Here is a 144,179-nt window from a genome sequence, read left to right as displayed (position 1 = left end):
TTTAATTTTTTCTCGTAGTGTTAGGTTTTTTTAAATTTGTAATTAAGATTTTTTAATTGGTAGTATTTTTTTAATTGGGAGTTTTTTATTTTAATGGAAACAAAAGAGCTGATTGCCCTTTTAAGGGCAATGCCCATACAAATACCCCTTTAGGGGCAATGGGTAGCTTAGGGTTTTTTTTAGACTTAGTTTTTTTTATTTTGGGGGATTGGTTGGGATGGGGGGGTTTACTTTTAGGGGGGACTTTGTAATTTTATTATGTAAAAGAGCTGTTTAACTTAGGTCAATGCTCTACAAAAGGTCCTTTTAAGGGCTATTGGTAGTTTACTGATAGATTAGGGGGTGTTTTTATTTTAGGGTGTCTTTTTTGTTTTTATAGGGCTATTAGATTAGGTTTAATATTTATTATTTTGGATAATTTTGTTTATTATTTTTTGTAATCTTAGTGTTTTTTTATTTTTTGTAATTTTAGTGTTTGTTTTTTTGGTAATGTTAGATTATTATTTTTTTCTGTAGTGTTATTTTTTTTTAAATTTGTAATTTAGTTTTTTTATTTGTATTTTATGTTATTTTCTTAAAATAGTTATTTTAGGTTTATTTATAGTTTAATCTTAGATTTTTTTATTTAAATACACACAAAATACCTAGATACTCCTGTGCGGATAATGTTCTATCCTCTACAATCTGCTAGATCTCCTAACTAGTAGATAAAATAAAGAACAATTTTACCAAATGAGGATGGAGCTAAAAGAAGCTATTCATTTCCCATATTTAGTAATAAAAATGTTTAATAACACAATGAAACATATAATAAAATCGGATGCATCCGTTTCAAAACGTATTAATTGCACAGTATGTCAATATAAAATATACAATATACAATAAAATAAGTGCATAATCTCAGTGGATGATCTTACCCGTTATATTTTAAAAAGTCTCTCCTTGATAAGTGTAACAAGTCTCTCCTTGATGAAAGAAATTGTGGATCTTATGGCAGTCTTAATATATATTGTATTGATGTTCCGGATAGTTTTACAATCCTTTACTCACTGTGGCTGTAATCAGAATGATCCATTAGTCTTCATCACGGAATTAGATCACGTGACCAGTTTCAACCAATCGTAGGTTGGATGGGTCCAGCAATGGGGTGGATGTATATGGATTTGAATCCCAGGTTTGGATACTTTAAATGAAGCAGCTGTTTATACTTGTCCCCAGCATCTATGATTAAGCGCAAGTATGCGTGAAACATGTTAGACTGCTGTCTCCTTCCCTGTTTGTTTGTGACTTTGTTCACCTTCATGTGTATTTTTTAACATTGGAAATAAATATACTGTTTTACTGATGCTCAGTAGCCTTCCACCTCTTCTTTTTGTGCATTTTTTGCGGTAGTCCGCCGCTATCCTTTGGTTGGCTCCACACCATTCCCCTTGTTCATACATGGTTTGACCCGCACTGCTTCCTGTACCCGGCGGATCATCACTGCAGCAGCACCTTCCTCCTCACTTTGGATACTTTATGTTAGTATAATAAATACATAAGAACAAACTATCGTATTTTAGCTAGAAAAAGCCCATGCAGTGCCTCTAATCTTGCTAGTAGCAAGTCGCTTGGATATATACTACAGTGATATCTCGTCAGTGTATACACAAAATATATAGTTACCCAGAGACTTGGTACACTTGCTGGATTAGTGGCTAACAATAGTATACATACTTTTAGAACATTTAGAGAAAGCGGTTTTATACCAAGAAAACCTCTGTATCCTTAAATCGGTCTGTGATGTATTCTGTGCATTAAACACACACGGCTAGATTACGAGTCTTGCGTTATGAGTAAAAAAGCAGCGTTAAGCCTCATAACGCTGCTTTTTTACTACCGCTGGTATTACGAGTCTTGCAGATTTAGGGACACGCACACTTTTTTGGCCTTACCGCAAATCAACTTACGCAAATTGCGTATAGTCTTTTTTCTATGGGACTTCCATAGCACCGGTATTACAAGCTTGTCCTGGTAGGCCAAAAAGTGAGCGGTACACCCTATCCCGTCAAGATTCGTACCGCATTTTAAAGTCAGTAGTTATGAGTTTTACACTACAAAGCCGTAGAATAAAACTCATAACTAAAATGCTAAAAAGTACACAAACACCCATAAACTACCTATTAACCCCTAAACTGAGGCCCTCCAGCATCGCAAACACTAAAATTTAATTATTAACCCCTAATCTGCCGCTCCGGACATCGCCGACACTATAATAAACATATTTACCCCTAAACTGCCGCACTCCCGCCTCGCAAACATTAGTTAAATATTATTAACCCCTAATCTGCTGTCCCTAACATCGCCACCACCTACCTACATTTATTAACCCCTAATCTGCCGCCCCCAAAGTCGCTGCCAATATATTAAATTTATTAACCTTTAAATCTAAGTCTAACCCTAACCATAACACCCCCAACTTAAATATAATTAAAATAAATCTAAATAAAACTTACTATTAATAACTAAATAATTCCTATTTAAAACTAAATACTTACCTGTAAAATAAACCCTAAGCTAGCTACAATATAACTAATAGTTACATTGTATCTATCTTAGGGTTTATTTTTATTTTACAGGCAAGTTTGTATTTATTTTAACTAGGTAGAATAGTTACTAAATAGTTATTAACTATTTACTAACTACCTAGCTAAAATAAATACAAATTGACCTGTAAACTAAAACCTAACCTGTCTTACACTAACACCTAACCTAACCATACAATTAAATAAATTCCCTAAATTAAATACAATTAACTAAATTCAAAACAATTAGCTAAATTACAAAAACAAACACTAAATTACAGAAAATAAAAAACAAATTACAAGATCTTTAAACTAATTACACCTAATCTAATTGCCCTATCAAAATAAAAAAAGCCCACCCAAAAAAAAAAACTAGCCTAAACTAAACTACCAATAGCCCTTAAAAGGGCCTTTTGCGGGGCATTGCCCCAAAGAAATCAGCTCTTTTACCTGTAAAAAAAATACAAACAACCCCCCAACAGTAAAACCCACCACCGACACAACCAACCCCCCAAATAAAACCCTAACTAAAAAACCTAAGCTCCCCATTGCCCTGAAAAGGGCATTTGGATTGGCATTGCCCTTAAAAAGGCATTTAGCTCTATTGCGGCCCAAAGCCCTAACCTAAAAATAAAACCCACCCAATACACCCTTAAAAAATCCTAACACTAACCCCCGAAGATCCACTTACCGGGAGAAGGATTGAACTTTAATCCTATTGGCTGATCCAATCAGTCAATCGGATTGAGCTTGCATTCTATTAGCTGATTGGAACAGCCAATAGAATGCGAGCTCAAACCTATTGGTTGATTGCATCAGCCAATAGGATTTTTTCAACCTTAATTCCGATTGGCTGATAGAATTATATCAGCCAATCGGAATCTAAGGGACGCCATCTTGGATGACGTCACTTAAAGGGACAGTACACTGTAAAATTGTTTTTCCATTAATGTATTTTAAATGACTTGTTATACCAACTGCACAGTATAAAATATTTGAGAAATTCCATTTTCATGCTTATTTGTGTATATGAAGTAGCTGATTTTGTGCTTTGAAACCACAGCCTATAACAATGGGTTGAACTTAAAGGTGATATCAGATCTCATTATGTTCTAAGTTTGTGTAAACAGACTTGCTTCCTTATCTTTTATTTGGCTGGAACACCAAAGCTCAATACATAGAGAGAACAATGGAAAATGATCATTTTATTACTTAACTATCCTGCATCCCACTGAGAGTGTAATCTCTTCTGCTGGCTGTGTATACTTAGGCTATTCTATAGCCTATACTCCAGTATTAATTTGTTCAGTGGTGATACCACAGGCTAAATCAGCTATTTCAAATGCTGAAATAGGAGTAAAGGAGCTACGTGTAACCAATTTAATACACTCTAGCAGGTTAAAAGGATCATTGGGAATAATTTAAAGGGGAGAAATTTTTTGGGTGAACTGTCCCTTTAAAGGTACCTTCATTCGTCGGGTAGTCGTCGTTGGAAGAGGATGCTTCGTGCCGGATGTCTTGAAGATGGACTCGCTCCGCACCGGAATGGATGAAGAAAGAAGATGCCGTCTGGATGAAGACTTCTGCCCGTCTGGAGGACCACTTCTGCCCATCTGGAGGACCCCTTCTGCCGGCTTCGTTGAGGACATCTTGCCGCTTGGATGAAGACTTCTTAAGTGGATCTTCGGTGGTTAGTGCTAGGATTTTTTAAGGGTGTATTGGGTGGGTTTTATTTTTAGGTTAGGGCTTTGGGCCACAATAGAGCTAAATGCCCTTTTAAAGACAATGCCCATCCAAATGCCCTTTTCAAGGCAATGGGGAGCTTAGGTTTTTTTAGTTAGGGTTTTATTTGGGGGGTCGGTTGTGCGGGTGGTGGGTTTTACTGTTGCGGGGATTGTTTGTATATTTTTTTTACAGTTAAAAGAGCTGATTTCTTTGGGGCAATTGGTAGTTTAGTTTAGGCTAGGTTTTTTTTATTTTGGTTGGGCTTTTTTTATTTTGATTTTATTAGATTAGGTGTAATTAGTTTAAAGATCTTGTAATTTGGTTTTTTATTTTCTGTAATTTAGTGTTTGTTTGTTTTTGTAATTTAGCTAATTGTTTTGAATTTAGTTAATTGTATTTAATTTAGGGAATTTATTTAATTGTAGGGTGTGGTTTTACTGTTGGGGGGGTTGTTTTTATTTTTTTTTACAGATAAAAGAGCTGATTTCTTTGGGGCAATGCTCTGCAAAAGGCCCTTTTAAGGGCTATTGGTAGTTTAGTTTAGGCTAGGTTTTTTTTTTTATTTTGGGTGGGCTTTTTTATTTTGATTTTATTAGATTAGGTGTAATTAGTTTAAAGATCTTGTCATTTGTTTTTGTTTTTCTCTCTAATTTAGTGTTTGTTTGTTTTTGTAATTTAGCTAATTGTTTTGAATTTAGTTAATTGTATTTAATTTAGGGAATTTATTTAATTGTAGGGTTAGGCTAGGTTTTATTTTACAGATCAATTTATATTTATTTTAGCTAGGTAGTTATTAAATAGTTAATAACTATTTAGTAACTATTCTACCTAGTTAAAATAAACACACACTTGCCTATAAAATAAAAATAAACCCTAAGATAGATACAATGTAACTATTAGTTATATTGTATATAGCTTAGGGTTTAGTTTACAGGTAAGTATTTAGTTTTAAATAGGAATAATTTAGGTAATAATTGTAGGTTTTATTTATATTTATTTTAATTATATTTAAGCTAGGGGGTGTTAGAGTTAGACTTAGGTTTAGGAGTTAATAAATATAATATAGTGGCGGCGATGTTGTGGGCGGCAGATTAGGGGTTAATAAATGTAGGTAGGTGGTGGCGATGTTAGGGGCGGAAGATTAGGGGTTAATAATATTTTACTACGGGTTAAAATGTTTATTATAGTGGCATCGACATTGGGGAAGGCAGATTAGGGGTTAATAACATTATGCAGGTGTTGGCGATGCTGTATGCAGCAGATTATGGGTTAATAAATATAATGTAGGTGTCGGCGATGTTGGGGGCAGCAGATTAGGGCTTCATAAGTATAATGTAGGTGGCGGCGATGTCCGGAGTGGCAGATTAGGGGTTAATAAGTATAATGTAGGTGTCAGCGATATCGGGGCACCATATTAGGGGTTAATAAGTGTAAGATTAGGGGTGTTAGGTGTAAACATAAGTTTAGTTTCCCCATAGCAATCAATGGGGCTACGTTACTGAGCTTTACGCTACTTTTTGGCAGGTGTTTTCAGACTTTTTTTCAGCCGGCAGTCCCCACTGATGTCTATGGGGAAATCATGCATGAGCATGTACAACCAGCTCACCGCTGACTTAAGCAGCACTGGTATTGGAGTGCGGTATGGAGCACAATTTTGCTCTACGCTCACTTCTTGCCTTTTAACGCCGGGTTTCTAAAAACCTGTAATACCAGCACTGTAGGTAAGTGACTGGTGAGAATAACGTGCAAGTTAATACCGCACCCCTCATAACGCAAAACTCGTAATCTAGCCGACAGTTTTTAGTTCCTTCAGCAGCTTCTACGCGTTTCAGCACTTGGGCCTTTATCAAGATGTCTGAAGGTTCATTTGTCAGGCCATATATACTGGATGTCTTTGTCTTAGTTGACCTTTAATTTCGATTCAGGTGATTTCAATAACATTTTTAATTTGAAAAGATACTGACAGTTAATATATTTTTCTATGCAGTAAACAGTTTATAGAGTTAACAGTATTGCAAATTAACATTATGGAAAATTAATTCTGATAAGTTGGTACAACAGAAATGTATTGAATAACAGGTAGATACGAGTTTTGCATTACGGATTTTAACGCTGAAAAAAATGGCAATTTCAGCGTAAAAGCAGTAATGCAACTATTGTCGATATAGCTGTACCGCAAGCATTTTAGCCTGTAACCCAAAGTTCATTTCGCACTCAAAAAAATGACATTTTTGCATGGGATTTTCATAGCGCCGGTATTACAGGTTGAGTATTGCGCCACAAAAATATTTCACAAAACTCCTAATTAAACTGTTACAAAGTACACTAACACCCATAAACTACCTATTAACCCTTAAACGGCTGCCCTCCTGCATAGCAAACACTATATTAAACCTTTTAACCCCTAATCTGCTGCCCACCCACATCGCGACTATTAAATACATTTATTAAACCCTAATCTGCCTCTCCCAACATCGCCAACACTAGTAAAAATGATTAACCCCTATTAAGCCGCTCCCCAACATCACAGCCATTATAATAAAGTTATTAAAGGGACAGTACACTGTAAAATTGTTTTTGCATAAATGTATTTTAAATGACTTGTTATACCAACTGCAGAGTATAAAATATTTGAGAAATTGCATTTTCGGGTTTATTTGTGTATCTGTAGTAGCTGGTTTTGTGCTTTGAAACCACAGCCTATCACAATGGGTTGAGCTTCAGGTAATATCAGATCTCATTATGTTATCACTTTTATGTACACAGACTTGCTTCCTTATCTTATATTTGTCTGGAACACCAAAGCTCAATACATAGAGAGAACAATGGTAAATTATCATTTTATTACTTAACTATCATGCCCCCCACTGAGGGTGTAATTTCTTCTGCTGGCTGTGTTTACTTAGTCTTGTCAATAGCGTATACGCCAGTATCAAAACTTTCAGTATAGGTTGGGAAACCATAAGCTAAATCAGCTATTTCAAATGCTGAAATATGAGTAAAGGAGCCACTTGCAACCAATTTAATACACTCTAGCAGGTAAAAAGGATCATTGGGAATAATTTAAAGGGGAGAAAGTTTTTGGGTGAACTGTCCCTTTAATCCCTAAACCTCCGGCCTCCCACATCTCTGCAACTAAATAAACCTATTAACCCCTAAACCTCCAGCCTCCCACATCTCCGCCACTAAGTAAAAACAATTACACCTAATCTAATAGCCCTATTAAAATTAAAAAGCCCCTAAAATAAAAACACTCCCTAGCATACAAAAAAATTACCAATAGCCCTTAAAATGGCCTTTTGTAGGGCATTGCCCTAAGTTAAACAACTTTTTTACCTGTAAAAAAAATACAAAGTCCCCCCAAAAGTAAAACCCACCACCCAACCACCCCCCAAAATAAAAGACCTAACTCTAAAAAAACCTAAGCTACCCATTGACCCTAAAGGGGCATTTGTATGGACATTGCCCTTATAAGGGCATTTAAATCAATTTCAGTTCCGCTTCCTTTGTTTTTTGTTTTTTTGTTTTTTTTGTTTTGCCCATTTATGGGATTTATTTAATTGTATTTTTGTTTTTTTCTTTTTAGTGAGCGCCCCCTTTTTGTTACTGCATACAGTGAGTTTTAGACCAAGTGTACTTTAACATTACAATTTCCTTTAATGAAAGTCAGCTAGATTACAAGTTTGGCGTTATGACTCAAATATCATCGTTATGGGCCATAACGCTTCATTTTCCCTAACGCTGCTATTACAAGTTTCCGTTGCGCCACAAATATCCACATCTACGCTCAAATACCTAAAGCTCCCCCAGAACCAGTAGTTAATGATATAACGATAACAAAAACATCCACAAATCACCTCAAAAACATTACACAAAGTACACCTACACTCATACAAACACTCTACAATATTTCATTTTTAAATTAAAATTTTTCATGTCAAAATATAACGGATCAAAGTTACGAGATTGACTTACATGGACATACATGAACATACATTGATCTAGCTACATCTAACCACAAATATTATCACATATATACACAAATCGATACATACAAACAATATACAGCACATTACCTACAAAAAATATTAGTTTATTATGAAATTAACATGATTTAGCTACTTTTTTACAGGACATGACGTCACTCACTTTACGCTCAACACAAGTGTTGGGTTTTATTTCTCTTGAAATTTCTCTCCTCCATTGATTTCTATGGGAAATACGTGCTCGTGCACGTGACTGGCAGATTTACCTAACGCACGCAACATTTTTAGACTTTAAAACTCGTAATACCAGTGTTAGAATTGTGGCGCTAATTCATTCATTCTTGCGTTGGTCCCGCTATGACAAATAGATCAAGAAATTACTATTTCCCTATGGAGTTATGGGTTTTACTTGTGTGAACATCACTACAACATCATTTAATTCTTTTAAGAAATTACATTACATCAACTATAAATCACCATCAATTCTATCATCACCAATATGAAATCGGTTTCCAAAATGTAATCTCATTTACGGCTATTATAGCATTTCATTTATTCAACTCATATGCTTGGATGAACAGCATATCTAGATAGGCTCACCAAATGATGACTGATGATGCACATACATGCCTTTTGGCATTGATTCATACATGTGCATTGATATTCAGTCAAAAAACAGATATAAACAATGAACACATCTACATTGGAAGGTTGTTTAACATTGGATTCTCTCTCGGAATCACAAAAGATCAATTATGGATTTAGTATCCCTTTAACATCACGATTCACTCATAATATACCATTAGGAATTACGTACAATAATAACATATTATTAGAAAATATTCTATTTGTCACTTTTTTGGAAGGAACAACAATGCTATACTGCTTTATATAAATGAACATACAGGGAGTGCAGAATTATTAGGCAAATGAGCATTTTGACCACATCATCCTCTTTATGCATGTTGTCTTACTCCAAGCTGTATAGGCTCGAAAGCCTACTACCAATTAAGCATATTAGGTGATGTGCATCTCTGTAATGAGAAGGGGTGTGGTCTAATGACATCAACACCCTATATCAGGTATGCATAATTATTAGGCAACTTCCTTTCCTTTGGCAAAATGGGTCAAAAGAAGGACTTGACAGGCTCAGAAAAGTCAAAAATAGTGAGATATCTTGCAGAGGGATGCAGCACTCTTAAAATTGCAAAGCTTCTGAAGCGTGATCATCGAACAATCAAGCGTTTCATTCAAAATAGTCAACAGGGTCGCAAGAAGCGTGTGGAAAAACCAAGGCGCAAAATAACTGCCCATGAACTGAGAAAAGTCAAGCGTGCAGCTGCCAAGATGCCACTTGCCACCAGTTTGGCCATATTTCAGAGCTGCAACATCACTGGAGTGCCCAAAAGCACAAGGTGTGCAATACTCAGAGACATGGCCAAGGTAAGAAAGGCTGAAAGACGACCACCACTGAACAAGACACACAAGCTGAAACGTCAAGACTGGGCCAAGAAATATCTCAAGACTGATTTTTCTAAGGTTTTATGGACTGATGAAATGAGTCTTGATGGGCCAGATGGATGGGCCCGTGGCTGGATTGGTAAAGGGCAGAGCGCTCCAGTCCGACTCAGACACCAGCAAGGTGGAGGTGGAGTACTGGTTTGGGCTGGTATAATCAAAGATGAGCTTGTGGGGCCTTTTCGGGTTGAGGATGGAGTCAAGCTCAACTCCCAGTCCTACTGACAGTTTCTGGAAGACACCTTCTTCAAGCAGTGGTACAGGAAGAAGTCTGCATCCTTCAAGAAAAACATGATTTTCATGCAGGAGAATGCTCCATCACACGCGTCCAAGTACTCCACAGCGTGGCTGGCAAGAAAGGGTATAAAAGAAGAAAATCTAATGACATGGCCTCCTTGTTCACCTGATCTGAACCCCATTGAGAACCTGTGGTCCATCATCAAATGTGAGATTTACAAGGAGGGAAAACAGTACACCTCTCTGAACAGTGTCTGGGAGGCTGTGGTTGCTGCTGCACGCAATGTTGATGGTGAACAGATCAAAACACTGACAGAATCCATGGATGGCAGGCTTTTGAGTGTCCTTGCAAAGAAAGGTGGCTATATTGGTCACTGATTTGTTTTTGTTTTGTTTTTGAATGTCAGAAATGTATATTTGTGAATGTTGAGATGTTATATTGGTTTCACTGGTAAAAATAAATAATTGAAATGGGTATATATTTGTTTTTTGTTAAGTTGCCTAATAATTATGCACAGTAATAGTCACCTGCACACACAGATATCCCCCTAAAATAGCTAAAACTAAAAACAAACTAAAAACTACTTCCAAAACTATTCAGCTTTGATATTAATGAGTTTTTTGGGTTCATTGAGAACATGGTTGTTGTTCAATAATAAAATTAATCCTCAAAAATACAACTTGCCTAATAATTCTGCACTCCCTGTATGTGGGAGAGAATCACAATACATAAATATATGTACATAACACACATCACACAACAACAAAACACACATTTATCTTTTTAATCAGCACACAATAAGAATGTTGCAAACTACAACAACAGAACAAAGATTTGCAAACTAGACCGGCATGTTGCTAATATGATGACATCATTCTAAGCTTCAACCATACAGATTAGAGCATTAGGACTGTACCGCCCCTTTCAGCAGTTTCTCACTCACTATTACATATACGTAAACAAGAGGGTTGGAAGATCTTCATTATTATTGGGATTTCAATGGGACACGTAAAATATTGAAATCTCGCCAATCACTTATATATATAATATTATAGATGTCAGCCGTTACTTTGTCGTTTTGCAACAATATTGCAGGAACATTGATTGATCAGATTCTATGCCATGTCTATGCATGGGCTGTCTCAGGGTACCTTCTCTGTGGTTTTAGACAATTTTCTGGATTTCTTATTAACCCCTAATCTGCTGCCCCCGACATCGTCGCCACCTACATTATATTATTAACCCCTAATCTGCCGCTCCGGACACCGCCACCACCTACATTATACTTATGAACCCCTAATCTGATGCCCCCAACATCGCCGAACCCTACATTTTATTTATTAACCCCTAATCTGCCCCCCCAACGTTGCCGCAACTATATCAAATTTATTAACCCCTAATCTGCCACAGCCGACTTCGCGGCCACTATAATAAATTTATTAACCCCTAAACCTAAGTCTAACCCTAACACCCCCTAACTTAAATATAATTTAAATACATCTAAATAAATTTACTATAATTAACTAAATTATTCCTATTTAAAACTAAATACTTACCTATAAAATAAACCCTAAGCTTGCTACAATATAACTAATAGTTACATTATAGCCATCTTAGGGTTTATTTTTATTTTACAGGCAAGTTTGTATTTATTTTAACTAGGTACAATAGTTATTAAATAGTTATTAACTATTTAATAACTACCTAGTTAAAATAAGTACAAATGTAACTGTAAAATAAACCCTAACCTAAGTTACAATTACACCTAACACTACACTATAATTAAATTAATTACCTAAACTAACTACAATTAATTACAATAAAATAAAATAAAATAAATTACGGAAAAAAAAACACTAAATTACAGAAAATAAAAAAGAAATGACACATTTTTAAACTAATTACACTTAATCTAATCCCCCTAATAAAATAAAAAAAAGCCCCCCAAAATAAAAAAATTCCCTACCCTATACTAAATTACAAATAGCCCTTAAAAGGGCCTTTTGCGGGGCATTGCCCCAAAGTAATCAGCTCTTTTACCTGTAAATAAAATACAATACCCCCCCAATATTAAAACCCACCACCCACACACCCAACCCGACTTTAAAACCCACCCAATCCCCCCCTTAATAAAACCTAACACTACCCCTTTGAAGATCACCCTACCTTGAGACGTCTTCACCCAGACGAGCACAAGTGGACCTCCAGAGGGGCAGAAGTCTTCATCCGATCCGGCCAGAAGAGGACATCCAGACCGGCAGAAGTCTTCATCCAGACAGCATCTTCTATCTTCTTCCATCCGGAGCGGAGTCCATCTTGAAGACATCCGACGCGGAGCATCCTCTTCCATCCGACGGCGACTGAAGAATGAAGGTTCCTTTAAGTGACGTCATCCAAGATGGCGTCCCTTTAATTCCGATTGGCTGATAGAATCCTATCAGCCAATCGGAATTAAGGTAGGAAAAATCCTATTGGCTGATTGGATCAGCCAATAGAATTGAAGTTCAATCCTATTGGCTGATCCAATCAGCCAATAGGATTGAGCTCGCAATCTATTGGCTGTTCCAATCAGCCAAATAGAATGCAAGCTCAATTCTATTGGCTGATTGCATCAGCCAATAGGATTTTTCCTACCTTAATTCCGATTGGCTGATAGGATTCTATCAGCCAATCGGAATTGAAGGGACGCCATCTTGGATGATGTCACTTAAAGGAACCTTTATTCTTCAGTCGCCATCAGATGGAAGAGGATGCTCCGCTCCGGATGGAAGAAGATAGAAGATGAAGACTTCTGCCCCTCTGGAGGTCCACTTGTGCCCGGCTGGGTGAAGACGTCTCAAGGTAGGGTGATCTTCAAAGGGGTAGTGTTAGGTTTTATTAAGGGGGGATTTGGTGGGTTTTAGAGTAGGATTGGGTGTGTGGGTGGTGGGTTTTAATGTTGGGGGGGTATTGTATTTTTTTTTACAGATTTTTTTACAGATAATAGAGATGATTACTTTGGGGCAATGCCCCGCAAAAGGCCCTTTTAAGGGCTATTTGTAATTTAGTATAGGGAAGGGAATTTTTTTATTTTGGGGGGCTTTTTTATTTTATTAGGGGGATTAGATTAGGTGTAATTAGTTTAAAAATTTGTAATTTCTTTTTTTTTTTTTCTGTAATTTAGTGTTTGTTTTTTTCCGTAATTTAGTTTATTTAATTTAATTGTAATTAATTGTAGTTAGTTTAGGTAATTAATTTAATTATAGTGTAGTGTTAGGTGTAATTGTAACTTAGGTTAGGGTTTATTTTACAGGTAAATTTGTCTTTATTTTAGCTAGGTAGTTATTAAATAGTTAATAAGTATTTAATAACTATTGTACCTAGTTAAAATAAATACAAAGTTGCCTGTAAAATAAAAATAAACCCTAAGCTAGCGACAATGTAACTATTAATTATATTGTAGCAACATTAGGGTTTATTTTACAGGTAAGTATTTAGTTTTAAATAGGAATAATTTAATTAATTGTAGTAATTTTATTTACATTTTTTAAAATTATATTTAAGTTAGGGGGGTGTTAGGGTAAGGGTTAGATTTAGGGGTTAATAAATTTAATATAGTAGCGGCGATGTTGGGGGCGGCAGATTAGGGGTTAATAAATGTAGGTAGGTGTCGGCGATGTTAGGTCCGGGAGATTAGGGGTTAATAAAATGTAACTAGTGTTTCCGAGGCGGGAGTGTGGCGGTTTAGGGGTTAATATATTTATTAAAGTGGCGGCGATGTCCGGTCGGCAGATTAGGGGTTAAACATTTTAGCTAAGTGTTTGCGATGTGGGGGGGGGCTCGGTTTAGGGGTTAATAGGTAGTTTATGGGTGTTAGTGTACTTTTTAGCACTTTTGCTAAGAGTTTTATGTTACGGCGTTAGCCCATAAAACTCTTAACTACTGACTTTTAAATGCGGTAGGAGCTTGGACAGGAGAGGCTGTACCGCTCACTTTTTCCGGCATTAGGAAAATCCCATTAAAAAGATAGGATACGCAATTGACGTAAGGGGATTTGTGGTATGCTAAAATCGCAGAAAAAAAGTGAGCGGTACACCTGTACCTGCTTGACTCATAATACCAGCGGGCGTTAAAAAGCAGCGTTGGGACCCCTCAACGCTGCTTTTTAAGGCTAACACAAGACTCGTAATCTAGGCGCATGTAGCTCCAAGCAGATATGTAGCAGGTCCTAGCTTAAATGTGCAGATATAGGATTCGAGTTAACCATGTATTTCTCTTTCAGCAAGTGTCTAGTTTATGTGAAAAATGCATATGTAGCATGTCCTACAGCTAGCTTAAATGTGCAGATATAGGAGGCAAGTTAACCATGTATTTCTCTTTCAGCAAATGTCTAGTTTTAGCACAAAAATGATATGTAGCAGGTCCTAGCTTAAATGTGCAGCTAAAGGATGCGATTTAACCATTTATTTCTCTTTCAGCAAACGTCTAGTTTATGCGATTTTCGTGTACACAAATGCATTGTATCTTATTGAAATGTATTTTAATATAATATTTTTTACTATATTTGTAATAATTGACATTTTGTTATGTTCATTATTTATAGGTGATTCGGGTTACATGAGCCGACCTTGGCTCATTACGCCGTTGCGTAACCCCGCAGATGAGGCCCAGGAGCGCTACAATTGGGCGTACAAGCGGACTAGGGCTGTAGTGAAGCGGATGTTTGGGCTCCTCAAAATGCGCTTAAGAGCCCTCCAATACAGCCCTAGGAAGGTGGCGAAGATCGTTATAGCCTGCAGCATCATTCATAACATAGCTCAGCAGACTGGTATGCTGCAGGCTGTCCAGGCACCCCAAGCCATCCTCCAAGATGAGGAGGACAACCCAGTTCTAGAGGGGCCATTTCGGGATGAGGGGCTCAATGTCAGAGCAAACATCATCAACCACAACTTCAGACAGTAAATACTAGAAGTTATATAGGAGCATTGCAAATATGTGTGAATTTTTTTAGGGAAATGAGAAGTAGAGAATTGTGCAAACATGTTAGGATTGTTCAACAAATGATTATATAAAAATATAATTTTATATTTTTCTTATCATAGGTAATTTATACATCAGATGATTCTGGCATTGGCTCCTGTGATGACTTCGCCACCTGATTTTCAAAGACAACATCAGATGGTAAGTATGGCTTGGGGGGGATTTTGCACAATGATCCATCAATGTATTATTTAGTTTAGACATTATTAGATTTTTAGATAGTCAGAAAGGGATACTCTGAAGCACATAGTATTGCTAAAGTCATACATCAGAGGTTAAGTCTGCACAATGTATATGACTCAGCTTCACACTTGATTGATAGAACATAACACAAAAGATGCTACATACGCTTAGTAAGCTATTGATCTAAATAGTTTATGAAATAATTAGGGGGGGGGGATGCAGTACCAAGTCACACATTTTTAATAATGATTTTCTTTACACTTTATTTTCCATTAGGGAGATGACTTCATCTACAGACTGAAAGACTGAATGTGAAGACTCCAAGACTGAAAGTGAAGAATCCCAGACTGAAAGTGAAGAATACCAATGTGATCATGTCTGTGGCATTGTCTTTCAACTGTGCTGACTTTGAAAAACATACAAAAACACGTTGACATGGTAAGTGGGCACAATTCTTTGGAACAAGCCCGGGGATGCAGGATGCATCCTATGGGAGACACTTATGGTTCATATTATTTTTTTTTAGATGGTATTTCACAATCCTCTATTTTAAAAATGATGAATAGGACACATAATGAAGATAAACTGATATTTTGAATAGAATTACCTTTCCAAGACCATACATCCAGCTTAGTTTGCACAGTGCATGCTATTTAAGAATCATAGGAGGAATAATGTTCAAATAATTCATAATATATACATGTCCTATTTTAGAATAAGTTTATTTTATATACATTACCCCTACTTTGTGCTAGAGAGGGTTGTGAGCAATCAGACAGATAAAGGTATACATTTTATAGTTGACATTTAGGTATATTATTATTTAAAGGGGCATGAAATATTACATTCAATTATGTCCCTCATACAATAGAATATTTTTTTTCTTCAAAATGTGATATTACGTATTTTGTCTATTTTTAAATGCTAATATGTGTAAGTCAACTCTTGATTAGACATTTTTTTTTTCCCAAAGAGCTTTATTGATCTTATCATATTTACAAGTGAGAATATGTAAGTAAGAAAAAAAAAAGAAAATTAACAGTGTGAGAACACAATTCGTCCTCAGAACAATATAATGTTACACATTGTAAAATGGATAGTACTCTGTTCAAGACGATACCAAAAACACAGAAATTAGCCGTATTCCATAGTGGTATCTTATAACACGGATGAAGGAGACCCAAAGGTCTCTTGACCAGGAGAAGAGGGGAAAGGACAGGAGTCTAGAAGTGAAATGGGGGGGGGGGGAGGGAGAGGGAGGAGGGGTATATGGCTAGTCATGAGAGGGCGTTTCATGGAAGCCATCTGGGTCGAAACAGGTCTATCCCCAAATCAAATCCCAAGCCCCCCCCCGTGAGAAGCTAACAAGGAGAGAGAACATTAGGTTTCCAGATTGTATCATATGCGTCTTTCCAGTCAGCCCATGTAAGCTCGAAGAGGTCGGAATTACCTAAATTATAAAATATGCTTTTTTCCATGGTATATAAGTAGGCCATATAGGAGCAGACTCTTGTCCAGCTAGGTGGGGACTCTGATTTCCAATCACAAGCTATCAGATGTTTAATGGACATGAAAAGGTATATGCTTATGTAAGCATGATGCTTAGGGATAGAGTGGATACCTATGTGTAGCAAGGCAACTGCGGGAGAGCTACGTAATGAGACTCCCAATTTGGGAAGGACTCTAAAACATTTTGTCCATAAGGGGCGAATTTTGGGGCATTCCCACCAGATGTGTAGAGAATCCCCTCTCTGACCACAACCTCTCCAACAATACGGGGACGCGCTAGAAAATATTTTAGCCAACCTGGTGGGCACAAAGTACCAATGAGCCACCAACTTGTAATAAGTCTCAAATAAGGTGGTGCAATGTATGGCCTTTTTGGTACGCTCAAGCGGTGGTCCCCAATCATCTTCTGTAAGTGATTTGTCAAGCAGGGATTCCCACTTTACAAGGTGGGGAGTTAAATCCGAATTTAGGTTAGAGTCCAACAGGGTATAGTGTCTGGAGAGGGGTCTATATAGCCTCTTTCCTTGGTTCCAAGTGGACTCCCATGGGGTCAGTGGGCGGGCTAGCTGAGGTTTAAAGCCCCAAGAGGTCAAGAAGCTTTTAATTCTGTGGTGTTCAAATTTCAAGATTTGAGGTAAGGCCACATCAGCCCCCAACTGAGAGGCAGATTTGAATCCACTTTCTGGTGGCGGAAGCCAAAGGTCCGAGACCACATTCATTCCGATTTGAGACCATTTCAATGGATGGGCATCCTGTAGGCCTACCAATAGGCCGGGCAAAGAGGTTATGGGAGATGGGTGAGGGGTAATTTGTCTAGAGTGGCGGATTTTATCCCAAAATTGCAGGCATTCCCGAATGATGGGATTTATCAAGGTTAATTCTCTGCGACAATGTGTGGGCGTCCAGATCAGGTCTCCTAAGGTTAGGTTGTAGGGCAACAAGGCCTGTTCGATGGAGCGCCATTTGCAGGAAGACTGCTTGATTCCCCATTGTGAGACATGGGTGAGCATGGCTCCCTCGTAGTATCTCACTATCGAGGGAGAACCCAGACCTCCTTTTAGCCTGGGCAATTGCAGAACTCTCTGCGCCACTCTTGGGGGTTTGCCCTGCCAAATATGTTTAGTGAATTCGCTCTGGAACTGTAAAAGAATTTGCCTGGGGACTCTGATTGGTAGACAACGGAATAAGTATGTGAGACGGGGTAGGAAAGACATCTTTAAAGCTGCGATCCGTCCCATCCACGAGACTTGCGAGAGGTTCCAACTCTTACTAAGGGAGCGAAGCTCCGATAGCAAGGGGAGATAATTGTCCCTAATAATCCGGGGAAAGTCATTGGAAAGTTTGACGCCTAAATGCGTCACCGATGTTTCCGACCATCTGAAAGGGTATTTGGTTTTTAGAGGGGCCAAAGACAAGTTCTGGAAGCCTTGGGTGTAGATCTCTGTTTTAGGAATGTTTAGTTTATAGTGAGAATGGGCATTAAATTCCCTGACTATTTGTAGGAGTCTAGGAAGGGTGATCGCAAGATCCGAGGAGAAAAGGGTGATACCGTCAGCAAATAAGGCTATATTGTGTTTGGTACCACATAGGGTTATCCCACCCATGTGTGGGTCCAATCTAATTTGTTCTGCCAACGGCTCGATGGCCAGCGCAAAGAGCAGGGGTGACAGGGGCAGCCCTGTCTAGTCCCGTTGAAGATATGGAAAGGAGGAGTTTGGAAACCGAGCCCCTTTACCGAGGCGGAGGGAGTGGAATATAAGGCTTTAATTGCTCCCACTAGGGAGCTTGGGAATTGAAAGGTATCAAGTACTTCCCACAAAAACCGCCATCTCACCCGATCAAAGGCCTTTTCGGCGTCCAATGAAATGATCGCCATAGGTTTATTGAGGCTGGACGACAGGCTCATCACATTCAAAAGTCTTCTAGTGTTATCTGGTCCTTCTCTTTTGGGGATAAATCCTACTTGGTCTGGATTGATCAAATGGGGGAGAAGGTTGGCAATGCGATTAGCTAAAATTTTTGAGAAGAATTTAATATCAGTGTTGATTAGTGAGATTGGCCTATAGCTGGCACAAAGAGGCTTCAAGGAATTCACTCTTGAATTTACCTTCATTTCTAGCTAAGTTGAAGAGTCTAAGAAGCAAGGGGGAAAGTTCTTGAATGTAAGTTTTATAGAAATGCGCTGGGAAGCCATCTGGTCCAGGCGATTTTAATGATTTAGAATTCTTGATGACTTGTTGCACTTCTCTGAGAGAGAATGGCAAGTTTAAGGTATCCTTTTGATCGGGTGAGAGGGACGGGAGGTTCAGTGCTTTTAAATACTCGCGAATAGAGTCTGCTGAGGTCACAGGGGGGTTCTCAGACCTTTCTATGTTATAGAGATTAGAGTAAAACTCAGCAAAAGCCTCCCCTATCTGTGAGGGAATTTTGAGGAGGGAGCTCTCTTTGACAATGCTATGTATACGTGAGATACTAGTTCTGTTTCTGATTTTGTTGGCTAGGAGGGTGTCCGCCTTATTGCCCTTATAGAAGTACAGTTGTTTGAGTTTAGTTAGGTTATCCTGGGTTCTCTTAAGCTCTAGCTGTGAGATGTGATTTTTAAGATCGATTATTTGGGCTGCTAAGGAGTTAGCAGGCTTTACTCTATTTTGGGATTCTAAATCTCTAAGTTTAATGTGAGCCTGGGACAACGAGAGACCCGCTTGCCTTCGGAGTTTAGCCTGTTCAGATATCATTAAGCCTATAATGGTGGCTTTAGCAGCTCCCCAGAGGGTGTCATCTCCGACCTGAGCCTGGTCATTAGTTTCCAGAAAGTGTTTAATTTCTGTACGCAATTTTTCTCTAAGGGCAATATCTTGTAAGAGATTGTGGGGCATGCGCCAGGAGGGTCTAGAGCGAGTAGTGTTTGAAGAGATGAGGTCGGCGGTGACACAGTCATGGTCAGACCAGGGGCAAATAGAAATGGCTGTGTTAGTGACTAGATCTAGTGAGTCTGCCGTAGAGAACATGTAGTCAAGTCTGGCGTATTGTCGATGTGGTTGTGAGTAGTGCGTGTAGTCTCGGTCCTTAGTGTGGATAGCCCTCCATATGTCAAAAAAACCTGATCCTGTCATGAGAGTACGGAATTTCGCAGCAAGCCGTTCTGTAGAAGGAGGCGCCCTAGCTAAGTCAGAGGACTTTCTATCTAGTTTCGGATCCCAGGTCATGTTAAAGTCGCCCGAGACAATAACCCTACCTTGTTTGTGCTGGGAAATAACATGAAGTATGTGTTTGAGGCACTTAGGCTGGTGAGTGTTGGGCAAGTAGACTGACACAAGTGTATAGAGCACGTGGTTGATGTTACAGACTAGGATGATATATCTGGCCTGCGGATCTCTAATGGTCAAGACTGGTTCAACAGCTAACCTCTTGTGCAGAAGAATAGCTGTGCCTCTGGCTTTTTTGGTGAAGGGAGCATACTCAATATGTGTATATTCCCTGGAGGAGAGTCTGATCGGCTCGTCAGTTAGCCAATGCGTCTCTTGGAGGAACACTATGTCAGGATTGTGGTGTTTCAGCGAGCGTAATAAGAGACTTCCCTTAAAGGGAGTGTTAAGTCCTCTAACGTTTTGGGTGAGAAACCTCAAAGGAGAACAAGTCATGTCTGGGAGTGATTAAAAGTTGGGTACGGAGGGTCTGAGTACCCGGGTCTGGGAGACAGAGTGGGGGAGAAGATAAGGAGAGGAAAGGTAAGGAAAAAGAGAAGACACTTAGTGGTGCCTCTGAAGCGGTGGAAGTAGTCCACCTCGAGGGAGCCCTGGCGTGGGCTTCAGTGGGGGGGTTGAGCATACAGCTCCGGAGCTAGTGCAGTGGGGCAGAAACATCAGCCCCGCTCTAATAACATAATTATCATAACATAAAGTGCTTAAACCAAAGTGATTACAAAACAGCAGAAAACATATCTTACCAGAACATATAACATATAACTTATTTAGTGAATAAACATTTTGGCGGCTCAAACAGTCTCACAAATACTTTGCCTGACTCAAGTTGCAGGCTAGTCATACAGAACCATCAGATGAGACCTAGGAGCCTATATACATTCAAACCAGGACCAATGACTCCTGAAGGAGCCTACGCAATGGGCTCAGGGTGTTCTTGGGATACTTGTGATTGTTGTATCTTAGGTCTTTTTACGCTCTGTTCTTTCGTCGACCATTCAGGAGCTGAGGCTCTCAAGGCAGATTGAGGTTGGGCCCTTGCATTCAGGGGGTCCACCAAAAGACCCCATGAGGCCAGGAGAGTCATACCCTGAGAGGGTGTGGTGATGGTTATGGACTGGTTATCTTTGGTTACTATGAGCCTGGTTGGGAACCCCCATCGGTATCGGAAGTTAGCCTTGTATAGAGCAGAGGTTACTGACTGGAAGTGGCGACGCTGTTGGAGGGTGTGTGCTGAGAGGTCAGGTAGTATTTGTACTCCCTCAAACCTACCACTTAGATTTGGTTTACGGTAGGCAGCTTGAAGAAGTCGATCTTTATATAAGTAGCTATGAAAGCACACTATGATGTCCCTCGGCTTGTCAGAACTCACTGTCCTAGGGCGCAAATCCCTGTGTGCTCTCTCCATTGTGCTAGTGAGGCCTTCAGGGGTGCCTATAAGCTCTCTGAAGAGATCCTGAAGGTAGCCCTGGATATCTGCTGGAGCCACCGATTCCGGGACTCCTCTGAATCTGATATTACTTCGCCTCGATCTGTCCTCCATATCAGCCAGTTTAGATTCTAATTGTGAAATCTGCTCAGCCAGATTTTCGGCATAGGCCAGGATGTTGGATTGGTCCACAGCCTGATCATCCTGCTTGCGCTCCAGCGCATCAACTCTGTCACCAATTTCTGAGATTTCTTTCTTGAGTTCTGCAGAGCTGCGCTGGATTTCTTGGGTGATGGACTTAGTCTGAATGGCCAGAAGTTTCTTGAGCGATGATTCTGTAATGTAATGTTGGGAGGCAGTTGCTGAGTGTAGGCTGGATTGAGACTCCTCGTCTTGGGAGTCCGGTTCACTCATTTCGCCACCTGGATGGGGTAGGGACTCCTTAGAAGCGTGGGCAAAATGGTCAAAGACTGTCTTCCTAGGTTTGGGGTTTGACTTTGAATGTTTCTTCATCATATGAGGCATTTTATAGACTAGTTACTAGATCTCTGGGAGGCAAAGTAATAAATCCCTGGGGGCTCAAGGGTAATATACTGCTGTTTTGGAAGAAATTCAAGGGTTATGCATATCAGATTCAAGCACGCAATTTACATAAAACCTATCTCATAGTTAGAGCGGGGCTGAGTCACACTTTAAAGGGAAAAGTTACATGAATACTCACATTTGTTACTACCAGTCTGGTCCCTCACCTCGGGGAATAGGGGGATACGACCCGAAGGAAGGGGAAAGGAAATTGGAAGTGACCCACCCGGACTAGCCGGGCGGGAGCGGGGAGGTGACGGATTGGAACGCAGCAGTTAACCCTTTTAATTCACACCGAGCTGGCCGGAATATACCAGTCAATATACCACAAGTACCTTATTAGGTCAACAGTAGAGCTTCAGGTGTAGATTATCAGTATTACAAAAAGAAAATGGGCACAACAGTGTCAACATATAAGGTGAGAAAATGATATTAACACACAGATGGGCTTATAAGCCTAGGATACCTGGAGCAGTGACTCCTGTCAGCCAATGCACAGGGTGAGAAGCTAAGATTGCTTTCTCTATTAGCTAACAATTTGCATAAGTGCAGCAAGCAGGCAGGAGCAACTGGGGTCTAAATAGTGTGGAACCACAAGACCTGTAAAAGAAGAGATTCAGGTTATGTAAGGTCACAACACTCAAGTAAAATAAAACACTCCACTCTGAGCTAGGCTGCAGAGGAACAGAGGCTGATGTAGCAGCACAATAAATCACATAACTATGGCGACGACTCTTGTTAATAGAATCAGCAGTAATTAGAAACAAAGTCTGCCTCACAGTAGATAGTGCGCCTAAAGAGACTTATAAGTGTCCTGAGACGTTGCGTTACAAATGTAACCTTAAGTCCATGAGGGGCTATCCCATAAGGCCCAGGGACAGTTCTAACAAGTAAGTTTTGTTTTTATTGTTTAAATTATTCAGGTATGGCCTTAAAGAGAGTTGTAGGGACAGGGGTATTTGGTGTGCCTTGCGGCTTAGGGTGAGGTGCGTCTGGGATAACTTCAGGTCTAACCCCTAGTAAATATGTAAGGTTGCGGCCTGAAATGAGGCGTGGTAGTAGTTGTGAGGCTCTAGGTTAAATATGTATGGAGCCACCCAAAGCCAAAACTGTTTGAATGTTGCCAGTGAAAGTGCCTTTGCAGGCCAAAGCCTGGGTGGAGGAACAGTTATAAGCCAATGTGCAGCCGATATTGTTACAGGCTGCTGAGGGACTGTAAGTGAGCAGGAGGGAGAGGTGAGCTGCAGAGAAAGTCAAAGGTATCCAGGATATGTAGGGTTAACATAGAGCAAACCATTTATTGATGGAAGTCTTTGAGCAAAATAAGCCTGTGTCCCTGTTTAAACTGAAACCCCCTTGACTGCTACAGTATTAGAGCCTGGTGGAGAAAACTAACACTTGTAAGGGTTGCAAAGTCTGAGGCCCTTCCACTATACAGCCGTCCAGTATATCCCCTTGAAATAATGAGTCAGTGGGTAACTTATAGCAAGGGATATGGCCTGTTTTTCCTTTTAAAAAAAAAAAAAAAAGAAAATGTCCCCTGAACTCCTGAACTCCCGGTATAGCTCCCCGGTGTACAAATCTAAGGGGGTTAGATGTTGCTAAGCATTGTGGCAGCTGGTCGGGACTAGCGTGGCATTAACTTCAGAAGGGCTCAGGAGAGATAAGATGGCGTCTTTTCTGATTAGACAATTTAATGTGATTAATTTCAAATTATGTGTAGATAGATGGATAGAAATAGATCTCCATTCTGAACCTGTCTTTAATATCAAGACAAACAATACATGTTAGAGGATAGACAGAAGATGATTTTACAATTATTATATTTACTGAATATTTTGTTAGTCATGTGTTCATTAAATAACCAAATTGATTAATGTTTTTAATTTTTTATTTCTTTCTTTTTCAGATTTTCATTTTGGATGAATTCCAAAACTAATATTGATTATTTTTTATTATTTTTTTTTAAATAAATTTCTTTACTTACTATATTTTTATATTTTATTTATTGAAATACATATTATTTGATACATATCTCTATCACAGTAAGATAAGAAGAAATACATCCATCTAATATTCTGACAACAAAATATTAGTCCCATGACTGTTAAAGTATCTATTTTACAAGCTCATGTGAGCTATGATTACGGCATAAAGCTGAAACGCGTAAGCTTGTAACACTGAAGGGCTGCTTTTCCTTTTTGTGACCTGTTTTAACCAAAATAAATGCTGAAGAAATTGAATTGACTTTACCTCCACGACTCCTGAATTTTTTTCTTGTATACGTTACATCAAGCCTGCTTTGGAGTTTGTGGGTTTATACCTATATACAATATATATAAGTTCCAGCATGGATTTCCACAAAGTGGATGAGGACCAATGATTGAATCAAAGAATCGGGGACTCCTTACCCCCCACAAGTCGGCATCCATTGGTGACGTCACACCTGTGAGCCGGGTGAGTCAGAGTGCGGCGCCTGATGGAGTAGCTTCGTTGAGCGTGGAAGCTCTAGGCTAGATACACAGATCGGCGATAGCACACAGCGAGATGTCCACCTAATGGCTTCTACAAACACAGGTACAGCACACCAGGATTTATCAGCCGTGAAGAGGGGGGTAAGTATAGATATATCCACGTATTTATGTGACTCTATATAGAGATATCAACATTGGATTGCCACATAAGGGTTTTTGTTTGTTCCTCCCAACAATTGGGGAACAAATATTTGGTGATATCAAATATACTAATTTTGATTAATTTATTGAATGAAAAAAATATCAACACAGCTTAACCAGATAATGTTAAAGTCAAGTATCTTACAAAAGTTAATGTGGAGTTAGATACAACCATCTATGATTTGGTTGTGTGATTTAGAGATGTCAAAATCATTAAATGTTTATGACGAGGATATGCAGTTTAAATTATACATAACAACTTTGCTCATTTCACTTTTAAGAAATTAAAGTGTTTAACTTGTTACATTAAAGTGACAGTGTAGTTTAATGTTATATTTACATTCTAATATCTATAATATTTCTTAGGTACCAAAAAACATTCTTAAAATAAATATAGTTTATTTATTATGGTTTCATTATTTGAAAGATAATATAGGTAGATTAAATTATCTTTCAAGAAAACGTAAATTAATTTCACATTTATACCAAGCTAGTTATTGTATGCCATATTGATTACTTTTCACTCTAGTGGAGTCATTTGAAGGGTCAGTTAACTATAGATTATATCTGATATCAAAATATAATTTCTCACAATTATACTCTTTACCTGTTGGAGTGTATCAAATTTCTATAAGTATTTATGTTTTTTTATTGTTTTAAAAGATAGATAATCCCTTTATTACCCCCTTTATTACCCATTCCCCAGTTTTGCAGAACCTATACATAATAATATACTTTAACCTCTGTGATTATCTTGTATCTAAGCCTCTGCAAACTGCCCCTTTATTTCAGTTCTTTTGACAGACTTGCAGTCTAGCCAATCAGTGCCTGCTCCCAGATAACTTCACGTGCACGAGCACAGTGTTATCTATATGAAATACGTGAACTAACACCCTCTAGTGGTGAAAAACTGTTAAAATGCAATCTGAAAAGAGGTGGCCTTCAAGGTCTAAGAAATTAGCATATGAACCTCCTAGGTTAAGCTTTCAACTAAGAATACCAAGAGATCAAAGCAAAATTGGTGATAAAAGTAAATTGGAATTTTTTTTAAAATTACATGCTCTATCTGAATCATGAAAGTTTATTTTGGCCTAGACTGTCCCTTTAAGGCAAAGCTGTATAAATACAGCCATTGTAAGATATTTCACTCACAGTGGGGCATACAATACATAAGGTAATACAAATTACAAATCTTTTCGGTTGATTGTTTTGCAGATATAAGAAGTATGTATATGTCTAAAAATGTGATAAAGTTAGGAGTTAGGAGATCAGACTATCTATCCAAGCTCTTCCCAATAATAATTAATAGACCAACATGAACAATTTAATTTCATGCATTATATACTCTGCTGATAATAAAATAATAAGGAATTTTAAACACATTAATTTCTTAAAATATAATATTATACTGTCCCTTTAAGAGTCAGCACTGAATCATTTAAAGGCTCCAGGATGGAGATAAGTGGACATTTTACAAACAAGGTTCTCACACAGGTAAAACGTATATTCATATAACAGGATCGAATATGCAATAATTAGTAGTGTATTAAAGTAAATATCTTTTGGGGTTACTGTCCCTTTTATATGTATCATATATATATATCATATATTTAAATATATTTTTCATATTCACACTTGACTGCATATTTAAAAAAATAAACTTAGTTTTAGTTTAGAGCTTGTGATGGCTTATTTCATTTTTATTGAAAGGGAAATGACAAAATAATCTAATCTTCCAGGATTCAGACAGAGCAGATTTGAAACTAAAATAAAAATGGACTGGGAAATATCTACTTATTTGTGGGTGGGCAACAATGCATATTTACAATTTTTAGACAGATGTCTTTAGATAAATTTAAATATTGCATACAATTACAACAACACAATAGTCAAATAAAAAAATTTCTTTCCTGATTCTTATTGAAAATATAATTTAAAACATTCAAATGTACTTCTATTATCTAATTACCTTCATTCTTTTGATATACTTTCCTTTAAAAACATATCTAGATATGCTCAGTAGCTGCTGATTGGTGGCTGCACAGAGATGCCTTGTGTGATTGGCTCAATCATGTGCATTGCTATTTCTTCTGTAAAGGATATCTAAAGAATGAAGCTAAATAGATAGAGTTAAATTTTAATGTTGTTTAAAACTGTATTTCTTTCATGTAATTGGCAAGAGTCCATGAGCTAGTGACGTATGGGATATACAATCCTACCAGGAGGGACAAAATTTCCCAAACCTCAAAATGTCTATAAATACACCCCTCACCACACCCACAATTCAGTTTTACAAACTTTGCCTCCTATGGAGGTGGTGAAGTAAGTTTGTGCTAAGATTTCTACGTTGATATGCGCTTCTCAACATTTTTTGAAGCCCGATTCCTCTCAGAATACAGTGAATGTCAGAGGGATGTGAAGGGAGTATCACCTATTGAATGCAATGGTTTTCCTCATGGGGATCTATTTCATAGGTTCTCTGTTATCGGTCGTAGAGATTCATCTCCTACCTCCCTTTTCAGATCGACGATATACTCCCATATTCCATTACCTCTACTGATAACAGTTTCACTATTGGTTTGGCTATCTGCTATATGTGGATGGGTGTCTTTTGATGTCTCAATCTGATCCTGTCTCAGAATTCACTGTTGGATCCCTGCTGCATGATAACAGTTCAACCAAAGCTAAGTGCATTTGTTGTAAACTTGTGGAGATTATACCTCCAGCTGTGGTTTGTAATAGTTGTTATGATAAACTTTAACATGCAGAAAATGTATCCATCAGTAGTAGTTCATTACCTGTTGCTGTTCCCTCAACATATAATGCACAAGATATACCTGTATTTTTAAAAGAATTTATTTCTGATTCTATTCAGAAGGCTTTGTCTGCCATTTCGCCTTCTAATAAACGTAAAAGGTCTTTTAAAACTTCTCATAGAGTTGATGAAATTTCAAATGACCGGCAACATACTGATTTATCTTTCTCTGATGAGGGTCTATCTGATTCAGAAGATCCTGCCTCAGATATTGACACTGACAAATTCTCTTATTTATTTAAAATGGAGTATATTCATTCTTTATTAAAAAAAAGTGTTGATTACATTGGATATGGAGGAAACTAGACCTCTTGATATTAAAACTAGTAAACGTTTAAACTCTGTTTTAAACCTCCTGTGGTTATTCCAGAGGTTTTTCCAGTACCTGATGCTATTTCTGATATGATTTCTAAAGAATGGAATAGGCCTGGTACTTTTTTTATTCCTCCTTCAAGGTTTAAAATATTGTATCCTTTGCCAGCAGTTAGATTGGAGTTTTGGGAAAAGATCCCCAAAGTTGATGGGGCTATCTCTACTCTTGCTAAACGTACTACTATTTCTACAGAAGATAGTACTTCTTTTAAAGATCCTTTATATAGGAAACTTGAATCTTATCTAAGGAAGGCTTATTTATATTCAGGTCATCTTCTTAGGCCTAGATTGCGCAAAAAATGCTGAAGGTGGAAGTGAAAAAATATATAAATAATATATCATATATAAAAACCTTTTTAATGGGGATTCATTTAGATCCATGCAATTTTAAATTTAAGAGTGAAAAATATGTAAACTCTGATAGTATGTAATCCGCTAAAAAGTGTAATAGTTGTAAACTCTAGCAGTTTGCTAATGAAGTGAATAATTGGTGAAAAAATATGTGATGATAAAATATACTAATGATATATAATTTCAGTAATCAGTACATGTGTCCTCTCATAAAGATAAAAGATATTTATTCTACAATATAACTAAAAAATAAATTTGCGGCCGCACAACAAGTATAAAATTATACTATTAAGTTGATACAATTAATAAAAGATACAATAATACAATAAATAAATACAATTACAACAGCACAATAGTCAAATAAAAACATTAAATCTCTTGAAAGTTCAGAATGGAATAATATGAAAAGTTCAGTATACAAAACTGCTCGATGGTGGAAAAAACCTTCCGGTATAAATGATAGCCGAATCCGGAGCTTTTAGATTTTGATGAAATCCCTCAGAACAACAGCCACCAGGTTCTGTTAATGGGAGAGAGGAACTCCTTAATGCAGTGTCTACAACAATAACGCTTAAGAGTATATCAGTACTCACATTTAGGTTTACTTTATCCGGCGTGAATCCACAGTGTGAGCGAAGTCTGGGGTAAAGGTCCTCCTCTACAACACACAGGGAAGGGTTACAAGCCGTTTCGGGCAATGGAAAATGTTAGCTAGGACACACTTCTTGCAGTCTGAGCATAAATATCAACAGACACGAATGTTTAGTGAATTACATACTATCAGAGTTTATATACTCTTCTTATCCACAATTTTTTTTTTTCACTCTTAAATTTTAAATTGCACGGATCTAAATGAATCCCCATTAAAAGGTTTTTATATATTATATATTATTTATATATTTTTTCACTTCCACCTTCAGCATTTTTTGCGCAATCTATTATTATTTTTTCACTGTTGTCATTTTTGAGGGATTGTTTGGGAGTACCTTTTTAGATTGTTTGTGTGGTCTTCTGCGCTGATCAAATTTTATCTTTTTGAACATCTTCTTAGGCCTGCAATATTTTTGGCTGCTTCAACTTTTTGGTTGGAGACTTTAGCGCAACAAGTATCGGATCATGATTTATCTAGCATTGTTAAATTGATTCAACATGCTAATAATTTCAATTGTGATGCCATTTTTGATTTCATCAAAATTGATGTTAGATATATGTCTTTAGCTATTTTAGCTAGAAGAGCTTTGTGGCTCAAATCTTGGAATGCTTATATGACTTCTAAGTCCAGATTGCTATCTCTTTCTTTCCAAGGTAATACATTATTTGGTTCTCAGTTGGATTCAATAATTTCAACTGTCACTGGGGGAAAGGGAGTTTTTTTTGCCTCAGGATAAAAAACCTAAGGGCAAATCTAAAGCTTCTAACTGTTTTCGTTCCTTTTTGACAAAATAAGGAACAGAAATCTAATCCTTCCCCAAAGGAATCTGTTTCCAAATGGAAGCCTTCCTCAAATTGGAATAAATCCAAGCCATTTAAGAGATCAAAGCCAGCCCCCAAGTCTGCATGAAGGTGCGGCCATAATTCCAGCTCAGCTGGTAGGGGGCAGATTAAACTTTTTCAAGAATGTTTGGATCAATTCAGTCCAAAATCATTGGATTCAGAGTATTGTCTCTCAGGGGTACAGAATAGGATTCAGAGTAAGACCACCTGTGAGAAGATTTTTTCTCTCACGCATTCCAGTGAACCCAGTAAAGGCTCAGGCTTTCCTGAAGTGTGTTTCAGACCTGGAGTTATCAGGGGTAATCATGCCAGTTCCATTTCAGGAACAGGGTCTGGGGTTTTATTCAAATATATTCATTGTCCCAAAGAAAGAAAATTAATTTAGACCATTTTTGGATCTGAAGATTTTGAATCGATATGTAAGAGTTCCAACTTTCAGGATGGTGACTATAAGGACTATTCTGCCTTTTGTTCAGCAAGGGCATTATATGTCCACAATAGACTTACAGGATGCATATCTTCATATTCTGATTCTTCCGGATCATTATCAGTTCCTAAGATTCTCTTTTCTAGACAACCATTACCAATTTGTTGCTCTTCCTTTTGGCCTTGCGACAGCTCCAAGAATCTTTTCAAAGGTTCTCGGTGCCCTACTTTCTGAAATCAGAGAGTGGGGTATTGCGGTGTTTCCTTATTTGGATGATATCTTGGTACTCGCTCAGTCTCAGTCATTCCCTTCAGTAGCTATGTGCATTGAAGTTTTAGGTCTCATGACTGCAGCATCGGATGCGATCCCCTTTGCTCGTTTTCATATGAGACCTCTCCAGCTTTGAATGCTGAACCAATGGTGCAGGGATTATACAAGGATATCGCGAGTAATATCCTTAAATCCCAATGTTCGACTTTCTCTGACTTGGTGGTTAGATCACTATTGTATAATTCTAGGGGCCTCTTTCCTTCGTCCAACCTGGACTGTGATCACAACAGATGCAAGTCTCAAGAGGCGAGATTACCAATCAATATTTTGGAACTCCGTGCAATTCTTAGGGTTTTTCAGTTTTGGCCTCTGTTGAAGAGAGAACCGTTCATTTGTTTTCAGACAGACAATATCACAACTGTGGCATATTTCAATCATCAGAGTGGGACTCACAGTCCTCAAGCTATGAAAGAAGTATCTCGGATACTTGTTTGGGCGGAATCCAGCTCCTGTCTAATTTCTGCAGTTCATATCCCAGGTATAGACAATTGGGAAGCAGATTATCTCAGTCGTCAGACTTTACATCCGGGAGAATGGTCTCTCCACCCAGATGTGTTTTCTCAAATTGTTCAGATGTGGGGGCTTCCAGAAAGAGATCTGATGGCATCTCATCTAAACAAGAAACTTCCCAGGTACCTGTCCAGGTCCAGGGATCCTCAGGCGGAAGCAGTGGATGCGTTGACACTTCTGTGGTGTTATCAACCTGCTTATATTTTCCCGCCTCTAGTTCTTCTTCCAAGAGTGATCTCCAAAATCATCATGAAGCAATCGTTTGTGCTGCTGGTGGCTCCAGCATGGTCTCACAGGTTTTGGTATGCGGATCTTGTTCGGATGTCCAGTTGACAACCTTGGCCACTTCCATTAAGACCAGACCTTCTATCTCAAGGTCCGTTTTTCCATCACGATCTCAAATCATTAAATTTGAAGGTATGGAAATTGAACACTTAGGCCTAGATTTGGAGTTCGGCGGTAAAAGGGCTGTTAACGCTCCGCAGGTTTTTTTCTGGCCGCACCATAAATTTAACTCTGGTATCGAGAGTTCAAACAAATGCTGCGTTAGGCTCCAAAAAAGGAGCGTAGAGCATTTTTACCGCAAATGCAACTCTCGATACCAGAGTTGCTTACGGACGCGGCCGGCATCAAAAACGTGCTCGTGCACGATTCTCCCATAGGAAACAATGGGGCTGTTTGAGCTGAAAAAAAACCTAACACCTGCAAAAAAGCAGCGTTCAGCTCCTAACGCAGCCCCATTGTTTCCTATGGGGAAACACTTCCTACGTCTGCACCTAACACTCTAACATGTACCCCGAGTCTAAACACCCCTAACCTTACACTTATTAACCCCTAATGTGACGCCCCCGCTATCGCTGACCCCTGCATATTATTATTAACCCCTAATCTGCCGCTCCTTACACCGCCGCAACCAACGTTATCCCTATGTACCCCTAATCTGCTGCCCCTAACACCGCAGACCCCTATATTATATTTATTAACCCCTAACCTGCCCCCCACAACGTCGCCGACACCTACCTACACTTATTAACCCCTAATCTGCCGAGCGGACCTGAGCGCTACTATAATAAAGTTATTAACCCCTAATCCGCCTCACTAACCCTATCATAAATAGTATTAACCCCTAATCTGCCCTCCCTAACATCGCCGACACCTAACTTCAATTATTAACCCCTAATCTGACGACCGGAGCTCACCGCTATTCTAATAAATGTATTAACCCCTAAAGCTAAGTCTAACCCTAACACTAACACCCCCCTAACTTAAATATAATTTACATCTAACGAAATAAATTAACTCTTATTAAATAAATTATTCCTATTTAAAGCTAAATACTTACCTGTAAAATAAACCCTAATATAGCTACAATATAAATTATAATTATATTATAGCTATTTTAGGATTAATATTTATTTTACAGGCAACTTTGTAATTTTTTTAACCAGGTACAATAGCTATTAAATAGTTAAGAACTATTTAATAGTTACCTAGTTAAAATAATAACAAATTTACCTGTAAAATAAATCCTAACCTAAGATATAATTAAACCTAACACTACCCTATCAATAAAATAATTAAATAAACTACCTACAATTACCTACAATTAACCTAACACTACACTATCAATAAATTAATTAAACACAATTGCTACAAATAAATACAATTAAATAAACTATCTAAAGTACAAAAAATAAAAAGAACTAAGTTACAGAAAATAAAAAATATTTACAAACATAAGAAAAATATTACAACAATTTTAAACTAATTACACCTACTCTAAGCCCCCTAATAAAATAACAAAGCCCCCCAAAATAAAAAATTCCCTACCCTATTCTAAATTAAAAAAGTTACAAGCTCTTTTACCTTACCAGCCCTGAACAGGGCCCTTTGCGGGGCATGCCCCAAGAAGTTCAGCTCTTTTGCCTGTAAAAAAAAACATACAATACCCCCCCCCAACATTACAACCCACCACCCACATACCCCTAATCTAACCCAAACCCCCCTTAAATAAACCTAACACTAAGCCCCTGAAGATCTTCCTACCTTGTCTTCACCATCCAGGTATCACCGATCCGTCCTGGCTCCAAGATCTTCATCCAACCCAAGGGGGGGTTGGCGATCCATAATCCGGTGCTGAAGAGGTCCAGAAGAGGCTCCAAAGTCTTCCTCCTATCCGGCAAGAAGAGGACATCCGGACCGGCAAACATCTTCTCCAAGCGGCATCTTCGATCTTCTTCCATCCGGTGCGGAGCGGGTCCATCTTGAAGCAGGCGACGCGGATCCATCCTCTTCTTCCGATGTCTCCCGACTAATGACGGTTCCTTTAAGGGACGTCATCCAAGATGGCGTCCCTCGAATTCCGATTGGCTGATAGGATTCTATCAGCCAATCGGAATTAAGGTAGGAATTTTCTGATTGGCTGATGGAATCAGCCAATCAGATTGAGCTCGCATTCTATTGGCTGTTCCGATCAGCCAATAGAATGCGAGCTCAATCTGATTGGCTGATTGGATCGGCCAATCGGATTGAACTAGATTCTGATTGGCTGATTCCATCAGCCAATCAGAAAATTCCTACCTTAATTCCGATTGGCTGATAGAATCCTATCAGCCAATCGGAATTCGAGGACGCCATCTTGGATGACGTCCCTTAAAGGAACCGTCATTAGTCGGGAGACATCGGAAGAAGAGGATGGATCCGCGTCGCCTGCTTCAAGATGGACCCGCTCCGCACCGGATGGAAGAAGATCGAAGATGCCGCTTGGAGAAGATGTTTGCCGGTCCGGATGTCCTCTTCTTGCCGGATAGGAGGAAGACTTTGGAGCCTCTTCTGGACCTCTTCAGCACCGGATTATGGATCGCCAACCCCCCCTTGGGTTGGATGAAGATCTTGGAGCCAGGACGGATCGGTGATACCTGGATGGTGAAGACAAGGTAGGAAGATCTTCAGGGGCTTAGTGTTAGGTTTATTTAAGGGGGGTTTGGGTTAGATTAGGGGTATGTGGGTGGTGGGTTGTAATGTTGGGGGGGGGGGTATTGTATGTTTTTTTTTACAGGCAAAAGAGCTGAACTTCTTGGGGCATGCCCCGCAAAGGGCCCTGTTCAGGGCTGGTAAGGTAAAAGAGCTTGTAACTTTTTTAATTTAGAATAGGGTAGGGAATTTTTTATTTTGGGGGGCTTTGTTATTTTATTAGGGGGCTTAGAGTAGGTGTAATTAGTTTAAAATTGTTGTAATATTTTTCTTATGTTTGTAAATATTTTTTTATTTTCTGTAACTTAGTTCTTTTTTATTTTTTGTACTTTAGATAGTTTATTTAATTGTATTTATTTGTAGCAATTGTGTTTAATTAATTTATTGATAGTGTAGTGTTAGGTTAATTGTAGGTAATTGTAGGTAGTTTATTTAATTATTTTATTGATAGGGTAGTGTTAGGTTTAATTATATCTTAGGTTAGGATTTATTTTACAGGTAAACTTGTAATTATTTTAACTAGGTAACTATTAAATAGTTCTTAACTATTTAATAGCTATTGTACCTGGTTAAAATAAATACAAAGTTGCCTGTAAAATAAATATTAATCCTAAAATAGCTACAATGTAATTATAATTTATATTGTAGCTATATTAGGGTTTATTTTACAGGTAAGTATTTAGCTTTAAATAGGATTAATTTATTTAATAAGAGTTAATTTATTTCGTAAGATGTAAATTATATTTAAGTTAGGGGGGTGTTAGTGTTAGGGTTAGACTTAGCTTAAGGGGTTAATACATTTATTAGAATAGCGGTGAGCTCCGATCGGAAGATTAGGGGTTAATAATTGAAGGTAGGTGTCGGCGATGTTAGGGAGGGCAGATTAGGGGTTAATACTATTTATGATAGGGTTAGTGAGGCGGATTAGGGGCTAATAACTTTATTATAGTAGCGCTCAGGTCCGCTCGGCAGATTAGGAGTTAATAAGTGTAGGCAGGTGTCGGCGACGTTGAGGGGGGCAGATTAGGGGTTAATAAATATAATATAGGGGTCGGCGGTGTTAGGGGTAGCAGATTAGGGGTACATAGGGATAACGTAGGTGGCCGCGATTTGCGGTCGGAAGATTAGGGGTTAATTATTTTAAGTAGCTTGCGGCGACGTTGTGGGGGGCAAGTTAGGGGTTAAGAAATATAATATAGGGGTCGGCGGGGTTAGGGGCAGCAGATTAGGGGTACATAAGTATAACGTAGGTGGCGGTCGGCAGATTAGGGGTTAAAAATTTTAATCGAGTGGCGGCGATGTGGGGGGAGCTCGGTTTAGGGGTACATAGGTAGTTTATGGGTGTTAGTGTACTTTAGGGTACAGTAGTTAAGAGCTTTATAAACCGGCGTTAGCCAGAAAGCTCTTAACTCCTGCTATTTTCAGGCGGCTGGAATCTTGTCGTTAGAGCTCTAACGCTCACTGCAGAAACGACTCTAAATACCAGCGTTAGAAAGATCCCATTGAAAAGATAGGCTACGCAAATGGCGTAGGGGGATCTGCGGTATGGAAAAGTCGCGGCTGAAAAGTGAGCGTTAGACCCTTTAATCACTGACTCCAAATACCAGCGGGCGCCCAAAACCAGCGTTAGGAGCCTCTAACGCTGGTTTTGACGGCTACCGCCGAACTCCAAATCTAGGCCTTAGTGCTTAGTCATAGAGGTTTCTCTGACTCAGTGATTAATACTATGTTGCAGGCTCGTTAATCTGTTTCTAGAAAGATTTATTATCGAGTTTGGAAGACTTACATTTCATGTTGTTCTCATAAATTCTCTTGGCATTCTTTTAGAATTCCTAGAATTTTAAGGTTTCTTCAGGATGGTTTGGATAAAGGTTTGTCTGCAAGTTCCTTGAAAGGACAAATCTCTGCTCTTTCTGTTTTATTCCACAGGAAAATTGCTAAACTTCCTGATATTCATTGTTTTTGTTCAGGCTTTGGTTCGTATCAAGCCTGTCATTAAATCAATCTCTCCCCCTTGGAGTCTTAATTTGGTTTTGAAGGCTTTACAGGCTCCTCCATTTGAGCCTATGCATTCTTTGGACATTAAATTACTTTCTTGGAAAGTGTTGTTCCTTTTGGCCATCTCTTCTGCTAGAAGAGTTTCTGAATTATCTGCTCTTTCTTGTGATTCTCCTTTTCTGATTTTTCATCAGGATAAGGTAGTTTTACGGACTTGATTTAAATTCTTACCTAAGGTTGTGAATTCTAACAACATTAATAGAGAAATTGTTGTCCCTTCTTTGTGTCCTAATCCTAAAAATTCTTTGGAGAGATCTTTACATTCTTTGGATGTGGTGAGAGCTCTGAAATATTATGTTGAAGCCACTAAAGATTTCAGGAAGACTTCTAGTCAAATTTGTTATCTTTTCTGGTTCCAGGAAAGGTCAGAAGTCTTCTGCCATTTCTTTGGCATCGTGGTTAAAGCTTTTGATTCATCAAGCTTATTTGGAATCGGGTAAAGCCCCGCCTCAGAGAATTACAGCTCATTCTACTAGATCAGTTTCCACTTTGTGGGCTTTTAAGAATGAAGCTTCAGTTAATCAGATTTACAAAGCAGCAACTTGGTCTTCTTTGCATACATTTACTAAATTCTACCATTTTGATGTATTTGCTTCTTCGGAAGCAGTTTTTGGTAGGAAAGTTCTTCAGGCAGCTGTTTCAGTTTGATTCTTCTGCTTATGATTTAAGTTTTTTTGTTTTTTTTTGAGAATAAACTTATATTTGGATTGTGGATTAATTTTTTCAGCTAAATGGCTGTTTTTATTTTGTCCCTCCCTCTCTAGTGACTCTTGCGTGGAGTTCCAGATCTTGGGTATTGCTATCCCATATGTCACTAGCTCATGGACTCTTGCCAATTACATGAAATAAAACATAATTTATGTAAGAACTTACCTGATAAATTAATTTCTTTCATATTGGCAAGAGTCCATGAGCTAGTGATATATGGGATATACAAGGCCCACCCCCTTTTTTATGGTGGTTTTTTGTATCAAGCACAATTATTTCCAAATTCCTTTGTTGATGCTTTTTACTCCTTTCTTTATCACCCCACTTCTTGGCTTTTCATTAAACTGAATTGTGGTTGTGTTAGGGATGTATTTATAGGCATTTTTAGGTTTGGGAAACTTTGCCCCTCCTGGTAGGATTGTATATCCCATACATCACTAGCTCATGGACTCTTGCCAATATGAAAGAAATTAATTTATCAGGTAAGTTCTTACATAAATTATGTTTCTCTATCTGGATCATGAAAGAAAATATTTGGGTGTAATGTCCCTTTAAAAATAAAGACACTGTTGCCAAAATAAATATATGTGAGCAGCTCAGACCAATACAAGCTCGATTTTATTTCAATAATAATGAACAAACGTTGATTTTTAAATTCAAAATATAAAATTTTTAATCCAAGTTACGTCCATTTTAAATAATAATTACGCATTTCAAACTTTTAGAAATACAGTATGGTAAACTTATCTTGCAGGTTAGGGGTTAGTGACAGGTGCTCAGTAAAATACCTATATAAAACCACAAATAAGAGTATTTCTCCGCAATACTACCCAAAATCAAGCAAATAATACAAATCTAACCTAAAGTGAACTGAGTCACACTAGGATTTTATAATGTGGCATCGCTAGCAACCAAATATAATAGGTAACAGGCTGTGGGATAAATAATACATTTATGTGTATGTTCAAAACTACGGATAGAGAGAGTAGGGCTCACTATGTGAGAACTGTCTATATGTTAAAAATGCCTATATGTCAAGCAAGGTTATAAATGAATATGCACAGCATATGAGAATTATGTATATATAAATAATAAACCAATAATGGGTTAATAACCTGGATTATACTAGACCCAGAAGGGGTCTGGTCGATATAATAATTTGAGTGTAGTATCAGACCTATATAGGAGACCTCTGATTAAAAGAGTATATTATTTAATAAGAAGTATGGTATGGGTTTAAGGTAAACATTGAAAAACTAAAAAATACTAGATTAGTATTTTGAAACACATAAAACAGTACATCAAATCAGTACAAAAAAAGTTCAAATCATGTAAGGCAGATCCATGTTTTTAAAACTTGGATCTACCTTACATGATTTGAACTTTCTTCGTAATGTAATTGGTACCCTTTTTATGGACTTTCCACTTTGTTTTTAATTTATATGTGAATTGTGATCGCAATTTGATGTACTGTTTTTATATGCTTCAATGGAGTGGGTAAAAGCCCGTCGAAGGGATGGAAAGCATATATATAAGCATATTCTAACAGCACCATGATGACATAGTTTTAACTATATCTTATGTCTTGCATTGTGATCAATATGTGTTGTGTCCTAAAACAGATTACTGTACATTGCACAAATGGATTAGGCTCTAGTTGTCACCAGTTGTTATTCAAAGTGTTGTGGGTCTGGCTGTATTATTTTTAAAACAGGGAACAATGGTTATATTTAGATATGCCATTGATTAATATGATAAGAATTGGCTGTCTAATATAGTAAGAAATCCAACATATGTGAAATACATCATTTTCTTTACAATCACCTTGATGAACTAATACATTTTTTGTTCATATTAGTGCTCTAGTCTTCACATTTCTAAGGATATTATTTTGAATATTTTAGACAAATGTGATTTAGTGATGTCCAAACTGTGTTCACTAATATTTTTTAATATCATTAATAGAACTAGTTATTGTGACAAGCACAGAGGGATCCAGCACTGATGGTGACCTGCCTTTGCAGGGTTCTGGTAAGTCCTTTGACTCATTCATATGTAATTGAAGGTGTTCTTTTCATAAATATTCTTATCATGATTCTGATGAAGCATTCCATTTGAATAAAACTTATAATGTACGCCTCTAATTATATATATATATATATATATATATATATATATATATATATATATATATATATATATATATATATATATATATATATATATTTATATAGATATATATATATATATATTTATTTTTTATTAGTTTAATATTAAGATCTCATAGCTTCTTAGTCTACAAATTTGTGCTTCAGAACATGGCTAGCACATGTTTATATTTAGTATAAATTTAGACAACAATCATCAAGCAATACACACATGAGAACTCTTAAATGTTCCATGTACTCTGCTTTTGTAAATATTTTCAAAATACAGACAATAAATCTTATTTCATTTGCATGCTTCATCAAAATGATGAAATTCCTAACTTTGGTTCAGTATCTATTTAATGCAACATTGATGTGTGTCCTTGAACACCGGTAACACATGTTATAATATTTGTTTTTAACGTGTAAACAACATATTATGTTTTACAGAGATTGATGTAACATGTGAGATGGAGGAGGAAGTGGCTCCCTTGGAGTCTGATGGTACGTCAAATATTTATAACATGTATATAACGTAGGTTGACCATATTGCCGCTTTAAAAAGGGGCACATATGAAAAATACATAGGTCAGGGCTGTTTTCAAGGCTGTTTCAAGAAATGTTTTGTATAAGAAACCTGACCTATGTATTTTTCATATGTGTCCTTTTTTAAAGCGGGAATATGGTCACCCTATTATAACGTGTATTGTTTATAAATCATACTATTGATGAAAAATAAAGTTTACAGCTTTGTACCTTTAAAATGTATTATTTAATTATTTTCAAATACATTACTGCCCCACTTTCTATATCATGCAGCATGAACATATGTTTTTATTTTGTTTCAAATTTATGTATGATTTGTCATTAATGACATCATAATGTCACATGCATATTACATGCAAAACCCCAATAATCATCTTCTGATTGTACAGACAGTCATTGCTATTCATATGAGTGCCTAGATGCAGACCATATCATTATGTCATCATTGTTTTCAACTTCTAAGCCACTTCTAAGTATACATAAAACATAATCGTGTTGAAATTCCTTGATTTAATTTCATGATGTATGATATGTAAATGGATTTTAAAAAGATGTATGTGTAGACTGTCCATTTCAATCAAACAAACATTAATATTCCTCAAAACTAAAGCATGCAGGGATGACATACATTTAATCCTAATGTAAAAGAAAGATTCACAAAACATACTCTGAAAATGTAATGTCAGATAGATAAAATTATATTCTTAATATTTAATATGAACGGTAGTATCTACCATGTATATATTCTGAATAGTAATTGATTGAACCATTAAGCTTCAAATTATTCCATTTAAGATTACAAACGCAATCACTGAAATATATATGTAAATCATTGTTTACCTGGTTTCAAAGGCTAGGTGGAGTGGCCATTTATATTTAATCATATTACACACTCCCATATTATTCAATTGTTGTATTTAAAAAAATCATGTGTCTAAAAGAACTGTATTGCATTTCCATCTCAAATGCATACATGCGTACCAAAATATTATCCAAAAGATAAATATATTATAAAATCATAAAGATTAGCAGTGAACAGTCAGAGTTCAAAGGATCAATTAAATCTTCTTATTAATTATATTTTATTCAAAGCAATCAATAACTAAAAACATAGTAATTATTGTGACTTGTGAGAACAAGAATCCAGATTTTAAGTAATGTTGAATCTTGATTTCTTTCAATAGAATAATATACTTTCATATCATATATGTATTTATAGAATTGTTTTATATATCTCAGGTGGAACTTCCACTTCTGGGCATCAGCCTCCCGCCCCTTCCCATCCAGTAGCCCCCCCCCCGCCCCTTCCCAGTCAGAAGCCCCTACCGCACCACCCCCCCGCCTCCCCCAGCCAGGAGCTCCTCCCAGCCTCCCGCACCTTCCCAGACAGAATCCACTGCCGGCCCTTCCCAAACAGAACCCGCTCCCGGCCTTTCCCATTCTTACTCCTGTCCCTCCAAAAAAAAGGCTCCCCAGCTGTGCAGGCTCCACCGGAGCGGCAACCCAATCCCCCACCTCGCCCCATCCCTCCCCATCAACACCTTTACCCTAATCCCAATCCCCACCTTCATTGTCCTGGGGTGTCGTGTCCTCCTTCCCAGCAACCGATGTAGCCACCGATGTAAGTATCATTACGAATCAACATTACAACATACATTCTTAAAGGGACATTATACTGATCTAATTATACATAAATTGATTTTGAAGAGGAAATTGTATTTATCTCAATTTATTTCATTTATGTAAATGTTTACAATTTACATTTCATGAAATCAACATCCTGATTTTCTAATATCTTAATTATAATGCCTAGATGTTGGATATATATATATATATATATATATATATATATATATAATGTATAATAATGTGTATTTCTTATCACCGTCATTTTCACAGTGTGTCATAAACCAAAAATTCAGCTAGATTACGAGTTTTGCGTTAGAGGCTGTGTGGTGCTAACGAGCAGTTTTCTCTCACCGCTCACTTACATGCTGCAAAAAAGCAGCGTAAAACTCAGTAACGCAGCCCCATTGATTCCTATGGGGAAATAAAATTTATGTTTACACCTAACACCCTAACATGAACCCCGAGTCTAAACAACCCTAATCTTACACTTATTAACCCCTAATCTGCCGCCCCCGACATCGCCGACACCTGCAGATTAGGGGTTAATAATATTTAGCTAATGTTTGCAAGGCGGGAGTGCGGCGGTTTAGGGGTTAATATGTTTATTATAGTGGCAGCGACATTGGGGCGGCAGATTAGGGGTTAATAAGTGTAGGTAGGTTGTGGCGACATTGGGGCGGCAGATTAGGGGTTAATAAATATAATGTAGGTGTTGGCGATGTTGGGGGCAGCAGATAAGGGGTTCATAAATATAATGTAGGTGGCGGCGGTGTCTGGAGCGGCAGATAAGGGGGTTAAAAATTTTATTATAGTGTTTGTGATGCGGGAGGGCCTTGGTTTAGGGGTCAATAGGTAGTTTATGGGTGTTAGTGTACTTTTTAGCACTTTAGTTATGAGTTTTATGTTACGGCATTGTACCATAAAACTCTTAACTACTGACTTTTAAATGCGTTAGGACTCTTGACGGGGTAAGGTGTACAGCTCACTTTTTTGCCTCCCAGGACAGACTCGTAATACAGGCGTTACGGAAGTCCCATAGAAAAAAGACTTTACGAAGTTTACGTAAGTCGTTTTGTGGTAAGGCCAAAAAAGTGTGCGGTGACCCTAAACCTTCAAGACTCGTAATACCAGCGGGCGTAAAAAAGCAGCGTTAGGACCTGTTAACGCTGCTTTTTTACCCTAACGCAAAACTCGTAATCTAGCCGATAGTTTTTTTAAAAGATTGATAGTGTTTATTTTTTTAATAATATCTTAATGGTTTATCAAGAACATATTTAATGTTTAATTCTTCTTCTCTATAGTATATTTTATTATAATAATGATTGTATTTAAATTAGTACAATGTCTCTGCAATATTTTTATTAATTAATTTTTAATATTTATTTTTGTTTATGTTGTGACTCAGCATGGTTGACACTAGAGTCTCTAGCAAGGATAGAGCAAACCATGCTGAGTTCCTATCGGTTATGCAAATGCTCTTAGGTCACACTAAGAGAAAAAGGGGTAACCAGACATGGCCTCCTTGCACACATGGAGAAACATCAGAGAAGCTGAGCCGATCTGTTGGCGCATAAAACATAGCATTTATTTTCACCCAAGTGGGTATTAATATACAAGTCACTCCATCTTAAAATTGCACACAACAGTGTAAGGTTCAAGAAATCATCTGTGTATAACAAGCATACGCGTTTCAGCCTAAGCCGCACACATGCCTTAGAGGGATGCCACTGCACCTCACTGATGAGGCCCATAGAGGCCGAAACTTACGTCTGGGGTTTGTTTTCCCTTGATCAAAGGAGATTTGCCTGGTATTTTGGTGCTGGACTGTCATTTGGCAGGGTCAGACTGATATGCTACAGGAGATTTTACCTTTGTGAAAGGCATTGTGTGCAGAAAGAGTTTGTACCCTGGGAGTAAGGAGGGACTCAGCAAGGAAATATTTCCAGCTTCAGTTCTAAGCCTAGTTGAGTGCATCTCTATGATTTTTTCTGTATTTATGCAAATGCTCTTAGGTCACCCTAAGAGAAAAAAGGGTAACCAGATGTGGCCTCCTTGCACACATGCCTTAGAAAAATGCAACTGCACCTCACTGACGAGGCCCATAGAGGCCGAAACGTACATCTGGGGTTTGTTTGTTTTCCCTTGATCAAAGGACATTTGCCTGGTATTTCGGTGCTGGGCTGTCATTTGGCAGGGTCAGACTGATATGCTACAGGAGATTTTACCTTTGTGAAAGGCATTGTGTGCAGAAAGAGTTTGTACCCTGGGAGTAAGGAGGGACTAAGCAAGGAAATATGTCCAGCTTCAGTTCTAAGCCTAGTTGAGTGCATCTCTATGATTTTTTCTGTATTTATGTAAATGTTTACAATTTATATTTCATGAAATCAACATCCTGATTTTCTAATATCTAAATGATATTGCCTAGATATTGGATGCAGAATTATTAGGCAAATGAGTATTTTGACCACATCATCTTCTTTATGCATGTTGTCTTACTCCAAGCTGTATAGGCTCGAAAGCCTACTACCAATTAAGCATATTAGGTGATGTGCATCTCTGTAATGAGAAGGGGTGTGGTCTAATGACATCAACACCCTATATCAGGTGTGCATAATTATTAGGCAACTTCCTTTCCTTTGGCAAAATGGGTCAAAAGAAGGACTTGACAGGCTCAGAAAAGTCAAAAATAGTGAGATATCTTGCAGAGGGATGCAGCACTCTTAAAATTGCAAAGCTTCTGAAGCGTGATCATCGAACAATCAAGCATTTCATTCAAAATAGTCAACAGGGTCGCAAGAAGCGTTTGGAAAAACCAAGGCGCAAAATAACTGCCCATGAACTGAGAAAAGTCAAGCGTACAGCTGCCAAGATGCCACTTGCCACCAGTTTGGCCATATTTCAGAGCTGCAACATCACTGGAGTGCCCAAAAGCACAAGGTGTGCAATACTCAGAGACATGGCCAAGGTAAGAAAGGCTGAAAGACGACCATCACTGAACAAGACACACAAGCTGAAACGTCAAGACTGGGTCAAGAAATATCTCAAGACTGATTTTTCTAAGGTTTTATGGACTGATGAAATGAGAGTGAGTCTTGATGGGCCAGATGGATGGGCCCGTGGCTGGATTGGTAAAGGGCAGAGGGCTCCAGTCCGACTCAGACGCCAGCAAGGTGGAGGTGGAGTACTGGTTTGGGCTGGTATCATCAAAGATGAGCTTGTGGGGCCTTTTCGGGTTGAGGATGGAGTCAAGCTCAACTCCCAGTCCTACTGCCAGTTTCTGGAAGACACCTTCTTCAAGCAGTGGTACAGGAAGAAGTCTGCATCCTTCAAGAAAAACATGATTTTCATGCAGGACAATGCTCCATCACACGTGTCCAAGTACTCCACAGCGTAGCTGGCAAGAAAGGGTATAAAAGAAGAAAATCTAATGACATGGCCTCCTTGTTCACCTGATCTGAACCCCATTGAGAACCTGTGGTCCATCATCAAATGTGAGATTTACAAGGAGGGAAAACAGTACACCTCTCTGAACAGTGTCTGGGAGGCTGTGGTTGCTGCTGCACGCAATGTTGATGGTGAACAGATCAAAACACTGACAGAATCCATGGATGGCAGGCTTTTGAGTGTCCTTGCAAAGAAAGGTGGCTATATTGGTCACTGATTTGTTTTTGTTTTGTTTTTGAATGTCAGAAATGTATATTTGTGAATGTTGAGATGTTATATTGGTTTCACTGGTAAAAATAAATAATTGAAATGGGTATATATTTGTTTTTTGTTAAGTTGCCTAATAATTATGCACAGTAATAGTCACCTGCACACACAGATTTCCCCTAAAATAGCTAAAACTAAAAACAAACTAAAAACTACTTCCAAAAATATTCAGCTTTGATATTAATGAGTTTTTTGGGTTCATTGAGAACATGGTTGTTGTTCAATAATAAAATTAATCCTCAAAAATACAACTTGCCTAATAATTCTGCACTCCCTGTATAATGTATATATGCCAATATTTTATTTTTCTTATCACCACCATTTTCACAGTGTGTCATAAACCAAAAATAGTTTTTTTAAAAGATTGATAGTGTTTATTTTTTTAATAATATCTTAATGGTTTATCGATCAAGAACATATTTAATGTTTAATTATTCTTCTCTATAGTATATTTTATTATAATAATGATTGTATTTAAATTAGTACAATGTCTCTTTGCAATATTTTTATTATGTTCTGTAATTTTATCAATTTTTAATATTTATTTTTGTTTAGGTTGTGACTCAGCATGGTTGTCGCTAGAGTCTCTAGCAAGGAAAGAGCAAACCATGAGTTCCTATCGGTTGCTGGGAAGGATGCATGACACCATGCTTAGCCAGCAGCGGCTTCATTGCATCACTCTAGCCCGAATAATGCGGTTAGAGGCAATCCATGAAGCTGCAGCTGGAGGGGCTCAGGACGATGAAGGTGATTCTGATGCCCCAGTAAGTGGAGGATCCGGAGCTAGCCTGAGGGAGCAGATATGAATCTTCCATCCACATGTTATGTTTTTTTTTTTCTTGTTGATATTTGTTGCCATTTGGCCAATTTTCTAGTTTTTTTTGTGCCTGTTGCACTATTTCACCTTGTCAGATTTATACTAAGGGCTATGTTGGCCTTTGTTTTGCCTTGTCAACTCCCTCCAAGGACTGTGATGCACTATATCACCTTATCAGATGGCTCAAATGGGGCTGTGTTGGCCTTTGTTTGCCCTTGTCAACTCCCTCCAAGGACTATGATGAACTATATCACCTTGTCAGATGGCTCCAAAGGGGCTGTGTTGGCCTTTGTTTGCCCTTGTCAACTCCCTCCAAGGACTGTGATGCACTATGTCACCTTGTCAGATGGCTCCAAAGGGGCTGTGTTGGCCTTTGTTTTGCCTTGTCAACTCCCTCCAAGGACTGTGATGCACTATGTCACCTTGTCAGATGGCTCAAATGGGGCTGTGTTGGCCTTCGTTTTGCCTTGTCAACTCCCTCCAAGGACTGTGATGCACTATGTCACCTTGTCAGATGGCTCAAATGGGACTGTGTTGACTTTTGTTCGCCTTGTCAACTCCCTCCAAGGACTGTGATGCACTATGTCACCTATTCAGATGGCTCCAATGGGGCTGATTTCTCATTATGACTTGTTTTAAAGGTATCTTCTTTCTTTATGTTTTATGACATTCCTATATCATATTTATCATAATAAAACGAATGTAATTAATATGTTATTTTTCTTCTTTATTAATGTAATTTATTTATAAATATATTTTATGTTGTTAATCCTTAAAGGGGCATGAAACCAAAAAATGGTCTTTCATGATTCAGATATATAATACAATTTTTTATAAACTTTCATATTTACATCTATTATGTAATTTGCTTCATTTTCTTAATATACTTTGCTGAAAGGTTTATCTCTGCAAGATCATGAGTAGCAGAGAACCTAGTTTTGAGATGTTGATTGTTGGTTGCATATATATATTGGTTGTTATTGGCTCATCCATGTGTTTATTTAGAAACTATTAGTGAATTGATGCACCTTTAACAAATGATACCAAGATTATTAAACTAATGAGATAATCAATGTGAATTATGAAGTTGATGGAAATAGTATCCTCTCTGTGAATCCTGAACTTAATTATTTGTATTTCATGTCCCTTTAAGAGATGCTGACCACAATTATTAATTTATGGAAATGCATTTCCTTTTTTTTCCCAAACTTTATTTATGCCATGAGAGAGGTGAACACATGAACCAATGACAGCATTAAATTATATTACATTACATACATAGCAAAAGTTTTTACATCTTGTCACATACATAAGAAAAGTTTTCACATCTTGTCAAATACAAGACTCTGGCGATAGCTCAGTCCAGTGAAAGGTTCATATTAGTCCCGTATTGGCATGGCAATAAAGTCAAAGGTCACGCCACCTCCCTTCATTTTCCTCTTTCCTTTAAATAATTACAATAAACAACAACTTACAACAACTTAAGTACATAACAAATCAAATCAAATAAAATACACCAACAAAACCTGTTGCATCCCATATTTACCCAGAGCACCCCCAGACCGCCAGCCACAGAGCAATTCTCTGAGATAATGTATATGTGAAGTGGGTAAGGGTGAGGCGCATATGTACATCACGTGATTGTATTAGAAAAACACCAGTTTCGCTTAAGGTTTTCTTTCAGAATGAATTCACTATTTTTAAATGGGTATAAGACATGTTCTCTAACATTGTCCGGTAAGTATAGTGTCCATTTCTTTGTGAATCTAGATATTCTCTGTTCAATATCCCCCCTAACATCTGCTTGTTCTATGAGAATCTGGGTGTGTAGCCTGGTGAGTAGTTTTTGAAAAGGTGGGGATGAGCTATCGGCCCAATATTGTAGTATCAGTTGCCTTGCAAGCAAAATAGATATAGAGATGAGAGTGTAATGGGGGCACGTGTTTTGTTCTGGAAGTAGAAACAGGACTCGCTGCACCAAAAGGGATATCTGGTTCTTAGTTACTTTAGTCAAAAAGTAGATTATTTTACCCCAAAACCACTTCAGCTTGGGACAATCCCAAAATAGATGAATCCAGTCAGGATTTGCATGGTTATATTTAACACATGCATTTTTTGCTCCAGGTATCCATTTGGCCCTAATGGCTGGGGTGATGAATGCCTGTTGGAGGATTTTGGTGTGTGTTTCTCTCAAATTTGCTGATAACGTAGTGCTTCTGACCTCTGTAAAACTGCATGTAAGCCGTTTGCTGTCAATCTCTATGGTTCTACACTGGGACCATTTTGATACTATTTTTTGGACGGCAAGGCTGTCATAGTGTTTGGGCACAAGGCCATACGTGTTTGCTAACCTATATGAACCCTGTTTAGCCAGTGAGCATAATATGGTGATATTATTGTTTTCCGTGGTAAGAAGGCCATCTGCTTTTAATTTTGTGACATAGTGCCTACACAGTAGGTATGCAAATCTATGCGTGTTTGGGAGCTGATATGTTGTTTGTAAGTCTTGAAAGGGGTGGACATCAGGTTCAGAGGGTTAAATAACTGTCCAATTTTAGTGAGGCCTTTCTCTTGCCATGCCCTGAACACCTCAGTGGTATATCCAGGTAAAAAAGAAAGGTTGCCCTGGATTGGAAGGAATTTACTGGTAGTAAATTGTATGCCCCACAGCTTGCACAGTTTGGCCCATGCCCTCAGTGTGTTTATAAATTATACATACATATATACATTAGTTGGGTTTCCCTCTTATATCTTGAAATGTTCCTGTTGGTTGTGGTACCTATGGTGAGATCCCTGAACCTGTCTAATGGCAAGGTCTGTGCCAAGTTAAAATCACCACCAATAATTAGGAGTCAATTGTTGTAAATGGCCAGTTTCACGAGCAAAGTGGCCCAAAAGCTAGGGCAATATGTGTTGAGGCCATATACGTTGCACAGGACATATGTAAAAGTTTGGACATGCATTATTGTGATTATATATCTGCCTTTGTTGTCTATCACTGTGTCTGTGAAAGAAATTAGCAGCCCCTTCCTGACTAAGAATGCTACTCCCTGCTTCTTACCCTCTGTCGGTGTGTAGAGAATCTGGCCCACCCATCTAGATTTAAGTTTCACATGCTCAACAGCAGACAACCTGGTTTCCTGGATCAAAGCTATATATGATCACAGTGTGTTAAGATGTTGTAATATCATACTCCTTTTCGCAGGGGAGGTTATTCCTCCAACATTCCAGGAAGTAATCTTATAATTCACCGCCATATTAGTGTGTCATGGCGAGGGATGTATGAGTCGCCAAGGGCAGCCCATAGAATCTTAGCTGTGGTGATTAGGTGTATGTATGTGAAGGGACTAGAGGAAGAACTTACTGTAAGTGTCAGGCTGTGTAGATATCCATGGCTGGCTGGTCCGTGGGCACCCCGGGTCCAAACTAGAAAAAGGGGAACAACCAACATCGTCAGGTTCTTGTGCAAAATACACATATGCAAAACAGCAAGGCTACATAAACTGAATCTCTGGTGTACCAGTAAGTAAGTTGCAATACAGAACATAGTATAATCAAAAAACAAGACAATACGCTCCCTCACAATCCTAGAGGTGTGATGAAATTTTGCCCTCCTATATGTTGTGTGAGGGATCCAACATCTGTAAGTAATATAGGTGAGGGTGGTTGGGGGGTAACTTCAATACTTCAATACTTCAATACTCCACTGAGTAACTCTGAGGCAATCAGACTGACACAGCCGTGACATAACAATTTATAACAATTATAAACAAAAACCGTGAATGAATAACTATAAACATTTGTCTAGTGGAAAAGTCACAGGACCAGCACACACTATAAACATTTGTCTATTAGAGACATGGTAGGTCACAGAAATACTTAGAGATCAAAAGTTCTCCCGGGTCAGCTCAACCATCTTCCCATCTGGTTTCTGATGCTAGAAATATTTGATATTCCACGTAACCCAAGTTTGCGAATGAGAACACAAGTTTAAAACCATGACTTTCTTGGATTATGGATTGTGTCAATCATGTACATTGTTGAACCATAGCTGATAAGGAACACAAAAATATCTTTTGATGGCTGTCTCGTTGAAGAAACGAATGAAGGCAATATGTTTTTCATGCAGAATAAATTTCGAGGCAAGTGCAAATCCATGAATATACTCCATCTTGTTTAATATGTTTGTCAACAATATTTTCACTTTACTAAATAATTAATGTGTTGTATTGAATTTTCTACATATATAATTCCTAAAGATGCGCTTTTGTATTTGAATAAAATAATCAATATGCATTGACCTTTATAATATGATAAATAATATATGAGAGGTCTACTTATTCTAGATGTTATGTCTTGATATTTTTCCTTAATGTAAATGCTCAGTATTGTGTCATGTATGGCTTCCACATTGTTGATCTCCAAATATAGTTCCAAATATAGTACTGTTAGCATATATTTCTAATGTAACTCTTAAAAGGACATGAAACCAGATTTTTTTTTTTTTTTTTATTTAACATAAATTTTTAACCAGGTTTGCAATTATCTTATATTCTCAAATGTGCTTCAGTCTCTTGGTATAATGTGTTGAATAAGCATCAATAGACTACTATATTTTAAGTAAACACATGGGTGTGTCAATGACAATCAGTAGGTATATGCAGCCACCAATCAGCAGAGCAGTCCTAGATAAACCTTTCTGCAAAGGATAACAATATAACGATCAAAGAATGTGAGTAAGTGTGAATGTTGTTTAAAATGTTAGACTCTCTCAAAATTATGTAAGCGAATGTTCTGCTTTCATACACCTTCTAAATGAAATGTCTTTCTTAAAATATTCAAACACTATAATGTAGCTTTAAAAAAATACACTTTCTTTAACATGTTGAGAGAAATATGGCATTTAGGCTTAGTATCCTATTCAAATATGTTCTTGTATTAACAAGTACGTGTAGATATACCAACAAGCCCTAAGGATTAGTATATTTTAGCATATGTTCTTGTTTAAAAGGACAGTCAAGTCAAGCAAAACATTAATGATTTAAATATGAAATGCAATTTTCTTCAAATTTCTATCGAACTTTTATCCCCAATTTATCTTTGTTCTCTTGGTGTTCTTAGGAGGTTCATATGCTCATTTCTTAGACCTTAAAGTGTGCCTCTAATCTGAATGCATTTTGACCATTAGAGGGCATTAGTTAACGTGTTTCATATAGAAAATATTGAGCTCATGCAGTGTAGTTAGCCTGGAGTGATCACTGATTGGCTGAAATGCAGGTCTGTGAAAATAAATGAAATGCGTAATAAAGGGTTTTATTTTTAACCAACAATAATTCATGTTATGAGTGTCCCTTTTAAGCTGTGTTGTTGGCATCAAAACAGTGATATGTCATCATGTATAATTGTAATGGTCATATTGTTTGAGATTAGGAGAACAGTTTGGACATCACATCGCAAAAAAACAATCAATGTAATCAACAAGGACAGCCTGTGAGGATGTGGTCTCCACACACTTGTAAAACACACTCTGCAAACAATTCTTCCTCCATGGACCTGGTCCATAGAAGCCTATTAAATACAGAGTGTGTTCCACAAGTGTAAGTAGACAAAATCATCACATACCTATCCTTTACACATTAAATAAATAAAAATATATACAAAATGACTCCCTCTTCCTTCCCCTCTTCCCACGAGACTGAGGCTGTGGGTGGGCAACTGCCCCCTCCAATGAGTTCTCATAGGAGATGGTTGAGGAATAGGGGGAGGAGGAGTACTGTGAGTGGTTAAGGGATCACCAGGCTGAGGAGGAGATTGAGGCAGAGGAGAAGATGGAGGAGGCCCAGGAGCAGATGGTGCGTTTGGCACCTCCCGGAGGACCTGCAACATATTATTGAGAGCATTCAAAATATCTCTTTGTCCTTCGCAAATTTCATTCAGTACTCCTGTCAGGTACACTCTGTATTCCACCTGTTCCCTCCGGGAAGCATGCATCTCCTCGAGGAAATCAGTCAAGATCTGCACATCTGGTATCTCTGGGGGGATGTTCTCCTGAGGAACTGATGCACGGCGGGCTGCTGCTGCACAAGGGGCTGCTGCTGCATGGGGGGCTGCTGCTGGGATCTCTTCTGCAGCGGGGGCTTCTTCAGGGGGTGCTTCAGGAGGGGATAGTGCAGGGATATCTTCCAGGTCTCCCAGAGGTGGTGAGTCATCTGCACCCCTCTCATGCCTGGGTGAAGGAGGAGCCTGTGGGTGCTGTGCTTCCTCCTCCCCGGCCTCAGACTCAGAATTGTATATTTGAAAAAGAAAAGAAAATTGAGATATTAGCACAGTTCCAAATAAAGATGTAAATGTTCTATTTGAAAGTGTATTAATGAGGCTGCCTTCGTAATTCTATTGGAAGCAAAAGTAATCAATACGATTTCAGCATTTGCAAACCCGTCTTTCGGATATCTAGATGGTCAATATGAATGTCTTTTTGCGTTTGTATTAAATCTGTTTAAATGCACTCCTAATCTGTAGACTAGATACTAATGTGATGGCTTTTCTTGAAATGCAACTTTCGAAGGTAATTGTGTAATGTATAAAAAAGCGTAATTACTTTAGTCATATCCTTAAATAATTTTTGTGTGTGAATGGGTTATGAGGTGGATGTAAAAAGATTAGTAAATGAGCTTACCGGCAGATAAAAGGGGCAGGTTCCTGGTATCAGCTCCTCCGATACCAACTATGGCCAACTCAGAGATGTTGGGACGCATCATTTCCTCCCAGTGGGAAAACTTAAAAATTATTTCCGGACCGACACCGGTCCCTGCTAGGTATTCCCTCTCCCTTGTGAGATTTCTTTTCAGTTCAGCTCTGCAGTCCCGGTAACATTGCTGAATAGACTTCACATCCCTGATATAGACCCCCACTGCATTAACGGCATCCCTGATCTCATTCCACAACTTCCTCTTATCTGAAGGGGTGGCCCTCAGTGCCTGCAGCCTCCTAGCCCTCTCCATATAAGCCTCTATGAGGGCCTCCTTCTCATCCATAGTATATCTCTCATCCCTCTGCCTGGGCTTCCCATGCGATGTGAGCCTCTGTTTCCCGGACTGTGAAGCTCCCTGTCTACGCTGAAGACCACTGGGCCCCGCCACTTGTGAATCTTCTACCCACCCCTTCCTGTCCCCCTTCCTCTCCAGTTCCTCTCCCCCTCCCTCTCTCCTGCCTAAACTCCTCTACAAGCTCATCTCTAAACTCAGCCCTAGCCTCCTGCCTGATGAGCTCTAATAGCTGCAGGCTAATCTGCCCCCTATCCCCCCTCCCTGACATACTCAAACAAAATGTGAAGGTGCCCAAATGAAAGGGGGTCAAAATAATGAACAAAAAGGAAAAAGTGCTCAAAGTGTGAACGGGATATAAATAAAAGAGGGTAAGTGGTATTAAACAGACAAACGTATATGTTGAAAAAGACGAAAATGAGGATATGTAAACAAAACGTTTTTGCAAATCAAAACAAAACTAAAACTATGGGATGGGAATGGGATGAAAGAGAATGGGGTATGGGATGAAAGGGAATGAGGTATGGGATGAAATTGAATGGGGTATGGGGGGCTAGTTATCAAGCCGTCTACTTTTCTGGCTTCGCCGGCCCAATACGTCCGCCTAAGCTCGCCTACCTTCGCCGCCGCAGACCTGAAAAAAATACGCCTAAGTTATCAAATAAAGCTGTCAAAAAGCCGCGGGGCGATGAGCAGCGGACTGTGACAGTTATCACTCATCCGATCTCGCTGCCCTTCGGCTTTTTCCCAGCTTTATTGCTAGCCTGTCACTAAGCACTCACACTAAACTGCACTGTTCTACCCCGTACACCGGCGCCCCCGGAGCCCCCCGCAACTAAATAAAGTTACTAACCCCTAAACCGCCGCTCCTAGACCCCGCCGCAACTCTTATAAATGTATTAACCCCTAAACCGCCGCTCCCGGACACCGCTGCCACCTACAGTATACCTAGTAACCCCTATCCTGCCCCCCCTACACCGTCGCCCTCTATTATAAAATTATTAACCCCTATCCTGCTGATCCCGCACCTCTCCGCAACTAAATAAATAGTTTAACCCCTAAACCGCCGCTCCATGAACCCGCCGCAACCTATATTAAACCTATTAACCCCTATCCTGCCCCCCCTACACCGTCGCCACCTATAATAAATTTATTAACCCCTATCCTGCCCCCCACTACGCCGCCGCCACTGTAATAAAATTATTAACCCCTAAACCTAAGTCTAACCCTAACGCCCCCCTAACTTAAATATTAATTAAATAAATCTAAATAAATTAACTCTTATTAACTAAATGAATCCTATTTAAAACTAAATACTTACCTTTTAAAATAAACCCTAATATAGCTACAATATAAATAAGAATTATATTCTAGCTATCTTAGGATTTATATTTATTTGACAGGTAACTTTCAATTTATTTTAACCATGTACAATAACTATTAAATAGTTATTAACTATTTAATAGCTTACCTAGCTAAAATAAAGAGAAATGTACCTGTGAAATAAATCCTAACCTAAGTTACAATTACACCTAACACTACACTATACTTTAATAAATTATTACTATTTAAAACTAAATACTTACCTGTAAAATAAACCCTAAGATAGCTACAATGTAATTAATAATTATATTATAGCTATCTTAGGATTTATATTTATTTTACAGGTAACTTTGTATTTATTTTAGCTAGTTAGAATAGTTATTAAATAGTTATTAACTATTTAATAACTACCTAGCTAAAAGAAATACAAAATTACCTGTAAAATAAATCCTAACCTAAGTTACAATTAAACCTAATACTACACTATCATTAAATTAATTAAATAAACTACCTACAAATAACTAAAATTAAATACAATTACATAAACTAACTAAAGTACAAAAAATAAAAAAAGCTAAGTTACAAAAAATAAAAAATTAAGTTACAAACATGTTAAAAATATTACAACAATTTTAAGCTACTTACACCTAATCTAAGCCCCCTAATAAAATAACAAACCCCCCCAAAATAAGAAAAATCCCTACCCTATTCTAAATTAAATAAATTTCAAAGCTCTTTTACCTTACCAGCCCTTAAAAGGGCCATTTGTGGGGGCATGCCCCAAAAAGTTCAGCTCTTTTGCCTGTAAAAGAAAAATACAACCCCCCCCAACATTAAAACCCACCACCCACATACCCCTAATCTAACCCAAACCCCCCTTACAAAAACCTAACACTAATCCCCTGAAGATCATCCTACCTTGAGTCGTCTTCACTCAGCCAAGCCACCGATGGAACTGAAGAGGACATCCGGAGCGGAAGAAGTTAATCCTCCAAGCGGCGCTGAAGAAATCTTCCATCCGATGAAGTCATCATCCAGGCGGCGCTGAAGAAGTCTTCGATCCGGCCGATGTCATCTTCAAAGAGGCGCTGAAGAGGTCTTCTATCCGGGCGAAGTCATCTTCCAAGCCGGGTCTTGAATCTTCCTTCCGCCGACGCGGAACCACCTTCTTCACCGACGGACTACGACGAATGACGGCTCCTTTAAGGGACGTCATCCAAGATGGCGTCCCCTCAATTCCGATTGGCTGATAGGATTCTATCAGCCAATCGGAATTAAGGTAGGAAAAATCTGATTGGCTGATGGAATCAGCCAATCAGATTGAGCTCGCATTCTATTGGCTGTTCCGATCAGCCAATAGAATGCGAGCTCAATCTGATTGGCTGATTGGATCAGCCAATCGGATTGAACTTGAATCTGATTGGCTGATTCCATCAGCCAATCAGATTTTCCTACCTTAATTCCGATTGGCTGATAGAATCCTATCAGCCAATCGGAATTGAGGGGACGCCATCTTTAGTTAGTTTATGTAATTGTATTTAATTGTAGTTATTTGTAGGTAGTTTATTTAGTTAATTTAATGATAGTGTAGTATTAGGTTTAATTGTAACTTAGGTTAGGATTTATTTTACAGGTAATTTTGTATTTCTTTTAGCTAGGTAGTTATTAAATAGTTAATAACTATTTAATAACTATTCTAACTAGCTAAAATAAATACAAAGTTATCTGTAAAATAAATATAAATCCTAAGATAGCTATAATATAATTATTAATTATATTGTAGCTATATTAGGGTTTATTTTAAAGGTAAGTATTTAGTTTTAAATAGGATTCATTTAGTTAATAAGAGTTAATTTATTTAGATTTATTTAATTAATTATTTAAGCTAGGGGGCGTTAGGGTTAGGGTTAGACTTAGGTTTAGGGGTTAATAATTTTATTACAGTGGCGGCGGCGTAGTGGGGGGCAGGATAGGGGTTAATAAATTTATTATAGGTGGCGACGGTGTAGGGGGGGCAGGATAGGGGTTAATACATTTAATATAGGTTGCGGCGGGTTCAGGGAGCGGCGGTTTAGGGGTTAATACATTTATTATAGTTGCGGTGGGCTCCGGGAGCGGCGGTTTAGGGGGTAATAACTTTATTTAGTTGCGGCGGTGTAGGGGGGGTCAGATTAGCGGTGTTTAGACTCGGGGTACATGTTAGGGTGTTAGGTGTAGACAGCTCCCATAGGAATCAATGGGATGTCTGTCAGCAGCGAACTTGTACTTTCGCTATGGTCAGACTCCCATTGATTCCTATGGGATCCGCCGCCTCCAGGCTGGCGCTTTGAAAACCAGGTACGCTGGGCCGTAAAAGTGCCGAGCGTACCTGCTAGTTTTTTGATAACTAGCAAAAGTAGTGAGATTGTGCCGCACTTGTGTGCGGAACATCTGGAGTGACGTAAGAATCGATCTGTGTCGGACTGAGTCCGGCGGATCGAAGTTTACGTCACAAAATTCTACTTTTGCCGGTCTCGAGCCTTTGATAACTAAGGCGAATCAGCCTCGCCACAAATACGCTGCGGAATACGCAGCGTATTTGAGGTTGACGGCTTGATAACTAGGCCCCATGGAGTGTAGTATGAAAGGGAATAGGGTATGGAGTGTATGTAGGGTTAGTGATAAGTGTATGTATGTATTGAATGTGTTTGCGCGTAAATGTGTTTATATAATGAATGTAGGAACAAAACACTTGCACACTCACCCAAACAAACTATAGCTCATTAACTCGCTCTCTCACTAACTAGCTCTCTCACTAACTAACTCTCACACTAACTAACTCACTCTCACTAACTAACTCTCACACTAACTTTCACACTAACTCTCACACTAAATCTCTCTAATCTCTCCAAACCCTCCAACGCCTAGACCTGCACCTAACTGGAAAAAGCAATACAGTCAAAGTAGTCATGCTTAGAGCGTGCATATATACCCTTTGTAAATGTTTTATGATGTACCGGTTTGCAAAGTAAAGGAGGTTCAGGTGTGCTTTCTTTGTAATTAGTATGTGGGCAATGTGGAGTAGTTTTTTGAATTTGCATATGCTCATATTGAGTTTGTAAATGCACCTATGTACAGGGAGTACAGAATTATTAGGCAAATGAGTATTTTGACCACATCATCCTCTTTATGCATGTTGTCTTACTCCAAGCTGTATAGGCTCGAAAGCCTACTACCAATTAAGCATATTAGGTGATGTGCATCTCTGTAATGAGAAGGGGTGTGGTCTAATGACATCAACACCCTATATCAGGTGTGCATAATTATTAGGCAACTTCCTTTCCTTTGGCAAAATGGGTCAAAAGAAGGACTTGACAGGCTCAGAAAAGTCAAAAATAGTGAGATATCTTGCAGAGGGATGCAGCACTCTTAAAATTGCAAAGCTTCTGAAGCGTGATCATCGAACAATCAAGCGTTTCATTCAAAATAGTCAACAGGGTCGCAAGAAGTGTTTGGAAAAACCAAGGCGCAAAATAACTGCCCATGAACTGAGAAAAGTCAAGCGTGCAGCTGCCAAGATGCCACTTGCCACCAGTTTGGCCATATTTCAGAGCTGCAACATCACTGGAGTGCCCAAAAGCACAATGTGTGCAATACTCAGAGACATGGCCAAGGTAAGAAAGGCTGAAAGACGACCACCACTAAACAAGACACACAAGCTGAAACGTCAAGACTGGGCCAAGAAATATCTCAAGACTGATTTTTCTAAGGTTTTATGGACTGATGAAATGAGAGTGAGTCTTGATGGGCCAGATGGATGGGCCCGTGGCTGGATTGGTAAAGGGCAGAGAGCTCCAGTCCGACTCAGACGCCAGCAAGGTGGAGGTGGAGTACTGGTCTGGGCTGGTATCATCAAAGATGAGCTTGTGGGGCCTTTTCGGGTTGAGGATGGAGTCAAGCTCAACTCCCAGTCCTACTGCCAGTTTCTGGAAGACACCTTCTTCAAGCAGTGGTACAGGAAGAAGTCTGCATCCTTCAAGAAAAACATGATTTTCATGCAGGACAATGCTCCATCACACGCGTCCAAGTATTCCACAGCGTGGCTGGCAAGAAAGGGTATAAAAAGAAGAAAATCTAATGACATGGCCTCCTTGTTCACCTGATCTGAACCCCATTGAGAACCTGTGGTCCATCATCAAATGTGAGATTTACAAGGAGGGAAAACAGTACACCTCTCTGAACTGTGTCTGGGAGGCTGTGGTTGCTGCTGCACGCAATGTTGATGGTGAACAGATCAAAACACTGACAGAATCCATGGATGGCAGGCGTTTGAGTGTCCTTGCAAAGAAAGGTGGCTATATTGGTCACTGATTTGTTTTTGCTTTGTTTTTGAATGTCAGAAATGTATATTTGTGAATGTTGAGATGTTATATTGGTTTCACTGGTAAAAATAAATAATTGAAATGGGTATATATTTGTTTTTTGTTAAGTTGCCTAATAATTATGCACAGTAATAGTCACCTGCACACACAGATATCCCCCTAAAATATCTAAAACTAAAAACAAACTAAAAACTACTTCCAAAAATATTCAGCTTTGATATTAATGAGTTTTTTGGGTTCATTGAGGACATGGTTGTTGTTCAATAATAAAATTAATCCTCAAAAATACAACTTGCCTAATAATTCTGCACTCCCTGTGTTTGTGTAATGTGTATAATGTGATGATGTCATAGTGATCATTTTGCATAACATTCTCCAAAAGTAGTATCTCTAAATGTAAATGCTGATTTTTGATTGTCTCGTATTTGTCAAGTGCTGTAAATGTTTGTTTATACTAATGTTACATAATCTGCAATGCGAATGTTTTGTTTGTGTATCAGTTTGCAATTCTTTTTTCATGTTGTTTTGTTCCGTGTTGCAAGATCTCGACGTATTTAGTGATTCCTCGTTTAGTGTAAATGTGCATTATTTTTTGCTTACGATTATGAATCTTGAATGCATAGAAACATAGAATTTAACGGTAGATAAGAACCAAAAAGGCCCATCAAGTCTACCCATATTACGTTACTTTTTCCTTAGGATAGCCTTATGCATGTCCCAGGCATTTTTAAATTCCTTTACAGTCTTTGTGTTTACCACCTCAAATGGAAGCTTATTCCATGAATCCACCACCCTTTCTGTAAAAAAATGCTTCCTCAAATTTCTCCTGAATCTACTACCCTCTAACTTTAGATTGTGACCCCTTGTTTTGGCATTTATTTTTTTGTAAAAAATGCTTTCAGCTTCTATTTTATATATATTTATATTTATATTTATATATTTGAAGGTTTCTATCATGTCACCTCTTTCCCTTCTATCCTCTAAACCAGTGGTTCTCAACCAAAGTGACCTCAAGGCCCGGTAAATTTTAGCTGGACATGTCCAGGGCCCGGTAGTTTTATTATATATATATATATATATATATATATATATATATATATATATATATATATATATATATATATATATATATATACAGGGATTTGTTCTATCAGTAACTAAGCAGTTCAGTGTGGGTTTAGTGGGGGCCCTGGAGTGTGGGGGTCCTGCCGAGGCTCTGTCGCTGTGAGGGCCATGGAGTGTGAGGTCTGGCCCTGGAGGTTGGGGGCCCTTTCTTTGGCCCTTAATGTTGGGGGTCCTGGCTCTGGAGGTTGATGGGCCTGTTGGGGCTAGGGCAGGGAGGCTACCATGTTAATTTGCATAAATTTGAATACATTTGGGTCAGTGTGAGACAGTTTTCCTGGGGCCTTGATTGGTCTCAGTCTGCCCCTTGTGTACAGTGGGGGCATGACAGGTCAGGGCCCACCAGCAGGGCTATCACGGCCCGGTACTGGGCCACGGCCCGGCTGTTGAGAAACCAGGCTCTAAACTATACATATTTAGATCATAGAGTCTTTGTACGTTTTATATTTTAGACCATGTACCATTTTAGTAGCCCTCTTTTGGACAGCTTCTAGTTTATTTATATCTTTCTGAAGATATGGTCTCCAGAACTGTACACAGTATTCCATATTTGGTCTAACTAATGATCTGTACAGTGGCATAAGAACCTTGCTATTTCTGCTACTAAAACCTCTTCCAATGCAACCAAGTATTTGACTGGCCTTGCTGGCTGCACTGTGGCATTGTGTACCAAATTTTAAATTATCTGAAATAATAATTCCCAAATCCCTTTCTTCTTTAATTACAGTCAGTAATGTACCATTGAGACTATAATTGGCCTTTGGGTTTTTGGATCCTATACAGTATGCATAATTTTGCTCTTGGTAATATTAAATTTCAGATCCCATTTATTTGACCAGTCCTCTAGTTTATTAATATCACATTTCATTTGATCAACTCCTCCTGGAACATCTACCCTGTTACAAATTTTTGTATCATCAGCAAACAAGCAAACCTTCCCTTTAAGCCCACTTCCAATATCACTTATGAACATGTTAAACAAAACAGGCCCAAGAACTGACCCTTGGGGAACACCAATAGTAACTGATGCCTCATTTGAATGTACTCCATTAATTGAAACCCTCTGTCGTATATCTTTAAGCCAGCATTCTACCCACTTAACAATCTTAGCATCTATTCCAAGGCAATACATTTTGTGAATAAGTTTGTTGTGTGGAACGGTGTCAAATGTATTGCTAAAGTCTAGATATGCAACATCTACGGCTCCTCCCTGGTCTATTATTTTAGTTACATGGTCAAAGAAATCAATTAGATTAGTCAGGCATGATCTTCCAGCAGTGAAACCATGCTGTCCTTTGTCTTCTAAGTTGTTTGTCTGAATGAGAGATACAAGTCTTTCCTTTGAAAGAGTTTCCATTAATTTCCCTGCAATTGAGGTCAAACTGACTGGGATAAAGTTAGCAGAATCTTCCCTACTACCCTTTTTATGAAGAGGGACTACATTGGCAATTTTCCAGTCTTTTGGAACAACTCCTGTTAGAAGTGACTGATTAAATAAATCAGCTAATGGAGTAGCTATTACGGATCAAAGTTCTCTTAGAACCCTTGGATGAATATTATCTGGACCCACAGACTTATTAACTTTTATTTTTGATAAAGCCCTTGAAACCTCTTCCTCTGTAAAAAGAAAAGTACTACTCACATTATTATTTACAGTAACATCCCTTAATAGAATCTCACTATCTTTACCATCTGTTGTAAAGACTGAACAAAAGTAATCATTTAAACAGTTTGCTATTTGTTTATCTTCTTCCAATACTCTATCCTCATTCTTGAGTCTAACTAGCCCTCTGTTAATTTTTCTCTTTTCACTGATATATCTAAAGAAGGTTTTGTCACCATTTTTTACAGATTGTGCTATTTTCTCTTCTGCATCACCTTTTGTCATGATTTTCACCGTAATTCCAACTTCCCCTTTAATAGGAGGTGTTTATCACCAGGTATAAAGGTTCCTCCCACAGTCTAATAGTTGCTTGATTATTTTGTTACTGCAAGTTCAGAATTATCCAGCTCCTGCAACCTCTGGTATTACCGCCGTGACTTCCCTCACCTCTAACACCAGCTGCCATCTTCTGAGCATCCGCTCTTACTTACCATCTTCACCGGAGCACTTGCTGAGGATCGTACAGTCTCCCTGATCTCTTGCTCTTCCCAGAGCTGACAGTTTCCAACTTCCGGTTTCGGTTACACTGCAGCCGTGACGTCATACGTCGGAGCTGCACACAGACTGAATCTTACCCAAAAGATCCTCTCCTGTTTCAGAGTTACTCCGCTTCCACAAAATAGTAAGACTACTTGCTTAATTTGTTCTCACTTATGTTCATACTTAACTTGGTACCTAAATAACTATTTGTTAACAAATTGTACTTCTATTGTGCTGCACATCTCTATCATATGTATTGGTGTTCTACACTTAGTATCTCTGTCTTAAGCTGCCATCCTCCTGACTATAGATTTACTTATGTAGTTATACACCATATACTAATGCAAGGTTTATTTCGAATTATTAACAAGACTTCATATGTTGCCACCTATTACCTTAGGAATAAATCTTCTACACACCTATTTAGCAAAACCTATAGAAATCCTTATTAGTTAATCTTTATAACTACTACAGTTGGATTCAACTAAAGGATAAATATTTCTCTCTACAGGAATTAGGAAACTCAGCAATTTCAGGTGAATATCCAGACATAATAATCAAGCCAGAATGAATCCAGTAGACTTAGTTACTCATGTACAGACCTTAACTGATAAGGTTGAAAACATTACTCAAGCCTTAAACTGACTTCAGCAAGAGAACACTACTTTAAAAAATTATATTAAAGAGATTGCTGAAAAACAAAAGGTATCCCATACCATTGAACCTAATGTAAATCCACCTGATGTCTTTTCAGGGGATAGAAAAACATTTAGGGAATTCAGAAATGCCTGCTACCTGCTCTTCACTCTTAAGCCTCACACTTATCCTACAGAGCAGGTAAAAGTACTTACAACAATTTCGTATCTTAAGGGTGAACCCCGCAGCTGGGCAAATAGTTTTTTTTAAACTAACGACCCCATTCTACAGTCCTTGGACACCTTCTTTCAAACCATGTCTCAGCTATATGATGATCCTTATCTCCAGTTAACTGCTGAAAATTCAATGAGAGCCCTGAGACAGCATACAAAACCTGTGGAGGATTATATAGCTGAGTTTAAGAGGTGGTCCAAGGATAGTGGATGGAACGAGTTATCCCTAAGAAACCAGTTTCGATTAGGATTGTCAGACTCACTCAAAGATGAGCTAGCTAGAGTTGAGTTACCTCACACATTAGATGCATTAATTAATCTAAGTATTAGTTTAGATAGGCGTCTTCGTGAACGAAGGCATGAACGAGGCTCAGTTGACTTTACTCCAAAACGTCCTAACACATCTGGAGGCCCACATTCTTACAACAGACCAGTACCACAGTCTACTCCTGAAGCAATGGACATTGGAGTTATAAGAGGTCCCCTAAATCCACAAGAAAAGCAACGTAGGAAAAATAACAACCTCTGTCTGTACTGTGGAGCCGCTCAACACACCGTCAAGGACTGTCCTCTTCTAAGCCGCCAAAGGAAGGGTAAGAACATAGACATTACCTACTGTTGTAGTTTAGAACATTCTTCAACCACTCATTTACTCTTACCCCTTGTTTTACAGTGGGAGAACCATCGTCTACCCAGTCAAGCGATTATTGATTCTGGAGAAAGCTCTAACTATATTGACTCAAACTTTGTCACTGTAAATAAAATTCCACTAATCAAAAGCAGAATCCAGTTTTAGCTCGTGTTATTGACGGAAATCCTATTTCCTCTGGTCCTATTCTTTTTCAAACCATTCCACTGTTGTTAACCATACAATCCTCACACATAGAATATGTTTCATATGATGTAATTGACTCCCCACTCTATCCAGTAGTTTTGGGATTCTCCTGGTTAAAATTGCATGATCCTGTAATATCTTCGTCTACATCTACTATTCACTTCACATCACATTATTGCACTACGACCTGTAACACTAGCCATCACATACTACATACCCAAGAAAATGAAATACCCACAGAATATTCAGATTTCAAGGATGTATTCTGTAAAAAGGAATCCGAAAACCTTCCTCCACATAGGAAGTATGACTGCCCGATAGAGTTAATTCCAGGTGCAGACATCCCCTGTGGGCACATTTTCCCTTTATCTAAGGTCGAACTTGATTACTTAAAAATTTACCTTGAAGATAACTTGAGAAAGGGCTTTATCAGACCCTCCTCCTCACCTGCGGGGGCTGGTATGTTCTTTGTAAAGAACAAGGATGGAACTATCCGTCCTATAGTGGATTACAGGGAATTAAATAAACGCACTGTAAAAAATCGCTACCCACTTCCACTTATACCCGAGCTTATTGAACGTCTTGAGGGAGCCACTTGTTTCACCAAACTAGATCTGAGAGGTGCGTATAACCTCATCAGAGTTAGAAAAGGGGATGAATGGCTCACGGCATTCCATACTCGTTATGGTTTATATGAGTATGTCGTGATGCCATTCGGCCTCTGTAATGCGCCAGCGACGTTTCAATATTTAATTAACAACATATTTAAAGACCTATTAGATGTATTCGTTGTCATCTATTTAGCTGATATCCTTATATATTCACAAAATCAGACCGATCATAATAAACATGTAAGAACAGTACTCTCTCGTTTAAGACAACATCACTTATACGCTAAGCCTGAAAAGTGTATATTCAACTCTAAAAACATCACATTCTTAGGTTATGTAATTACAGCAGAAGGTATTAACATGGAAAATTCTAAGATAACAACTATCCTTGACTGGCCCGTACCCACTACCAAGAGACAAATACAATGCTTCATGGGTTTTGCGAACTTTTATAGAAAGTTCATAAAGAACATTGCTCAGTTGGCAAAACCTCTCACTAATCTGACAAAAAATAACGTTAAATTCCTTTGGACTGAATCAACTCAGAAGGTATTTGATATATTGAAACAAAAATTCACAACAGCTCCCATATTGTCCTACCCTGATCCATCCCTCCAGTTTGTTTTGGAGGTAGATGCCTCAGACCATGCTGTAGGAGCGGTACTCTCTCAACGAAAAACCTTAAAAGATCCCCTCCATCCAATTGCCTATTTCTCTAGGGTTATGAATGATGCAGCGCTTAATTATGCAATTGGTGAAAAAGAACTTCTGGCCATAAAATCTGCATTTGAACATTGGCGTCACTTATTGGAGGGAACTGAAATTCCTATATTGATCTATACTGATCACCGGAATTTAGAATACCTGAAAACCAATCGCACCTTAACATCCAGACAGGTGCGCTGGAATCTCTACTTTAGTAGATTTAATTATGTGATTACTTATAGGCCTTGCAACAAAAATCTAAAGGCAGATGCCTTATCCAGAATTCATGAAAAAACAACGGAAATTCAACGACCTCAAACTATTATACCAGTTGACCATATTATAGGTCTCACTGATGACACCGTAACACTTTTTAAAAGACACCAATTAAGTGATACTGAAATACCCTCATCTCAGGTACTACTATCTAATGATGGCCTTTTTTATCATGGAGAATTGGTTTATGTACCAAAAACATTAAGATCTCAAATTCTAAAGACTAACCATGACAACCCCTTGGCTGGACATCCTGGAATAAAAAAGACCTCCGAAATGATAGGTAGATACTTTTGGTGGCCTAATATTAACGACATCAAAGAATATGTCCTATCATGTAGAGTTTGTACTGTATCCAAATCCAAACACCAAAAACCTGATGGTGAGTTACACCCTTTACCCACTCTAAACGTCCTTGGACGGATATAGCTCTTGATTATATAGTGGATTTACCTAAATCATCAAATTATACTACTATTATAGTTGTCGTTGATTTGTTCAGCAAGATGGCTCATTTTATTCCATCAACCAAACTACCCACTGCTTCTGAAACAGTTCATCATTTAATTGAACATGTCATAAAACTTCATGGAGTTCCTCTCAGTATAACCTCTGATAGAGGCTCCCAATTCACTAGTAGATTCTGGAACCAACTCTGTAAATCACTTAACATACAAAAACGCTTAAGTACCTCATTCCATCCACAGTTGAACGGACAAACGGAACAAACCAATCAATGGTTAGAACAATTTCTACGGTGTTTCACTAACGAAAACCAGGATGATTGGTCGACTTTACTTCCATATGCAGAATTCTCTTATAACAATTCTATACATTCCACAACCAAACATTCTCCTTTTTATATAAACTATGGATTTCACCCCCACTTCCACTATGACACTCTCAAAAATGGTTCAAGTCCTCTAGTCAACCAGTTTGTTAACACCATTGCTGATACCTTTATTTCTATTGAGAATAAATTAGACAGACTAAGGAGTATCAAAAGTTTTCTTATGACCTCAAACATTCACCTTCTCCCTCCTATGCCATAGGTGACAAAGTATGGTTGTCTACAAGGAATCTCTGACTCCCTTACCCATCACGTAAGTTGACTTCTCTGTTTATTGGTCCGTATGAAATTAAGTCAATCATCAACCCTAATGCTGTTACGCTTTCCTTACCGGAAAATTTCAGGATACACCCCACATTTCATGTCTCTCTCTTGAAACCATTTAGACCTATAAGGGAGCAGGACACCCCCTCAATTTCAGTCCCCTCACCTCAGTCCTCAGAACAGGAATACGAAGTGGGGTCTATCAAGGACTCTAGATGGATAAATGGTACTCTCCAATATCTGGTCCATTGGAAAGGTTTCCCAGTCGAGGATAATACTTGGGAGCCTGCCTCTAATTTGTCGGCCGGACGTCTGGTTTCCCGTTTCCACCGTTCTCATCCTGATCGCCCTAAACCTTGATCCTCGGTGTGGATCCTTGGGGGGGGGTGGAGTACTGTCATGATTTTCACCGTAATTCCAACTTCCCCTTTAATAGGAGGTGTTTATCACCAGGTATAAAGGTTCCTCCCACAGTCTAATAGTTGCTTGATTATTTTGTTACTGCAAGTTCAGAATTATCCAGCTCCTGCAACCTCTGGTATTACCGCCATGACTTCCCTCACCTCTAACACCAGCTGCCTTCGTCTGAGCATCCGCTCTTACTTACCATCTTCACCGGAGCACTTGCTGAGGATCGTGCCGTCTCCCTGATCTCTTGCTCTTCCCAGAGCTGACAGTTTCCAACTTCCGGTTTCGGTTACACTGCAGCCGTGACGTCACACGCCGGAGCTGCACACAGACTGAATCTTACCCAAAGGATCCTCTCCTGTTTCAGAGTTACTCCGCTTCCACAAAATAGTAAGACTACTTGCTTAATTTGTTCTCACTTATGTTCATACTTAACTTGGTACCTAAATAACTATTTGTTAACAAATTGTACTTCTATTGTGCTGCACATCTCTATCATATGTATTGGTGTTCTACACTTAGTATCTCTGTCTTAAGATCGGAACAGCCAATAGAATGCGAGCTCAATCTGATTGGCTGATTGGATCAGCCAATCGGATTGAACTTGATTCTGATTGGCTGATTCCATCAGCCAATCAGAAAATTCCTACCTTAATTCCGATTGGCTGATAGAATCCTATCAGCCAATCGGAATTCGAGGGACGCCATCTTGGATGACGTCCCTTAAAGGAACCGTCATTCGTCGTCTAGTCGTCGGAAGAAGAGGATGGATCCGCGCTGGAGTTCTTCAAGATGGAGCCGGTCGTCATCGGATGGAAGAACATAGAAGATGCCGCTTGGAGAAGATGTTTGCCGGTCCGGATGTCCTCTTCTTGCCGGATAGGAGGAAGACTTTGGAGCACCGGATTATGGATCGCCAACCCCCGCTTGGGTTGGATGAAGATCTTGGAGCCAGGACGGATCGGTGAACCTGGCATGGTGAAGACAAGGTAGGAAGATCATCAGGGGCTTAGTGTTAGGTTTATTTAAGGGGGGTTTGGGTTAGATTAGGGGTATGTGGGTGGTGGGTTGTAATGTTGGGGGGGGGGTATTGTATGTTTTTTTTTACAGGCAAAAGAGCTGAAATTCTTGGGGCATGCCCCGCAAAGGGCCCTGTTCAGGGCTGGTAAGGTAAAAGAGATTGTAATTTTTTGTATTTTAGAATAGGGTAGGGAATTTTTTATTTTGGGGGTCTTTGTTATTTTATTAGGGGGCTTAGAGTAGGTGTAATTAGTTTAAAATTGTTGTAATATTTTTCTTATGTTTGTAAATATTTTTTTATTTTCTGTAACTTAGTTCTTTTTTATTTTTTGTACTTTAGATAGTTTATTTAATTGTATTTATTTGTAGCAATTGTGTTTAATTAATTTATTGATAGTGTAGTGTTAGGTTAATTGTAGGTAATTGTAGGTAGTTTATTTAATTATTTTATTGATAGGGTAGTGTTAGGTTTAATTATAACTTAGGTTAGGATTTATTTTACAGGTAAATTTGTAATTATTTTAACTAGGTAACTATTAAATAGTTCTTAACTATTTAATAGCTATTGTACCTGGTTAAAATAAATACAAAGTTACCTGTAAAATAAATATTAATCCTAAAATAGCTATAATATAAATGTAATTTATATTGTAGCTATATTAGGATTTATTTTACAGGTAAGTATTTAGCTTTAAATAGGAATCATTTATTTAATAAGAGTTAATTTATTTCGTTAGATAAAAATTATATTTAAGTTAGGGGGGTGTTAGTGTTAGGGTTAGACTTAGCTTTAGGGGTTAATACATTTATTAGAATAGCGGTGAGCTCCGGTCGGCAGATTAGGGGTTAATAATTGAAGGTAGGTGTCGGCGATGTTAGGGAGGGCAGATTAGGGGTTAATACTATTTATGATAGGGTTAGTGAGGCGGATTAGGGGTTAATAACTTTATTATAGTAGCGCTCAGGTCCGGTCGGCAGATTAGGGGTTAATAAGTGTAGGTAGGTGTCGCGACGTTGTGGGGGGCAGATTAGGGGTTAATAAATATAACATAGGGGTCGGCGATGTTAGGGCAGCAGATTAGGGGTACATAGGGATAACGTAGGTGGCGGCGGTTTACGGAGCGGCAGATTAGGGGTTAAAAGTGTAATGCAGGGGTCAGCGATAGCGGGGGCGGCAGATTAGGGGTTAATAAGTGTAAGGCTAGGGGTGTTTAGACTCGGGGTACATGTTAGAGTGTTAGGTGCAGACGTAGGAAGTGTTTCCCCATAGGAAACAATGGGGCTGCGTTAGGAGCTGAACGCTGCTTTTTTGCAGGTGTTAGGTTTTTTTTCAGCTCAAACAGCCCCATTGTTTCCTATGGGAGAATCGTGCACGAGCACGTTTTTGAGGCCGGCCGCGTCCGTAAGCAACTCTGGTATCGAGAGTTGCATTTGCGCTAAATATGCTCTACGCTCCTTTTTTGGAGCCTAACGCAGCATTTGTTTGAACTCTCGATACCAGAGTTAAATTTATGGTGCGGCCAGAAAAAAACCCGCGGAGCGTTAACAGCCCTTTTACCGCCAAACTCCAAATCTAGCCGACAGTGTTTAGTTGCATCTAGAATAGCATTTTTAAAATATTCCCACTGTTCTTGTACTCCTGTAATCTGTGCCATCCCTTTTAGGGATTCATCTAGGTATCTGCCCATGTAAGAAAAATCAGTTGATCTAAAGTCTAAGACTATTGTTTTACTATGGTTGCTTAGTACCTTTGCCTGAATATTAAACCATAAAGACTGATGATCACTAGAGCCTAAGTTCTCACCCACAGACACCTCAGATACTATATCACTGTTTGTAAGTACTAAATCTAATATAGTTCCTTTTCATGTTGGTTCTTTTACTAGTTGCTCAAGAGATTCCCCTTGTAAAGATTCCAGGATATATTTACTTCTAGTTGATTTGGCAACAGGTACTTCCCAGTCTACATCAGGCATATTAAAGTCCCCCACTACAATAACATTTCCCTTCATTGTAATTTTGGCTATTTCATCAATTAATAAATTGTCTGATGCTTCATCCTGTAATGGTGGTCTATATACTACTCCTATTCTAAACACCTGTTTCCCTTCAGTTTCTATAGTTACCCAAACACTTTCTACATTGTCATTTTTTTCTACAATTTCAGTTACTTTAATATTGTCTTTCACGTACAGAGCAACTCCGCCCCCTTTTTTACCTACTCTATTTTTTTAAACAAGATGTAAGCAGGTATGACTGTTTCCCAGTCATGAGAGTCATTGTACCATGTCTCGGTTATAGCTACTAAATCCAATTTATCTTGAATCATTATTGCAGTAAGTGTAGGTAATTTACTTACTAAACTGCGAGCATTTGTGCACATTGCACGTAGAATATTTCTAGAATTCTCAAATCCTTTTGCATGGTCAATACAACCCCTTCCTACATTATTCAAAGTCTTATTCCTTAAAGTACTGGGGGGTTTTTTCTTAAATAAACAAGAATCTAACATTTGGTTGACTGTCTTGGCATGTTCTGGGGGACAGATGGGTATATTAACTCTGTCCCCCTTCATTAGTTTAAATTGCTACTAATAAAGTTTTTAAATTCTTTACTCAATACTCCTGTCCCTTTAATATCCAGATGCAAACCATCCTTCTTATACAAGCTGCTATCAAGCCAAACAGGGCTTTGATGGCTAACAAAACCATATCTTCTCTCCCTACACCACCTCTCTAACCAAGAGTTAAATTCTATAATACGCTGCATTCTTCCTTCTTCCTGTCCATACACAGGTAAAACAGCAGAAAAGGACACAGATGCAGCCACATGATCTAAACAACTTCCTAGTTTAAAAAACTCATTTTGCACAGCAACAACATAATTTCTAGCCAGATCATTTGTACCTAGGTGAACAATAACATCTAACTCACTTTCTAGCTGCATTAACAATTCTTGAAATACGATTTAAATCTCTGTGAGCGGTAGAACCTGGAAGACATCTAACCTCTCTCAAATCACCATTATCATCATCTATCTGTACATTTCTTAAAATTGAGTCACCTATTAACAAGGTCTTACAGAAATTTACCTTTGCAGATGTTACTTGGATTTCTTGTTTGCAGATTCAGACACCAGAAACTCATACCTCCCTGTTACACTGTCAGAAGTACTAGCAGTTGTGTTCTCTTCTTCACAGATGCCAGCAGTAATAGCAGCATAAGAGTTTTTCAAAGGCAGAGGATGAGGAGTATGCCTTTGTTCTACTGTTCTTACCCTTCCTGTGCCAACAGTTGTCCATCTCTTTTTTCTTAGTCTCTGGGGTAGAGGTGCAGCTTCCTTAGGAGGCTGTTTTGAGCAAGCAGACATGTTATTTATTGTATCTTTAAGATAAGCTATTTCTTTCCATAAGAGAGAAAACTGCTTACACACTGGGCAGCCTCTGAATCTCCAGAATACTGCACGATCAAACAGGGCAAGGCATCCATTGCACTGAATCTGAGACATGTTTAAATAAATATGTAGATACTCTATCAAATTACTACAATATTTAACCTCCTCACTGACTAACTCTGAATAACTCCTGAAATAACTTGCACTTAATGCAATCCTTATATAAATGAGATCCTTATTTCAGTGAGATCCACAGAGCTACATTAGCAGAGCTAATAGAGAACCCTTTAAATAGATCCTAGAAACTAAGGGTGGGGTTCTCTCCTAATTGCCTACCAACTGAAAACACGCAATTGTTGTCCAAATACAAAAGCCCCTATTGTAGAAAATGCTAAGTGACTTTACTTTATTATAACTATACAGTTGCAGAATTCAAATCTAATTCACAAGATGAATGCTTGTGAATATTCTGCTCCCTAATGAAATAACTCTTGCACTTGATGCAATCCTTATATAAATGAGATCCTTATTTCAGCGAGATCCACAGAGCTACATGCGTATGAGATCCACAGAGCTACATGCGTATCCACAGAGCTACATGCGTATGTGCTATGTTGCGAGAGCAATTGTTGTTTGTACATTTGAGCTGAGTGTTTTTGTTGTGCATTATTTCGTATACGTAATATGACAGAGCAGTGTGTATTTCTCGCAAGATCGAGTGTTAGGTGAAAAATCCATGATTGGTTCATTTAGCATTGATCTCTATGGGAGAATCTTTAACGCGCCCGTGATTACGCTTATTAAATAAACCCCTAAGTGTAATCTCACACATTCATTTGTCAGACTGACAGGAATGTAGAAGAATATGTCATACCTGAATATAATCAGGTGCCTCCCACCCAGGTTTTTACAATTATGTGGATGAGCCTTGTGTTATGGGTCACCAAAATCCGCCACACTAAGCACAGGTTTAATTATAAGTGCACACACACACACACACACACATATCTTTGACATAGAAAGCCTTATGCCTTATACTAAATAGCAGTTTTACAGTATGGTGTGTAATTATTAATCATATCTATACAACAGATTGACTTCTGTCACGAATATGGAAAACGCATATGTTGGAATTTACATTATTTCTGGGAAAACATATGCATGCACAGTAATAGTATGAACCCAAATTATGCTATGTATAAAGGTCTATAGTCATCATTTATAAATATGAGATCTGATAACACTGACAATTCTTCAACAGTAGGTGCACAATTGCATTTTAAACTAAACAAATATACATCTACTGCATTATAAGATATCTTCTCCTCTTTTTATATATTGGGATCCTTAGTGGACAGAATCTTTCCTTACCTGTTGCTCATTTTGATTCAGTGAAATGAATCAGATTAATATTCCAGTGCAGGTCCGTGCAGATATATTTCTCTTTCTGTTTTTAGTTAATTGGCTTATTGAGATGTATGTAAAATAAAGGGATAGGCAAGGTGTCCGTACATGGACACTGGTGTCCGTGACTAGCCCCTGCAGTGTCCGCCAAAACATTAGTATATATTTTCTTTCTGATAAAATAATAGGAATAAAAAAAAATATGTAGTGTGAATAAAGTTAGTGGCTTGTCAAGAGATTGCTAGCCATATTGGGTGATAAGTTATGGAATAAATAAAGCCTGAGTGAAATACTGGATGTGCATCTCCATCTGTATAATAACACCCAGCTCTATACAAAGACACAGTATTGACACTGGCACATGCGTATAGCCAGACAAGGGCTGGTTATAGGGTCAGTGGTATTTGCATCAGTATAATAACACCCAGAGCTATATAATGACACAGTAGTGACACTGGCACATTGTTATAGCCAGAAGAGGGCTGGTTATAGAATCAGTGGTATCTGCATCTGTATAATAACACCCACCTCTATACAAAGACACAGTAGTGACACTGGCACATAGGTATAGCCAGAGGAGAACTGGTTATTGAATCAGTGGTATCTGCATCAGTATAATAACACCCAGCACTATATAATGACACAGTAGTGACACTGGCACATGGGTATAGCCAGAGGAGGGCAGGTTATAGGATCAGTGGTATCTGCATCAGTATAATAACACCCAGCACTATATAATGATACAGTAGTGACACTGGCACATGGGTATAGCCAGAGGAGGGCAGGTTGTAGAATCAGTGGTATCTGCATCAGTATAATAACACCCAGAACTATATAATGACACAGTAGTGACACTTGCTCATGGGTATAGCCAGACCAGTGCTGGTTATAGGATCAGTGGTATCTGCATCAGTATAATAACACCCAGCGCTATATAATAACATAGTAGCGACACTGGCACATGGGTATAGCCAGAGGAGGGCAGGTTGTAGAATCAGTGGTATCTGCATCAGTATAATAACACCCAGAACTATATAATGACACAGTAGTGACACTTGCTCATGGGTATAGCCAGAGCAGTGCTGGTTATAGGATCAGTGGTATCTGTATTAGTATAATAACACCAAGCACTATAAAATAATGTTTTTAATTTCAAATGTACCTTGGTGTCTTTCACTATGGTCTGTACTTTGGAAAATGTCTGCCACAGCCTTTGTCTGTGCCTATCCCTGGTAAAATATAGGTGGGTTTGTTTTCACCATCCTATCTTATTATCTCAATTTCACAATTAAATATTTATTGTTTAGTTATTGTTCTGTCTTTTGTATTATATTATTTTTATAAACTACAACAACAAAGATAGTTGTTCAGTTTTGTTAAATTATGATCAGTTGTAAGATACATTTTCCAAACAATATACAGAATACAAAAAGTATAAATAACTGGGTGGTAGAAGACAATATACAAGTGAAGGTAACAACTTGCCACCATAGTATTATTCATAGAATCATTCTGTCTAGATTTTCTCAGTGTGATGAGAGCAGGATGTGATGTCACTAGTTTGGGGGCGGGTCTTAGGTCCGGTAGTCTGTGTCGCAGTTAGTTAGTACAATCAACCTGACCAGATGTGTATTGCTATGCTCTGTAATAAAATAGAGTTGTACCATCATTGCTGTGTCCTGCATATGTCCTGCATCTCATGACATGGTGTCAGAAGTTCTGGACTGCGCTTCTGTTCCTGATCGATTGCAATGTCAAAGTTTACCCAACCTGAGCCTTTTGACTTCTCTCAGCCTGCAGCTTGGCCCACATGGCGTCAGCGGTTTCAGCGCTTCAGGATTGCTTCCAAACTGAACAAGGAGAGTGGTAAAGTACAAGTTAATTCTCTTTTATACTCTATGGGGAAAGATGTGGAGCCAGTGTTCAATGCTTTTACTTTCCAAGAAGGGGAAGAATTTAACTTTGATATAGTTATGGATAAACTCAGTGCCCACTTTGTGCCCAAAAGAAATGTGATTCATGAGAGGGCTTGTTTTCACAAACGTAATCAGCGTGTGGGAGAATCTGTGGAGTCATTTGTGCGCAGCCTGTATGAACTAGCTGAATTCTGTGTTTGTTTGGTGTTGCTAAAGAAGAGCAAATCAGAGACAGAATAGTTATTGGAATTGCAGATGCTGAAGTCTCACTGAAGCTGCAGTTAGAGCCTGATTTAACGTTAGATGGGGCTATTAGGATGGCCCGCCAGAGTGAACTGGTGAAAAAGCAAAGTGCTGATCTGAGGTCTGAGAGTATTGTGGATGAAGTGCAACAGTCTAGGAAAACTGCTAGTGAAAGGCACAGTGTGAGCGGTAGATCTAAAGTACTGGAAAGGCCTAGAAGTGGATGGGCGCAACATGCCCGATGCACACGGTGCTACCGGGCTCATGATCAGAGTGCTCTATGCCCGGCCAGAGATAAAAGATGCAGAAAATGTAACAGAATAGGCCATTTTGAAGTGGTGTGTAAAACAGAATACATTAAGGAGATGCAGGTGGACAGTGACCAGGAGGGTCCGGAAGTGTCTTTTGTGGGGTCCGTTGTGGAACGGACAAGCTCAGAGGAAGATTGGAAAGTTACTTTTACTGTAATGGGAGCCAAAGTTGATTTTAAGATTGACACAGGAGCAGATATCACTGTAATGTCTTTTGCTGAATTTATGAAACTGCCTCGACAGCCCAGCTGGCGAAGGTTACTACAAATGTCCAAAGTCCTGGTGGCCGCATTGATTGTGTGGGGAAATTTCTTGCCAGCTGTGAGTACAAGCAAAGGAAGTTCACCATGTGGGTGCATGTGATCCGAGGTCAGTGTGTTAACAATTTATTGAGTAGAAAAGCAGCCTGTGACTTGGGCCTCGTGGCCAGAGTGAATGAGATTTCCGAAGATATGTTTGGCGAGTTGGGCCTACTGAACTACAAACCTGTCCGTATAGCACTTAAAAGTGACGCAGTCCCATACAGTATTTCTACTCCCCGTAGAATTCCGTTCCCGCTCATGCCCCAAGTGGAGAAAGAGCTTATGGGCATGAAGTCTATGGGGGTTATTGAAGAGGTTGTTGAAGCGACTGATTGGTGTGCCCCCATTGTTCCAGTTGCAAAGAAAAACGGAAAGGTGCGCATCTGTGTGGACCTGAAAAGGTTGAATGAGGCAGTGAAGAGAGAGAGATTTGTGCTGCCGACATTAGAAGATATAGCTCCAAAGTTCTTTTCCACATTAGACGCTTCTAGCGGCTTTTGGCAGATCCCCCTGGATCCAAAGTGCCGCAAACTGACTACCTTTATCACACCGGTAGGTCGGTTCTGCTTCTGTAGACTCCCCTTTGGGATATCCTCCGCTCCTTAAATCTTTCAAAAGGAAATTAGTTCTCTCCTGAGTAACCACGTGGGCATGGCAGTCGTCATGGATGACATTCTAGTGTATGGGTCTACGGTGGAGGAGCATGATCAGCGTTTAAGTTGTGTACTACAGACTATCAAAGAGTCTGGGCTGAAGCTGAATAAAGAAAAATGTCATTTCAGGAAAACTGAATTATGTTACTTTGGGCATATCATCAATGGGGATGGCATCAAGCCAGACCCTGAGAAAATTTGTGCTATTGAACACATGAAAAGTCCTTCTGATGTACATGAGCTGAGACAGATATTGGGCCTTGTAAATTACGTGGGCAAGTTTCTTCCAGATTTATCTACAGTTTTACACCCTATCACGGAGTTGCTTAAGAAAGACGTTGCCTGGGTCTGGGGACCTTCACAAGAAAAAGCTTTCCTGCATGCCAAATCCTTGCTGGGGTCTGCCCCAGTGCTGGGGTTCTACGACCCTTCAAAAAAGACTGTGGTTAGTGCCGATGCAAGCAGTTATGGGTTGGGGGCTGCACTCCTGCAGCTGAATGAAAATAAACTACAGCCCATTGCCTACTGTTCCCGCACACTGATGGCTGCGGAGTCAAAATACGCTCAAATTGAGAAAGAGTGCCTGGCTGCAGTTTGGGCCTGTGAGCGCTTTCAGCGTTATCTAGTGGGTTTGGAGAGATTTAGTCTGGAAACTGACCACAAACCGCTATTCCCTCTAATCAACTCCTATGACATTGACAAAACACCCTTGAGATGCCAGAGACTTTTAATGAGACTGCTCAGGTTCAATGTTCAGGCAGTGCATGTGCCGGGGAAACAACTGGTTGTGGGGGATACACTATCCAGGCTCCCGCTGGCTGCTGCTGAAGAATCCTCCACAGAATCTGAGGTGAAAGTGTATGTTGATTCAGTTCTGGCCTCTAAGTCCATTTCTTCAAGGAAACTGGAGGAAATAAAGAGAGAGACATATTTGGACACAGATCTGCAAGAGGTTATAAGGTACATAAAAGAAGGCTGGCCCGAGAGCCGGGCAGCCTGGATGTCTTTAAGTGCTTACCAGCCAGAGAGGTCGCAGCTCACGGAGCTGGAGGAGTTGGTGCTGTTCCAAGACCGCATTGTAATTCCTGTCAGCATGAGGAAGGAGATGTTAAACAGGATTCACGATGGCCACTTAGGCATTACAAAGTGCAGAGAAAGGGCAGCTACAGCTGTGTGGTGGCCTGGGATCAGCTCCGACATTGCAAATCATGTGTCTAAATGTGCCTTTTGCCGGGAATGCCGGCCTACTCAGAGAAGGGAGCCCTTGATTTCTACTCCGCTGCCTGCGGGGCCGTGGCAGAAAATAGCTGCTGATTTGTGTGAACTGCACGGGAAAAAGTTCCTTGTTGTGATCAACTACTATTCCAGGTATTTGGAGATTGCACCCCTGAATGATATCACAAGTCAGGCCGTTATCATTCGCCTGAAGAGCTTGTTCGCCCGCTGGGGCATTCCAATGGAGCTAGTGAGTGATAATGGTATGTAGTTCGCTTCTACAGAGTTCAGTGCTTTCAGCAGGGAGTATGATTTTGTACATTCCACGTCAAGTCCACATTATCCGCAGGCCAACGGAATGGCTGAAAGGGCAGTTCAAACAACAAAATTAATTCTAAAGCAATCTGAGCCGTACCTAGCCCTCTTGTCATACAGGGCGACGCCCATTCAAGCCACCGGGTTTAGCCCGGCACAGCTGATGCTAGGACGCCAGATTCGCACAACTTTACCCTCAATGGGTGTCTTCAAGCCGCCTGGCCGGGACAAAGTCCTTAGGAGGGATGAAGAGGCCAAAAAGGGTTATCGTTTCTTCTACGACAGGAGACATTCTGTCAGGCCCTTACAGGAACTGAAAGCGGGCCAAAGTGTCAGAATTAAACTGGATGATGAGAAGAAATGGAGGATGCCTGCTACGGTAGTTGGCCGCTCTCCAGAACCAAGGTCTTATACAGTCCTTACGGAGGGAGGGACGGTTACACGCCGTAACCGAAGACATCTTCAGTCTGTACCTGAGAGTCTGGAACTGGATGCCTCAGTACCACCGCCGGTGGGATCCCCTGTTCTAAGAGAGGTGCCTTCCCCTCAGCAAGACCACAACAGGGATATATCTTTGCCTCCAGCGGACTCTTGTTCACCATCTTCTGTATCAGAGGACAGTTCATGCAAAGTTACATCAAGCGGAAGAGTGGTGAAACTTCCGGCCCAAAATAAGTATGGGCAGAATAATCCCATGGTCACTGTGGACTAGGGTAGTCTACCCCGATGTCCAAGTCAGGATGTAATTTATGTGTTAATATTTTCTGAACCTACTAGTTTATATATTGTTAAAAAAAAAATGTTGTTGTATACTCTGTTCGTATACTTTATTTGTTATATTCAAATGTATGCTTCGCCTTTGAAAAAGGGGAAGATGTGACGAGAGCAGGATGTGATGTCACTAGTTTGGGGGCGGGGCTTAGGTCCGGTAGTCTGTGTCGCAGTTAGTTAGTACAATCAACCTGACAAGATGTGTATTGCTATGCTCTGAAATAAAATAGAGTTGTACCATCATTGCTGTTTCCTGCATATGTCCTGCATCTCATGACACTCAGGACAATTGTAAATTCTGCTCTGTAGTATAATTGTGTCACTTACCTTGTTTGCACCATTTTTCACACCATTCCGGCTGTTTTTGGTATTGCATGATTTTGTGATTCTGCGGTCTTGTCTGTTTTTTGTCATCTGCGTCATTTCATTTTATGGAGTGTTTCTTTACTTTAAAAGTAAAAAAAAGTTGATGATTTAGGTGGTTTGCATGGTGAGAAATTGCACTTATTGTTCATGCTTTTGCAGTTGGTCATATCAAAGTTTAAAAAAAAGTCAACACAATTTCATACTGCATACAACTTTTGCATAAGTGTCAGTATGATGTCATGTGGTCCCTGGACAAATCCATCATTAGTGAATAGCCCTCCATATAAAACGTTTGTGCTGTCCTGAAAAGTGCCTTTACATTGCGGTACATGGACCTTAAGATATATATATATATGTATATATATATATATATATATATATATATATATATATATATATATATATATATGTATATATATAAATGAAATAAAGTAAAGAACTTCTAGCAGTCAACCATAAGTGTATCAAAAAACGTAGTGCCTTATTCCAGGATAAAACAACAGGACAAGCAGTAAAATTTCAGAACGTAGTCTGACCGGTTTCGGTCTCTCTGACCATAATCATAGACTAATGCATAACATGTGTAACATACATTTAAATAGCATGTATCTTATCCTGATTGGCTAAAAACAAACAGTCAGAAATTTTAACTCCATATGTACTGACACCAATTAATCACACTTATTAAATGGATATACATATAAAATTTGTTAAACCATTTAAACGTAAAGTGGTGAAAAGGACAAAGATAGACCCTTTAAGCAAATATCATGTCATTACATATAAAGTGTACAAGAATATAGAGATGTTATGTACAAAAAATATTCACTTGGAATACAGAAACATACAGTATAAGAATATATTTAAGCATACACATATCTTCATGCTTATACTTGTAAGTTGATGGAACAAGGATATATGGTGGAACTTAGGCAGAATGTGTACTAATTTATAACTCATCTCATAGTATGATAATAAATCATATGAGAAGTAAATATAGTCAAACATTGATAACAATCATGAAACATTAAATCGTAATATTGGTAATACCTTCAACACTTCACTCCCTAACACTGCGCTAACAGACTGAAAAAACTGCTGGGTCTCAGATATGTGTTGATTAATATCCTTGAGTCCCCTGGCACATCTGATGAATTCCCTATTTTAACTCTATTAAATGCACAAATCAAGATGAGCTGCTAGGCAGAAAAAATTATAACAAAATATCAATAGTAACAATAAATATTAGAGTATATCTCACACTTATGCCTGCGTATGCACTTAAAATTACAAACATATGTGCATAAATTGTATACTTAGATTCATGTTACCTTAATGACTCGAGGAGTATGATAGAAATATCCACGTTATGTGCTCTGTATGATACAATCCGGCTTCCTCCTCACACTGGTCTTGAATGCGATGCTGCTGTCCTAGTTGCTGGACGCTAAAGAGCGCCCAGCCCAATCGATACTGCAAACAAAAAAACAAACACAGAGCGCAACCGCAACTCAAGGTAAAAGTTTTAATGATGAGTTTAGCGCTATCAAACAAATTTGCACTTACAAGATAACTGTAAGAATATTGCCTTTGATATATAATCTTTCCGGCTGCACCAAAGTCTTTTCCACTCCCCTTCCACTCCTGTTGTATCCCAGCGTGTACGGAGGTCAGTGGCGCTGATGCAAAAACACTTCCGGTGGCAGTCTATTCTTCCTTGTGCAGGTACGAAAGAGAGTCTGTAAAGCTGTCCTTTGTCCTCCTGTCTACGCGTTTCATCCGATTAGTACGGACTTTCTCAAGACCCAGGACTCATTGGTAATACCTTACTATTCATTGGACACATTCATAGTTATACATATTGCTCTCGAAACATACATTAAGATAAAGCAATGATAATAAATGTTTATACATCTCCAATTGAACTAGGTAATAGAACACCCTAAGATAATGCTTGATCATCTTTGCCAATAGTTAATGATGTCGAACTCAGAATTAAAACCTAAAGGTAACAAGCTTCTTATTTTAAATATCCAATAAGTTTCCTATTTGCACAAAATTGGAAATTTATCTCCACCTCTAGGTGGTTTCCTAATTTGTTCAATAGCTTGCCATCTCAGTGTTTTAGTATTTTGATCATTCATTTCAATGAAATGCTTAGATAGCGCTGAGCAAGTAACTTTGTTAGATATCTAAGACAAATGCTCTTTTATACGTTTGCCAACTTCCCTTGTTGTTCTTCCTAGGTACTGTTTCTGGCAAAGACTGCATTCCACCAAATACATGATGTATGTGCTCCTACAATTTATACATCCTTTATTAGGAAATATTTGTCCAGTAACAGTAAATTGGAATGTTTCACTGCTGCGAATGTGGTCACAAGAACCACAATTCTTTCTGCCGCATTTGAATGTTCCATTATGATGAAACCAGGAACTGGTCACTTTTTTGTCACTTCTCAGCATACTTGGGGCTAATATGTTCCCCAAGGTGACATTTCTTCGGGAGACAAACATGCAACCCTTTTGTACAGTGTGTCTGAGAGACTTATCTCCCATTAAGATAGGAAGATTTTTCTTAACAATGTTACAGACCGCATCATATTGATTGGAAAAAGACGTGATGAATTTGGGTTTGCAATCATCTGTCTGGTTTACTTTTCTATTGTGAACCCCTTTTATTTTAAGTAAAGCATCACGTTTTAATCCTTTGGTCTCAAAAAATGCCTTTTTAATGGTTTGTTTGGGATATCCCCTAACGATCATTCTATCTCTGAGTTGTTTAGTTTCAGACAGAAAGTCACTTTCAAGGAAAAATTTCGCTTAGCTCGTAGGAACTGGCTCTTAGCAATACCTTTAAATACATGTTGAGGGTGACTGGAATGAGCGTGTAGAAGACTATTGCCTGAAATGGGCTTTCTATAGAGAGTGAAAATAATTTTTCCACTCCCCACGTCCCCCATCAAGGTAACATCTAAAAAATTGACCCTGTCCCTATTCCATTCAGAGGTGAATGTTAGAACAACATTGTTGATATTAATGTTTGCAACAAAGTTACCCGCTTCTGACTCATCCGATGACCAGATGATAAGCAGGTCATCAATGAATCGCTGGTATAGAACAATGTGATCAATATTACCTCCATAGAAGTGGGACCGCTCCCACCAACCCATAAATAGGTTGGCGTAAGAGGGAGCAAACTTTGCCCCTTGGCAGTCCCACATCTCTGGAGGTAATATGTGTCTTGAAACACAAAGGAATTGTGTTCCAATAAGAATCTGACTACTTTGATAAACAATACTCGTTTATCATCAGTAAGGTCTGAGTATAACCTTAAATAATGGTCAATTGCAGTGAGGCCATGATGGTGAGGGATTGAGGAGTACAAGGAGGTGACGTCTATAGTCAACCAACTGAATCCTTTTTGCCATGTAACATTATCCAGTAATTGCAGGACATGGGTAGTATCTCTCACATAGCTAGGTATTAGTTTAACTATGGGCTGTAAAAATTGATCGACCCATTTTGATAACGGCTCCAATAAGGACCCAATACCTGCAACTATTGGTCTCCCCTTTACGTTCTCAACACTCTTGTGGACTTTCGGGAGGTGATGGAAAATTGGGGTTACAGGTTGATCAACCAAAAGATGATCCGCTGTAACCCCATCCATTAAACCCTCTTCTACAATTTCATCAAGCAAATGTTATAACTCCTTTTTGAATCTGGCAGTAGGGTCCCCTGGCAGAACAAGGTAGGTGTCACTGTCATTCAGTTGTCTGGTGGCTTCAGCAAGGTAATCTACCCTGTCCAAAACCACCACACTACCCCCCTTGTCTGATTGCCTGATTACTATTCCACTGTTCTTTTGTAAATTAATGAGTGCTTCACGTTCCTTAAACGATAGATTGTATCTATGCTCATCTGTTTGCTCAGCTAATGTTGAAAGATCCTCTAAAACTCTCTGATGGAATGTTTCTAGGAGTTTACCCCTAGCATGTATGGGGTAAAAATCTGATTTGTTTTTGGGTTTAGATCTAGTCAATGTATAGCTAGTCTCAGGGTCAGCAGAGCTTTCATGATTAAGATCTTCAAGTGTAATGATGGCACATGCATCACCAAAATTAAGGCTTGTCCCTCTTATTTCAGGGTCTTTGTTGGTAATATTGCCATCATGTTGTTGATAGTCACAATCATGAAAGAATCTTTTTAGAGTTAAATCCCTAACCAATTTATTAACGTCCAAAATTGTTTCAAAGAGGTTAAACTTCCTGGAAGGAACAAAGCCTAACCCATAATTAAGAAGTTTAATCTCAAGATCAGATAATGAGTATGATGATAAATTTATCACCATGTTTACTGATATTTTTTCGTTTTGGATTGTTTCCCTCTCAATGTGTATCTCTGATTGTCCACATCCTGTGTGTTGTCTGCTACTATTTTGCCTCCTCCCTGGAATTGTTTTGTGGCCCCTTGAAAAACCTGTCCCTCAGTAGTAAGTTTGTTCTGTTGTTTGTTGGTTTTATTCTTATTACCATTTTCCACTGTATTTACATTAGTGCTGGTTGTCTTGGGTCTTCCACCTAAGGGTGTAGTGTTTTTCAATATGCCCTTATTAATATTAGTGGTTGGTAATATACATTGATCATCACCCTCAGAGCCTCCCTCCTCTCCTGATGTGCCCTCAAAGCTAGAAGCAAACCTTTCCTCATCAGTGTTGTCACTTTCTGATGTGGAAAATGTAACCTTTTTATTGGACTCAGTTGAGTTTGTTTTGGCTTTCTTATACCTCCTATTGAAAAACCTCCTTTTATTTTTCTTATTGGTTTGTGGTTCTTCTAATTCATCTTTGTCGTACCAAGACTTATTTCTCTGGCGACGTTGCCAGATATATAATGAACCTTGTGTGTAGTCTTTCTGGTCACGCAGAAATTTGCTGTGTTTCACCTGAATGACTAATTTTTTGGACTCATCCATAGTTTGTTTAAAGATTTTATCAAATTTGAAAAATATTTCACACTGGTTAAATTTATTCATGTCAATTTCTAATAATGCAATCTTGCTCTTAATGTCAGTTAAAAGATAGTCTTTGTACTCAATAAGTAGGGTTATGAGTGTGAGGGAACAATCAGTTAGTGTTTTGTTCCATCTTTCAACAAAAGATGGATCTTTAATATCATATGTGGGGAACTTGTTAATTCTGAGGCCTCTAGGGATCATTTTTAGAGACAAATACATAGATAAAATCCACTTATCCCATTTAAGTTTCTGTTCCTTTAATTTTAAGTGTTCATAATCTTGAAATAAATCAACCAATTTCGTTCAAAATTAAAAACATCCTCTAGTTCTAAAAGGTCTAAATTGTCCTCATCAATATCATTTAAAGAATACATACCGCTAGATTTAGAGTTCTGCGACCAAAGGGGTGCGTTAGCTACGCGTGCTTTTTTCCCCCCGCACCTTTTAAATACCGCTGGCATTTAGAGTTCACAGAAGGGCTGCGTTAGGCTCCAAAAAGGGAGCGTAGAGCATATTTAACGCCACTGCAACTCTAAATACCAGCGGTGCTTACGGACGCGGCCAGTTTCAAAAACGTGCTTGTGCACGATTCCCCCATAGGAAACAATGGGGCAGTTTGAGCTGAAAAAATACCTGCAAAAAAGCAGCGTTCAGCTCCTAACGCAGCCCCATTGTTTCCTATGGGGAAACACTTCCTGAGTCTGCACCTAACACCCTAACATGTACCCCGAGTCTAAACACCCCTAGCCTTACACTTATTAACCCCTGCTATCGCTGACCCCTGCATATTTTTTTAACCCCTAATCTGCCGCTCCGTACACCGCCGCCACCTACGTTATCCCTATGTACCCCTAATCTGCTGCCCCTAACACCGCCGACCCCTATATTATATTTATTAACCCCTAATCTGCCGCCTCCAACGTTGCCGCCACCTACCTACACTTATTAACCCCTAATCTGCTGACCGGACCTCACTGCTACTATAATAAAGTTATTAACCCCTAATCCGCCTCACTACCGCCTCAATAACCCTATAATAAATAGTATTAACCCCAAATCTGCCCTCCCTAACATCACCGACACCTAACTTCAAGTATTAACCCCTAATCTGCCGACCGGACCTCACCGCTACTCTATTAAATTTATTAACCCCTAAAGCTAAGTCTAACCCTAACACTAACACAAATAAATTAACTCTTATTAAATAAATTATTCCTATTTAAAGCTAAATACTTACCTGTAAAATAAACCCTAATATAGCTACAATATAAATTATAATTATATTGCAGCTATTTTAGGATTTATATTTATTTTACAGGCAACTTTGTATTTATTTTAACCAGGTACAATAGCTATTAAATAGTTAATAACTATTTAATAGCTATAGTAAGGTTAGGGAACCGAAAGGGGATTTATGACATTGAAGTCAAGTGTAGAATTATACACTAAATAAGTCAAATAGAAAATGGAATTAAATTACACTTTATTAACAAATATGCTTGAAAACAGACGTTACTCATAGGGGGTAATAAATCCAGGGTTATGCAACCTCTGAACAAAAAAATTCAATCAGCTCCAGGACCCAATATTCCCCTATAGGTAATTAGACAAGTAAAATTGAGGCAATATAGAAGGCTAGTGAAGAATGGGAACTATCACTTCCATAATTCAAAAAATTAATTGCCTATATTCTATAAAACCCAAATATTAAAATTAAGGCTAGTGGACAGGTGTAGCGTGTCTGGTCGAACAATAGCATTAGAAAGAGAAGTTAGCAAGATGTTTATTTCATATGCACAAGAGGTTTCAATCATACAGGCATAAACTAATATGCACTAGCTATGCGCTCAAAGGCGTCCTCCTATCTGCGTACTGCTCTGATTGAACAGAGTCAGCCGATTGCTAACTTATACCCCTATCAGATAGATCTAATTCACATACAGTATTATCAGAAAACAGCAACTATTCAGTGGAGATGTTATGCTGGATGTAAACAGACAGCTAGTATTGCACTAGGTTAGATACAAGTAATTTCATTTTAACCATAGAATCAGAGAATCAGGAGTTACTATGTAACTAAACATATAGCGTAGTAGCGTATTATGTTTAGAGAAGGACAAACTTGTTAACCTGGCATGGAGTGCTCATTAATGGCAGTGTAACAGCATAACAGCAAAACCCCCCTGTATACAACCCGATATAAGGCTAAGTAAAGGCGGTATTAAATATAACAAACCGCTAAATTCAAAAGGAGTATGTGAGCATTGTGACCGGTCTGGTTAGACCACGCTAGCTACAACACTGGCCACGCCCACTGGCCACGGGGTTTTGCTGTTATGCTGTTTGTCCTTCTCTAAACATAATACGCTACTACGCTATATGTTTAGTTACATAGTAACTCCTGATTCTCTGATTCTATGGTTAAAATGAAATTACTTGTATCTAACCTAGTGCAATACTAGCTGTCTGTTTACATCCAGCATAACATCTCCACTGAATAGTTGCTAAGTTTTCTGATAATACTGTATGTGAATTAGATCTATCTGATAGGGGTATAAGTTAGCAATCGGCTGACTCTGTTCAATCAGAGCAGTACGCAGATAGGAGGACGCCTTTGAGCGCATAGCTAGTGCATATTAGTTTATGCCTGTATGATTGAAACCTCTTGTGCATATGAGATTATCATCTTGCTAACTTCTTGCCAATGAAGCCTTTACTTAGCCTTATATCGGGTTGTATACAGGGGGATTTTGCTGTTATGCTGTTACACTGCCATTAATGAGCTAACAAGTTTGTTTTTCTCTAAACATAATACGCTACTACGCTATATGTTTAGTTACATTGTAACTCCTGATTCTCTGATTCTATGATTAAATGAAATTACTTGTATCTAACCTAGTGTAATACTAGCTGTCTGTTTACATCCAGCATAACATCTCCACTGAATAGTTGCTAAGTTTTCTGATAATACTGTATGTGAATTAGATCTATCTGATGGGGTATAAGTTAGCAATCGGCTGACTCTGTTCAATCAGAGCAGTACGCAGATAGGAGGACGCCTTTGAGCGCATAGCTAGTGCATATTAGTTTATGCCTGTATGATTGAAACCTCTTGTGCATATGAAATAATCATCTTGCTAACTTCTCTTTCTAATGCTATTGTTCGACCAGACACGCTACACCTGTCCACTAGCCTTAATTTTAATATTTGGGTTTTATAGAATATAGGCAATGAATTTTTTGAATTATGGAAGTGATAGTTCCCATTCTTCACTAGCCTTCTATATTGCCTCAATTTTACTTGTCTAATTACCTATAGGGGAATATTGGGTCCTGGAACTGATTGAATTTTTTTGTTCAGAGGTTGCATAACCCTGGATTTATTACCCTTATATATTACCCCCTATGAGTAACGTCTGTTTTCAAGCATATTTGTTAATAAAGTGTAATTTAATTCCATTTTCTATTTAACTATTTAATAGCTACCTAGTTAAAATAATTACAAAATTACCTGTAAAATAAATCCTAACCTAAGTTACAATTAAACCTAACACTACACTATCAATAAATTAATTAAATAAAATACCTACAATTATCTACAATTAAACCTAACACTAAACTATCAATAAATTAATTACATACAAATACCTACAAATAAATACAATTAAATAAACTAACTAAAGTACAAAAAATAAAAAAAGAACTAAGTTACAAAAAATAAAAAAATAATTTACAAACATTAGAAAAATATTTCAACAATTTTAAGCTAATTACACCTACTCTAAGCCCCCTAATAAAATAACAAAGCCCCCCAAAATAAAAAAATGCCCTACCCTATTCTAAAATACAAATAGAAAAGCTCTTTTACCTTACCAGCCCTTAAAAGGGCCTTTTGCGGGGCATGCCCCAAAGAATTCTGCTCTTTTGACTGTAAAAAAAAACATACAATACCCCCCCCAACATTACAACCCACCACCCACATACCCCTAATCTAACCCAAACCCCCTTATATAAACCTAACACTAAGCCCCTGAAGATCTCTCTACCTTATCTTCACCACGCCGGGTATCACCGATCCGTCCAGAGGAGGCTCCGAAGTCTTCATTCAAGCCCAAGCGGGGGCTGAAGAGATCCATCATCGGGCTGAAGAGGTCCATCATCGGGCTGAAGAGGTCCATCATCGGGCTGAAGAGATCCATCATCCGGCTGAAGAGATCCATCATCGGGCTGAAGAGGTCCATCATCGGGCTGAAGAGGTCCATCATCGGGCTGAAGAGATCCATCATCGGGCTGAAGAGGTCCATCATCGGGCTGAAGAGATCCATCATCTGGCTGAAGTCTTCTATCAAGCGGCATCTTCAATCTTCTTTCTTCTGGATCCATCTTCATCCCGCCGACGCAGAACATCCATCCTGGCCGACGACTTCCCGATGAATGACGGTTCCTTTAAATGACGTCATCCAAGATGGCGTCCCTCGAATTCCGATTGGCTGATAGGATTCTATCAGCCAATCGGAATTAAGGTAGGAAAATTCTGATTGGCTGATGGAATCAGCCAATCAGATTCAAGTTCAATCTGATTGGCTGATCCAATCAGCCAATCAGATTGAGCTTGCATTCTATTGGCTGATCGGAACAGCCAATAGAATGCAAGCTCAATCTGATTGGCTGATTCCATCAGCCAATCAGAATTTTCCTACCTTAATTCCGATTGGCTGATAGAATCCTATCAGTCAATCGGAATTCGAGGGACGCCATCTTGGATGACGTCATTTAAAGGAACCGTCATTCGTCGGGAAGTCGTCGGCCAGGATGGATGTTTGGCGTCGGCGGGATGAAGATGGATCCGGAAGAAAGAAGATTGAAGATGCCGCTTGATAGAAGACTTCAGCCTGATGATGGATCTCTTCATTCATTATTTTTTTATTTTTTGTAACTTAGTTCTTTTTTTATTTTTTGTACTTTAGTTAGTTTATTTAATTGTATTTAATTGTAGGTATTTGTATGTAATTAATTTATTGGTAGTGTAGTGTTAGGTTTAATTGTAGATAATTGTAGGTATTTTATTTAATTAATTTATTGATAGTGTAGTGTTAGGTTTAATTGTAACTTAGGTTAGGATTTATTTTACAGGTAATTTTTTAATTATTTTAACTAGGTAACTATTAAATAGTTATTAACTATTTAATAGCTATTGTACATAGTTAAAATAAATACAAAGTTTCCTGTAAAATAAATATAAATCCTAAAATAGCTAGAATATAATTATAATTTATATTGTAGCTATATTAGGGTTTATTTTACAGGTAAGTATTTAGCTTTAAATAGGAATAATTTATTTAATAAGAGTTAATTTATTTCGTTAGATAAAAATTATATTTAACTTAGGGGGGTGTTAGTGTTAGGGTTAGACTTAGCTTTAGGGGTTAATAAATTTAATAGAGTAGCGGTGAGGTCCGGTTGGCAGATTAGAGGTTAATACTTGAAGTTAGGTGTCGGTGATGTTAGGGAGGGTAGATTAGGGGTTAATACTATTTCTTATAGGGTTATTGAGGTGGGAGTGAGGCGGATTAGGGTTAATAACTTTAATATAGTAGCGGTGAGGTCCGGTCGGCAGATTAGGGGTTAATAATTGTAGGTAGGTGGCAGCGACGTTGGGGGCGGCAGATTAGGGTTAATAAATATAATATAGGGGTCGGCGGTGTTAGGGGCAGCAGATTAGGGGTATATAGGGATAACGTAGGTTGCGGCGGTGTGCGGTCGGCAGATTAGGGGTTAAAAAAATTTAATAGAGTGGCGGCGATGTGGGGGGACCTCGGTTTAGGGGTATATAGGTAGTTTATGGGTGTTAGTGTACTTTAGAGCACAGTAGTTAAGAGCTTTATGAACCGGTGTTAGCCCATAAAGCTCTTAACTCCTGAGTTTTTTCTGCGGCTGGAGTCTTGTCGTTAGATTTCTAACGCGCACTTCAGCCAAGGCTCTAAATACCAGAGTTAGAAAGATCCCATTGAAAAGATAGGATACGCTATTAACGTAAGGGAATCTGCGGTATGGAAAAGTCGCGGCTGCAAGGTGAGCGTTAGACCCTTTCCTGACTGACTGTAAATACCAGCGGGCAGCCAAAACCAGCGTTAGGAGCCCCTAATGCTGGTTTTGACGGCTAGCGCAGAACTCTAAATCTAGGCGATAGTCTCTAAATCCTGAGTATTATCCATATTATATGTTTAAATAGTATATCCACCAACTATTGGAAAAAATCTTAAACAAATGTTGATGTTGTAAATCCGGTACTATTTTACATATAATTGGATAGAGCAAAACTTGTGCAATTAATGCAACCAAATATACACAATATGTTATCACCCCTAGTAAAGAGAAAAAAGAGTCAAACAGTATGACTAAACTAGATAATAATGGCTCATATGAACATTACTAGGAAAATATATCTCTATAGGGTTGAGTAATGAAAAATAAAATTATTGAACAGAGATATATGTTAAGTATCTAAGATAATTGTGTTAAACAATAACAGCCACATAGGTCACATGTAATCAAAGGACACAAATATGCAGGCTTAAGCCTAAAATCACAAGTCCCATCGTACTTAAATGGTCAGTCCCATGAGCATATGTAGAAAACCGAAGTCTTTATCGGGTGTAATTGATAAAGGAGGCTTGTAATGTCCCAATTGAAGAAAGAGACGCAGCGTAGTCAGCAAAGTTCAGTGGATATGTGCAGGAAAAAAACCGGAGCAGTTCCTCACTAGGCCCTTGGACACAACGTGAGGACTGACACTGGTGCACTCACCCAGGAAGCGACAACCAGCCGTGGAGAAAATAGAGACTCCTATCTCTGCAGGACAATGCCGTCTCGGCGTTCACAGCTGAAAGTGAATCACTTCCGGTATCATGTGACTGCTTATGTCGCACGTCACGTGGTCTCCTGCCAGCCAATCAGAAACCTTGTAAAGCCGTAGCTAAGCCCTTGATGCAGCCAGGGATTCCCATGTCACAGCACGATACTTCCAGCTATAGGCATCTCCTCACTTAGACAACGGCAATAGTGGTGGCAAATATAGGTGAATCCTGAACAGGATAAAACAACAGGACAAGCAGTAAAATTTCAGAACGTAGTCTGACCGGTTTCGGCCTCTCTGACCGTAATCATAGACTAATGCATAACATGTGTAACATACATTTAAATAGCATGCATTTTATCCTGATTGGCTAAAAACAAACAGTCAGATATTTTAACTCCATATGTACTGACACCAATGAATCACACTTATTAAATGGATATAAATATAAAATTTGTTAAACCATTTAAACGTAAAGTGGTGAAAAGGACAAAGATAGACCCTTTAAGCAAATATCATGTAATTACATATAAAGTGTACAAGAATATAGAGATGTTATGTACAAAAAATATTCACTTGGAATACAGAAACATACAGTATAAGAATATATTTAAGCATACACATATCTTCATGCTTATACTTGTAAGTTGATGGAACAAGGATATATGGTGGAACTTAGGCAGAATGTGTACTAATTTATAACTCATCTCATAGTATGATAATAAATCATATGAGAAGTAAATATAGTCAAACATTGATAACAATCATGAAACATTAAATCATAATATTGGTAATACCTTACTATTCATTGGACACATTCATAGTTATACATATTGCTCTTGAAACATACATTAAGATAAAGCAATGATAATAAATGTTTATACATCTCCAATTGAACTAGGTAATAGAACACTCTAAGATAATGCTTGATCATCTTTGCCAATAGTTAATGATGTCGAACTCAGAATTAAAACCTAAAGGTAACAAGCTTTTCATTTTAAATACCCAATAAGTTTCCTGTTTGCACAAAATTGGAAATTTATCTCCACCTCTAGGTGGTTTTCTAATTTGTTCAATAGCTTGCCATCTCAGTGTTTTAGTATTTTGATCATGCATTTCAATGAAATGCTTAGATAGCGCTGAGCAAGTAACTTTGTTAGCAGTGGCGTCACTACAGGGGGGCAAGGGGGGGCATTTGCCCCCCCAAGAAAATGGCTTGCCCCCCCACCTGCCCCCCCGGCACTTTTATATAATTGTGAGAGAATAGATTATTTTATTATTTTTAAATTGTGTTTATTTTTTTTGTGTATATATTTACTGTCTCTCTACTGTTCGATCTTCACTTGCTGTTGTTGTGTTTGAGAGACAGACTACTGTGACACCCACGACACCTGACCCACGTGGTGATGCAGCATAAGGGCTGCGGGCAGGGCTAAGGCAGCGCGCCTCTCAGTGAGTAAAAAGTCCCGCCTCACACCACAGCACAGCACGTGCCTCATGCCAGCTCAACACGCAGCAACTAAATTACTCCATGTGTAATGGCTGGGCTGGCATTGCAATATGGCATCATCATGCTGTGCTGTGCTGACTGACAGCTGGCCTGGCAAATGGCAATTGCTCCTCAGATCAGTTGATCACGTTCACGAGGAAGAGGGTTTAGAGGGAGGAGCAAGCGGCAGCCAAGTTCTGCAGAAGCGCGGGGGAAGGAGGCGGAGCTGGGCTGACGGTCTGTGCTGGCGCTGCTGTGAGTCTCAACTCTGACTGAGTGTCAGTGTGCATATTTGAAGACCGGCGCCGGTGGTCTGTGACGTTGTGACTCGTCGTCCTCCCCGGTAATAACGGTAAGAAGAGAGAGCGCTCAGCTCAGTAAATTAATTTGGTGGGGGTATGATAAAATAGAAGATTAATCCGACCGATTCCAATCTGAATCAAAATATTAATTTAATCACACATTCACACTGAATTATGGCCTGCGTGCCTGGGGTGGGGAATCTGGGGATAATCTGGGGATACTAATACTTCCCAATCCCATTACATGATTTTGCATTGATTCCTGTCAGAAAGAATATTTTGAAAGCCGCCCTTATTTCTTTGAGTGTGACTTGTGTGAAGTGATAATAAGTGAACAACTCATGCAGTTACCTACCGTCCGTGTCTAGTAAGATTTTTAATAGTTTAGTTTACAGCATTTCATTTTATGATGCAACCAGACCGACATAGCTCCTCTGGGAGATAGCACATGGCACTGTAAAACCCTAGATAAACTTCAAAATGGCACATAATCATGATTTAATATACAAAAAGTAAATATAATCAAAGCAATATTGTGGACAATAACAATTCTTGTAAATTTAAGTGCTGTTTCGCCATGATGATGACTGATCTACCTCAAATACTATACTAAATGGCTATTTCAGTAGTAATGTAATGTTATAAGTGACTATTTAAATGTATGCATACATAAATATACATAACGTTTTTTTAACAGTCAGTTACATGATCCATCCATGAATGTTCTGTTGTTGAGTGTTAAAGCCTTAAAAAAAAAATCCCCCAATTTGTTATTTACAATTTTTAGAAACTTAAAAAAAGTTGGTATCATCATGGTATATTATCATGCATGGCATGGAGGATGTTACATCCATCCATAATCTTGAATGTTAACTTATGTTAAGTGTTAAAACAAAAAAAAAAAAATGTTATTTACAAACTTAAAAAAAAGTTGGTATCATCAATGGTATATATATTATCATGGATGGATGTTACATTCATCCATGATTATGAATGTTCTGTTGAGTTTGAGTGTTAAAACGTAGACCTTGTTTTTTTTTACAGAAAATTTACTAAAGTTCAGGAGGGAAATGTTTTTCAGAAAAGAAGGAAAAACATAGGGAACAAAAAATAATCATATAATGAATGTAAATGTTATAATAGTTAAACTATATAATATACTTTTCCTAAGGTCATATATTTCCTTATAACACAATGTGTGCATGTTTATTGTGCACTATATGTATCATATTGCTACAAACATTTGAAAATAGTGCTCAGTACACATGCACACTTCTGAGTCTACCTCAGTATGCTCTCTTGGATACCAAGAGAAGAAATAGGTAAATAGTAAGCAATTATTTTATATATTTTGTATTGTATCTGCTGTCTGATTCATATGATGGCATGGCTCTGGTCTGCACCCTTAAAAGTTATAATCTAGTCAAAATTAAAATTCATCATTTAGATAGAGCAGCAATTTTTCTAATTTACTACTTTGATCATTTTTTCTTCATTCTCTTGGTAATTTGGTATCTTCTTTTTTTTAAAAAAAGCAAGAATGTAAGCTTAGGATCTGGTCCATTTTTGGTTCAGAACCAGGGTAGCGCTTGCTAAATGGTGGCTACATTTAGACACCAATCAGAAATCCCTACCCAAGTTCTGAACCAAAATTGGGCTAGCTCCTAAGCTTACATTCTTGCTTTTTCCAATAAAGATACCAAGAGAATGAAGAAAAAATTATAATAAGAGTAAATTATAAAGTAGCTTAAAATTGATGCTCTATCTGAATCATGAAAGTTTAATTTTGAATACTCTGTAACTTCAATATCCTGATTGTGAATTACTAGACACAAAAGGTAGAAAAATAGGTAGAACAGCAAAAAGTAAATTTTTATAGTTTATATAGCGGTGTTTATTTGTTATAAATTTTAATAAGTCAATGCTAGTTATGATGTGTTTTAAGTTTTGACTAGAATATTCCTTTACCTTTAAAAAAAAAGATCATTAACAATAATTAACCTTTAATATCTAAATCCAACTTCTGTCCCAACAATGTGTTAATATATTGGAGATAAATTAAATGGTTATGTCATTTTTTATTAGAGTACACATTTAGATTAACCCACAGCTAATATTTAATTTGACACACTTCTATTTTCTATTTATGTCCATGTATATATATCCTGGTATCTTATGTTACAATGGAAGACTTAAGATGCATTACTCTTTGTATTTGTAATACTTGCTTAGTTGTTTAACTTTTCAATTTATATCTGTGTTTTATCTTCTTATGAAAAAATATAGACTGTTGTAATTGTTTTGTTGTCATCTTTCCGTTTGTATGTATGTATGTATATATGTGTGTGTGTGTGTGTATGTATGTATATATGTATGTATATGTGCATGCATGTATGTGTGTATGTATGTAAATGTGTAGGTATGTGTGTTTATATGTATGTAAGTGTGTATGTATATTTTCTATGTATGCCCATGCATATATTTCCATGCATATTATGTTATAAAGGAAGGAAGATATAATATGCATACTGTTGTATTTTTAATACTTTTTTTCCTTTTCCATTTATATATATTTTTTTCTTCTTCTGAAAAAAAGGACTGTGTCTGTTGTAATTGTTTTGTTATCATCTTTGTGTGTTTATGTGTATTAATGTATATACAGTATGTATGTGTGTGTATTTGTGTATGTATATGTGTGTGTATATGTATGTGTTTGTGTGTGTATGTATGTATGTATATATATGTATGTATGTATAATGTGTGTTTCTGTGTGTGTGAGTGTGTATGTAATTGTGTATGTGTGTGTGTTAAACTATATATGTGTGTATGTATGTATGTCGTTTGTGTGTATGAATGTATGTAAGTATATAGGTGTGTGTATGTATGTGTAACTGTGTATGTATGTGTATGTAAGTATGTGTATGTGTATGTAAGTATATATGTGTGTATGTACAGTTTGAGAGAGTGCTTTTGGCCATAACTTAAAGGGACACGCGTCAAAATAAAATTTTATAATTCAGAAAGCACATGCAGTTTTAAGACACTTTCCATTTTACTTCCAGTATCACAATTAGCACAATCTTGTTACACACACTTTCTGTGGAACAAGATTCTACTGAGAATGTGCACAAGCTCACAGATATACATAAACTAGTCTGTAATTGGCTGATGTGAGTGTCACATTATACAGGGGGCTGGAAAATATGAGAAAAAAATAAATTATTCTGAAAAAAATCTACTGCTTATTTGAAATTCAGAGTAGGTCTTTAATCATTGTCTTTTTATTATGCACTTGTAATTATATGATTCTACTGCATTGAGTGGTCCTTTAAGTGGTATAAAACTTGCATAGGAAAGTGAAAGAACATGAAAGGACAGATGATCATGGTCATGGAGCAGAGAGTTACACTAAACCTCTGCACGTTTTTTGCCATCTCAGAGAGTTGCACTACATCTACACACAGGAAAATTGAGTCTGTTTACAGATTATTTCTTGCAATACACTTTTACATATTTGTAAATAACACACACTGCTGTCACACTCATGCACTCATAAACACACATTTGTGAGTGATAACAAAGGGCAGTATACACCAGTAGATTAAGCCAAACTTTGGTAAATAGCCAGTTTATAAAGTGTGGCTGAATTGAAAGAATTTAAAGGGATAGAAAATCCCAAAATTTTCTTTCATGATTCAGATAGAGTATTCAATTTTAAACAACGTTCCAATTTAATTATTTTATCAAATTTGCTTTATTATCTTGTCATCCTTTGCTGAAGGAAGAGCATTGCACTACTGACAGATAGCTGAACACGTCTAGTTAGACAATCACAAGAGAAAAATGTGTGCTGGCACCAATCAGCAGCTAGCTACCACTAGTGTAGGAGTGTAGGATATGTGCGTATTCGTTTTCAACAAGGGATACCAAGAGAACAAAGCACATTTGAAAACAGAAGTAAATTTAAAAGTGTCTTAAATGTACATGCTCTATCTGAACCCTGCAAGTATAATTTGGACTTTCCTATCTAACATTTACTTTTGTATTTTAGAACCTGCATAAGGTGAAAATAGCATCAGAAGATGGATATACGATCTTATTATTTATCTGTTAATAAAAAGCAGTCATCAGATTCTGCTGCAAAGGATCAGCAACAGGACGAGAGTCAGAGTTCTAAGAATCCGGATTTAGAGATTGAATATGTGGAGATTGATTCCCCAGAAAGTGATTTTGATCTTGCTGAAGAAGAAGATGAGGAGGACCATGATCTATTACCACAGTTTGATGAATCAAGTTTGCCATCAACAAGCTCACATCAATACAGTGCTCATGGCGCAGGCGAATCCTCACAATCCTGTGATTATGATCAGTCTTTGGTACATAGACCCACTGGTGTCATCAAGAGCAAGCCACCAGGGCCCTGTGACATCAGTCAGTGTGCTATTGAAGGGCCAAAACAACCAATACTAAAAAAATACCCACAGACAAAATTTGGAGCAAGCTTTCGGTCTTTCCGACCTCAGTGGTTCCAGTCATTTAACTGGCTGGAATACTCCATTTCAGAGGATGCAGCATACTGCTTTTCATGTCGATTTTTTTCTGTGTCCAAGTATACTCATGGAGAAATGAAAAAAGTAACATTTATTAATGTTGGATTCTCCAACTGGAAAAATGCAATGGAAAATGAAAAGGGGATGCCACAACACGAAAAGTCTACTTCACACAAAGAATCCTGTGTAAGCTGGCAGGATTTCAAAATAAACAAAGAAAAGGATACATCCATTATGAAAGGCCTAAGTAGAGCACATGCCAGAGAGGTGGAAGAAAACCGCCATTATATTAAGACAATTGCTGAAGTCCTTCTTTTAACAGCAAAAAACAAAATTGCACAAAGAGAGCATCGCTACAACTCTGATGACTTAAATCATGGAAATGTGAGAGAGATCTTGTACATAATTGCTAAAAAAGATCCCATTGTAGAAAAGAAACTTCATGGACCAAAAAATGCTAGGTATTTACATCCATCAATTCAAAATGAACTTTTAGCAGTTATGGCTTCATTAGTCAGAGAAGAAATAGCAGAGAGCCTAAAAGACAGTCCTTTTTCCATCCTGGCAGATGAGACAAAAGATCGTAGCAAAAACGAACAGCTGTCTGTTGTTGTAAGATATTTTTTTGATCAAGCTGTCCATGAGAGGTTTTTAAAATTTTACAAAGCAGATAGCCTTGATGCTGCATCATTGACAGAATATATATTCAATGTTCTCTCCTCACTAGGGATTGATAAAAATGGGTGTGTTGGTCAAGCCTATGATGGGGCCGCAGTAATGAGTGGTAGGGTAAATGGCGTTCAAGCAAGGATTCAAAAAGAGGTGCCTACTGCTCTATATGTCCATTGCATGAATCACCGTCTTAATTTAGCTGTTGTTGACACAGTTAAAAATGTAGCTGAAGCATCTGAATTTTTTGCAAAGTTGGAGAGGCTTTACGTTTTTTCAAGTACATCCGTGGTTCACTCAGTGTTTGAAAGTGTTCAGAAAGAAATGTCAAGAAAACCCCTTATTAAGCTGAAACAATTAAGTGATACAAGGTGGACTTGCCAATATGCTGCATGCAAAGCTGTACTTCAGACACTTGAGCCTCTCTTGGAAACCCTTAAGTTATTAGCTCAAGGGAAAAATACAGAAAGAAGAATTGAAGCAAATTCCATCCTTATTTTCATTGACTTCAATTTCATTCTATCACTTGTGCTTTTTGAAAACATATTAAAAAGGACACAGACGTTATCTAATATGCTACAAGCAAAAGATCTTGATTTGGCATCAGCAGTCCTTCTCGTCCGGACTGTCATTGAAGAACTTGAAGAAGTACGAAATGAAGAAGGCGGCCCTACTGGATCAGTACAATGTTCCACAATAGGAAAGGTTTGGGTGGATGCAATGGACTTGTGCATTAAATACGGAATAGAAACTCCTGACTCTGAAGGAGATGAACCACCTCGCAAGCGAAGAGATTGCCGACCTCCTTTAAAGTTAAGGGACAGCATTATAATGGAAACAGTAGGTCAACGAACACAACTGAGCACAAAGGATGATTTTATAAAGCATTTTGTCTATGTTGTTCTTGACAAAATAATATCAGAATTAAAATCACGTTTTTCAAGGGATTCCTTGATGGTGATGGAAGGCATTCAGGCACTTAACCCAAAAGGGGATTTGTTTTTGAATTTTCACAAGTTGACCTCAATGGCAAAGTTCTATGGCTGTAATTTGGAGTATTTAGAAACGGAACTCAAGCAGGCTCTTGTGACTTTGAAGAGGAAAGAAGAATCAGACGGCATAAAAGTTAACACTGTTCTGGAGTTCACAAACTTTCTGCAACCCTATGCTGTCCCCTTTTTTGAACTGTACAGGCTGTGTAAAATTGCATGTGTTTTGCCAGTTAGCAGTGCATCTTGTGAGAGAAGTTTTTCAGCACTGAAATTAATAAAATCTTATTTGCGTACGACAATGACAGAGGAAAGGCTGTCAGATCTTGCCACGCTAGCAATTGAGTTTAGGCTTGCAGACAAGATAAACATGGATCAAGTTGTTGACAGGTTTGCATCAATGCATAAAAATTCACGTATAAATCTACATTAAGCTATATACTCTTCTTAATAGCAAAATATTTACAGTCTGCTAATTAAAAGGATACTAAAGGCATGAAAACAACTATAGCTTAATGAAGCAGTTTTGGTGTATAGCTCATGCCCCTGCAGTCTCACTGTTCAATGCTCTGCAATTCAGGAGTTAAATCACTTTTATTTCTGTTTATACAGCCCTATCTACACCTCCCCTGGCTGGCTGTGACTCACACAGCCTGCATATACAAAATGGTTTTATTTTTAATCGGATGTTAACTTGCTTTAGAAGTTTTTATCTCCTGTTCTGTAAATGTAACTTTAATCACACACAGGGGGCTCCAGCTTTCTTCAGAGGGCTATTAACAGAGCAGGACATAAGGAATTACAGATTAAATATACTTTGTAATAAAGGAACCTAAAATATCTAGGTTCTTTTAGCAGGAAGTGTTTAGAATGGCAGACAGTGCACATATATGTGACTAGGGCTGTATAAACAAAGTGATTTAACTCCTGAATAGTGAATATCAGAGAATTTAGCAGTAAGACTGCAAGGGCATGATCTATACAGCAATACTACTTCATTAAGCAAACGTTGTTTCTGTGTCACTGCTTATAGTATGATATCCCTTTAATGCTGACTTTGCTGTCTTTAGTTTTAGCAGTTAAAAATAATGTAATATTTTCATGCCATTCTCATTCATAAAATATCCCTCAAAAACATTGTTTCTGAATACTCAAACTTGTGTGAATAAGCTAGAATAATACTGCACTTATTGTATGTTAAATTTTTTAGTTCAGTTCTTTGTTAAATTTATTGTTCTGTTTTGTTTACGACTGTTGAGAGCTGATGCTCTATATAAATAATATTTAATATTTATTGTTATTTATTATTAATGCACCTTGGCAATCCTGAAAATAAAAGTTTTGTTAAAAAAAAAAGTCTTATTTTTATTTTGAAGTAGGAAGTGGTGGCTGCCAGTGTAAAATTGGTACATGGAGTATTAGATACACATACACACCACACCAACAAACACTCAGGGTCTGTTCATTGGTCTTCATTAGTGACATATTTAACATAGGAGATTAATTACAGAGCCCTGGTGTTTGCTGAAATTGATTTAAACTATAAAGAAAAGCTTTTGAGAGTTTTCCTCTCTTTCTCAGGTCTGAAGCAATACCTGAGGAAGAAAGGAAAACTGTTTAAAGCTTCTCTTTTAAGTACAGTATTAGGTTAGTACAATAGGTATCATTGCATACCGCATTACTCTGGTATTTTGGAATCTTATTTATGTATTATTTAGTTTATTTTCAGTGCTATGACTTAGTGGTGAAAATTATTAGTGCCCCCCCAGTTTGACTGTGGTATCTTATGTGCCCCCCTATATATTTTTCCTAGAGTCGCCACTGTTTGTTAGATATGTAAGACAAATGCTCTTTTATACGTTTGCAATTGACTATTATTTAAGGTTATACTCAGACCTTACTGATGATAAACGAGTATTGTTTATCAAAGTAGTCAGATTCTTATTGGAACACAATTTTTTTGTGTTTCAAGACACATATTACCTCCAGAGACGTGGGACCGCCATGGGGGCAAAGTTTGCTCCCTCTTACGCCAACCTATTTATGGGTTGGTGGGAGCGGTCCCACGTCTATGGAGGTAATATTAATCACATTGTTCTATACCAGCGATTCATTGATGACCTGCTTATCATCTGGTCATCGGATGAGTCTGAAGCGGGTAACTTTGTTGCAAACATTAATATCAACAATGTTGGTCTAACATTCACCTCTGAATGGAATAGGGACAGGGTCAATTTTTTAGATGTTACCTTGATGGGGGACGTGGGGAATGGAAAAATTATTTTCACTCTCTATAGAAAGCCCATTTGAGGCAATAGTCTTCTACACGCTCATTCCATTCAACCCCAACATGTATTTAAAGGTATTGCTAAGAGCCAGTTCCTACGAGCTAAGCGAAATTGTTCCCTTGAAAGTGACTTTCTGTCTGAAAGTAAACAACTCAGAGATAGAATGATCGTTAGGGGATATCCCAAACAAACCATTAACAAGGCATTTTCTGAGACCAAAGGATTAAAACGTGATGCTTTACTTAAAATAAAAGGGGTTCACGATAGAAAAGTAAACCAGACAGATGATTGCAAACCCAAATTCATCACGTCTTTTTCCAATCAATATGACGCGGTCTGTAACATTGTTAAGAAAAATCTTCCTATCTTAATGGGAGATAAGTCTCTCAGACACACTGTAGAAAAGGGCTGCATGTTTGTCCCCCGAAGAAATGTCACCTTGGGGAACATATTAGCCCCAAGTATGCTGAGAAGTGACAAAAAAGCGACCAGTTCCTGGTTACATCATAATGGGACATTCAAATGAGGCAGAAAGAATTGTGGTTCTTGTGACCACATTTGCAGCAGTGAAACATTCCAATCTACTGTTACTGGACAAATATTTCCTAATAAAGGATGTATAAATTGTAGGAGCACATACATCATGTATTTGGTGGAATGCAGTCTTTGCCAGAAACAGTACCTAGGAAGAACAACAAGGGAAGTTGGCAAACGTATAAAAGAGCATTTGTCTTAGATATCTAACAAAGTTACTTGCTCAGCGCTATCTAAGCATTTCATTGAAATGCATGATCAAAATACTAAAACACTGAGATGGCAAGCTATTGAACAAATTAGGAAACCACCTAGAGGTGGAGATAAATTTCCAATTTTGTGCAAACAGGAAACTTATTGGATATTTAAAATGAAAAGTTTGTTACCTTTAGGTTTTAATTCTGAGTTCAACATCATTAACTATTGGCAAAGATGATCAAGCATTATCTTAGGGTGTTCTATTACCTAGTTCAACTGGAGATGTATAAACATTTATTATCATTGCTTTATCTTAATTTATGTTTCGAGAGCAATATGTATAACTATGAATGTGTCCAATGAATAGTAAGGTATTACCAATATTATGATTGAATGTTTCATGATTGTTATCATTGTTTGACTATATTTACTTCTCATATGATTTATTATCATACTATGAGATGAGTTATAAATTAGTACACATTCTGCCTAAGTTCCACCATATATCCTTGTTCCATCAACTTACAAGTATAAGCATGAAGATATGTGTATGCTTAAATATATTCTTATACTGTATGTTTCTGTATTCCAAGTGAATATTTTTTGTACATAACATCTCTATATTCTTGTACACTTTATATGTAATGACATGATATTTGCTTAAAGGGTCTATCTTTGTCCTTTCCACCACTTTACGTTTAAATGGTTTAACAAATTTTATATTTATATCCATTTAATAAGTGTGATTCATTGGTGTCAGTACATATGGAGTTACAATTTCTGACTGTTTGTTTTTAGCCAATCAGGATAAGATACATGCTATTTAAATGTATGTTACACATGTTATGCATTAGTCTATGATTACGGTCAGAGAGACCGAAACCGGTCAGACTACGTTCTGAAATTTTACTGCTTGTCCTGTTGTTTTATCCTGGAATAAAGCACTACGTTTTTTGATACACTTATGGTTGACTGCTGGAAGTTCTTCACTTTATTTCATTTATACCCGGTGGACTGTGGGGTGTCTACCATTCATCAGCAGTTTCATACCTTTGACATCATCCCAGGCTCAATTTACATTATACCTATTGGTATATCTAAGAAGCACTTTCTTGTCATCTTATACACAGTTGTGCTGTTAAGGATTCACCTATATTTGCCACCACTATTGCCGTTGTCTAAGTGAGGAGATGCCTATAGCTGGAAGTATCGTGCTGTGACATGGGAATCCCTGGCTGCATCAAGGGCTTAGCTACGGCTTTACAAGGTTTCTGATTGGCTGGCAGGAGACCACGTGACGTGCGACATAAGCAGTCACATGATACCGGAAGTTATTCACTTTCAGCTGTGAACGCCGAGACGGCATTGTCCTGCAGAGATAGGAGTCTCTATTTTCTCCGAATCCCCTTCCTCAGACACAGTGTATACATATAACAAACAATATATAGCAAACATTCAAAGACCCACCCCACAATTAGGACCAAAAATACGCCAAAATGGTGGTCATGGTAACCACCCCATCACATAATAACCAAATACAGTGTATAAAATGATAAAAAATCAGTCTGAGCTTGATAATACATAGAAGTGAATTAATCATAGAAGTGAATTAATCATATGTGACCTATACATCTTATGTGACCAATAAATCTTAACCAGAGCAATATAGCCTCATTAGAGGAAAAGAGCATTTAGATATTGGCAAATCATTAGTAGCAAATGAATAGTAATATTTGACTTTTTACAGCTAGCCTTTAGCGTGTCTGACTTAGACCGCAACTTCATGTCCACAGCTCTTATACTATATAATGAGCACAAATAAATAAATAAAGGAAGGAGGTCTACAATCAATATATAATGATTAGATGAGCAATGGAAGAACCAACTCCGCCCACTTGATCTTGCTGATTGGTTCTTCCATTGCACAATATACTACACGGTGCATTGCCATAGCAACGGAGATGCTAGCTGTTGATTGGGGCTAGTTACCATGTGACTTCCAGGAAGTACTACGCTCACGATATGGGACTATGCCGTGGCAGTTATGCAAGTAAGTAACAACCGCTTTTGCTCATTTAATCATTATATGTTGATTGTTGACCTGCTTCCTTTATTTATTTATTCGTGCTCATTATATAGTATAAGAGATGTGGACATGAAGTTGCGGTCAGACACGCTAAAGGTTAGTTGTAAAAAGTCAAATATTACTATTCATTTGCTACTAATGATTTGCCAATATCTAAATGCTCTGTTCCTCTAATGAGGGTATATTGCTCTGGTTAAGATTTATTGGTCACATAAGATGTATAGGTCACATATGATTAATTCACTTCTATGATTAATTCACTTCTATGATTAATTCACTTCTATGATTAATTCACTTCTATGATTAATTCACTTCTATGTATTATCAAGCTCAGCCTGATTTATTTATCAAATTATACACTGTATTTGTTTATTATGTGATGGGGTGGTTACCATGACCACCATTTTGTCGTTTTTTTGGTCCTAATTGTGGAGTGGGGCTTTGAATGTTTTCTATATATTGTTTGTTATATGTATACACTGTGTCTGAGGAAGGGGATTCAGTCATCTTGTTCTTCTTGTTCATATATGTATGTATATATATATATATATATATATATATATATATACTGTGTATATATATATACATATATATATATATATATATATATATATATATATATATATATATATACTGTGTATATATATATATACTGTATATATATATATATATATATATATATATATATATAAATATATACTGTATATATATATGCAATATACATATATATTTACTGGGAAACTGTGGGTTCCAAGTAAATATACAGTATATGTATAATCTTATATATATATATATATATATATATATATATATATATATATATATATATATATATATATATATATATATATATATATATATATAATTTGCTGCCATTGACGCGCAACTTATCCCCTTCGCTGCGCTTTGGTTCTGTGGCATGTATGACAGCATCAGAACGAGGCTCCTATTGGAGCCTATGGAAGAGCACTCTCATGAGAATATTGCTTCCCAGCAATGCAAACACAAGCTTGCGTTCTCATTGCTGTCAACTTGTAATACCATTGACATTAGTGTGCGCTGGTATTACTCAGTGGCGTGCAAATATTGCTTTCACAAAAGCAATATTTAGCACTCCACTTATAATCTGGCCCTGTAGTTTTATATGAAAAGACTCATAATAATCACATTACTTTATAATATGATTTGACAATATTGATAATGATGCACCCTACAATCTCACTATCAGTGCTCTTAAAAGGCATTTTTCCAATATGGTAAAGGTATCTTCGGGTTCAAATACTTTCACAGTTTGGATAAAAACATAAGAGATCTTTTACAGTTTCAAATGGACACAACTCAGCAAATGTGTGACTGTTATTATGCATTAATCACAGTTCCATACCTCCCAGTAATTAAACATCTAAAAGAGACATGCAACCCAGAATTTTTCTTTCATAATTCAGGCAGAGCATACAATTTTTAAAAAGTTTCCAATTTACTTCTGTTATGAAATTTGCTTTGTTGTTTTGTTATTTGTTGTTGAAGATCTATCTAGATAGGAGCACTATATCACAGGAAATAATGCTGGCATTTAGTGATCTTGCTAATGTATAACATTGTTGCAAAACTGCTGCCATAAAGTACTGCAGACATGTGCACACTCCTGAACTTACCTTCCTGCCTTTCAAAAAAGGATAACAAGAAAACAATGAAAATTTGATAATAGAAGTAAAATGGAAAGTTGTTAAACATTGTATGCTCTATTGGAATCAATGACAATGCAAAAGCACTTAGTTTGAATTTAAAATGAGTAGTAGATTTTTTTTCTGAAAAATATTAGTTACATTTTCCTTCCCAATGCATCATGTGACAGGCAACAGCCAATCACAAAATGCATATACGTATATATCCTGTGAATCTTGCACATGCTCAGTAGGCCATGACAGGAGGGGCAAGGCCACAGGTGTGTGTTGTTGGAGGACAGGTCTTGGCATGGGCAGAGTCATGGCAGTCTATGGAGACCTCAAAAACTGTGACTGTCCTGAAAGATAGACAAGGCAGGTGCAGGGGGAGGTTGACAGAAACAGGAACGTTACCAGTTGAGGGGCAACAAGAGCACCTCCAAGTACAAACCAGCAATGTAATAAACTTGTCTAGCCAGAGGTTAACTTATTATCAAGAGACAGTATTATGATATAGTCTCAACTTTGCACCAACTACTGATTACAACCTTTTTAACACCATTATTTATGTAAATCGTTTAATAAGGAATATCACATTACCTAAACACTTTAGAAATAGTACACAGGTTGGGGAACCCTCTAGAGAGCAATTATCTGGAAGCATAGAATTACCCTTCCAAGAACCTTGTGATTTATGAAGACCCTGAATGTGAGGGGATTAATTGCATTAGGAGTTTTAGAGAACAATCTTCCTTTTATCCCACACAAAGTAGAGGGCCCACGCTTGAACTCTTTTAAAAGAGTAGAAAGAGACCTATCTAAGCTCAAACAGGAAAGTGGATTATCTGATTCAAATGTATCTAGTAATGAAAGACAAGCTTTAATTGAGCTACAAATCTACAAATAATGGGCAGTATGTAATGCTGACAAAGGAGGTTCAGTTGTTTTGTTAAACAAAAGTGACTAGGGTCAGGACTTCGGGATCTTGGACAAAAATACAGTGGATTTTCTGTATGTAGCGCACCCTAGGATGCCCATTTTTTCAGCATTTGTAATGTGGCCGATTGTTAGTGGCATTAGCCCTCTTTTTGAGAGTCCTGAAGAATGTAGATAGTAAAGTTTGGACCGCAGATTCTAGCTCGCTGACGGTACATGTGGCTTCACTCTACTCGTCAATCAAGCATGATTTGGGACTTGATGTACTTAAATATTTTTTGTGTCATCACTCTGACTATACTACTGATTTTCAGAACTATGTCTTCGAAGTGGCTTCTTTCCTTCTCACCCATAACTTCTTTGATTTCAAAAATCAGATTTATCTGCAGAGATGTGGGACAGCTATGGGGGTGAAATTTGCCCCCTCCTATGCCAACCTTTTTATGGGTTGGTGGGAGATGTCCCACATCTTTGCAGATTCAAATCCCTTCAGGTATAATATCATTGTCTATAAGAGATATATAGACGATTTGTTGTTTATATGGCAGGGCAGTTCTAATATGGCACATCAATTTGTTGCATGGCTGAATGACAATAATTTAGGCTTGAGATTCACCGCTGAATATGATAAACTATCCATTAACTTTTTAGATCTAAAGTTGACAGTTTTATCTAATGGTAAAATTAGGTCAGAGGTGTATTGCAAGCCTATCTCTGGTAATACTTTGTTGAGAGCCAATAGTTGTCATCCTATGCAGTTGCTAAGGGTCAGTTTATTCTCATAAAAAGAAACTGCACAGAAGATCTTTTTGAACAAGAAGCACAGAAATTGGGTAAAAGACTGCAAAAATTGGGTTACAAAAGAACAGTCATAAACAGAGCAAGAAACCAGGTAGCCAGTCTGGATAGACAAAAACTATTACAAGACAGAGCAATCTCTGATAAAAGGTCATTTAATGGGGTAACTTTTGTTACCAGTTATAGTTCACAATATGACCAAGTGAGCAAGATAGTCCGAAAACATTTCGGCATTCTTGCTGCAGACGACCTCTTAGTGACAAGGAAGGAATAAGATGTACATATAGGAAAGCTAAAACTATTGCTAACTATGTGGCCCCTCTCAGCCTACAAGAAAAGAAATTGCCCTGGCTACAGCACAAGGGGATGTATAAATGTGTCTGTTCTCGTGGCAAACCATGTGATCATGTTCTTTTAGGAGACACTTTTAGATCAGCAGTCACCGGAGAAAATTTTCCTATTAAGAGCTGTTTGAATTGCACTTGTAAATTTGTTGTATATTTGATTACTTGCACTTCATGTGCCCTATGTGGGACTCATGACAAGAGATGTTAATGCCCGCATCAGGGAGCATCTTTCCACTATTCATGTGGGCAAGGCAAAAATCCCACTAGTGCAACATTTTGTGCAAGTGCATCAAAGAAATAACAATACCTTCACATGGTGTGCCATTGAGTAAATACCAATCATTGACAGGGGAGGTGATAGGATGAAGCGCTTGGAAAGGTAGGAAATGTACTGGATCTTTAAATTAAAAACTCGTATCCCCTTAGGGTTAAACTCAGAATATGATTTAATCAATAATTGGCAGTGAAAACTGGCCGATAAGACTTGTTAATTTGAAACTATGTACCAGTGCATTTCCTGTCTCTCATGTATCTTAGCTTTGTGCACGATAATGTTATGGATATTGTGGTTTGTACATAAAAATGTTGTGTTAATTTTGCTATACACATGTAATATATATATATATATATACTTTACTGTAAGACTTATTGCAGTTAGATTGATGTATGTCATAATCCTTTTTTAATTTGCATATATAGTCTAGCAGCTGTGCACACTGTGGGGGATAGTTATCAAGCCGTCTACTTTACCTGCCTTCGCCGGTTCAATACGCCCGCCTAAGCTCGCCTACCATCGCCGCCGCGGACCTTCAAAATTTCGCCTAAGTTATCAAAAAAGCTGTCAAAAACCCGCGCACCAAGTACGGGGCGATGAGCAGCAGACTGTGAGAGTTATCACTCATCCGATCTCGCTGCTCTTCGGCTTTTTGACAGCTTTATTGATACCCCTGTCACTAAGCACCCACACTAACTACACTGCTCTACCCCCTATACCGGCGCCCCCGGAGCCCCCTGCAACTCAATAAAGTTATTAACCCCTAAACCGCCGCTCCTAGACCCCGCCGCAACTCTTATAAATGTATTAACCCCTAAACCGCAGCTCCCGGACACCGCCGCCACCTACATTATACCTAGTAACCCCTATCCTGCCCCCCCTATAATGCCGCCACCTATAATAAAGTTATTAACCCCTATCCTGTGGATCCCGGACCTCGCTGCATCTAAATAAATAGTTTAACCCTTAAACCGCCGCTCCCGGACCCCGCCGCAACCTATATTAAACTTATTAACCCCTAATCTGCCCCCCTACACCGTCGCCACCTATAATAAATTTATTAACCCCTATCCTGCCCCCCCTACACCGCCGCCATTGTAATAAAATTATTAACCCCTAAACCTAAGACTAACACTAACCCTAACACCCCCCTAACTTAAATATTAATTAAATAAATCTAAATAATATTTCTCTTATTAACTAAGTTAATCCTATTTAAAACTAAATACTTACCTTTAAAATAAACCCTAATATAGCTACAATATAAATAATAATTATATTGTAGCTATCTTAGGATTTATTTTTATTTTACAGGAAACTTTCAATTTATTTTTACTAGGTACAATAGCTATTAAATAGTTATTAACTATTTAATAGCTACCTAGTTAAAATAAAGAGAAATTAACCTGTAAAATAAAAAACCTAAGTTACAATTACACCTAACACTACACTATACTTTAATAAATTATTCCTATTTAAAACTAAATACTTACCTGTAAAATAAACCCTAAGATAGCTACAATATAATTAATAATTACATTGTAGCTATTTTAGGATTTATATTTATTTTACAGGTAACTTTGTATTTATTTTAGCTAGTTAGAATAGTTATTAAATAGTTATTAACTATTTAATAACTACCTAGCTAAAAGAAATACAAAATTACCCGTAAAATAAATCCTAACCTAAGTTACAATTAAACCTAACACTACACTATCATTAAATTAATTAAATAAACTAACTAAAGTACAAAAAATAAAAAAGCTAAGTTACAAAAAAAAAAATAAGTTACAAACATTTAAAAAATATTACAACAATTTTAAGCTACTTACACCTAATCTAAGCCCCCTAATAAAATAACAAAGCCCCCCAAAATAAAAAAAAATGCCCTACCCTATTCTAAATTAAAATGTTACCAGCTCTTTTACCTTACCAGCCCTTTAAAGGGCCTTTTGCGGGGCATGCCCCAAAGAATTCTGCTCTTTTGCCTTTAAAATAAAAATACAACCCCCCCAACATTAAAACCCACCACCCACATACCCCTAATCTAACCCAAACCCCCCTTAAATAAACCTAACACTACCCCCCTGAAGATCATCCTACCTTGAGTCGTCTTCAGCCAGCCGACCACCGATGGAACCGAAGAGGAGATCCGGAGCGGCAGAAGTCATCATCCAAGGGGCGCTGAAGAAGTTTTCCATCCGATGAAGTCATCATCCAGGCGGCGCTGAAGAGGTCTTCCAACCGGGCGATGTCATCTTCCAAGCGGCATCTTCAATCTTCTTTCTTCCGGATCCATCTTCATCCCGCCGACACGGAACATCCTTCTTCCCCGACGGCCAACGACTGAATGAAGGTTCCTTTAAGGGACTTCATCCAAGATGGCGTCCCTTCAATTCCGATTGGCTGATAGGATTCTATCAGCCAATCGTAATTAAGGTAGGAAAAATCTGATTGGCTGATTGAACTGTTCCGATCAGCCAATAGAATGCGAGCTCAATCTGATTGGTTCAATCTGATTGGCTGATTATTACAGTGGCGGCGGTGTAGGGGGGGCAGGATAGGGGTTAATAAATTTATTATAGGTGGCGACGGTGTAGGGGGGGCAGATTAGGGGTTAATAAGTTTTAAAAACGGTTGCGGCGGGGTCCGGGAGCGGCGGTTTAGGGGTTAAACTATTTATTTAGTTGCAGCGAGGTCCGGGATCCACAGGATAGGGGTTAATAGGTATAATGTAGGTGGCGGTGGGCTCCGGGAGCGGCGGTTTAGGGGTTAATAGGTATTATGTAGCTGGCGGTGGGCTCCAGGAGCGGCGGTTTAGGGGTTAATAAGTTTATTAGAGTGGCGGTGGGCTCCGGGAGTGGCGGTTAGGGGTTAACATATTCATTATAGTTGCGGCGGGGTCTAGGAGCGGCGGTTTAGGGGTTAGTAAGTTTATTTAGTTGCGGCGGTGTAGGGGGGCAGATTAGGGGTGTTTAGACTCGGGGTACATGTTAGGGTGTTAGGTGTAGACAGCTCCCATAGGAATCAATGGGATGTCTGGCAGCAGCGAACATGAACTTTCGCTATGGTCAGACTCCCATTGATTTCTATGGGATCCGCCGCCTCCAGGGTGGCGGTTTGAAAACCAGGTACGCTGGGCCGGAAAAGTGCCGAGCGTACCTGCTAGTTTTTTGATAAGTAGTCAGATTGTGCCGCACTTGTGTGCGGAACATCTGGAGTGACGTAAGAATCGATCTGTGTTGGACTGAGTCCGGTGGATCGAAGCTTACGTCACTAAATTCTACTTTTGCCGGTATCTAGGGCTTGATAACTAAGGCGAATCAGCCTTGCCACAAATACGCTGCGGAATTCCAGCGTATTTGAGGTTGACGGCTTGATAACTAGGGGCCTGTATGTTGTTTTTCTGAACTCAAAATATTGTTTCCATATCCTAGGATCTTTATAGACTGATAAGAAACGTTAGTCTATTAATTAAATGTGTCTTTCTTTCCATCACTGTATTTATATTTATATTCATATCTACAATGTTGACTATTGACAGAAGTTTTAATATTGCTTGCATGCTGTAGGATGAAGATATCTTCTTGCACTTTAATATCTATTGTATAGATATAATATGTATCCATTTGTTTAAATGTGGGTGTTCCGTGCAATTTATTTTCAGCCAATGATTGGCAACATATGTGTTTAAATAGGTACTGAGTGCCAGACATGTCAGGCTATTACTACGGCTCCCGCAGAAATGCGTAAGCCTGTCTGACAAGCAAGCAGCACCCATTTATCCTCTATACCTTCTTTGTTTTAAGGATTCATAATAAAGTTGATTTTATGAATGGACCGATCGTTTTTCACCTTTTTCTATCTTGAAAGATCTCAGACTGTTGAGAGGTGTGTAATGCTCATTAAAGGAACATAAAAGTTTTATTGTCGCATTATTACTTGCAAATGTCAGCTCTAGAGCAGCAGTGCACTACAAGGAACTAGCTGAACACATCTGGGGAGCAAATGAAAAGTGGCATATGTGAGTAGTTATCAATGACCAGTTAGCTCCTAGTGCATTGTTGCTCCTGAGTCTAGGTATGCTTTTCAATAAAGGATACCAATAGAAAAAATCAATTTGATAATACAAGTTAACTGAAAAGTTGCTTTCTTTAAATGTTCACTGAGACACCAATACAAATAACCTTTCTGGGCCTGGGTCAAGTTTACCAGTTTCATAGAGGAAGTTAGCAATGTGACAATCATATATGTTCTAAAGACATTCCCATCTAGAAAAACCAGAGTGCTGTCAAGCAGTAAGTTATGTATTTGGAGGCAGTAACAAAAAAACCTAAGGCCTAGATTTGGAGTTCGGCGGTAAAAGGTCTGTTAACGCTCCGCGGGCTTTTTTCTGGCCGCACCATAAAATTAACTCTGGTATCGAGAGTTCAAACAAATGCTGCGTTAGGCTCCAAAAAAGGAGCGTAGAGCATTTTTACCGCAAATGCAACTCTCGATACCAGAGTTGCTTATGGACGCGGCCGGCCTCAAAAACGTGCTCGTGCACGATTCTCCCATAGGAAACAATGGGGCTGTTTGAGCTGAAAAAAAACCTAACACCTGCAAAAAAGCAGCGTTCAGCTCCTAACGCAGCCCCATTGTTTCCTATGGGGAAACACTTCCTACGTCTGCACCTAACACTCTAACATGTACCCCGAGTCTAAACACCCCTAACCTTACACTTATTAACCCCATATCTGCCGCCCCCGCTATCGCTGACCCCTGCATATTTTTTTTAACCCCTAATCTGCCGCTCCGTAAACCGCCGCAACCTACGTTATCCCTATGTACCCCTAATCTGCTGCCCTAACATCGCCGACCCCTATATTATATTTATTAACCCCTAATCTGCCCCCCTCAACGTCGCCGACACCTGCCTACACTTATTAACCCCTAATCTGCCGAGCGGACCTGAGCGCTACTATAATAAAGTTATTAACCCCTAATCCGCCTCACTAACCCTATCATAAATAGTATTAACCCCTAGTCTGCCCTCCCTAACATCGCCGACACCTACCTTCAATTATTAACCCCTAATCTTCCGATCGGAGCTCACCGCTATTCTAATAAATGGATTAACCCCTAAAGCTAAGTCTAACCCTAACACTAACACCCCCCTAAGTTAAATATAATTTTTATCTAACGAAATAAATTAACTCTTATTAAATAACTTATTCCTATTTAAAGCTAAATACTTACCTGTAAAATAAACCCTAATATAGCTACAATATAAATTATAATTATATTATAGCTATTTTAGGATTAATATTTATTTTACAGGCAACTTTGTAATTATTTTAACCAGGTACAATAGCTATTAAATAGTTAAGAACTATTTAATAGTTACCTAGTTAAAATAATAACAAAATTACCTGTAAAATAAATCCTAACCTAAGATATAATTAAACCTAACACTACCCTATCAATAAATTAATTAAATAAACTACCTACAATTACCTACAATTAACCTAACACTACACTATCAATAAATTAATTAAACACAATTCCTACAAATAAATACAATTAAATAAACTAGCTAAAGTACAAAAAATAAAAAAGAACTAAGTTACAGAAAATAAAAAAATATTTACAAACATAAGAAAAATATTACAACAATTTTAAACTAATTACACCTACTCTAAGCCCCCTAATAAAATAACAAAGCCCCCCAAAATAAAAAATTCCCTACCCTATTCTAAATTAAAAAAGTTACAAGCTCTTTTACCTTACCAGCCCTGAACAGGGCCCTTTGCGGGGCATGCCCCAAGAATTTCAGCTCTTTTGCCTGTAAAAAAAAACATACAATACCCCCCCCCAACATTACAACCCACTACCCACATACCCCTAATCTAACCCAAACCCCCCTTAAATAAACCTAACACTAATCCCCTGAAGATCTTCCTACCTTGTCTTCACCATCCAGGTATCACCGATCCGTCCTGGCTCCAAGATCTTCATCCAACCCAAGCGGGGGTTGGCGATCCATATTCCGGTGCTGAAGAGGTCCAGAAGAGGCTCCAAAGTCTTCCTTCTATCCGGCAAGAAGAGGACATCCGGACCGGCAAACATCTTCTCCAAGCGGCATCTTCGATCTTCTTCCATCCGGAGCGAAGCGGCAGGATCCTGAAGACCTCCAGCGCGGAACATCCATCCGGACCGACGACTGAACGACGAATGACTGTTCCTTTAAGGGACGTCATCCAAGATGGCGTCCCTCGAATTCCGATTGGCTGATAGGATTCTATCAGCCAATCGGAATTAAGGTAGGAATTTTCTGATTGGCTGATGGAATCAGCCAATCAGAATCAAGTTCAATCCGATTGGCTGATCCAATCAGCCAATCAGATTGAGCTTGCATTCTATTGGCTGTTCCGATCAGCCAATAGAATGCGAGCTCAATCTGATTGGCTGATTGGATCGGCCAATCGGATTGAACTAGATTCTGATTGGCTGATTCCATCAGCCAATCAGAAAATTCCTACCTTAATTCCGATTGGCTGATAGAATCCTATCAGCCAATCGGAATTCGAGGGACGCCATCTTGGATGAAGTCCCTTAAAGGAACAGTCATTCGTCGTTCAGTCGTCGGTCCGGATGGATGTTCCGCGCTGGAGGTCTTCAGGATCCTGCCGCTTCGCTCCGGATGGAAGAAGATCGAAGATGCCGCTTGGAGAAGATGTTTGCCGGTCCGGATGTCCTCTTCTTGCCGGATAGGAGGAAGACTTTGGAGCCTCTTCTGGACCTCTTCAGCACCGGATTATGGATCGCCAACCCCCGCTTTGGTTGGATGAAGATCTTGGAGCCAGGACGGATCGGTGATACCTGGATGGTGAAGACAAGGTAGGAAGATCTTCAGGGGATTAGTGTTAGGTTTATTTAAGGGGGGTTTGGGTTAGATTAGGGGTATGTGGGTGGTGGGTTGTAATGTTGGGGGGGGGTATTGTATGTTTTTTTTTACAGGCAAAAGAGCTGAACTTCTTGGGGCATGCCCCGCAAAGGGCCCTGTTCAGGGCTGGTAAGGTAAAAGAGCTTGTAACTTTTTTTAATTTAGAATAGGGTAGGGAATTTTTTATTTTGGGGGGCTTTGTTATTTTATTAGGGGGCTTAGAGTAGGTGTAATTAGTTTAAAATTGTTGTAATATTTTTCTTATGTTTGTAAATATTTTTTTATTTTCTGTAACTTAGTTCTTTTTTATTTTTTGTACTTTAGCTAGTTTATTTAATTGTATTTATTTGTAGGAATTGTGTTTAATTAATTTATTGATAGTGTAGTGTTAGGTTAATTGTAGGTAATTGTAGGTAGTTTATTTAATTATTTTATTGATAGGGTAGTGTTAGGTTTAATTATAACTTAGGTTAGGATTTATTTTACAGGTAAATTTGTTATTATTTTAACTAGGTAACTATTAAATAGTTCTTAACTATTTAATAGCTATTGTACCTGGTTAAAATAATTACAAAGTTGCCTGTAAAATAAATATTAATCCTAAAATAGCTATAATATAATTATAATTTATATTGTAGCTATATTAGGATTTATTTTACAGGTAAGTATTTAGCTTTAAATAGGAATCATTTATTTAATAAGAGTTAATTTATTTCGTTAGATGTAAATTATATTTAACTTAGGGGGGTGTTAGTGTTAGGGTTAGACTTAGCTTTAGGGGTTAATACATTTATTAGAATAGCGGTGAGCTCCGATCGGAAGATTAGGGGTTAATAATTGAAGGTAGGTGTCGGCGATGTTAGGGAGGGCAGATTAGGGGTTAATACTATTTATGATAGGGTTAGTGAGGCGGATTAGGGGTTAATAACTTTATTATAGTAGCGCTCAGGTCCGCTCGGCAGATTAGGAGTTAATAAGTGTAGGCAGGTGTCGGCGACGTTGTGGGGGGCAGATTAGGGGTTAATAAATATAATATAGGGGTCGGCGGTGTTAGGGGTAGCAGATTAGGGGTACATAGGGATAACGTAGGTGGCGGCGCTTTGCGGTCGGAAGATTAGGGGTTAATTATTTTAAGTAGCTGGCGGCGATGTTGTGGGGGGCAGGTTAGGGGTTAATAAATATAATACAGGGGTCGGCGGGGTTAGGGGCAGCAGATTAGGGGTACATAAATATAACGTAGGTGGCGGTCGGCAGATTAGGGGTTAAAAATTTTAATCGAGTGTCGGCGATGTGGGGGGGCCTCGGTTTAGGGGTACATAGGTAGTTTATGGGTGTTAGTGTACTTTAGGGTACAGTAGTTAAGAGCTTTATGAACCGGCGTTAGCCAGAAAGCTCTTAACTCCTGCTATTTTCAGGCGGCTGGAATCTTGTCGTTAGAGCTCTAACGCTCACTTCAGAAACGACTCTAAATACCAGCGTTAGAAAGATCCCATTGAAAAGATAGGCTACGCAAATGGCGTAGGGGGATCTGCGGTATGGAAAAGTCGCGGCTGAAAAGTGAGCGTTAGACCCTTTAATCACTGACTCCAAATACCAGCGGGCGGCCAAAACCAGCGTTAGGAGCCTCTAACGCTGGTTTTGACGGCTACCGCCGAACTCCAAATCTAGGCCTAAGTCATAAACAATGGGTAGTTAAATGGTTTGTTTGTGAATTATATTTACAGTGGGATTTGCTCTTGTGAAAACCTCAACAATACAGCTCTGAAAGACAAAATAGTTTTAAGGACTAAAACATTGTATATGCTTTTGTTAGTATATTTCTTTTGGATTAAAAGAGATTTTAAACAATTTACTTTGTTATTCTCATATAACAAAGTGAACATATATTGTTTAAAATCAAACAAGACTCATTGCATTTCCTTAACCTTCCTTAAAGCTCTTTGCTTGCTTTTTATTCTAACACCTGAGACCTCATATCTTTGAGCAATTGTTACTTTTTTATTTGTATTATTTTTTATTAGATGGTGTTATTATGAGTGTAACTGTACCTTGTAATGTTTTTTTGATGTGTTTTGTGACACTTTTTTTTTTTTTGCAAAACAATTAACCAGAGCTTTTAGTTCCGGCTAACTAGACGCACGTTAACTTTAATTGCACCCAAGTGATCGTGTTTACTTTCAACTTGTAATATGAGTGGAAAACCCGATGACCCCAAACACCCACGAAAAACCCCTTTTCACTTGTGCGTTACTGTTGGTGTTCCACTCGTAATCTAGCCCTTTATGTGTTAGTGCATATGAAAATATGCAATCGGGTTTGCGCGCAAGTAGGGTTTTTTCCCACTTTTTTAACTCCATTCACTTCTATCGGGGAATAGGTTATCGCGCAGGCCTGATATTGTATGTTTGGCTATTTGCACGCATCGGGTTAGCGTGATAGTGATAACTTTTTACTTTCAACGCATAATACGAGCGCAACTTGACGCACGCAAAAAGTTTACTTCTAACGCAATTAGCGCTCTAGCGAAAGTGCTAAATAGCGCTCCACTCGTAATCTAGCCCTTAGTGTTTAATGTCCCTTTAAGCATGTGGATTATGAATCTGGAAATAACGCCACATGTTGCTGTTTACTGCACATAGCAGGTGTTTCCATAAAAAAAAGTCAGACTGAGATTAATTTCTTGATTAGGATCCAAAATACAAGATACAGCTGGACTGAGCAGATGCTACAAGTTGCCATATCTAGAATGTATCTTAAAAACACATTATTCAGATGTAATTAATAAGACACAATAGTGAGGCATAGAAGACTGGCATCTTACTATAGTATATAACACAAATATAGCACAGTTTATTTGGGCTTTAATGCTGCATAATCACCATTATAACATAAGCTTATAATCATTTGTCATCTAGAAACAAGAAGGTTTTAACAGGTTGTTGAATTTTGAGACACTATTTTATTGAGACACAGGATTTCTTAAGGGATCCCATCAATACTGACTTCTATTGTATATTGTTAAAGGGACAGTAAACACTTTGAGATGGTAATATAAAATGATAAATTGTATATATAAATAAAACTCTGCAATATACTTTCATTATTTATTTTGTCTCCTTTTCCTGTAATTCTATTCTGAAATTGTGAGCATTTTAGTTCCTTTTAGAAATGGAAGTGCAGAACACTGTTATATTCCACACAGCCATTGGCTGCCCACTCTACTGACTTATTTATAACTGACCCTAATTGGCCACATCAGAGAAGGTAACCTAAGTTACATGAAACTTTAAAAAATATGTCTAAATGTTATTCTCAGACTAATCTTTTCTTTGAATGCATCATTCGATCTAGAATTTATTTTGGGCTAGATTACAAGTGGAGTGCTAAATTCACTAAATTCGCTCCCAAACTGAAAAATTTGCCCGTATGCGGGTGTGCGATATATTAACAAGCCATTACAAGTGGCTGGTTATTGCTACAACGAGCTTGCAGTAGAAATTAGTGCTCGGAAAATTAACCAAAGATTAGGGGGCATATTTAACAATGTGCGAACGGACATGATACGAAGTAGGGTATCATGTCTGCTGCACATCGATAACTGCCGACAGCATACACTGTCGGCATTTATCATTGCACCAGCAGTTCTAGTGAACTGCTGGAGCAATGCCGCCCCCTGCAGATTTGCGGCCGCTAGCAGGGGGTGTCAATCAACCCGATCATATTCGATTGGGTTGATTTCTGTCCGCCGCCCTTTAGAGCAGGCGGATAAGTTATGGAGCAGCACTCTTTAGACCGCTGCTTCATAACTTCGTGATAATTTCTGTTTCCCTCAAGCTCTATACAGAGCTTGATAAATATGCCCCTAGATCTCTGGTTAATTTTCTAAAAGTGCCCAAAATGCACTCAAAATAGATGGCATTATAGTTTTTTTAAAATAAAAACAACTGCACTAGGCAGTTTTGGGGCTCTAAAGTTGGCGGGTGTGGGGTGTTAGAAAAAAAATGGCACTGAAAATTGCCTTTACATTGTGTTCTATGGGAACTGTGTGTTCCCAGTAAATATATATGTATATGCTTATATACATATATATTTATGTGTTAATGTGTGTATATACATATATATTTATGTGTTAATGTGTGTATATACATATATATTTATGTGTTAATGTGTATATACATATATATTTATGTGTTAATATGTGTATATACATATATATTTATGTGTTAATATGCTTATATACATATATATTTATGTGTTAATGTGTGTATATACATATATATTTATGTGTTAATGTGTGTATATACATATATATTTATGTGTTAATATGCTTATATACATATATATTTATGTGTTAATGTGTGTATATACATATATATTTATGTGTTAATGTGTGTATATACATATATATTTATGTGTTAATGTGTGTATATACATATATATTTATGTGTTAATGTGTGTATATACATATATATTTATGTGTTAATATGTGTATATACATATATATTTATGTGTTAATGTGTATATACATATATATTTATGTTAATATGTGTATATACATATATATTTATGTGTTAATATGTGTATATACATATATATTTATGTGTTAATATGTGTATATACATATATATTTATGTGTTAATATGTGTATATACATATATATTTATGTGTTAATGTGTGTATATACATATATATTTATGTGTTAATATGCTTATATACATATATATTTATGTGTTAATGTGTGTATATACATATATATTTATGTGTTAATATGCTTATATACATATATATTTATGTGTTAATATGTGTATATACATATATATTTATGTGTTAATATGCTTATATACATATATATTTATGTGTTAATATGTGTATATACACATATTAAAGTGAAGGTCAAGTCTGGCTTAGTCGCTCACTCCGTTCTGCAGTTAATTAAAAATCACCTTGATGTTCATTCATCATTTTTACTCAATTTGGTCAGAAACTTTTATATTATACCTTTGAATTCTCGCTCGTTTTACTTTTATTGTCCGCCCGCCATCTTGCCAATTTTGATTGACAGTTTTTTTAAGATGTAATCTCCAATCGCCGTTTCCCTGCCCCCCCGGGCGTTCAGCCCCTTTTTCTCCCTGTCATTATTCACTTATGTGCATGCGTTAAAGTCCCACTAGCGTCATCAACCTGTCATGCTCGTGCATGAGACGCGCATGCGTATTACCCTTCATTATATTTTGAATACAATTAATAGCTCACAACGATCGATCGGGATATAAGAAAGCAATATGAAGAAATTGTCCGCTGTTATTGTATTTACGGGTAAGTATTATGCCCATGAAAGCAATTTCACTTTAGACCAAAGATGTTATCGAATACATTGTATAATTCACTACACTGTTTTTATTTTTAGATTTGACGATCTGCATATATATATATATTTACTCACAAACATAAAGCACCCCACTGGTGCTAGTAGAGCAGACTGACACTTCTCAGTGGTTCAGCACACTGTATCCAAAGCGCAGAGACAGTCAGGAATCCTCTGACACTCCAATGTATATGTGCCTATGGATAAAGGAAAAAGCAACACGACATGGCCCAATATCATCAGGACAAGGGGAAAATAATACCAATAGCTTGCACTTACAAGATGGTGGGCACCTGCAGGTGCAATCTCAGCAAACTGGAGCCAAAACGTCGCCCAGTAGACTTAAAACAGCAATCCTCAACAGGAACCAGGATCAACGATATAATTTATCACAGGAGGTGAAAAAAATACACACAATAGCAAGTGTATAAAAGTATAAAAAGTCTTTATTAACACAGCAACTAGTTTCTCAGCCTACTCAGGGCTGTTTCATCAGGCTATCATATAATATCATATAAAATTTTTTTAGATATTGCATATAAATTCCATTAATACCAGATTAATAAAGACTAGACTGTTTATATATCTATGTACGCTTTTTTACATACCATAACAATTGGTTTTGAAGCAGTGAAAATATAGAGCGCTTACAGTATTCACAAAGGTCTAGCGAGTATCAAGATCGCATAGTAATCAATGAATGAATGTATTCATTCATTGATTACTATGTTTCAATGTCATGGGCTGTAAAATTGTAACGCATGCGCGATTGCGGTGACTGTACGCATGCACAGTTTGTTCTCTGTATTGTGCACGTGCTTTGCAGTGATGTAGTGAGCGTGTGGGACCGCTCGCTTCATCACTAGTGCCAAATAAGAAGGTGGTGGAGGGGAGGAGTCACCATGTAAAACGGAAGTATAATATACTATAAATTTATTTAAAAAAGACAAACGATATTGAAAAATTAAGTTAAAGACTTTAATGCTGATAGGTCAATATGTAAATAGATGCATTCCAGTATCATAAAACTGACCTTCACTTTAAGACATAAATAAGTATACAAGCATATACATATATATTTAAAAATGCTACAAACTTACCCTCTCCACTGCGCTTAGGTTCTGATGCCGTCTCTGACGACATCACAGTAAGGCTCCCATTGGCGTGCGTCAGTATTACAAAGTGGGGCGCTAATATCTCTTGTGTGCAAGCGATATTTAGCGCTCCACTTGTAATCTAGCCCTTAGTTCTTAATGTCCCTTTAAAGAAAAAGTTGAGACTCAACAACTTAGTCCATTTGAAAACCAAAAACTTCACACATTATACAAGGTTTCACTTGATTGTTGACAAATTCAAGTTTCTAAAGAATTGGTTGCTATAGTAACAAAACATAAAAGTGCCTCCTCGGAACATCCAAAATAACATTAACAGACAAAATGGTTGCATAAAATGAAATATGCATAAAACTAATATGAGGATGCATTTTATAATATTGATTAGATTCAGTCTGGTTCAGGGTATGAATCAGTAAATTAAAGGCATGCTCTCTTGCACTCCGATTTAAAACTTCTATGTGTAGTCCTTATTTACAGACTGGAACACATGTTTTTGGAAGTTAAGCCTAGTCTTTTTGGTGGGAGCTTACCATTCTTTCAAATAGTTTCACCATGAAAGTATTCTACTACATTTTTTGGGGCCTTGATGTCTAATAATCTGAAAGAGAACATTATTGAGAAGCATTGATCAATTTTACATGCTTTGGGCTTGAGAATAAAAGTCTGTTAAATAGAGAGGCTTATTGGTAGCCATAGACCATATAAATACCTTTCTTAGTATTATTGCTAAAGCAGGAAAAGTTTTTTTCATATTTTATACGTTATCACTGTTTGAACTAGAAGGAGAACATTACTTATCAGCTGGAATATCATATAATTAACTGTTTGATTATGTGCTTTCTCGTGCTTTTAACATTATTTTTAATAATATTAATATTATCAATAAAGATTGTAGGTCACTGAGGTTAGACCAAGGTTGTCAGATATGTGCTTCTTAATTTTCAGATAGTTCAGGGCTGCTCTTGAGAAATTCTATAAGAGTTGTCCTTTAAAGGGACATTATACACTAGATTTTTCTTTGCATAAATGTTTTGTAGATGATCCATTTATATAGCCCATACAGGTTTTTTTTTTTTTTAAATGTATAGTTTTGCTTATTTTGAAATAATATTGCACTGGTTTTCAGACTCCTAACCAAGCCCCCAAGTTTTAGAAGTATACTGATGTATACCTCCTCCAGCTTGCTCCTGTTTGTGTAAAGAGTCTTTTCATATCCAGAGGAAGGGGGAGTGTCTTCTCTTTTTGGTATGCAACCACTTTCAGTGGGTGATCCAGCTAACCTTTTCAACAGAGCTAAACTTGGAGCTTCTAAGTAAGTTTTTAAATGGTTTTATACTGGATTTTTAGATCAGTATCTGTGCATATTATTCGTTATAGTAGTGTCTATTACATGCAGTTATATGTAAATTGATGTATACTGTCCCTTTAAATCATGGTCAAGTGTGGTGCCAAAACAACCATCTCAATAATAAGAAAAAATCCCTTTTGCTTACCTAACTAGAAATTGTAGCTTCCTGTACTTCTATAATGGACCAACATGTTGTTTGCTCCATCAACTGAATAAAAATCTTATGACAAGCACCTACCTCTGTGTTTGGACTTGACTGTTTATTTAAAGGGACATGAAACACATTATTTTTCTTTCATGATTCAGACAGAGCATGAGATTTTAATCAACTTTCCAAGTGGCTTCTGTTATCTAAATTGCTTCATTCCCTTGGTATCCTTAGTTGAAAAGCATATCTAGGTAGGCTTAGGAGCAACAATGAATTACTGGGAAATAGCTGCTGATTGGTGGCTGCACAAAAATGCCTCTTTTCATTTGTTCACTAGATGTCTTCAGATAGTTCCCAGTAGTGCACAGTGGCTCCTTCAAAAAAGGATACTAAAAAGAATGAAACAAATTGGATAAAATAAGTAAATTGGAAAGTTGTTTAAAATCACATACTCTATTTGAATCATGAAAAATAAGAAAAAGAAAAATGTTGGGTATCATGTCCCTTAAATGATTCTGTGTGGCACTTAGGATACAGTATCTCAACTGATCACGTATGGTCAATGGAAAGAGATATTTGGCTAAGTAGTTTTGCCATAACACACCAAACTGACCATATCCAGTCAAAGCATATTACTAAATAAATATGTCTCGATATTTGTTAAAGTGAATGTAAATTTTGATGCTAAAGTGCCCGGTTTTTAAAACGTCGATTAAAAACAGGGGCACTTTAATTCATCAAAATTTACATTTCACTCCTGTTGTGAAAAAATACTTACCTTTTAAACTTCACAGCAGCTCCAGCTTCCTCCGGTCTCACAAGCCATTTCTGATGTCATACATGATTGATAGGTTATCCTCCAATCACAGCTTCCCCCCCGGGGGAATCGGTGTCTGATTCAACGCTGTGATTCGAGGAATCCGGATGCCTCATTTTAGACCCAGGAAGAGGCTTTAAAAGGGGTGGAGGAAGCTGGAGCTGCTGTGAAGTTTAAAAGGTAAGTTTTTTTCTCAACAGGAGTGAAATGTAAATTTTGATGAATTAAAGTGCCCCTGTTTTTAATCGAAGTTTTAAAAACCGTGCACTTTAGCATCAAAATTTACATTCACTTTAAAAAGTAACATGGATGTAATTATTCTTTAAAATATAAAATATTCAGACAAAATTATTTAGCTGAAAATTATACTTTTTAATTGAGAAGTACATTTCATCTTAAAATATAATCTTTCCACACATGCATTACACTCAGTGTGATGTATGACATTGAATTAGGAACTGTTTTTAATTGAACACCTCTCATTGTGATCCTTTATATCCAGAATTCTGCTTTAATTAGAGACAAGAACAATTTGCAGCCCCCTCATATTTAAACCATAGAAAAGGTTTGTGGTGGGCTCAATGACAAAAAGGCAGGCGTTGAATACTATTGATATCTTTTTAATGTATGACAGTGAGTCATTTTTTTCAACGCTATTTGTGGGTGGACTTGTCATGAGCGGAAATGTTTATACTTCTTTGTCTCTGCATAATGTTAGTCAGCTTCTCTATAGCTGCAAATCTGCAGAACCATTACAATAAATGCACAGTATGTATCAGAGGGTTATAGGGGCAAGAAAAGTACAGCAAACATGGGGTTAAGTATCTAAAATGAAAAAACATAGAGAATGCTTTAGGTTATGGCTATTTTTTTCTTCAGAAATACTAAATAGACTGTATTTTCTAGGCCAAAAGTAAAACCCAGAGTATAAATTATTGTTAAGGAATTGCTTTACTGTGACCTCACTAAGCACGTTTCCCTAGCGGGATGAACATGTTTGGACGACCACATGGTTAATTTGATTGGGTTGATGAAGGTTATTGCGCTTTAAACATTAAGGGCTATAGATTACAAGTGGAGCGCTAATTTATTGCGCACCCGTTTGTGGGAGCATGATAATTAACCAGCCATTACAAGCAAACTCACAGTAGCAATCAGCGCTCAGAAAATTAACCAGAGATCCGATCTATGGTTAATTTTCTAACAGTGCCACAAATACCCTCAAAATAGAGGGCATTATAGTTTTTTATTAAAAAAAATGCTACTCTAGGCAGTTTTTGGGATCTAAAGTTGGCGGGAGTGGGGTGTTAGAAAAAACTTTGTGAACTGAGTGTTATGACTATATACATACTGTATATATTTATGTGTTAATATGTGTATATACACATATTAACATATAAATATATATGTATATAATCATATACATATATATATTTAAAAATATGCATCAGACCGAGGCTCCCATTGGAGCCTATGGAAGCGGGCTCTGGTGAGCACAATGCTCGAGTTCGCATTGCTGTTAACTTGTAATACCAGTGCTTATTAGCGTGCGATGATATTACACAGTGGAGCGCAAATATCGCTTTCATGAAAGCGTTATTTAGTGCTTCATTTCTAATCTGGCCCTAAACTCAGTAATCTCGGTGAAATTATTTCCAAATCGTATTTTGGACCATATCAGAATACAAAAAAATATTCACCAATTTATGTTATGGTGCTCCTAACCAGATATAAAATCATCTGGTTAAAGATATAGATGCGTTTTGAAAGGCCTGAAAATGTAAACATTTAAAATGTTTGTTTATTCTCCCTTGAATAAAATTCAAACTCTACGTGCACATACAATTGTCATGTTTTTTTTTCATGTCCTTTTTATTTGCACAGGTTCTTTGCTTACATTGGGACAGATTTAAAGTGTAGAGATAAGTAACATACATGATCGCTGTAACATTAGCACGCATCTTGACATTACAAGTCCAGGGTAAAGCACGTTAACCATAGAATAGTTGGTGTGGCCGACTTCGCTTGAGCACAACCTATACTTTCAATGGATATCATGACCACGCTAAATAGCACTGGTATTACAAGTTGTCAGGGTAACTGTGAAGATTATTAAATAATACATATAGATGTACAGTATATATATATTATTTAATATATATATATGGTTGTTAAGACCACAGGATTCATTATACATGAAACTGGTTACAGCAGTTGTTTTTACTCTGCCAAATGATTCTTGGCTGTGTAACCCCCCCCCCCCCCCTCTTTCGTTCATCAATTAAATTGTTTGCATAGTTATTTCAGAAAGAACAAAGGCTTAGACTGTTGTATAAATAAAACCAGTGGGCTACTTCAAAGTGAATATTAGCATGATGGAGCCTCAGAGGTATATGCCCATATATGGGCTTCCTGCCCAAGATGCGCAATAAACTCACAGGCCCCCTGTGGGGAATAGACGGTCCATCTGTGGGAATGATTGAATCTACAAACATGTTCAAGGAATTGCAGCTGTTACCATCTACATGTTAAATGATCCCCTGTTGAGCTACATATGCATCCTGCCCAGCCATGTGTTCCTTGTGAGCATAGAAACCAAGAATTAAAGGGACAGTACACTGTAAAATAGTTTTTCCATTAATGTATTTTAAATGTCTTGTTATACCAACTGCAGAGTATAAAATATTAGAAAATTTCAATTTTCATGCTTATTTGTGTATAATATGAAGTAGCTGATTTTGTGCTTTGAAACCACAGACTATTACAATGGGTTGAACTTAAAGGTGATATCAGATCACATTATGTTCTAAGTTTGTGTAAACAGATTTGCTTCCTTATCTTTAATTTGGCTGGAACACCAAAGCTCAATACATAGAGAGAACAATGGAAAATTATCATTTTATTACTTAACTATCCTGCATCCCACTGAGAGTGTAATCTCTTCTGCTGGCTGTGTATACTTAGGCTATTCAATAGCCTATACTCCAGTATTAATTTGTTCAGTATAGGTGGCGATACCACAGGCTAAATCAGCTATTTCAAATGCTGAAATAGGAGTAAAGGAGCTACTTGTAACCAATTTAATACACTCTAGCAGGTAAAAAGGATCATTGGGAATAATTTAAAGACGAGAAATTTTTGGGGTGAACTGTCCCTTTAAGATTTCAACATGTGACATTGCAGCTGTTAAATTCATTTTTATAATACAGCCTGTATAATTTTAAATACTGTATAAAAATGTGTATTGTGGACCTAAGGAGCAGTGACTAATAGTAACATATTAGATAAATATTTACTGAGCTTGATAAATACTGCAAATAGATGTATAAATGTTTGACATTTTTAACAACATTGTTTCTTTATTTTACAGACAGAAAGATGTCCTATGAATATCAGCCATAAACATGGATATCTTCTATTTTAACAGAGAAATTGATAAATGCTAGTGTTTGGTGTCAAATTGTACATTTTCTGTTATGTTAAATGAAATATAGATGCTGACAAGAGAGGTTTATTAATGCTAAAATTTATATAGTATGTTAAATAATCACTTTATAAGGATGTATTAAATTGTTAGCAATATTGATGATAAGATCTGCATTTGCGGTTGTTTGCTGCCCCCTAGGGGATTAAAACTGGCATGACAGCCAAATGAATTGACTGTTTAAAACATATGCAAATCCAAATAACCAATTAATGCTCAACTCCATTAAGAGCGGATCAGGGACAAGCATCAAAAGGGCCTATCAAAATCTTGTGGGGATGATTCAAGAAACAGGGGAATAAAGGGACACAGACTAAAAGAAGCATTAACTTTTAGAGAGAAAATACAAAGGCTTTGGTGTCAAGCATATTCTCTGCCATTTTTGGGGGCACTTTCTTGAACAAAGAAAGATTAACAATTCTTGAAGTCTATACCTGTGCACATTGAGAGTAAACCTTCCATAGATGACCCACAATAAACTCTGGAATATGATTTGCTTATTTGGGTAAAGTATATAATTTTATATTTTAAAGCAAATACATTCATTATTGCGACAGTCTAATTGCAGTTAGTAAATTTAAAAGGGCCTAATTTGTATTTTAAACTTGTGTTTCATAGCCCTGTACATTTTAAAATGAATCAGTAATGCTAAGTAATTTATCTACAGAATACAGAATGCCTTTTTCCACCCCCATACAGGTATGGGGGTGGATAGGAGATTAAGGCCTAATAAATGGTAACCATTAATAATAACCTAATCAACCCACATACAGGTATGAGGGGTGGCTAGGAAATTAAGGCCTAATAAATGGTAACCATCACTAAACACCTAATCAACCCCCATACAGGTATAGGATTGTTAGGAGAATAAGGTGTAATAAATACTAACTAACACTAATCAACCCGCATACAGGAATGGGGAGCGGTTAGGAGATTAAGGTCAAAACCGGCAACCTACAAGGCAAACTAGAACTACACTTACACCTAACCCCCTAAATTACAAAAAAATAATCTGTTACAATAAAAAAAAAAAAAACTAAGTTACAAAAAATAATAAACTACAGTATCCAAAATAAAAAACAACCATTGTAGTGATCAACTCTTTTACATTTAAAAATCAATTACAAACCCCCCTCTATAGTACAAGTAATCCCACCCCAAAAATAAAAAAATCTATCTAAAAAAAACTATTTTTGAAATGTAAAAAAAAAACAAAAAACACCAAAAAAGTCATAACTAATCCCCAAAATGGTACTCACTGTTGGGAAATCCGAAATTGGCTGGAATTCCGGAAGAGCAGAACCCCAATATATTGGGTACCACCTAATTTTGATTGGCTCATTTTAAATCAGTCAATCCCTGATTTAGATTTAAATCTGGAGGGTGGGGGTTACTTGTATTGTAGAGGAGGGAAAAAATATAAATATTACAAAAGCTGTTGCGCTACCCTCATAAATTTACAACCTCAATATATCTGACTATATAGATAATTTTATCCTGACAAGTGATATTATATCACCCAAAAAGGTGAAATAATCATATAGGTGTATCGTGGACTCTCAAAAGGAGGTATCAACGTAACCTTAAAGTTGAAAGTTAAAAGTTGAAAATGTCCACAGTCTTATGCGAGTATTTGTATAAACTCAGAAAAGGTATGATCCAAAATGTAGATAAATGTACACAGACCTTGTATATGGGGACAAGTGAGGCCCTGTGATGTAAATCAAGAAATGCGGATGTGATATCCTTACAGACTATCTTGTAAATTCCTCAGAGTCCCCAGTGTGGTCTTTGTTGTAGGGCTGAAGCTTTGTGTTGTAGGGGATTTCCTGTAACAGTCTTCCCAAATGTTGAAAATGAAAAACTGAAAGAGAAGAACACAAGCGCCCACAAACGGACCTCTAAGGGTAAAAGTTTTATTTGTAAATATAAATAGCGCAATGTGAAAACACACGTACAATGTATAAAATAAATAATAGCAGTTGGTAAAATAGTGTCACCGTAATCAGCGTCTCCGCCGGACCGTGTCTGTTCTTTGAACTTGATTGCTCCTTGATTGCTCCTTGCTATCTGGTGTGCGGACTGTTTGCGGAGCTGGTTCACTGTATGCAGACTGGTTTACTGGCGTTGCTGCAATGACACATTGTCCTCTGTCCTCAACACGTTTCGTCTGGCTAGTGGCTACGAGCTGTCTGCGAGGCGAGCTGCTCTGTAAATTTCGTGTTTGTGAATCTGTGTACAACCTGGCTTGTTTGACGTTGCTTCTGGTTCCTGATCCCTGGCTTGTTCCTGACTCTGCTGATCTTTGTGTTCCTGACCCTGGCTCGTCTGACTACTTGCTTTGGCTCGGGACCCAGCTCGTCTGACTACCAGCACTGGCTTGTCATTTGGCCTCTTTATTATTATTTTTTATAAAGGTGTGATTAATTTAGCAATTCAAGTCTCTGTCTGGTATGTGGCAGTATGGAGGTTAATAGTTTAGTACTTGCGGTGGGTATGTGGGGGTATAGGGTTAATAGTTTAGTACTTGTGGTGGGTATTTGGCGGTATAGGGGTCAATAGTTTACTACTTGCGGTCGGTATGTGGCGGTATATAAAGGGGTTAATAGCTTATTACAAGTGCAAAAAGCCGAACGTAGAATATTGTGTGTGCGTTCACGTTTTTCCCCCATAGAAGTCAATGGAGGAAAAAAAGTGGAAAAAACCTTACATCCCGCTCTAGCGCAAACCCGATCGCATATTCCCATATGTGCTAACCCGACATGAAAATATGAATATTTGCAACGTTTTTCACATACAAGAATGTTTTATTTATTCATAAATAAATATTTGTACATATATCTGATAGAGATTATTATATATAGGTATAGATATCAACAGATATATATATATATATATATATATATATATATATATATATATATATATATATATATATAGGAATATCTATTTATAAATACATAGAATATATTGTGCTATTTACAGAACATTAGAATGCAAAATATTTACAGTAATAAAATAGTTAAAACCTTTATTAAATATGAATATTGCATAAATATGTTTTTTTCATGTTTTCATCTACTTAACATCAAAGGGCTCCAATGCACTTATATATGTCTATATATGTACACATATGTATTTATGTGTTGATATGTGTGTAAATACATATATACATAAACACATATAAATATTTAAATACATATATAGACATATATATATATACATACATACATATCCATCGTTAGACATGTATATGTATGTATCTCTATGTTAAAGCCCTTTTATTTCCCCCAACACCTGAGACCTCATATCATTGAGCCCTTATAACTTTTGTGTGCAATATTTTTTTAAAATCATTTTTATTAGATAGTGTTATTATGAGTGTAACTATACTTTGCAATGTATTTTTGATGTTGAGGTAATCATTCTTGCATCAATCGTAATTCGCTCAAGCGAAGAAGTTTACTTTCAACTAGTAAGCCCGACGAGCGCAAACCCCTGCGATAAACCCCTTAACGCTTGCGCACAAGCGTTTGTGCTCCACTCGTAATATGGCCCTAATTTTGTTCTTTCAACTTGTAATGTGCACAATAATGTGGCAGCGCTAGTTTTTTACTTCAAGCACAGTTGCCATGCAAGCAGAAAAAAATGAGTGCGCCATTGTCATCATTTTTTGCCATCCATTGCTCCTGTGGCACCATTTTTCACTGCATCTGTTTTGTCTTTTTTGGGAGACTATTTATGAAAGAGCATCCGAGTTCTCCTTGCCTATTTGTTAATACTTGCTATATGGGTGTGCTTCTCCAATTGGCTGGTGTACAAACGTTGGCTAGTTGAATGCTCTTCCAGATCCTGTTTCCCATTGACTGCTTCTCTGCGATTAGACCTCTGGTTTGTCAACTCTGCTTTTCTCCATCTGATTTGGTAGTGCATTACATTGCCTGGCATGGTTTTGAATTTAGACTGTCCCTGATCTGAGCTTGTATCCTAATCTGACCTTGTGCTCATGACTTGACTATCTTTGTACCAATATACCTATCTGTCAAGTCCTGGGTCCTCTCCAGGGAGCTGGGTTAATATTTACCTTTATGTATTTTAAACACTAAAAATCCAGCTAAGCATCTCCATTCCACCTATACCTGTAAGAAAAACAAACAAACACACACATACATACTTTCTATACTCAGTCCTTACATGCAAAATTGTGTACTAGGTTAGCAACTCCTGGCCTAAAATAATGCAGTCTTGCATCCCAAATAGGACATGTCTATGTTTGACCTTGATGGGAAATACATTGTCTGAAGAGAATAGTTATGTGTTTAGCCCCAATAAGAATGATTGTGTGCCTAGTTGTAGGTGACTACTGCAATTATAAAGTTAAAATAGCTCTTTAAAAATGTATATAATGCTTTAACACCACTATTCACTGATGCCTAAATCCCATGGTCTAAAACCTTTGCTTAACCCTGAACCTTAGCGTTCTTCAGCCTTGCTCTGTCTTCAGTCTGCTAGCTTGCTTGGTCTCTGTTTATTTATTGGCTATGGTTCTATGTTGTGGTCTGAGCCTGATCCACTTTGGCTTCATCCTTTGTTCCTTATCTGACTTTGGATCTTTGTGTAATCTATTCTTGCAGCCAACTGTTGTTCAGAAGCTCCTAAATAACACATCTTCCTGCCATAGCACCTCATTTGTCTCCACTCTCCTATATTTAATTGCTTGCTCCTGCTTCTTAAGTTCTCCAGCTATTTACAAGCTCACTTGTGTTCACTGCATCATTCCTGCTTGGAATCTGGATCAAGTTTTATTACAACTAAACCATTACTTTCTTTCTCTTGATTTCTACAAATCTACAGCAACCCCAGTTACTTCAGTGCCTCTAGTCATACACTGCTATCTGGCCGCCTCACTACTATCTACACCAATGTAACTAATCTCTCTGTTTGCTTGTAGTCTCATGCCCCGACCTCTGCTAAAACACCTTCAACTCAGTCATAGCTACCTATGTCTGATGTTATCTTCCTTAAAGGGACATTATACACTCATTTTTTCTTTGCATAAATGTTTTGTAGATGATCCTAACCAAGCCCCAAAGTTTTATGTGAGTACTGATGTATACCTTCTCCAGCTTGCTCCTGTTTGTGTAAAGGGTCTTTTCATATGCAAAAGAAGGGGGAGGGGGGGGAATGTCTTATTTCCCACTTGCAGTGGGCTTTCCAGCTACCTTTTCAACAAAGCTAAACTGAAAGCTTCTAAGTAAGTTTTTAAACAGTTTTATACTGGATTTTTATATCAGTATCGGTGCATCTTATTCTTTATAGTAGTGTCTATTACATGCAGTTATGTGAAAATGAGTGTATACTGTCCCTTTAAGGCCTGGAGACTAGCCCCCTCAGGAATGGATTACTGAATAAAGGGCTGATGAGACTATGGGGCATACGCTGTCAGCATTTATCATTACACAAGCAGCTCTTGTGAACTGCTTATGCAATGCCGCCCCCTGCTAGCAGGGGGTGTCAATCAGCCCGATCGTATGAGATCGGGTGGATTGATGTCTGCGGCCTCAGAGCCAGTGGACAAGTTATGGAGCAGTGGTCTGTAGACTGCTGCTTCTTAACTGCTACTTTCAAGGTTAGTGTGGACCAATGGTAGAATAACCAGATTTGCCTACCTCCTAATTGCACCTCTCACAATTGTGCAATTGATTTAAAAAGAATTAAAAGTAATCATTTTGATTTGATACCTACCCAGGTTTTTAGAAATGTATTTCAAAGTGCTAGATCGCCTCTTTTGGCGCCGCCTCCACCCCTTGTTACTTTTAATGCTTCTTAACTGCTGTTTCCGGCGAGCCTGAAGGCTCGCACGGAAACGGGGGCATCAGGCTCAATTTGGAGCTTGATCATTCAGCCCCTATATTCCTCCCCTGTTCTATAAATCTGAATCCTGCTTGGCCACAGCATTCAACAGTACATTTTTTTGAATTGATTGAAAAGAATCATAATGTACTACAGAACCTAATGTTTCTTTAGGGCTGTTAATAGAAACTTAGCATATACAAATGTAATGGAAACACATTTTCATGTAGTGTGCTGAAAGTGATTAATAATATTGTATTTATATGGGGATACATTCTCATTAAAAAAAATACATTTTATTGAAAGAATTTTCAGAGAAAGATATAGAAACATAGATTTTGACGGCAGATAAGAGCCATAGGCCCAGCAAGTCTGCCCGATATTTTATAAAAGTATAAACTTACCTAGTTGGTAGTATATGCTTATCCGAGGTGTTCTTAAAGTTTATTCCATGAATCAATCACCCTTTCTGTTGCAAATTACTCCTGAATATACTACCCTTCAGCTTGACATCACGACCCCTTGTTCTTGATTGTTTCTTTTTATGAAAAATATTCACTATTTTCAACTTGTCTTCGGTTATTATTGTTTTAGTTTGTTTTTGTTGTTTGTTTTTGTGTTATGTTTACAAAAAATATAAAAACCTCAGCGATGTGTGCAGCTATATTATGGATATGAGGTATCAGCAAATATTGCCTAACATTAATACCTGCCTAATGGCATCTGTTTTTCTTTTTTTGTATAATGTATGATATTTGGCTCTGTGCGGTGCAATGATATGTAATTTGGTATCACTGTACGCGTTGCTGGACATCAAATTTGAAAGAAAAAAAAAGAAAAATACTCACATCCTCAGCTTTACTAATCCCTAATATACTTGAAAGTTGCTATCATATCACCTCATTCCCTTATCTCCTCTGCTGAGCTATACATAATTAGGTCATTGGTACATTTTTTTTTTTTAGACCACGTACCATTTTGGTAGCTCTCCTTTGCACAGATGACCAGCATATACATGGATCAACAAATAAACAACTTTATATTTGAGTTCAGTAACCAAAATCCAGTTATTTCAAAAGTGTGACTTTTTAAGGTTAAAGAAGATAAACAATATATTTCTCTAGGTATACCCAAAACCCACCTCTTGTCCCGCGGTCTCGTAAATACTTAATTAAATAAAATAAATAGATAAAAGTCGGTTTATTAATATTTATTAGTCCACAAATTTCTTCAAATTCAGCAAACACACCAATAGTTGGTGAGATGAAAATTAACATTACTAAGAAAACAAAAAAACTAATTTACACAAGTAATTATATAAAAGAGCAAATTGATTAAACTAGTGTTCTGTCAACATGATGCCGTTTAAAATTAATAAAACAGCAAGATGCAAAATTTGAGTAAGTTAATTATTTGTATCTGAATGCATTTCATGATGATCTTTTTTGGGGATTAATTTTCTATTAATTATAAGGAGATGGCAAGTTCAATATAATCACATGCCTCTAGTATGGCATTTGATAATAAAGTAGGTTCTTTAAATAAGCTTAATCTAATCATGAGGCTACAGTAGATAGTGTGACCTACACAGTGAATTTAGAAATCCATGCCAACTTTATTTCCAATATAATACACTGTTTCATAATTTTTTATTTAAGTAATTGTAGACTCCAGAAACAGAAGCAGTAGGATTTAAAAAAGCATGACCCCCTTCACTATTATATGAAAATTATGGAAAAGATAAGATTAAGGGAGGATATTAAACTAGTGCCTAGTCTAAAAAAAGTGGGTTGATATTATAACTTTACTATTGTGACAACAGTTAAACCTAAGCAGGGTTATGGGGGTTTCTTATAATATAAATAATTAACATTTTAATGTAATACTTTTAGCAAACAGCATATTAATTATTGTTTTATTTTAAGGGCTAAGTTTGAAACACTACTGCAGTTTTGTGGTATCAGTAACTTAGTTGCTAAGTCTCATAATTACAATACAAATGTATGAAGAACATGAACAAGATGTGGAAAATATGACCTGGAATGTTATGTTCTGAAACTATAGTATATTTTCCTTTAAGGGGACACTAAACCAATTTTTATTCTTTAATTAGTCAGATAGAGCATGCAATTTTAAGCAACTTTGTAATTTACTACTATTATCAATTTGTATTTGTTCTCTTGGTATCTTTATTTGAAAAGCAGGAATGTAAGCTTAGGAGTTGGCCCATTTTTGGTTCAGCACCTGGGTAGTGCTTGCTGATTGGTGACAAAATGGTTTAGTATTCATTTAAGACAAGTAATAAGACTGTATCTGACTTCTCAAAACAGGAAGACTCTTGGGGGCTGATTTATCACGGCCCGAACGGGGCCGTATACCCTTGTTTCCGTGCGAGCCCTCAGGCTCGCCAGAAACAGGAGTTAAGAAGCAGCGATCTTAATGCGTCTCCCTCCTCTGAGGCTGCGAACATCAATCCGCCCAATCAAATACGATCGGGTTGATTGACACCCCCTGCAAATCTGCAGAGGACGACATTGCACAAGCAGTTCACCAGAAATGCTTGTGCAATTTTAAATGCTTACAGTGTATGCTGTCGGCATTCAGCGATGCAGGACGGACATGATTCACTATAGTGAATCATGTCCGCCCGGGTATGATAAATCTACCCCTTGGTGTACAGCACTCATTCATATTTTCATTTTTTGTCTCACTTCAATGTACTACTGCTTGCCAGAATTAAATAATATAAAAAAATTCCCACAGAAATACATTTTTTATTTGTAATGTTGCCAAAGCTGTGAGTCTATTGTTTTTCCATTTGAGAAATGAATTTAATCACGTAATTTTACTTGAATAAAATGAAATAGCTTAAGTAATGAGTTGGTAATAAAATTATTTATTGTGTATAACAATATAGATTTATTAAGAATTAAAAACTAAATATAGTATTTTTGCTTTCCCTCTATCTATATGGGATTCCATATAAAGCTATATAAACCACAATTGGGTAATATTGTACATTACTGTGAGAGATGTGTTCAAGACAAATCCAATCATAAGAGTTATGCATACTGACAGTCTTAAACTTAGACCAGAGAGGTGTGATATGTTAAATCATTAAAGAAATACAGTATATTTTTCTGTCATTCATGCAAAATAAAATCTGTTTAAATTTAACTTGAAACTGAGGTCCCATAATTGGCTATATTACGTGTGGCGTGCAAACTGTAGCGCGTGAGCCATATGGAGTGTTTCTCAGATTTTTGCAAGCGGCTGCAATAGCGAGCATATTACGCGTTGAAAGTGAACGTGTTCGCTTGAGCAAAATCAAACTTAAGGTGCGTCAGGTTAGTGGGACTTCAGAGCTCTGGTTAACTGTTACACAAGACAAAAATGTTGCACAAAACACATTAAATATACATGTAACAGTACAGTTACACTCATATTAACACTTTCTGATAACAAATATTTTAAAAAAATCGCTTTAAAAAGTTATAAGGGCTCAAAAATATGAGGTCTCAGGTGTTAGAAAAAAATGCCTGCAAAGGGCTTTAACATATAGATAGATACATACACATGTCTAAATATGCATATTTATTTATATTACATTTTTCTGTTTTGTTGGTATAATAAGAAAATATTGATTTATTTGCAATTTAAAAGGGGATTATTATAAGCAATTTAAACAGAGGTTCAGGGAATGAATTTCTAGGTAAAGAGGATGTCCGCTGTGTTTTGGTAGAGATCTTTCTTCGGCCCTTGAAGATTTAATAGCAGCTATATTTGTTACAAAGCATAAACGACCTTGGATAGCATGGGTGGCATATGAACTGTTGCTTGACATACTGTATAATGTATTCTGCACAGTAATGTAGGTTATCCTCTTAGGAGCTCATCTACGTCCATACAGAGGCTTAGGTAAAATAACCAAAGCTTACACTGATTTCTTATATCAGCTACACATATTATTACTGACCAAAACTAACTGAAATAGTATTGTCTTAAAGTTATACTGAACTTATAAATTTGTGAAAGAGCAGCAGTTAAAGGGACATTCAAGTAAAAATTAAACTTTCATTATTCAGATAGAGCATGCAATTTTAAACAACTTTCCAATTTACTTTAATTAACAAAATGTGCACAGTCTTTTTATATTTAAACTTTTTGAGTCACCAGCTCCTACTGAGCATGTGCAAGAATTTACAGAATAAACGTATATGCATTTGTGATTGGCTGATGGCTGTCACATGGTACGTATATGCATTTGTGATTGACTGATGGTTGTCACATGGTACAGGGGGAGTGGAAATAGACATAACTTGTTGTAAATTGTAAGAAAAAAAAATCTACTACTCATTTGAAGTTCAGACTAAGGGGCCGATTTATCAAGCTCCGTATGGAGCTTGATGTTCCTGTTTCCGCGCGAGCCTTTAGGCTTGCCGGAAACAGAAGTTATGAAGCAGCGGTCTAAAGACCGCTGCTCCATAACTTGTCTGCCTGCTCTAAGGTCGTGGACAGAAATCAACCCAATCAAATACGATCGGGTTGATTGACACCTCCTGCTAGTGGCCGAATGGCCGCTAATCTGCAGGGGGCGGCATTGCATAAGCAGTTCACAAGAACTGCTTGTGTAATGATAAATGCCAACAGCATATACTGTAGGCATTTATTGATGTGCAGCAGATATGATAGGCTACATCGTATCATGTCCGCTCGCACTATGATAAATTGGCCCCTAAGTGCTATTGCATTGTCTTTTTATTGTGCATTTGTTGATTATGCAAATCTACTGCATTTACTGGTACTTTAAACATGCTAATTTTGATTTAGGCTAGAAATTGTAAGCTTAAATCGACAGTCTAGTCAAAATTAAACTTTCATGATTCAGATAAAGAATGCAATTTTAAAGAAATTTCCAATTTACTTTTATGATATCTTGGTATTCTTTGCTGAAAGATAAACCTAGGGAAGCTCATATGCTAATTTTGAAGCCCTTGAAGGATGCCTCTTATCTCAGTGCATTTTGACAGTTTTTTTAGACAGCGCTAGTTCATCTGTGCCATATAGATAACATTGTGCTCATTCCTGTGGAGTTACTTAGGAGTCAGCACTGATTGGCGAAAATGCATGTCTGTCAAAAGAACTGAGATAAGGGGGAAGTCTGCAGAGGCTTAGATATAAGGTCATTACAGGGGTAAAAACTGTGTTAATATAACAATGTTGGTTATGCAAAACTGGGGAATTGGTAATAAAGGGATTATCTTTCTTTTTAAATAATACAAATTCAGGAGTGGACTGTCCCTTTAAATTTAAGGCTCACTGGTTAATATCTACTTCCTACTAATGCTAATTTGCCTATCGATGACCATTTATACAGTACAGTTTCCCCTTAACACCTTAAACATTTTAGGCTAGATTATGAGTGGACTGTGGAGCGCTTACTTTGCACTCCCTCTTGCGCATTGTCTTAGACAGACGCATTTTGAGCGCGTCGGGTTGCGCTCATGTTACGAGTTGAAAGTAAAAAGAGAGTGAAAACCCAAGACATGAAAAAGTAGTACTTCCACTATCACTATTGCGTTAACATATTCTCTGATAGACTTCAATGGAGCACGAAAACTGCAAAAAAACTAACACCCATACTCATGCCCTTACGCGATTGTGTTTATTCAAGTGCTTTAAACCCGACATGAAATATGAATATTTCAAATTCCAATGTTCTTCACATAGAAGAATGTGTTCTATTTATTCTTAAATAATATTTCTACATATATACTGTATGTATTATATATATACATACATACATACACACACAGTACTGTGCAAAAGTCCAAGGCCACCACCTGCTTTGTTGTTTTAGCAAAGTTTTAATGACCATCCATATTTATTTTTCGGTCCCTTTATTAAAAGGACAGTCTACACCAGAATTTTTATTGTTTAAAGAGATAGATAATTCCTTTATTACCCATTCCCTAGTTTTGCATAACCAACACAGTTATATTTATACACTTTTACCTCTGTGATCACCTTATATCTAAGCCTTTGCAAACTGCCCCCTTATTTCAGTTCTTTTGACAGACTTGCGTTTTAGCCAATAAGAGCTGGCTCGCTGGAACTCCACGTGCGTGAGCACAGTGTTATCTATATGACACACGTGAACTAATACCCTCTAGTGGTGAAAAACTGTCAAAATGCCCTGAGAGAAGAGGCAGCCTTCAAGGGCTTAGAAATTAGCATATGAACCTCCTAGGTTTAGGTTTCAACTAAGAATAACAAGAGAACAAAGCAAAATTAGTGATAAAAGTAAATTGGAAAAATGATTAAAATTACATTCTCTATCTGAATCATGAAAGTTTATTTTGGACTAGACTGTCCCTTTAAGATACAAACAGAAAATACAGGAAATATGCACACAATATATATATATATATATATATATATATATATATATATATTTTTTTTTTTTTTAAATATTTTTCAGAACAAAATGGCTTCTTCAAGCAAAAGTCAGTATTTAGTGTGACCTGCCTTGGCATTAAGCACATCTTGAACCCTTTTAGGGAGACTGTCCTGAAGTAATCTTCTGGTATATTATACCAGGCTTCTTTCAGCACTTCCCAGAGTTCTTCTTTAGATTTAGGTTGTCTTTTATTCCTTTCTTTGTCCAGGTGATCCCATACTGCCTCTATTATATCAGGTCAGGACTCTGTGGAGGCCAGTCTATGACTGGCAGTGTTTTCTAAGCTGTTTTTCTCTCCATTTATGATTTTACTGCATTAGCAGTGTGTTTGGGACGTTATCTTGCTGAAAAATAAAACCATTCCCATTCAGGTACTTCCAGATAGAATGACATGATGAATGAAAACCTGTCTGTACTTTTCAGCATTCATGATCCCATCAATTCAGACAATATTCCCAACACCACTGGCAAAAATGCATCCCCAAACAAGGACAGAGCCTCCACCATGTTTCACTAAAGGATGCAGGCACTCGTTCTTCCATCTCTCTCCAACTCTTCTTGCATATTGTCGATGATTGGACCCAAAAATTTCAAATTCAGATTCATCACTTCATAATACTCTCTCCACTGATATTCTTTCCAATCTGTGTGAGCTTTAGCATATCTTAGCCTTTTCACTCCTGTTCCCCTTCCAAAAAAAGTGGTTTCTTGTCTGCTACCCTTCCACAAAGACCATTCCTGATCAAGCTTCTTCAGACTGTAGATGGGTCAACTTGGTATCCAAATAAAGCTGCCAGAAGCTGAGCCAGGTCCTTGCTGGATTTCTTCCGGTCTCTCAAAGAAGAAACTTTGAGAAACATCTTATTAGATTTTGAAAGTTGTCTTGGCCTTCCAGTTATTTTGTTGTCCTTGACCTCTCCTGATTCTTCAAATTTCTTTATAACAGCCTGAAAACCACATCTTGAGTATCCAGTTTTTTTGCTGATTTCCTTTTGAGAGTGGCCTTGCTGATGCAAAAGTATGATTTTATGTCTGTGAAATCTTTGGAATTTTAAATGGAATGATGTGATTAAAAGTAAGTCTTATTAGCAAGCTTCCAATTAAACTCATACCACATGTGTATGTAATGCTCTTGCATAAACCTGGTGTAATAGACCTTTTTCACAGCAGTCATTTTGACATGAAATAGTAGGTTTACAAGAGCCAGGTTCCTGCTTCAGTTCAAGTGTAAGGGGAGGTCACACTAAATACTTATAACCAGAAAATTTAGGGAGATTGTACACTAAAAATGAATATAAAAGATCCCAACTCTTGGGAAGCATGGCTCTGCCCTGCGCTATCCCACTAGGTGGTAGGAGATGCACACGCAATCAAGTTTGCAATAAACATGCAGATAAAGCAGATAAAGCTGTCCAGAGCAATAAGTTATATCATCCAAAAAATTGGAATAAGTATATTGATGTGTTAATTCATTCACTTGGTCACAGTATATATATCCCACCCTATAGAGGAAAGTCCATCCAATAAGCTTAAGCATAATACATAGCTTACAGAGTGTAAAAGTACATATTCAGGTGTCTCACCACCTTAACGCTGAGTCCTGATCACTTAAGGATTTACCGAAAAGCTGTTCATACACTTGACTCGTGAGTGTCTGATGTATCTCTGCAGAGTTTGTATCGAAGGCGTCTCTTTTCGTAAGCACTGGTACTGTCTACCCGACTGAAAGCCTGGTCCGCTCACAAGGGGGCGTGCCCCGGATACCACCGTGGGCTAACGACTATGCCGTCCCTCTCAGGCTTATTCCAATCAGAGACCTCCACAGTATTTCATCACGAGTAGATAGATCAATCACAGGGGGTATATGTAGGATACCGTAGCCACAAAGCTCCAGGATAATATAGCAAATGCAGTTGACAAAGAAACAATGTGTTCTCCTCCACTCTAGGAGTTATAACACCATATAAAACAGGGACCTGGCAGGGTGCTAAACGCTCATACAGGCAGCAAGAACAACCCCAAAAAGGAGAACATTAGCAAAAATATAAAACATAGCTTTTATTAGTCTTCCATCATAAAAATAGGTGGTCAAATGTCTAAGAGAGGCAGGGACACCTCTGGGCTGGCAGACTTACGCGTTTCAGCTTAACGCCATAATCATAGCATAGGGAAGCCAGTCACAGGTGTTCAATATATACACAATTGTAGTAACATCATTGGTTAAAACCAAAGGAGCTTTAAAATAAAGTCACGCCCAAGAAAAGTTAACCCTTACACTACTGAAGTGAAACAGATCCAAGCAAATAAGAACATAAGTTAGAAACTATCACTAGTCATTTCATAAAGATACAGAAGTACAAATACATAATGGTCAAATATACATATGTGGATTATGGAAGAATTATACAATATATATATAAAAGGTTAATAAAAGGGTGTATAAATATAAAAACACCCTGTATTTATAACTCTAAGTATACATGTAAACATATACATTATACATCTAATTAAATTTAAGTCTAAAGGTAGATTTGGAATCTTAACAAATAATAAACCGATAATATATATTTGAGCCCACATTTCCTTCTGACCCATAACTTTTTTCGAATTTGAGGGTACCTTCTACCTCCAGAGACGTGGGACAGCTATGGGGGCTAAATTTGCCCCCTCTTACGCCAACCTTTTTATGGGTTGGTGGGAGCTGTCCCACATCTCTATTTATCAATGACTTGATCCTTATTTGGGATGGTAGTGAAGCTGATCTAGAGAAGTTTGTGGAGGGTATTAATCAGAATGAAATGGGGCTCAAGTGGCATCACTTTATATAGTTATATCACATGATGATGGGAAAATGGCCATTACTAAACATCGAGTATGCCATACATATGTGGGCCTCCTCTATAGATTTCATCATTGACTTTCTGGATCTATGTTTAACTATCAGATTTTTCCTGCAGGTATATTGATGATTTGTTTGTGATTTGACGGGGTGATGTGGTAGAATTTAATTTCTGGATGGATTGATCAAATAAAGCCCACCCAAACTTGAACCACAATATGAATGAAATTGAATTTCTGGATTTGCGGATAAGTAAACAGATCCCTTATTTCATTACAACTCTTTACCGTCAGAACACAGATAGAAACTCTTTATTAGAGGCCTCTAGTTGTCACCCTCCAAGGGTCAAAAGAGCGATACCGATATTACAGTTTATGAGAGTCATGAGAAACAACATGGACAAGAAAAGGGTCATGGTCCAACTGGATGAGATGCGCCTAAGATTTGAACAGAGGGGCTATCATCACTGTGAGGATATTGAAAGAGTCACATAAAGTCTAGGGCAGATTGAACCAGATCCTGAAGAAGTCCAACAGAGAATATCTTTCTCTGAAACATTTATGGTTGATAAGATGTAATTTCCTCAAATATTGTGTAATAATTGGAACATTATACAATCATATGGTTCCTTGCCCTTTCAGGATTTTGGTCCACCTATGGTGAGTAATTGCAGGGGTAAAGCCTTACGGGTCTTTCTCCAGTTATCTGACCCTAAACACTGCTTTGAACGTACCAAATGGTTAACTGCAGAGACCACATGCTGCTACAAATATAGCAGGTGTACAACTTGCAATGGGTTGATTACTGGTAAATTGTTTGCCACCCAAGAAGTGACAGAAAATATTATTTGAAGGAGAAAGTGACATGTACAACAATCCACATTGTATATCTACTACATTGTCCAAGCAGTTTGTTCTATGTGGGTAAGGCTTGTGATACTCTCAGGGTCCGGATGGCTAATCATTGTAGTGCTATTCGATGTGCACTCCAAGAAGGAACCTCTGACCAGCCAGTTGCACATCACTTTGCCCAGATAAAGCATCGGGTGGCGGACCTTAGATACACCATAATAGATCATGTGCATATGATATTATATATCTAGGAGGCGGTAGACTATTACTTCAAAGGGTAGGGTACCCAGAGGACTACACACCAAGGGCTAGATTACAAGTGGATCGCTAATTTATTGCATGCCCGTAAATGGGCAGAATTGCTCATTTACAGGCGTGCGATAAATAACCAGCCATTACACATGGCTGGTTATTGCTACCTAGAGCTTGTGGTAGCAATTAGTGCTCCGAAAATTAATCAATGCGTTCGCGTTGTGTGCCACTTGAAATACCAGTGCATAATTGAGCACTCTGGTATAATATGTAGAGCACAATTTTGCACTCCACTCGTAATATGGCCCTTTAAACTTAATATGTGTGTATATATATATATATATATATATAATAATCAAGAGAAAATAATCATACAATAAATCTGCGCACAGAGATGATAGTTCTTATACTAAAAAATGTCTTAGGACTCGGAGTTCTAAAACAGTTGAAAAGTTTTTGTCTTCTATTTATATCACAGTTGGACAGTAGTAAATGATTGCCTCCTTACCAGAATTACCCCCAATCTTATGAGGTAATGTAAACGTATAGGGTGGGCCTCTGATTGGAAGGACCTCTAATCCGTTCTGGATCCCCTCCTGTGATGTTTGTTGTTAATTGGACCACTTGTAGCCACTAGATACACTTTGTCTTGGTAGAAACTTTCTGTTCTCCCCGCGGACTTGTGTCTTTGTGTCTCTTCAGAGTATGATCTGGTGGTAGAATTTCTCTGTGGAAATATATTTGGAAGAAAAAATAAAGTAAAAATAGTGTAATTCTATTATATACACGGTTTATTTTACAGTATGCTTCAAGAGTTACACTTACACTTTAATACCTCAATCCATAATGAGGTAAGCATTCAGATAAGACACACTTTATTTACACAGTAGATCAGTGCTGCAAAGGTGAGTCCATAGGAATCGGAATCCTTCTCCTTTTTACGGTATTTAACCAAGGATGCTAAAAGTTAGTCTCTAGAATTAGTCAAAAGCAGCCCAGTATTTTGTCTGAGCCGAGTAGCTTGCAGCTAAATATTCCCTTTGAAAGATTTCCAGGTATCAGGGCTGTCCTACTGCTATATAAAGTGTGTGCCCAATGTGTTGGGTCTGTATGTCTATGTTTTACACAAGGATAAAATGCTACAAACCAATATCTGGACATAATGGCGTTATAATATCAGTCAATATGTAGCGCAACCACCTTCTATGGGAATCTGTATCAATTGTAATCTATCCGTACGATAATATATTACTTGTTTGTCCCCTATACTTATGCAAACAAAAAAAGGTTAAGTGTCTAAACCGCTTGTATAAAAGCCTTTGCTTAATACATGTGTATAAATACTGAATATAATCCTACGCTCTGTCTAATGTATCCGAGTCAATTAGAAGAATATAGGGGCCCAAATGTGCAAGTATATTCACTATACATGTTTTATCTAACAAACCCGTAGGGTAAATGAAGTTGAAAATTTCCATACTTAACT

Source organism: Bombina bombina, chromosome 4, assembly GCF_027579735.1.
Source record: "Bombina bombina isolate aBomBom1 chromosome 4, aBomBom1.pri, whole genome shotgun sequence".
NCBI lineage: Eukaryota > Metazoa > Chordata > Amphibia > Anura > Bombinatoridae > Bombina > Bombina bombina.
The sequence above is the reverse complement of the archived record's forward strand: the minus strand, read 5'-3'. Positions refer to the sequence as shown.